Below are 144,179 nucleotides of genomic sequence, written 5' to 3'. Positions count from 1 at the left end.
TACAGCGCCCCTGGAGCAATTACGGGTTAAGGGTCTTGCTCAAGGGCCCATCAGAGTAGGATCTCTTTTGGCAGTGATGGAGATTTGAACCGGCAACCTTCTGGATACCAGCACAGATCCTTAGCCTCAGAGCCACCACTTCACCCGAAAGCATCAAGGAAATGATCAAATTTACCCCACTTCCATGAAGAAAAATTTGAAGTCTATGTACAGTACTGTTGCTACACGATAGTTATTCATGTGGCACTTACAAATCTTTTAACCCCATTCCATCACAACCCATTAAAATCTGGTTAATGTTTTAAATTGTTTCAACTGTGATTATGGGTTATGTATGATCCACTGCCTGCCTTGCCAAGGTGAACTGAGAGTTGTCTGTAGAATTAAATTTGTGATCTACTGAATGTAGAGCATCTTAAATAATTGTGTAGTAAAGCACCTTGTTCCTGTCCTTGTGTACACTGCATATAGAAAGGAAAGACCGATTTATCCTCAGAATTCAGATGCTGCACATCTTCCTGAACCTTTTTCTGTATTCTAGTTTACATATACACAAGTACACAAAAAAGGATAACACTTCAATCAAAAATTCTTTCAGCTCATCATGAGGGTAACATGTTCACTGCTTGGTATAATATAGATGACTAAAACGGCATATCCAGATCTAATAATAGCCAGTCGTGTGTATGGATCTAAGCGTGTATATGTCATGTTATGTGACTAAACCCAAAATAATTAATTCTGATGAACAGTGTCAGGTTGGGCAGTTTTTTATGGACTTTGAGAAAAAGGAAAATATGGGGAAGAACAGGATTGTGACACTTTCAAAACATATGTTTTTATTTACCTACAGTGGAAGAAAAAACCCTGGAAGACAAGTGATATAATTTTTGACTTGCTTTCTGAAGCCCAGCCCCTTCTGGCCATCCCAGTATTTAAACCATCATATATCCAGAAGTCAGCATTCACATCTGGACTAGCTTCAGCCAAGGTAGAATATCCTCTAGTCTCAAGCCTTTTTTCACTTTGACTGCTGTTCTTTTCTGTTTGGAATAGTTTTACTGTTATTTGGATAACACCTTTTTTAAAGTTTAAATAAAAAAACAAAATGAAAAAGGTTAATTATTGATATATTCGCAGTATAAGAAATAGAATCAATAACAACATAGTTAATAATAATACAAGTAAATAATCTTTATGAAATTAAAATTCATATAAAAAATCCATATTCTAAAAAATGATGGGTATGCAGTAATGAGGCACAAATTGCCACCACTAAATGGTAGAACATGAATTTTGCAATTACACACTTTCTAATCATGGGCATGTAGAATGTTCAGACCTTTAGGTAGTAACTGCAGGATTTTTGGAAAAAATCCTGTTTTTATGTATAGATTAGTTATGTGTTATATAGGCTATACGTTTTATGTTTGATTATTTCAAGAGATGAACTATGGAGTAAAGTACCTTAGTTGTGGATCTTATATTCCTTATCTGGCATCTTTTATGAACACCAAAAAGAGAACTGAGGCCACAGCCAACCCATTCTAAAAATAAGAAACCAATATATATTGAGCAGATTTCAGTGAATAATAGCTTACAAGGTTCTTTATCCAACATATAAGATTGCAAAGCAGCTTGGTGGCTCTAACAGAGCTGTTTAAAGTCTTTAGAATAAGTCCACAAATCCAAAACACATAGCTTTTATGAGCTGAAGCAAGAGGTTTAGTCTCTAACTGCAAATGGATGGGAACTAACTGGGACTGTTATCATCCCCTTTTTTGTCCTGGTAATTCATGGCTGGAAGACTTGGTTCCAAATGCTTTTTTTGCAGACCTGGCATGGCCTCAAATGTGATGTCTCCTACACCAACCAAGGTGTAGTCTTCTTAGGCTAACTTCCACTTCTCATTGGAGAAAGAAAGAACATGCTTTGAAGCATCCAGAGTTCCCCTACTTGTGCCCCAGTTTTCTTTGTACTTCTGCCCAAGATGTCACAAAAAAAGTGGAGCAACCTGTGACATCTATTTAGGGCAGTGGTTTTCAACCTTTTTGATCTTGGGACCCATTTTTAACTCTGTTTAGTGATGATCCTTTATAAAAAGTAAATTTAATGTTAACTAGCCAACATTTTTCCCTGAATGACACAAATGAACCCCAATAACAGTAAACATATATTAGATAAAATAATATCCAAAAATAATTTGACACACAGGTGTTTAATATGGAATGAAAAATGTGTTTTTAATAGGTAATGTGGGCTTATCTGATATTCACAAGTTTCTCAAAATCAGGGGTAAGTGAAGAGAGTGCAGAGAGAAATATATTTTAGTTTGCTGGCAACTGACTGATCTGGAATTTCAGTCCATTTATTGCACATGACAAGACAGTATCTTCTGTAATAGTGTGTGCTTTTTTACATTTTTCAATTCAATGCACTGCAAGACGCTACCTGAAGTACAAACAAGCTAGAATGTTTTTGTGAAGTCTCGAGATTTTCATTCTGATTTAAAAAAGACAAAATGATTTACTTCTCTAAGTATCATGCTTTGTTTCCAAGTGTGTTTATAGCTGAAGGCTTAATGCTTCCATTTTGTAGTACCACACTGCAGATAAAGCACAACAGCTATTGTTTGGCTCACTTCAAAGTAAAAGTAAATCTATAACTCAGAATATCTGTGTTGTATACTTTTTTTTAACATTCTTGTTTGGTTCAGCTTTTTGGAATGAATCTTGTGAGACTGAAACAGATTCAGAAGAGTTTGAAGCAGGTGATGCTATGAGGCATTTGAGGAATGGGTCCATGTTCATCTGCTTTCTTAATAAAATGTGTGCTGTGCAACAGATTGTCATCTGCTCATAACTAGACATATGTTAGTTGTTTCAATTCTACAGTATACAGGAGCAAAATGTTCCTTTGTCTGGGTGCAGAACTGAAATCTGCAAACATTAATGTGGTGGCTGGTATAATTTTATTTTTATTTTTAAGCTTAAACTGACAACCCATCTAAGGCATCCAGTGACCCATATTGGGGTTGTGACCCACAAGTTGAGAAACACTGATTTAAGGTATTCTTTAAAGACACATTAGACTTTAAACACTCTCAAACTACTCACATACCAACACGAATTTGAATGAACAGCAAATTATGAGATGATAACAATAACAAACTAATCTATTGATTGACATACTGCTGTAACAGTAGCTGCGATGGTGTGGAGTGATTTCACTTGTGATGGCCGGTCACTTAAATTTTTGCAACAATTAGGCTGCAGGTTGATACATCTGAATAAAGAGATAAGATATAACCAATGCCTCATTAATTAATTTGTGGTGCCTTGTTAATTTGTTTGTTGCAATTGCTTTTTTTTTTCTTGTATTTATAATTTATTACATGACATAATCACATCACTGTTTCTATGTGTGTAAAATCATTACATTATCACAGCCACAGCCTCATAGCATCCAAACTTTCTTTAAATTAAAGGAGATTAAAGGAAAGATTTTCACTATAGATTTAGCATTTGAGTACTCAAACAAACGTCTAATGGGAAACACTCTGGTTTTGAACTTCATTCTGTTTTGACTTTGTTAGGCTTTGTCCTAGTAACTGTGTTTATTCACAAAAAACTGTTTCTGCATCTCAACCTCTGCTATCAACCTTGATGATCCTTCTGTTTTGCTTTTAAAGAAATCACTCTTTAAATCTTTACTGCTCACATAAAATACTTGTCCAATTTGGACACTCCATCCTTCTAGATGAACATTATACCCCTTTAGCATCCATCACTGGCCCCATAACCATATTTAAAGGTTTTCAGCACAGAAGGAGTAAAACAATGTTTGTCTTGTGACATATGCAATCAGAGTTCAGTACTTGTATGATTACATATCATCACGTACACAGTAGCTAACTGTTCAATAACAATTACCTACTTTACACTGGTCTGATGTGAATTTATCCGTGTCTGCATGTGTGTACCCATGAAATTAAATTAGAAAATTTATGAAAGTAATAGGAACATAACCAGTCTGCACGAATCTGTGACCTGGTGACCCTTGAAGAACATTACAGAAATCAAGGGGATACAGTTCATATGTGAACCACTGAACAATGAAGACATATTCAACATGGCATAGGGTACTGTAGGTGTTGTAACTGAACAACACTATTGTCCTAAAAAACACACTGGAATCTAAACCACATTTCACATAGTCCTGCAGAGCCAGATGTGGTTCTCAAACGATAATGCACATCTGGGCACAATCTGTTGAAAAGAGTGTAGTGAAGAGCGGCAAAATCTTACAGTGCAAAGGCTATACCCTTTGGTCTCCAAACCCTCCCCCAGTTTTTCCAGTCTGTGCATTTTAAACTATTGCATCTCTATATTACATAACAACAACAAATTGAGGTTAGCTAAGCATTGTGGTCTATGGATATACAACTTAAAATGCTATGGCTATTTTATCAAAGCATGCTTGCATTTCCAATTAGACAGTAATGTTAAAGGGCGGCACGGTGGCAATTAGGAGACCCGGGTTCGCCTTGCGTGGAGTTTGCATGTTCTCCCCGTGTCTGTGTTGGTTTTTTCTGAGTCCAAAGACATGCAGGTTAGATGCATTGGCGATCCTAAATTGTCCCTAGTGTTTGCTTGGTGCTTAGGTGTGTGTGTGTGCCCTGCGGTGGGCTGGTGCCCTGCCCGGGGATTTGTTCCTGCCTTGCGTCCTGTGCTTGTTGGGGTTGGCTCCAGCAGACCCCTGTGACCCTGTGTTAGGATATAGCGGGTTGGACACTGACTGACTGACAGTAATGTTAAATTTCTTTAGTTATTCTTTAGATGTGCCGTCAGAAGGTGGATGTTGTGCAGCCTCATTTGTGTATCTTACTGATTGTTATTAGGCATATTTGTTGAGTCAAATGTTTTGAGTACTGAAATCTGCATCTTCTGTGGCTCTTCATTGTCAGCTCTCTAAATGGCAGTCCTTTTGACTAAATGTGATGCACCATTTACTTTAAATGGATATTTTGCAGTTCATATTTTCATGAATATATCTGCCAATTCTTTCAAGCTTACATCAACTCCTACAGTACCATCATAACTCTGAACAACAGGGAGTATACACAGCACCTGTGACATATTGTTCATGTTTACCATTTATCCATTGATGAGGTTGAATGTCAATGAACAATCTGTTGCTACAGAATGGTTTTTATCTTGTATCAGGTTATTTTTATTTTTAAAATAGGTTATGTTTATTTTTCAAAATGTGCACTGTGCTCTCTGCATTTGCAACACACATTTATTTGTCTAAATATTTTGAATGTAAACTGTTCATCGTTAGCAGAAGCTTGCTCTCTGTCAGACTAGATTAATGAGAGCACCTCTGATCTTTACAGTTCAAAATCACTGCTTCTACTTTAAGCATTGCATGAGACATTGAATTGGTTTGGAAATGTGTCACTCAGTGAGCTGTCTAATTGTTCCCACCCAGGTTTAAGCAAAATTCACTCATGGTTCTCTCCAGATGTAGGGGGGAGTCAAGCTAAAGTTAGAAAATGGGATTTATTAGAAAATGAAATGAACCTTAACAAAATTGATAATGTCATTTCTGAATGGAATCTCCACCCTTTTCAATGCACTTGCCCTACTTGCCTGGAAGTGCCTGGACTCCAGCAGAATAAAAGGTTTTGTCTTGTCCTCGCAACCATTCTAGTTCTTGTCAAACACTACAAGAGGGGTTTTACAGTCACTAGTGCAAGTTACTGTGACTTGCTGGAGACCAGTGTGAAGCCTGTTATTTGATCTAAGTGGCGGGGACTGCTGTCTCAAGGTGTCCTTTTGCTGCAAGACAATGCCGGTCCACACACTGCTAAGAGCACCAAGGCTTGTCTGGAGAAACTGAAGTCTGAGGTATTGCCACTTTTTTGGACCACTAAAAAACATCTCGGTGGTCATCGATTCAAAACAGATGATGATGTGAAGAAAGCAGTGCACGAGTGGTTGCGAGGACAAGACAAAACCTTTTATTCTGCTGGAGTCCAGGCACTTCCAGGCAGGTGGCGCAAGTGCATTGAGAAGGGTGGAGTCTACATTGAGAAATGACATTATCAGTTTTGTTATGGTTCCTTCCATTTTCTAATAAATTACATTTTCTAACTTTAACTTGACTCCCCCTCATATTATATGTCTGGCTTCAGCAAGACTACACTCCACCTAACCAGATCTAAAAAAAACCCTGAAATTGGTATCTATACCTGCCTATTCTTCAGAACAACTGCTACCTGTGGCAGTCCAGTTTTAACAAAAGCAGAACTCTTGACAATTGACCTTTCCACAAATTTCCATATTTTTTCTATTCATACTGGAAATTTGGTGCTCCCCAGAACACTCCCTGAAAATCAAGAAAATAGTAGTTTCTTTTGAGAAATAACTTATTTTAGACATTACGTGTATAATTTGTTTTGTTATGTCTGTGACTTATACATACTGTACTTGTATTTGTTATTTCAGACAAGAAGGGAGAAGGGAGGGGAAGGGAAACCTGCAGAAGGGAGAAAATGAAAGAAATTTGAAATTATAACAGGAAAGCTTCAAAGCTGTAAATCTAAAATCAAAGAAAGAAACCTCATGGTACCTGTTAGGGTCAATAAAAATGATAGCAGATGAACATCCCAGCCCATCATCTTGAAAGTTCAAATCTCAGATAATGAGAGCAAGGCACAAGCTAAGAAATATTTTCTTTGCACTATATCCCGGTAATACCAGAAGGAGCTGTGCAAGAAAAATAGAACAACTGTAGCAAGCAGGACAACTCTAAAAACATTAGGAGTCACAGAAATCCTAAATCTAGAAAAAAGAGGAGTTTAAATCACAATACAAATGTTTTTAAATGTAGGATTTTTCTTTTATCACCATGCTCTATTTCCTTTGTTTTTATCTCCCTATTGCTGCTCAAATTCACATGACTTGGCAGCGTATTTAGTGCTTCCAGAAACATATTTTTTTTTTTTCATGCCTGCTGAGTCAAGACATAATGCTTACAGTATTTAGACAAATGGTAATATTTAAGTTTTTATGGTGACAGCTTTAGAGGTACAGAAATTACAATACAAAGAGTCATCACTTATTTTGTCAGATAATATTCTTGCAAACCTGCAGAATGATAGAAGCTGAAGTACGTTTTTCTGTATCTATCAGTGCATACAGAACATGAGGATTTATGTTATTCACTCTAACCCATGTATCAATTTTCTTGTTTTTCTGTTCTAAAAGAAGACCTAGCAGAAGAACATAAATAGCAGTTATGTAGGCATTTTAAACTACTCTTCTACAAAAGACTCTTGTTCTGCATCTCATTACTTAAATTGTGTTTGATTTTATAGCTTATTCAATTCTGTGTGTTTATCATAGGAGCAGATTTTCTGTAATTCATGCAATTAGCAAAATACAATAAAAGAAGTGTTCCATTGACTTATTAATTTCAAATTTCTATACTGATTACAGAAGATTGTTACTACAGTGAATTACAATCAAAAGAACCCTTGTGCTAGATAATTCATGTTTATGCTGCTCATTGGTACTTGCTACATTGTTTAAAAATTAAACATTATCGAAATATACAGTTCATATAGAATATAGCACATACGACTACCAACAAAAAGAACCTACAGTTTTAATAACAATACATCCTGAAATTGACAGAATGATTATATTTTTCAAAAACCTGTATCTTTTGTGGTGTGATAAAATGCATTATATTCTGACCCGGCCAGCACACTGCATGTTCATATTCTCAACATACAGTATGCTTTCACCACTAACATCAATTTACACGATCTTTCTCTAAAATGTATACATTGTGGCTAAGTGGTATGGAAGACATTCACCATGGAGACAGGAACAACTGGTGCCACTGTTTACAAGGCAGACAGATACAACAGCATGCATGAAAAAGTAGTGGGATAAAGCAAAAGGAGTGTGGCTGATCACTTAAAAGCGGCATGCATGTGAAAATACTAACAGGAAGTCAATTCCCAAATTGAGCCACAAAACTGGGAACAATGGGAAAATCCAAAGTAATAATAATAATAATAATACATTACATTTATATAGCGCTTTCTCAGTACTCAAAGCGCTATCCACACAGGGAGGAACAGGGAAGCGAACCCACAATCTCCTTACTGCGTAATGAATACTTAAAAGAGAACAAAACAGAAAAGATGGCACAATGGAAAGCAGAGCTAAGGGTTGACAAACTGACACAGTATTATCCAGCAAAATACATCAGTTTAAACAAAGATGTCAAATGAAGGCAAACTAATTTTACATGACAGCAGAATTACTGTTTTAATCAGGAAATGGCACATAGTAGACATGACATGAAACAAAACACACATAGAAGTTTGGGCCAAGAGGGATGACAATGAATTTGTGAATATTTGAGACACTTGACATTTATATTGTTGTTTGCACCACATTTATTTAAGCTTATAATATAAATTATTGAGAACAGCAACACAAATGAAGGCGGTGCTTATTTACTATTTCACGGAAGATATATATTCTCAAAGATTCCAAGTTTAGATAGTCACTGAATAATTGTTATGTAGGAGGGGCATGGTTAAAAGCAGTAGTTAATCAAAGTCTTAAACATATAATTGTAACTCATACATATAATTTGATCTCAATATGATCATCATCACTTTCTTTCTATTTCTCCTGCAAATAATGCAGTGCTCTTCGTCCATAAATAAATAAATAATCATAACAGCAACAACAACAACATTTATTTATACAAAAAAGTAGCTCAAAGTGCTTTACATAATGAAGAAAAGAAAAATAAAAGACAAAATAAGAAATTAAAATATGACAACATTAGTTAACATAGAAAAAGAGTAAGGTCCGATGGCCAGGGAGGACAAAAAAAAACAAAAAAAAAACCTCCAGACAGCTGGAGAAAAAAATAAAATCTGCAGGGGTTCCAGGCCACGAGACCGCCCAGTCCCCTCTGGGCATTCTACCTAACATAAATGAAATAGTCCTCTTTGCATTTAGGGTTCTCACGGAAGGACTTGATGATGATGGTCATGTAGACTTCTGACTTTTAATCCATCACTGTTGGAACATCACGGTGCTTTGAGTAGATGGTGGTGGCACAAGCCACCACCAAAAGGACACCGGAAAAAGAAACAGAAGAGAGAGTAGGGATCAAAGATCAAAGTGCGTGTGGAGGTTAAAAAGTTCAAATAACAGATCCAATAAAAAGAGGTTAAAATGCAGAGACAGTTTCCTTAAAAACATGAGCCCCAATGCTTCCTTCTAAAATAGGACTGGTGCGGTCAACAATAAATACCTGGGTCAGGTCACTATTGACAGTCGTTTTGCGTCCATGGGGCGCCATGCCAAACCACACATTGCTGCCGCCAGTCCTTTGATGTCTGTAGGATACACCACATAACTGGCCATTCCTACCCTTCAGCGTGGCTCATTAAAAGCACCCCTTCTTCAGCCCCATTGAGTGCTGGGCACACACACCTTTCTCTCTCTGAGTCTCACACCTGTCCACCTGTCTCCATTCCTCATAGTAGAGGCTCCCCCCATCATGACTCTTGCTCTCTCTCTTTTTACCTCATTTCATTTCTTTTCAACTTCTTTTTGATCTCCCCATTTCCTGCCCGTATTCCTTTTATATATGGATAAAGAGGGTGTTGTGCTGATGACAGACCCTGGAGCACAAATGAGGAAATCGGCAGATGTGTCTCCATGTATATACACGATCAGCTGACCTCCTGAACTAACACCCCAGAGCTGCTCCGCCACGCTATCAGACATACCCACAACCCTCTGAAGACCAAGTGTTTTTACCCATCCATCCATTTTCCAACCCGCTGAATCCGAACACAGGGTCACGGGGGTCTGCTGGAGCCAATCCCAGCCAACACAGGGCACAAGGCAGGGAACCAATCCTGGGCAGGGTGCCAACCCACCGCAGGACACACACAAACACACCCACACACCAAGCACACACTAGGGCCAATTTAGAATCGCCAATCCACCTAACCTGCATGTCTTTGGACTGTGGGAGGAAACCGGAGCGCCCGGAGGAAACCCACGCAGACACGGGGAGAACATGCAAACTCCACGCAGAGAGGACCCGGGAAGCGAACCCGGGTCCCCAGGTCTCCCAACTGCGAGGCAGCAGCGCTACCCACTGCGCCACCGTGCCGCCCAGTGTTTTTATTAAACTATTTATTTAAAATCATGCATCACCACAGACCTCTCAATTGATGAAATTCATGATCATCTTTACCCTCACTCATGAACAACACCCTGAGGTACCCAAACTACTAAAAGTTGAGCAGCCTCTCATTCCTTATCTGCAAACAACAAACTACTCTTGTCTGGGAGAGCACCATGACCTCAGGTTTTTATAGCAGGACATAATTCTCATTACAACTATTCTAAATCTCATACATTTGAGACCAAAAAGTCAAAATCTTCCTCAAACAACAGAGATACAGTGTGATATTGTGTCAAGATAAAGATCATGATAAGAAGAGGAGTTAAATGGCCAGATTAGCTTAATATAAAATATGCAAACACACCTCTTGCTCCACAAAGGAATGGTCCTGGGACCACATACTCTTGACAAGTTACTACAAGGAACATGATTATAAGCACCATTCCCAATCCACAAAGCACAGACAAGCAGATTTGGCAAATTCCAATCATCCCTCAGATTTCTGTGCAGGAGTCTAATCCGGTAGAAGCCACGACAGAATACATCTTTCATGCCATTTTAAGAGGTGCATTACTTAAAGCATTCATACATTATCAACTGTTTTTAGCATTTCTAGTTGGATCTTATTAACCCTTAGGGCCTTACCACTGTGGAGTCTTTTAATCACTGTTGCAACCTCAGACATAAGCTCAGACCCAACCAAAGCTTCTGGCACTGCTTCCTCAAAGAACAGCGCATTCAGCAGGTTTAGGATTTCCTCAGAGTGTTCTGATGAATCTCGACAATATCTTCAGTTGCAGTCAACATTACTGCACCCTTACTGAGAACAGCCTTTATAGTTATATGCATTCACACACACACATGCTATATACTGCACATATATGCATGCAGAAGATGGACAAAAAATGGCAAGAATGATTGTGTCACTGAGGTAAACAGAATTAAATATTAGTCCCCAAGTTGTATAAGTAATTGTGAAACCAGTTGCAAAATGCAGTCCTCCTCTGTGATGTTAAAACTCAAAGGCACAAAAGTGGTCTGTTAGTATCAGATATTAGCTCTGTGAGTAGAAAAACACACACGCTGCAGCAAGGCACAAAGGTATTTTAGCACTGACATAAGGAAACAGCCACTTTTATTTGGACTGCAGACTTATTTTTGACAAATGACCACTGGGCAAAAAACAGAGCAGCACACTGGCTCTAAATTACTCCAGAAGAATAAAAAGGAATAACTTAAAAGCCAATGAAATAGACCAGGAAACAGTAAAGATATGCTTCATATAATAATAAATGTATCAAATAATGACAACTGCAAATGTACCACAATCATACTGTAAATTTACTTTAAAAATGTGGCCTGCAGTACTGTCAAAGTCTTCTACTACCAATTCATTTACATAAATGCTTCTTGGTATGCTATATCCTGAGCAGTCATTGTCATTTTTAGCCCAAGATATTTATAAGAATGGCCAGCATGATCATTAATACTGTGTGTTTACTTTTAAGATAAGGCATGATTAAATATATGCAAAGGGAAGTTTCTTTTTCTCTAACAAAAACTTAAATATTTCCCAAAAATATTAATAAAACAATGAATAACAGTAATAATGCTATCAGTATTAAAGAAAGTAAAAAGTACTTACAGTAGAATCCCAATATACTGTAAATAACATGTTGCAAAAGATTTTTGCTTGTTGTCAGTTGTAATTTTAAAAGGAATTTCATGTTTATGAAAGAACACCCAGCAAGCAATAATGTGCAACTCTGATTTTGTTTGCTATCCTCTTTTCTGCTAGTGTCTCTAGTGACATTAAGGAACCCAAGTCTACTCAGAAAGAAGAGGCTGCTCTTGGCCAGTATGTAAATCATGTAAGTGTTATCTACACAAACCACTTTTCAAAAGAACCTCCTGGCATTTGTAAGCCTACACCACTTCTTTCTCCTCCTCCATTATGATGACTGTTCTTAGAGATTCGTAGGTTCCTTTGTCTTGGTAATGTTCAGTTGGAAGTGGTCATCCCTGTAGAACTTCACAAAAGTCCTCCACCCTCTTCCTATACTCCATCCTCATCATTAATATTGTTGATGCAGCCTAAGGTAGAGCAGTCAACTGAGAACATCTGTAAATGAAATAAATTTAAGTTGCACTTTTAATTATTAGTGTACACGGTGAGGAGAAAGGTAGGCAGGGAAGCTCCCTATCCCCTTTGTTGCTGACTACCATTTCTGAAATACAATCCTGGAGCATCACAAACTATTAATTTAGGTGTTCTCACACCTACTTCATCTGGAGTGATTTCCCTCATAGTCTGGTTCGTTTATGTAGATTAGAGCACACCAGTCAATCAACCTAAACAACCAGACTAAGACCCTTTAGAAACAGGGATTTTGGTGAGGTACCAAGCGAACCCTGAAGCAGTTCATATAAATCATGAATGTGATCAAAGGACGGACTAATCTAACTACTGGAAATACTGTGCATTATGGATAAAATGTGGATACATACATATGTAACACAATTACCATAAAATGGCTTGCACACCAGTCAGTCTGGGCAAGCCTAGCACCTGATTTAGGCATAGAGCGTCCCTCTTTCTCTTACAGTCAGAAGGTAGTTGACCATGTTATAAAAAATTATTTGAATTCATTTATGATCGGGTGGGCGGCACGGTGGCGCAGTGGATAGCGCTGCTGCCTCGCAGTTGGGAGACCTGGGGGCCTGGTTTCGCTTCCCGGGTCCTCCCTGTGTGGAGTTTGCATGTTCTCCCCGTGTCTGCGTGGGTTTTCTCCGGGCGCTCCGGTTTCCTCCCACAGTCCAAAGACATGCAGATTAGGTGGATTGGCGATTCTAAATTGGCCCTAGTGTGTGCTTGGTGTGTGGGTGTGTTTGTGTGTGTCCTGCGGTGGGTTGGCACCCTGCCTGGGATTGGTTCGTGCCTTGTGTTGGCTGGGATTGGCTCCAGCAGACCCCCGTGACCCTGTGTTCGGATTCAGTGGGTTGGAAAATGGATGGATGGATGGATTTATGATCGGGTTGATCAAAGCACATATAGAAGTATTGTGAAACAAATAATAATTGAAATAAAAAATAATGGGGTCAAACAGTCTCAGATCCTGAGAGCAACAAGACTGCAACCCACTAAATCTGTATGGAAATGGAGAACAAAACACACTACAGTTGTTTAAACTGACTAGCACATTAAGAGTCTAGCATCCTCTTAATAAGAGGATTTCTGTAGCCTAAAGAAACATGCTGTATACATCAGTCAGCAGTTGAGGGAAGGTTCTGTTCTGCCATTTCCTTTCACATGGTTGTCCAGGTTTGGATTACAAATCTTTATTTGTATTGAATGATAAATTTAAGTGGATAAAATAATTGTTGTACTTAATTACTTACTATCAAATTTACCAGTAAAGAAAAAATAGCTTTCTAAAAACAATAATATTAAATGGGCAAAACATACTGCAAGCAAACAGCTCCATCCCAAGCAAAAACGTACACATGATAAAAATACTGTCTCCCCATAACCTGTCCTATTTTACCCAACAAACTTTTAAAAGCAAGGTAATGTAGTATTGTAATCGAGTGCAATTTGAGTTTTGGTAAATGCAAGCATCACACCGGCAAAATTAGATACCTTTGCTATGTTTATTCACAGAATTGTATTGTGATCTTGACCACTTACTTTATAACATGTTTTAAATTAATTTAGCCCAACCAGACATGCTGGTTTTAGAGCAATGCAATACTTACTAGGCCATTTTCTTTGCCTTTTAATTTTCTTAAAATATTTGAGAGAAAATATTACATTTTTTATACAAATTATAGAGCTAGATCAACAATGTTATTCATTTTCTTCAACTGTATATAAACATGAAGTTTAAAGGTGGGACGCCACAGATGGTGTTTTGTCTTGGTAGAGCAATATTTTTCTCTACTTTCCCCTTTTGTATTATTAATATGTAGCCTTTGTCAGAATGCCTCAAATCTCACAGACTTACCACTGTTTCTAAGGTATTGTACCATATAACTTCTCCCCACCTTCCCTTCTACATTTATAACCTCAGGCAATTAGGTGTAGTAAAAGACAAGCAGGAGTTAAGTTGCAATTTAAATAATGTATTATTTATAATATTCACAAATAATAACAATATGCAAAGTACATTTGAAAACTGGCAACCATACAACCTGATAAATGGTGATGTGTAGTTTCAGGCAGCACACAGACTTGTTAGTTACTTAAAATGTCTCTAGTTAAGGCATCATTTGAAGTCAGCTTTCTTCAGAACAGGCCACGTGCCTGTCTCAATATGGCTGCCGAGCTGTGCTCTTCATTGTGTTGTCCTTTTCAGTTCATGGTGTGTGATGGTCTTTCATCATTTGGTAAGAGAGAGAGAGAGCTGGGTAAAGCAAGCAAATTTATAGGTTTTTTGTCCAACCCCTACAGCCAATAGGGTGTCATGGTATTTAAAAGCTTTTGATACAAGCCAATTCCAAACAGCCATACTTCAGACCAATGGGGGAATAGAACACCTTCACACTTGCCCCCAAAACCATATGTTAAAGTAAAGCTTGGCAGTTAGGCAGCCTGGCTTTCCTATGGGGGTTGAGAGACTTCAGAGAAACATTTACCAAACTTGTTTGAGGCACTTCCCCCAAACTGTCGTAAAAATTCACTTTACTGACTTAGTCCTGGGGGGGGACATGAATGCTTCTCACTAATGTAACACTAAGATTACATTGCTTTGTCTAAGTTACAAATAAAGGCATACAAAATATTTATCAACTTGTATGCAAAATTTCACATTACAACACTCCACCCCGATAAATCTTTTGTACAATGTCTTTATAATTAAACAGTCTTAATTATTTGAAGAGTCTGTTGAAAAACTTGTGCTTTGATTTGCAGCTCTCCCAGTGTTAAAAATTGTGTGTGACCATTTGTCCATTACATACCTTCTTTATTTCACAGACAATCTGAATAACTTGGATGCGCTCCTGATGACTTGTATCTGCTCTGGCTTGCTTCAACTGTTTCTTTAGCTTTCTGTAGTCTTCATATGTCATCAGATCTGGTGGTTCAAAATGAGATAAATCCACACCTTCCACTAACCTAAACTACTGTAATTTAAGTCTATAGTGTGAATTATTTTCTTAATCTGTACTGGTTTTGTGTCTAACTGCTAATTAGACCCTTGTCCCAAACTATCCATTTAAGCATATGCAGCTGTACTATTAACTTCAAAATTTGAATGGTAACATGCCACAGGTGCCAGTACAACCACTTCTGCCCAAGTGAGAGCACATGTGCTGTTCACAAACCAACATCTGTGGCCCCTCTTCATGCATTTGGCGCTGACTTAGTTACCTCTTGTGCTTTTCTACCCATGGTGCAACCCTTGACTGCCATCAGCCTTTACCAATTTAGGCTGGCATCACCACCATGAGACATCACAGCTATGCAACTCTCATCATTCCCCCTGTAGGCCACCCCTAGAGTTGTTTGCTCACCATATGCATTCTCGTTGTGCTAAACACCTCAGTTCAGAATTGGCCCACTGGTCCTGTGCCTGTACCACAGCTAACAACCGCAGCAGGGCTTCCATATTTTCCCAATTAGACTATACCTAAACATCGGAGCCCATATGACTTGCAAATGTACCAGCTGCACCTGCTTCACCAATTTGCTCAATATACCATTCTTTAATAATCAAATTAATTATATTGATTATCCTACTTAATTAATGTATACCCAGAATCTATACTTTGAGAACCCAAAATGAATCCCCTTATTTTGGCATTCCTAATTGTTTGTTCACTTTCCACCCCTTGGAATATAGATTTGCTGCAGTAATGAACAAACATTTCCTTTTAAACTATAGCTATTGTGACTAGCCTTGTTGTTATGTGACTTGTGGACTTGTTACTCACTTAAACCCCACTAAGTGTCTTTTTTTTGTTGTCTCTTCAGTTCTTCTTCATGTCTTTGTCTTTAGTCTTTGCTTGTCATCTTTTCCTAGCTTCTTTATTCATTCTGCTGTGTAGGCAGGTCTGCAAAATAGAAGGTGACAAAGCAGTTTCCATCCATCTCAACTTCTCGGTTGTCGACCTGGTGCCAACACTCAAACTTTGCTTCTGGGCATTCATTGGAACAGCTTGGCCACTAGTGCCACTCCACTCTAATGCTCTAGTTGTAACCCAATCTCCTGCATGGATTTTACTCTGCCAATTGACTTCACTATTTATTGCCTGCAACAACCCAAAGTCCGTAAAATCTTACAATAGAAGTAGCACTATTGCAAAAGGCCAAAAAATTGAAACAGAAATAACTATTTTCCCTTTCCTGTCTTCCTGTGCTACCCTTCTATTCTTTTTGTCATTGCCTGTGTGTCCTTTTTTACTGTATGGTAATTTCTATCTGAAAGTGTAGGCTAAAATCTCTCCAAATCCCAAGTGCCAAATCCAGCATCTCTCCTGAAACTGACCTTTCTTTCCAACTCAGTCATTCTTGCACTAGAATTTTCAGACCTTCCACTCACAAGCACTTGAATTCCTTTTATTTCCACTCTTTCTTGTTTTATTTCCACACACTCTTCACTCAGTATCCATATGCCAATATCCAGTTCATGCCCTTCAGTCAACAATTGCCATTCAGACTCACGAGCTTCTCTGCCTTCTATCTGATTCCTTTTTCCTACATCAAATTTCAATGCAGCACTGGTTACCTTTCCTAACAGTGTTGAAATATCTATCGGTGTAGCATGTTCTTTAAATACTGGACAGACCTCAGAATTACCTGGAGATTGTGGTGCAGTGGAGAATAATGGAAGGAAACACCTGCTTTTCCTCACACTCACATTCCCACTCTTTATCTGAGCACTCATCTGTCTTAGGTAAGTCACCCACCCATATTTTAGGGTTACAGTCAGATCCTGATTCTACTGCCCTAACTTTCACCATGGGCAGTTTACACTTCTTTTTCCCCCTGCTTTCTACTTCAGCAGTGGGTGTTCTACATGCTAGCACTTCACAATTTTCACACCAACTGTTACATCTCTCAAAACTTTCACACAACATTCCACAACTTTCATTTTCATCTACTTTGCTCTTTCCTTTCTTAAACTGATCTTCCTTATTACCAATAATACAAGATAGTAAACCTCTTATAACAGCAACAGTCTTCTTTATACCAGATTTCTGTTTTCCTGATTTTAATCCTTCCAGCCCCCTTCCATTTGTGGCATGCTCAGCTAAGCTTCTGCTTTCTCTACCTGAACTACAGGTTTCCATTTCCTAGCTTTAGCCTGCTTGCCTCTGCCACTCCACTGAGAGATGGCTGCTTTTAATATGAATTTAGGCATTTCTGAGTCTACAATGCTACTCTAATACAATTTGCCAACTTCGTTATGGGTTGGCCTACTTTTGAACCCTGTTAACAAACATACACATACATACACAACAATCCTAAACGAATAAGTGCCTTATGAATGATGCATGCATGTCCTACCACTCTGTAGCACTTTAACCACTTAAATGCCATATGAATGATGCATACATGTCCCACCACTCCTTAGCACTTTAATTAGGGACTTACTACCACCAGCACTAACAAACATGCTGGTGACACTATGTACAATGTAACACTAATATTACATTGCTTTGCCTAAGTTACAAATAAAGACATACAAAATATTTATCAACTTGTATGCAAAATTTCACATCACAACAGGTGGTAACTCTAAAAATGTACACAGCACATGAAAGCAGAATAACTGTATAATTAGTAAGACATTGAGCATTGCACTTCTGAGTAATATACTGTATCCCAAATTGTTTTATTTAATTCAAAAACAACACCTGAAGAAAGTCTCAAAAGACTCTACATTTCAGTATTGCATATAAGGGGTTGAGTAGTGGAGAACTAGAAAGGCCTAGTACTGACTACTGAAGACTGAAATATCAACAGTTTAGTCACTCAGTCAGTCATTGTCCAACCCGCTATATCCTAACACAGGGTCTCGGGGATCTGCTGGAGCCAATCCCAGCCAGCACAGGGCACAAAGCAGGAAACAAACCCCGGGCAGGGCTCCAGCCCACTGCAGGGAACACACACACCCACACACCAAGCACACACTAGGGACAATTTAGGATCATCAATACACCTAACCTGCATGTCTTTGGACTGTGGGAGGAAACCGGAGCACCCAGAGGAAACCCACGCAGACACAGGGAGAACATGCAAACTCCATACAGGGAGCACCCGGGAAGCGAACCCAGGTCTCCTTACTGCGAGGCAGCAGCACTACCACTACGCCACCATGTCAACAGTTTATTGTTCGCAAAACCAAAAAGATTTCGCTGAACTTGTGGAAGAAGTTTAAGACTGTTCTAAATTCCCTCGATAGGCCTCTCCATAGGCAGCCTGCTTCCAATTTCAGAAATACAGGCTCGCGACTGTACATGTCCAGAAATGGGACAATTCTTTAAAATATCATAAATTCAAAGAGAAGAAGAGAAAATTGAAAATCTTTTGTTCCAGGATAACAAACAAAGTTTCTTTAATATTTTAAAAACTTTATTGAAGAATTCAAAAAAACAAACAAAAATACCAAGACAGGAAAAAAGAGCAAAAATAGGTTTTGCCTTGAAGAAAAAACCTAAAACAAAAAAAATCCAATAAAGGAGCAGAAAACAGTTTCTTAAACCACAAGTGCTTTGAGTGTTAAAACTTCTTCATTTTTTTTTCTTGATGTGTTTTCTTAAAACATGTGTATGATTAGTGTTTTTAACCAAATCTAAATTTGACATTAGTCTGCAGACAACATTTGTTGTTAAAAAGTTGAATATTTTATTCTATTTTCAATGATCCCACTTTGTTTACCATAGGTGCTGCTATTTTAATTTGAGATTTTTGCTAAGTTGTTTGGTAATCAACATAAAAATGCTCAACTGTTGACATCAAAAAGCTAATGGTATAAAATTTATGACAAAAACCTTTAATTCTTCCAAGTTTATGTGTTAAAATGAATTGTTTTCCTGGCAAACATCATTTTCACTATGACTTATAGTTCTGATTTTTGGCTTGACAATTGTGTTTCTGACTTCTTGGTTTCAAATGTTGCCTGCTTTTTTGGTTCATATTTGCTCTTCTGGTCCTTTTCTAAATTATTTCCAGCCTCCCAACCTCTCTCTCTCTCTCTCTCTTTCTCATTTCTGACAGAACAGAAACCGGGGTCTGAAGCTAATAATTCCAATGCCGATGCACAAATCTCAAAATTCAGTAAATCAAAGCTGCTAATACATGAGCAGCAGTGGCTCAAATATTGTTGTGGTTAGTATCTCAGTTACATAATTAGGTGGCCCTTGTTCCTTAGGCTCAACATACAGAACACAGGGAAAAGAACACAGAAAAAAGCACATTTATTCTTAACGTAATACTATATTGAAAAATAATGAAAAAATAATACCATTTTAATCAATGTGTAGATTGAGGGGCAAAAATGGTAAACATATCAATTTAAAATTAAATCTACAACACAATAAGGAGTGCAGAATGTGAAGGGACCTGGATATTTTCTGAATCAACTTTAGATGAGATGCAAAAAATCCTCCAAAATGATTTGCACATTTAATAATATTTGTTCAGACTGCATAAAGTTATATAGTGAACCCTTGCATGATAAAGGCTTCTATTTGACATACAATATTGTCACTTCCTTTTCTTCCTCATATTATTGCAGCTTCTGAAAAGGTGAATTGATGCTACTTTTTCCATTATTTTATTTGTTCTGTTAGAGTATTTTTTATTTTCTATATTTATTTTTATTATTTATTAAACGTATCTATCCTATGTGTTATTTATTGTATAAATCCCTTTCAAAGCTCTCAGCTCCAGTAACGAATCTTTAACTACTGATTGCATTTATATGTTAGTATCACGAATGTCATAGTTGTACATTTTGTATTTTTTATTTGGAAGTTGTATTAATTGCAAAGTTCTCACATCCTAAGTTAGCATAAAGCATTTGTACATTTTTATGAAGCATTTAATACATATATGCCATGAACACCTGAATTATTGTTAAATGATCAGTTTACTGAATGCAACTGAGTCTTTCAGCAGGTGCAAATTACATACAAACAAAATGTGCATTGAGTGGCATAAGAAGCAATCATCTGGAGGCGTTGTTCACTTATACAGTGCTTGCCAATTATTTGTCAATCATTATTACTTTTAATTTGCTTACACTGTGCTTCTCAGGCCTCTTTAATGCCATCAAGCTGATTTGCTATGCCAAAAAGAAAGCCCTACTATCTGAGAAGAATTTTAATTTGTACGGACTAAACTTTTTAATTTTTAAACAAAACTATTTCAAATTACTATAGCAATTGGAAATTATTTTGAGCAAAGTGCCTATCATCATTCAAAATGTTCAGCATTCATTCCTAACTTCTTCAAAACACAAATGATGATTCTGTGGCCTTTAAACACAGAATGAAAAATGTTCTACAAATGGAACTGTTGATTTTGTATTTTAAAAGTTAGTGTTAGTAAGTCTTATTTGTTATACAAATTTGTCAGGATGCAACTCATTTCAGTTTAGTTTTATATGTGCCCTCACCAGCTTTCTGTAGGACAGTGTAGGTTCTTTGTGTGATGTCCTGCTGAATAAGGTTAACTGGGCCCTGTTAGTCTTCAGCCTTTGAAATAAAGATTAGAGAAATGGCACATACCTGCATCCTTTCAGGTGTGCATTAAGATGTCAGATGATGTCAGCAGCAAAGAGATGATACATCTGAGAGCCTTTAGATTTGGTTGTGGATGTCTCTTCTCAAAGGGTCCTGGTGTGGGTTGGGTTGCATCTAGTGCCGTCTTAACGTACGGAGGATAGGGACCCACAGTATTTGTAATGTATATGTATTCTTATGTTTCGCTATCAAAACAGGGGCCCCAGCACACTACTTTGCCTGGGGGCCTATGACGCTTTTTAGACGGCCCTGGTTGCAGCAGCTACCAACTGTCCATTTGTTTTGGAGTCTCTCACTTGCTGTCGCCAGTTTAAAATCACCAAAAAGAGAAACTATTTTCCAAATTTTAAAAATTTCTCTTTTTGTGGCTTTACTAAAGCATGTCGGCTCGGAATAAAAAAAAGGGGTGTGTTTTATCAGGCATAGTAAGCAGTGCACAGGAGTCAGGAGGTTAGCTCACCATTTTAAAGGGTGACAGAGGTATGGGTGACCAGGTCTCTTGTCATTTGTTAGAGGGAGAAGCTAAAACAAGCCTGGCAAGAATCTGGTAGGGGGTCGGTTGCAGCTGAGAGAATCTGAGGTCATTTTGGTAGTTGCCATAGCCAGATACACTTTGTCAGCTGGCCTTAATATAGTTACTTATTTTTCCTACTGTGTATCCTCTTTAGCTTTTTCTTTCATACTTGCAGGAGGTAAGATAAAGCAGAATCTCTAACTATGTACCTTCAAGAGAACAAGAAGCTGATCAAGAGAGTGCAACTCAAGGTTTATCATTTCAACACTGCAGATGTCAACATTACAAGGTATGCACTGATTCTGCCTGTAGTTCAGGATATTAATATCAGAAAGTTTAACTTAATTTTACAGCACTTAGATAGTTAGTGTGAATCAATAGTGATAATGCTCAATATAGAAGACCTATGGCATATATTGGATATAGTATTTATTTTGGTCTTTTAGATAAAAAAGAGATTCAATAGGAATGTTGTATCTTAAGTTTATGAAAGTGTAGAAGTAGCAACACATGTAGAAATAATTTAGAATGTAGACATTGTTCCTGGTAAATCTTACAGGCAGCCTATATGTCAAAGTTATCAAAAGGAATACTAAAATAAATCAGAGATAAATCTTTTAACACTAACACACACAAGCACACACACACACACATATGCACGCACACACACAAAATGTACTGTGCCACATTTCTTTTCACCCAGGTATATATAGTATAAGGGTTGAATCTTTCCTATTAAACACTTTTTATTGTCTCCTGAAAACAGAATAGCCTGCAACATAGACATATTTTAAATTCTGAACATTTTTAATATCACAGGTAACAAATGAATCTGTAAAAAAAATTAAAATACAAAAATGTATGAGGTAGAAATAGTGGCAATAAAAATAATGTAATTTAATTTTTGTCATTGGGCTCAAATCAGGATTAGCCGTCACATTAGTTTCATCTTACAGTTTAAAAAATCAGCTCATATTTTTGTGACTCTCATGCAGAAATTAGTCATTGGTTAATACAACAATGAAGAATAAATAAACATAAAATAAATGGATGGGTGAATGGAGATTTAAGTGCTGATGATTTTGCCATAAAGCTTATAACACTGTAACAATTTGCCAAAGTGTCTGGCAGCAAAACTACAGAATGTTAGAAATTATGAACTGTTAAAACAATGCTGAGTCAGACTTGGCATAAGCAAGCAGTTTCAGAAGCTAAATTATAAAAGCCTAAAACTATGAAGTGAATATCTGGAAGTATACAAATGTTAGGTTAAACCAAACTTTATTTTTTGTTTGAGTACCACATAGTAGAGTGTCTTAGACTTTGGGGAATAATTCAGTACGTGAAAGTATAATACTTTATGCATATTTTGCTATTCATCTTTTTCAGCTATTATTTCAATTTCTATGTTTCTATGATTTTTGTCATCTGAACGCCCATTTTTTATATGCCTCCTAATGTTATCCGCTCCATTTCGTTTTAATTATACTGTTATCTGTGTACTGACAGATATCTTGTCATCATGACAACTGAATGCATTTGCTCAGTCTAACACACTTAAGTTGACTTTCATCTTTATTTCAAAAGATGGTTCTCTATCCGTGTCACTGTCAGAAACCTTTATGACACACTGTACATTAGTTTGGCGGCTTGTTTCTTATGGGCAGCAATAAAAAAAGAAGATTTGAAAGGCAGGGATTTGACACTGAAGTACATTAAAGCATGTATTCTCTATACATCATCTTCAGGTTTGATGCTCACAATCCACAGACACTCAATGAATTTATTGTTTGAGTCCTGAAAAGATAAAGCACTTTTTGTTATTTACAGGTGATTTATTCACATTTTCAGCAGATGTGACTAAAAATACAAGTACATGCATTAAGAGCACTGGAAACATCGAAGAATGCATCCAGGTATATGGAGCATTTTAAACAGATGTCTGTAATGATGAGCAATTATTATATACTGGAAGACAAATAAGTAATTATCAATTCTGCATCTCTGTTTCAATTAAATATTATTTTCCAAAGTACGTTTTATATTTTTAGATTATTAAACATAAGGTGTAAAGCCAGAAATATAGAGCCAAGTTTTGTCAGAATGCAGCTTAAGAAAATTAGAAATACTGTTTCAATTAGGAGCCAAAGTCCAATTACAATATATGAAATTCTATTTGCTCATAAGTGAATGCTGAAAGAAGGAAAAAAGCAAGCACAAAAAATATAAAAGCTAAAAGTATCAGTGGAGAGTAATAGAAGAACAACAGAACACAAATCATTTTAAACTTATTAAATTCCTGCTAATTAAATTGCACTTATATTTAATATCTATTGGATCGACACTATAAAATCGTTTAGCCATTCTTCCAATGTAACACCCTTATACCTTGTGACTGAATAGCCTTGTGACTGACATTTTGGAGCCTTTTTAGGAATTTTTCTTCATTTTATGTCTTTGGAAAATGAATTCTATTTATTGTTTGATTTTCTGAAACCATAAAACAGATGACAAGAAAGGTGATCAGATAACTCAAAAAGAACAAAGACAAACAAAAAAGAAAATGTATGCCTGGTGTAATATTGAGGTGCATTCATAAACTTGGTTAACTGGTTTGAAAGTTGGAACATTTAAAAATTTTCTACTCGCTTCATCAAAAAGCTTCTTATCACAATTTTACTTATTACATATTTTTGTAACAGAGAGTCATATTCAGTAGTGTACATAAAATATATTTTCATTACGATTTTACAATCTTTTATTCATGAAATTGCTTTCATAGACAACAGATTACTACTCAAGTGATAAAAAGATTTATGTGTGGTACAGGTACATGATGGAAAGTTAAAATCAGTGCTCAAGTCTCAAGCTACAGTTGTTGACTACATCTAAACATGATAGATAGAGAATAATTGTGGCATGTTGCCTAAACATTACTGCCACATAAATATTGAATCATTATAATCTTTACATAATACAGCTTTAAGGTTGTTCTCAGTGTAATGGAAATACTGAGCATGTGTTTAGTCAGTGTAGCATAAATTGTCACCAAGGTATCTTTAATACATTTCTAGATAAGTTAAATTGTTTTTATTTTTTACTTTTATGGGCATGAACATCATGTTGCTCTGATCTCAAGAAGCAGCAGGAGTGACTAGCTGTGCCTATGGTTCAAGCAAAACATGCTACTCAGCCACAGAATCCAGCGCAGGATGGGGTGAAAACAGAAACGGGCTGTTAACATATAATCAGACCTAACGTTTTATTTTGGCACAGTAAGGCACGGTGATGTATAAACAATATTATTACTACCATACTGAATAAATAAACAATATCATTATTAGCAAAATAAATAGATAAATACTTGTTCCTGCCACCCTGCCTACCTCTGACCATGCCCCATCTATAGCTATATTTGCTTTAACAATCAAGACTGCCAGTGCTTCACTTTTTTGCTGTCAGCAGCAGATGTCAGCCAAGCAATATAAAAAAAATACTAAATAAATATTAGATTTTATATTTTCAAAGATGATGTGATGCTCAGTTTGCCCACAGGTGGTATTACTGCCTTGAACCCAGGAGAGTTTTTATGAAGGTTAAATTTCCAAGAAATAAATAATCTGAACAGTTGAAATTCCATGTTATAACAGTCAAGATTAGTCTCTTTAAAAACCATCACAAGCCTCTGTGCTGCCTTATAAAACCAACTTCTCCTCTACTTACTTTTTTCAGTCTCCTCAGCAAGAGAAGTTGTTCTCCTACAGGCACAGTCAACAATTTTTTCCGGCTCATGTTCCCTCTGCCGCCTCGCAGTTAGGAGACCCGGGTTCGCTTCCCGGGTCCACCCTGCGTGGAGTTTGCATGTTCTCCCCGTGTCTGCGTGGGTTTCCTCCGGGCGCTCTGGTTTCCTCCCACAGTCCAAAGACATGCAGGTTAGGTGGATTGGCGATTCTAAATTGGCCCTAGTGTGTACTTGGTGTGTGGGTGTGTTTGTGTGTGTCCTGCGGTGGGTTGGCACCCTGCCCAGGATTGGTTCCCTGCCTTGTGCCCTGTGTTGGCTGGGATTGGCTCCAGCAGACCCCCGTGACCCTGTGTTCGGATTCAGCGGGTTGGAAAATGGATGGATGGATGTTCCCTCTGCCATCCCTTCACGTCTGCACTGATCTTGTTGTCCATCTCTTTGCATCTGCAGGAATCTCTTGTCTGTGCATGTATCTCTCTGAGGCGTCAGTCGTTCCTGCTACTACAGACACTCAGTATGAATGACCCTGCCTTGGAACACAACTCTCAGTTTTCCCCAGGGTCCATCATACTCTTCTGGGTGTAGCAACTTAATTACTATCCACGGTTTGCCAATGTGGAACAGTTGACCTAATCAAGATATCAGCTTGCCTCCACACTGAACACTCCTTGACCACAGCCACCCTTTTTATTTTTAAAACCCACACACTGCTTTGGACTCCTAACATGCATCATCACAGATGTGTACAGTGCTCTGTAGTCAAGATATCGCAATGAAAAATGAACTGTCCTAACACATTTCCTTTAAGAGTAAGTGTGCCAAGTTTCAACAAAATTGGTTCACTGGGAGCCAAGTTGTTTCAAAGGGACATGCAGACAGAAAGACGGACAGGCTTCTCATATTATATGGGAACGCAATTAAAGGCGAAGCACATGTCAAAAGCCACTAAGCAAAATTACAACAAGTAGGATGAACCTGACCACATTTTGCAAACGCTTCTGAAAACATGTTTTCACTTTGTCATTATGTGTTATTGAGGGCAGATTGATGGGCAGAACTTGCAAATCTACATCACAATAATGTGTGCAGAAACAGAAGAGGTCTAAACACTTTTTGAACCAACTGTAGAAGGGATGTTCAAAATGTTCTGAGTCTGACCTCAGGAAAGAGAAACACCTGAAACACCAATACACTTTTATTCTTCAATGACACTGTCTTGTGTAGCCACTCTTGTGTCAGTAGATTACTTATTATCTTTATCATTGGTATCCATTGTTATCATTCACCTTCATATTAGGAAAACAAATGGTAGTAACACAGGGCCAGATTTGGAGTATAGAGTTGGTGTAACATCTTTTGAACATACAGTTTAGCAGAGCAGCCTTTACATTCCATACAGTGTGAGCATTACAATGAAACAAAAGGGGATGGTGAAAAGCTTTGCTGTCTGATACAAAGCCTTGTTGTTCCCTCCAGAGGACAACACAGTATCACCTTTATTGTCTGCATCTCAGCATGTCAGTCAGTCATTATCCAACCGCATGTCTTACTGATGTTTCAACCTGGATGAAGGGCCACCATCTACAGCTCAACCTGGCAAAGATGGAGCTTCTTGTTATTCAGGCCATCCGGTCTGTTCAACTCCTCATCTCTGTACAGCTTGGCTCATTGTCACTAACACCTTCCAAGTCAGTGTGCAACCTTGGGGTGGTGATTGATGAACAGCTAACTTTCTCTAACCACGTCTCAACTGTCTAATATTCATGCAGATTCATTCTGTATAACATCTGGAAAATTAGACCTTATTTGACTGAGGATGCAGCACAACTTCTGGTTCAGGCTTTGGTCTCACCGTGCCAGCATTACCATAATGCATTACTAGCAGGAGTACCCTCATGTGCCATCAAGTCACTGCAAACTGTCCAAAATGCAGCAGCCTTTCTTGTATTCCACCAGCTATAACTTGCACATGTCACTCTCTTCAATACATTGACTCCCTGTAGAAGCATGCATTAAGTTCAAATCATTGATGCTTGCCTACAGAGTTGTCAGTGGGTCAGCGACCTGTGCATATGGAGACACTAGTGAGGTGTTATGCTCCTTCTTGTTCACTGCCAGTGCCTGGTGACACTAACTTTGCGTGGTATCAAATCTCACTCCAGATCTTTTTTCATTTGCAGCTCTTAGTTGGTGGAATGAGCTGCCTACCTCCATCACAACTTCTTATTCCCTTGATGTCTTTAAGAAACAATTAAACTCCCTACGGTTCTGTGAATATATGTCAAATTGTTAATGAATGTTTTTGCTCTCTGGATATTGCTGTTAATTGATTATTTTTGTTATGTTAGCTTTATAGCTTTCACTTGTGGTGATCAACTTCACTTGCTTAAAACAGTCCCTAGATTGATGTTATTCGATTATGTTGAACTTTTTTGTAAGTTGCATTGTATAAAAGCATCTTCTAAGCAATTAAATCTAAAGGAGGGCAGCCCCCCTGGTTAACATCGGTGCCACACGACTGGTGGCCACCACCAGGGGGTGCCTGGACAGTTCCGGAGCCATGGTCTACAGCACTTCCGCCACACCCGGAAGTGCTACCATTAGAGGAACCGGATTCTCTTGCAGCACTTCTGCCACACCAGGTATCGCTGCCGGAACTTGATCAAAGAGCTCCTGGAGCACTTCCGGGTGCAGTATAAATGAGGCCGCCTCACTCCAGAAAGGGAGCCGGAGTCGGGTGGGAGTAGACAGAGCTGGCGAGTGAGGAGTGGAGGTGGCAGAAGAAAGGACTGAGTTTGGGTGTATTAGAGCACTGTGTTGTGTGCAGGACATTTATATAAATAAACGCATGTGTTCTGGACATTGTGGGTCTGTGTGTCTGCCTGTAGCCGGGCTGATCTTCTACAATGTGTACATAATCTTGTCTGCATTACCTTGAATTTTGAAGTTCTTTGGTATTAGAGAATCACTATTCTTACATTGTTTTGATTCTTGCTTAACTCTCGGTAACAGTGATGTATGTAAGTTTCATCTCCTCTTATGAAATACTTCTTTCTCGCTTCAATTTCATTAGCTCAAATCTCTCCTTGGATACCATGATGCTTCATTTCAGGAGTTAACATTTTGTGCACCTAATTTCTTCAGTCCTTGCTCATATTTAATTACTTAAGAGGAAAGAATTCATCTAACCTATAGCTAATCCTTACAGTGCTATCACATGCAGTATCACTCTTCAAAATCTCATTACGATTTGCTCCATTGTGGCACATTTTCTTCTGTTGCAAATGTGAAAAGCCAGCCAGCCCTTGGGTTAACTTTGAGAAACATACTGCCACAATGAAATTCTGCAGCTCAGCTCTTAAGTGTGATGTATGGGGTGAAGCACATTGAAAAGGCAAGAATGAATCTTCCAAGGCATACTGTTCACTAATGTCATTTTCAAGTATATGACTTGGATTGAATACAAGAAACATACAATAAAAAACACAAATTCTAGAAGGTGCCTTATGTATAAATGGTGTGTACGCACAAAAATGTTGCGTACGCCCGTTTCCTTGCATACTTCAAGATGTATAAAGCCACGCACATTTTCACGGCAGCCTCACACCTTGCATACACATGTTTCTGCTCGGTTTTGCAAACTGGTGGTACCCAGCGTCAAAGCAGTGCTACTGTTTCTGTGCTGTTTACCTTTCTTTTTCATTTTCACATCCATGATGCAGGCATTATCAAATACACCAAAATTAATTTCATATCATTTACATATTTAATTCACTTGATTGTATTCATTTTATAATAATATAATGGTGTACTGAATGGCCAAACTATTCCAGCTACCATAGCTGCTTTATTGTTGTAAGAAGCGATCGCAAATGGAAGAATTAGATGAGAGCGCGCACTTATAAGTGATTATGACTGGCTTCTAAATCGATTTCGACTTCCAAGAGCTATCCTCTTGGAGATGTGTGCTGAACTGGCGCAAGCTTTACAAAGGCAGACTTTAAGGAATTGTGCTGTACCTGCTCTTTTGAAAGTTTTTAGCGACAGGAGCTTTTCAACATGAACTTGCTAACTGATCAGGTATTTCACAATTATCACTGAGTCTTGCCATGTCAGCTGCATAGGATGGTATTATCTGTTTGTCATCCAGATATGTAAGATTTCCTCACACTGTGGTTAAACTGGGAAACATCAATGTGCAATCTGCAGCAGCGTCCGGTTTTCCAAATGTAATCAGAGCGTTCAGCTACATGCACTTTGCTATTGCAACGGCGCTGGACAAGTTAAATCAGTCAGGGTTGAATCACCAAAAGAATAAGCTGGCATTACATCATCTAGAGTAAGACAGCCTGTGAAAATACCAACTGCACATTGCCACACGCAGTTTTTTACCAACTAGTGTGGCTAAAGGCAAGCAGTTGTGATGGACGGCCGGAGATCCTGCCCGGACACGACGCCCTTTATATGAGAAGACCGGGGGAATGGGCGCACTACCAGGATCTTGCCCTGGAAACATTTTGGACAGTTTTAAGCGAGACAGATGAGCTTGATATATAATTTTTAGTTGAATAATTCTATGCTTTGCGCATATGGAGCTCGAGTGAATTCTGTGCAATGCTACCTTCCACTCCTTTTCTGATATATTAATTAAGAGATCTTTTTCCCATTGTCCTCTTGGATCTTTGAAAGGAAGGGACTCTAATAGAATTTTATATAATGCGGAAATGGTGTCTAATTCCTCGAAATTGAGCAATATTTTTTCCAGCATGGTGGAGGGTACGAGATGAGGAAAATCGGGCAGTTTCTGTTTAACAAAGTTTCTAATTTGAAGATAGTGAAAGAAATGTGTAGCTGGGAGGTTGAATTTGGAACGTAATTGTTCACGACTCGCCTTTTCATGTTAACTTTGATATCTGACCACTTATTTCAGGCACTGTGCAACTTTCTAAACTTGAAATTTCGAGTGTCTCCGCCACTCTACATCAATAGAGCTATTTCCTTTTGTTGTTTATATCACTGCTTTAGCCAACAAATAGTACATTTTCCCTTGCCTCCACTTCTCATTTGCTGAAATAACACTGAACTGAAGGGACTATTGATATTGATTTGCCTATTCAAAAATCAGCCTGATATATTCAAAGCAAGTCGCAAAATGGTTAGGGTGAATTGGTAGGTATGTCAGACTAATGGAGATCACTACAATTGCCCCCAATTTGCTAAGATTATTAAAAATAAGTGCACATATGAAAAATCACCATTAATGTCATGTTCACTCATAAAAATAATGGTTCTGTAATGGTATTTATGATCCTTCAGTGGGTTGTGTGGTTCCTCGTAGAACTATTACTTGACAAAGCACCATTTCATTCTGGGAAGGGTTCTTTGAATATAAAGTTGGCTTTAAAAAACTTCCTAATATGTAGAAAAAAACAATAACCGGCTAGTTCCAGGTTTTTTTAATCTGTTATTATATGTGTTATTATTTGCAGCATGAGTCCTTTAAAAACCAGGACCTAGTGGTATTTTATAAATCTGTTATCTATTCATGATTATTTACTCTATGATGTCTTTTATGGATCTAAATATATAAATGGTTCTTTCTGGAACCTTCATGTGGATGGGCATTTTGAGAACAAAATATGGTTCCCCTATGGCATTGCTCTAAAGAACCAATCTGGCACCTTTACAACTTTTTTCGTAGGCTTCAGGGATTCTAGTGTTAAGGGAATATGAAAATTGTGTAAGAATGCAAACAATCATTAAATGAAGTTGAATGCATTGTGTTTGCTGTACTAAAAAATCATACTTTTATCTATTTCAATGAAATTCCATTAACCCCTTAACCGCCCTCTGCCGGATATATCCGGCACCGTTGTTTTATTGCTAACGCCATACTGCCGGAATTATCCGGCACATTTGCCTGTGGTTATATGAATGCCTGGCAAGTAGTATAACTGACGGTTTGGCGTTGGTATTATTACTACGTTGTATTTCGACAAGTCTGTGGTTGTTTTGGCCGGTCATGTGACGTGATTCGCATGTAACAGCTGTGAATATGGCGAAACGTAAACTGACTTCAAGTGAGGCTTTGCAGGCGATTTTGGACAGTTCTGATCATGATTGTAGCAGTTCTGAAGAAGATTTTAGCGACAGTGATGAGCAGCAACGTGCGCTGCATGATACTGTGAATGAAGACGCATCGGATGACGGCGCTGAGTGGGTGTATCCCCAGCATCTCAGCTGGGCTGCTGCCCGTGGTGAACTACCTTTTCTGCATTCGTTTGAGGGAACGTGTGGCTTTATTGTTGATGTAAACAATTACACTGCTGAGCAGTTTTATGAGCTGTTTGTGTCACCTGATTTGATCAGACATTTTGTTCATCAGACAAATCTGTATGCAGCACAGTTTATTGAGAAAAATCCCAATTTACCTCCACATTCCCGTGTTCGTGCTTGGTTTGACACTGATGAAAACGAAATGAAAAAATTCATTGGGATTTTGATGTTGATGGGAATAATCAGAAAACCAGATATTGAGATGTACTGGTCTACAGATCCTATGTATGCAACACCTATTTTTGCAGCTGTCATGACACGTAACCGATTCTCTTTGCTGCTGAAATTCTTTTATTTGAATGACAACAGAAACGAGCCAGATAAGAAAGATCCAAACCGCGACCACTTGTTCAAGCTACGTCCTTTGATTGATCATTTATTTGAAGCATTTCAGTTGCCCTACATGCCAGGACCGTCAGTTGCAGTTGATGAAAGTTTATTGTCGTGGAAGGGCCGCTTACAGTTTCGACAGTATCTACCATTGAAAAGGGCACGGTTTGGTATCAAGATGTTTTGCTTAGCTGAGAATTCAGGTTACATTTATAGATTTCGTGTATACACTGGCAACTTGCACAACATTTAGTGGTCAATACTGCTTGAATAAATGTAAAAAATGTAAAAAAAATGTAAAAAAGTAAAAAAACGAAAATTGTTCAGAATTCGCCTGGCGTGGGGAATATTTAGGGGGTTGGCGGTTAAAGGGTTAAAGAATGGTGCTTAGGTGACAGGTCCAAATTCATATCTACAGTATTGTACATCATGAGATAATACTTTTCATCCTAAATAGCATATTATAGCAAATTTGTAAGATTTTTTTAATTTGTGATATCATCTACTGTTAAATTCTGCTCCGTACTCCTAAAATTATTTTTTTTTACTTCTAAAAAATGTTTTATTTTATACTGTATTGAGGATTTGTTCTGTTCTGTGTATTGTATTGTATTGACCCCCTTCTTTTGACACCCACTGCACGCCCAACCTACTTGGAAAGGGGTCTCTCTTTGAACTGCCTTTCCCAAGGTTTCTTCCATTTTTCCCTGCAAGGTTTTTTTTGGGAGTTTTTCCTTGTCTTCTTAGAGAGTCAAGGCTGGGGGGCTGTCAAGAGGCAGGGCCTGTTAAAGCCCATTGTGGCACTTCCTGTGTGATTTTGGGCTATACAAAAATAAACTGTATTCTATCTATCTATCTATCTATCTATCTATCTATCTATCTATCTATCTATCTATCTATCGAATGTCTGTATATGTTATACATATAAGCATACAACACTCTACTGCTCTATTGCTGTCACTTTTACTACCAAAACAAGAAAGATTGTCAGAAAGGGCGAATTTAATTTGATTATCTTTTGATAAGAAACTATTAACTATGTAGTCTACCTGCCGAGCTTTCCTTCTGTTTATCTGATATTAGCATAGGAGCAAATGGCATGCACAGCAGCAAACAAAACTGATGGACAGTTTTATAGTCTTGAAAATGTAATCTGCATATTCAGCACCTCACCCCACTGACAACAAGCAGCTGAAAGCAATATGTAAAGAACTCACTAACAGTTAGGGACATTGGCAGTTTGGAAAAACAGTTTACGTATCAAAATCTGTAAATATTGACATAACATTATTATATTACTTTACATTTTGATTTTTGTATGTTTTTTTCTTTAATTCTGAGTCATCTTTAGTACACAACCACATAAGTTAGAATATTCATTGATTAATAATTGTATAACAATTATAGGTAATACTTTTTCAAAAGAATTAGTTCTGCAGTTTATTTCCTTTCATTGCCATTACATTACAGGTAACTTTAAGAATTAATTGTGAATGATGTCACATAAATCAACAAATATGTATTAAGTCATGCTTTCTTATCTTCCTCAACACAGTCTAAATCGACTCTAATCTGATCACTAACCTTTACTGGTAGAAAATTAGGTGGCAGCATTTATTTATCAATGAGTAATGAATAATAAAATAACATCTGGTTGCCTTAATCTGCTATTTCCCACATTTTATTTCCATTGACTGCAAAGTATATTTGTCCTCCTGTCCTTGTAGGTGGCCATCCTTTTATTTAATAATAATAATTCTTTGCATTTATATAGCGCTTTTCTCACTACTCAAAGCGCTCAGCAATTGCAGGTTAAGGGCCTTGCTCAAGGACCCAACAGAGGAGAGTCCCTTTTGGCATTTACGGGATTCAAACCGGCAACCTTCAGATTGCCAGTGCAGCTCCCTAGCCTCAGAGCCACCAGAGCTAGTACAGGTTGGGAGGAGTTATTACTGTATATTTTCCATCATTGCTTTATTTTATATGCTACATTGAACTGAAACCGGCAGTTGACTTTATTTTGCAGCATACCTCTTATAGAAGTGAAAGCCAATGAACCTTTGTTTCACTATGCCTAAGTGACTACACCAGAGACTCTCATCTTCCATTAGAAGGATCACTCAGATAAACAGAGTACGCCACCCCAAAAGAAACTACATAACTAAAATATATAACCATCAAAACCTTAAATCTTTAAAATGGAGTAAGAGCCCTTACTTTGCAGTTTATCGATTATCCTGTTTAGGCCTCTAGCAAAGCTAAAAGCTAATGTATCTTGATACCACATTTTTAAGAAGACATGCAAGTAAAAATCTTATTGTAAGGTGTACACATAACAGTAAACTTAAAGTTAGATACTTCAACTTACTGATTGGCAGCAGCACTTTGAACACTGACTGTATATTCGGCTCATTGCTTTTTTGCCCGTTTATTGTCCATAGTGCTGCAAAAAATGCCACAAACTCTCTTCATCACATCAACTGATCATACAAAATAGTGGTTCAGATTAACAACAATCACAAGGCAGTCTGCAATGCAGGTTAAATGTTTTAGTGAATAGTGCAAAAAAAAAAAAAAAAAACAATATTCTGTATTCTTGCTGCATTTTTGGGTTCTTTCATCAACAGGAATAGCAACAAATATTTATAATTGTACTGCAATAAATAAATATAATAGATTGCACTAGAATAGATTAAAATTGAAAAACTGAAACATAAAAGAGCTAGGAAGGATACAGTTGCCATTTAAACTATAGAGGCAAGCTGAAGGGTAGAGGTATGTCAGAGATGTTCCCTTTATTAAATAATCAGTTGAAGCTCTTGATGATTTAAAGGCTCCTTTACTTATGCCAAGGAACCACAGGAGGCTAGCACAGTTACTTGAGTTAACTGTTAACTGAGACAGTATCAATCCATGAGTATTTATAATTCTTGGACATTCTACAGCACTTAGGTTGATCAGCTTATAATTGTTAGTTTTGTGCACTTTCTTTGCTATATTAGTCTGTCCTTGTTAAGAAATGTCCTGATCTCGCTGAATTCCAGAGTATGACCTTTGTGCTGAAGAACCTACACTTTAGCTTAAAAGTAAAACTTTGTTAATGTAAAACATTTCTCCTTCAATTACCTCCTCGGTAAGCCATTTTTAATAGGCAAGCCTATTAACCACAACAAGTGTTTAAACAGAAACATGACACCATCATAGTCAAAACAATAATCTCTTTCTTGAAAGTCACTCCTGGAGTAGAAATCTTTCAGACAGCCAGATATGGGTTCCTCACTGAATGCTGATTTCCATGATCAATGACACTTACACTGTATGTGGTCTGAGGTGTAAGTTTGGGTCCAAAAGAGGAAGTGATCTCAGTGCTCATCTCATCTTGGTCTTTCTAATTCTGAAGGTGAACTGGGAGAGGATGATAGTGACAGAATCACCTCACTTTCTGGGGGACAAATTATGTCTATAAAAAGAGACCTGAACATGCCCGTTAGGCATGAGTGCCTGAAAATGTATAGAAACTTTATTGTATTTATATAAATATGGGCCATTTAAAAACAAATAGGAAATATTTTCCAAAAAAATGTATGTTTACTGCATTTGATATTATTTTTATTAGCAGTTTACTTTATTAATCTGTAACTAAGATATAATATTGTTTTTGTGCAATCAGGGAATTTAAAGTTGTTCATTATCATTTACCATAAACATGTTAAACAGCATGAGGTTTACCATGAAGTTACCATTATAAAACAATGAAGGGAACTCCAGCATTACATCAATACAAATACATTTTTATGTTTAACACATTGTAATTTAATTGCTAAAAAAAAGCAAATATATTCCCAAGGGGCAATGATGTAAATTTAAATTCTTGGTTTATACAGAGAGAGTGAAATTTCCTGACAGATCCTGACCACTGCATGAAGAGCAGAACTTGCACAGATGCCTTATTGTGGAATAAAGTAGATCAAAAGACACCATAGCATGGAAAAAGAATTTAAACAATTAATAAAAGGAAATACAAACAGAACATGCTCTAAGGCATACTGTGCTGTGTTAAAAAGGCAAACTTAGCCTTTTCTCACCATTTGTGTTGGTTAACTATGAAATTGACAAAAGAATCAGGAGAGCGAATATCTTTCCATATTTCCAGACAGGTTTTTAAAGAATAAATCATATTGTTATGCTTGCTCAGTGGCATGATGATGTTGTGGTCATTTCCTGAAAACAATTGAAAAATAAATAAAAATCCATAAAAAAGTGCATAAACCCCATTACACCTAACTTCCTGAAGTTAAGTAATCAAAATTATTAACTGATGTCTTAAATTGAGGTCTAACCAGTGACATAATATTTTAACCAGTAATACAACTTCTTTGAAAAAGTATGCAGCTCTTATTCATTTCTTGCAAGTTAAGAATCTCTCAGACTTGGATTTTGCTATATTAGCTTTGCAGAAACCCCAACCAAAATGAAAGAAAGGTTTCCCTTCTTGTCTGAGGTTTCCCAATTCAGTCTTGGAGTTGTACAATTGCAGCAACACTGAACTCTAGGCTAAAACAAACCCCTGGACAGGCTGCCAGCAGAAAGATAACAACAAACACGAGAAAGCTGAATTTCTCTCTTTTAAGTATTCATTTTACAGTATGTGTCAATTCTTTTTTGAAAAACCCATCAGATACAAAGCCCATGTCTTTTGGAAATTAAGCATCCCTGGGGTCATTCATCATTATATGTTGCTGTAAATTAAATAATTAAAAGAACACTAAAACACTTTGTTTATTACAAATTCCTATAGATTATTGTGTCTTACATTTTTAATAAATCGAAGTATGCAAGAAAATCCTGAAAGTACTGCAAGTATCGTCAAAATGTACTGTACATCAAAGAAATGTGCACATGACTATTATCCCATCCATCCATCCATTATCCAACCTGCTATATCCTAACACAGAGACAGGGGGTCTGCTGGAGCCAATCCTAGCCAACACAGGGCGCAAGGCAGGAACAAATCCCAGGCAGGGCGCCAGCCCACCGCTGGGCACACACACACCCACACACCAAGGACAATTTAGGATCGCCAATGCACCTAACCTGCATGTCTTTGGACTGTGGGAGGAAACCAGAGCACCCGGAGGACCCTTGAGTATTAAATGACTTGACAGAAAAGAACAACCTTGGAGTATTATCTAGTTTATGGAGATAACACACACTTCAAACCTAGCTTTTTGAGCACAAGTTAAGTGGTTTTGTTATAATAAATAAGATAAGGTTGGGTCACCATGACCATGATTTGTCAACATTTTTCTGTATTCAATCCTATTAGTCTATTCAATACTTTTTCATTTACTATATGTAATATCTTGAGTAATTAGCTGCTCACTGCCTAGGGCTTTACCCACCTCTTTGAGAATTAACCTAAACATAGTGCAGAAAAAAAATGAGAAAATTATATTTGCAGCAGAATGCCAGTATGCCAGAAGTACTGCATAAGGTACCCAGTAAAGACGGCCTCTAATCTGAAAGCATTTTATACAGAGTAAAATCAAAATATCCAGTATGAAAAGCTTAGTAACAGACCATTAGACAAGAACATTGTCTTTTAAATACAGTCAGGGGCTGTCCTATGCATGCAGGTGCTTTTTTAGATAGGGATTCCTGGTCTTGCGGCTTGTGGCTAAGGGAAAGCAAAGGTCAATACTTAAAAGTAATTATCATGATTGCAGACTCTGGATGTGGGATAATTCTGACTATACTGTATCAAAGGACTAGCCAAGGTCAGAACCAGAAATTATCAACAGGGCACCCTAATTCACCGGAGGGATGGAACATCATTCAGGTTAATACATGTCAAAATAAGAATGCTAAATTGGTTTCATTGCAGCTGCCTGATTGGCATGTAAGGCTACACATATCAATATAAAGCATGCAGAAAGCAAAGCAAGCAGACATAATGCCGATGAAGCTTAGGGGACATGCCATGCTTGCAAACAGAACATAGATAGCTGTGAGCCATGAGTTTTTAAACTGTGGGAATGGGTCGTGTCTTGTCTAAATTTGTGTAAAGATTCACAATATTACTCAATTGGGTCGATGCGGAGAGTTTAAGCAAATGGCATTCCTCCACTACAACCTACGTCTGCAAGTCTCCAAGGGGAACCCACTCTCCCCACCACTTTGGAATGTCAGTGCCAAACCTCCCCACCCAACCATGCAGCGATTCTTAGTCTTGAAGTAACAAAAAAGGCAAAATTGGGTTGTGAGAAAAAAGAAAAAATTAAGTGTTTTGTTCAGTGGCACCTTGGACAGACACAGAGGAAACAAACACAAAACAACCAAAGGAAAGCTACTTGGCTACCTTAACTGTCTATGCAATATGAGAATATTGGAAAAGTTTACTTCCAGAAAAATGCGCAGTCAGGCAACACCCATAGCTGGCTTACTGAAAAGTAACCAAGCAGTTGTTGTTCAGTGAATGATGGTTATGTTGAGAAAAACAAAACCTAAATAATGACAAATTTCCAGCACTATATATTCCCTGAATAATCTGAGAACAAACAAAAAAAAATTCTTTGCTGACCATGAGCAAGTGGAATGCACTCTTGATCCAGCATACATACAACTAACAATTTAAGACTAAAACCTAAGAAAAGCTCCACAAGTTGAACCTGTTGACTGCATTTAGGCTCCTAAAGACATATGTGAAGTTATTAATGTCAATCAATCAATTTTGTGCAGCATTGGGCACAAGGCATGAAGAATTAAAGTGTGAGATGTTAACCCATCATAAAGCATATTCCACTAAACATCTGTGACAGGTGTCTGGTCACACTTACAGGTAATTTAACTTAGACACCATTAATATATCCGACTACGCCACCCAGTTTTATTAAGAGACTGGGAACTCTTGAAATTTACTGATAATAGCACACAGGTTTCTTTAAAGTGGGCGTTTAGTAAACACACAATGGAAGACACAACAGTAATTTCAGAAAAAAGCAATAGTAAGTTCTATTACACAAGACACTATAAAGTACATTAAAAAGATAAACGAGCATAACAAAATCTAAAAATATCAGGAACGAATTTCCTTTTTTTAATAGGAAAACACACAGTCCACACTCTAAAAGTCTGTTAAAAACAAGAATTGGAGTATACAACCTTTAGTGTTGAAGAGTCCAGTTTGCACACTGTGTTACCCCAACACTTAATTGTTCAACTGTTCACTGATGCACTCTGTTCACCGGACACTTGTTTCCCAACAGAAGTTGTGTCAAATCGTTGAATCCCTGTCAGCGTCTCTTCGTCGTTCCTTTTTTTCCACTCTGGGCTCCCTGTGCTGCTGTGACCTAGGCACGCCTTATTTCTCGTCTGCCAGCTTTGCTTGGTCCTTTCTTGTGGCTTCCCTCTCTCGCTGGACCCACAACTGGCGTCTCCTTGTGGAGCTGTCTCTTCCTCCCTGGAAGTAAGTGTTGCCGTCCTTGTGCCTCACGTCGTACCAGCCAGGTACCCTCATCTGCCTACGAGCCCCTGTGCTCTGTCCGAGTGTCTTGGCAGCGTTCTCAGTGGACCGTCCCTCTCTGCCTTCTGCTGCCCAGGAGTTTAATTCTCCTTCAGTCCCTGCTGTTGTCAGTCCTGGACATTCAGTTTAATCAATGACACATCTAAATTTCCTGAGTTTAACAATTAATGAAAACACAAGTTAACAAAATGTATTGTTACCAACCATTAATGAGTACAGATCTGCTGATTAGAAACCAATATTGTCAAACATGTTAATTTCAGGTAAATACAGACAAACAGACAGGAGCAGTTCTGTTATCACAACTTGGTATTGTTTGTAATCTCAATCAGCCAAAATGACTGCAGACAGCCTTTTAACTCCTCACCCCCCGCCCCCCCCCCAACCCATCCCAACAATGGGTGCCTAATGGAACCACCCAGTGCACAAAAAAAATGTCCCCCTCTGACACGTCCATACTCAAATACATTTAGCCAATTTAGACTTGCGAGTCTTCTTGATGTTCATGCCCTTTGGATGTGGTAGGAGATATGGCAAGAGAATATGAAGAAAACCCAAAAAGACACAACGTAGGGTGTAGACTGCGTTCATATTATAGTCCAGGCACTGTTGTCAATAGAGAGAAAACAAAAAATAACTATCTTAATTGATGCTGTATCTATAAATTTAAAGAAACTAATTATCTGAACCCAAGAGAAAGTCAAAATCAAAAACAAAGCAAAAGGTTACAACTGGTCAAACTATTTTTCTAGTGATAATACATTTTGTTATTAAATATGACTAACAAAATAATACTTTTATTTCTTGAGTCCTTACAGGTTGGCTGGCTAGCTGGATGGATACAGAACGGTCACTTAGCAGAAGGCGCGCCATAGTACATGACAGGAAAAAAAAGTCAAAACAGTGCAAAAGTGACATTTGACCAAAAAAAAAAAAATTCCAGCTAGATTTTTTATAGTGGACATTTTTTTCCAACTCAATCCAGATAACTGGCATCACAGAATAAGTAAAACTAACTTTTTTTCTTTACTTTAGTTTACTTTCTCAGATTTTGAGAGAAACAACATCTCTGACTTCTCTCATTAAACAAAGTTTTCAGCAATCAATACTAGGTTTGCCTTGGGCATGTGTAGTAATGATGTCTGGAAGTTATGTGTTGTCCTGATGATTCACATCATCAACTGCTCAAGCACCAAAACATAAATACATCAAAGTGAAAAAACTAAACAAAAAAAAAAAAAAGAGGAATGGATTTGTCCATACAGTACCGGCATGTAAATCACACTTTAGTGATAGTTTAGTAGGAAATTACTCAACAGAAAATTTTACAGTAAAATACAACTGACACAATGCAACACAGTACATTGATACAGAATCAAATACATTAGCTTATTTATTATGAGCACAAATAAATGCAAAAGAAAATGAAAACAGAACTTGAATCAAATGAACAACTTAAATAATATTTAATTTGAAACTAAAGACAATGGTTCGAATGAATTAACCAAGCTGCATAGGGGTGGCTTAACACTAGAATTACCAGTCTACGAAAAAACTCGTAGATCCGGCCCACCTTAAAACCATTCACACCTCTCCAGCAGCGTCCTTTGTCCTCTAAATGTGCAGATAAAAACAAGCTGCAAGCAGCCGGCTATTCCATCCCCCCACCGACTTAGATCGTGTACGAGCATCTCCCAGCTCATGCCTTGATTGATTATCTGGGAGTGAAATGGAGTTTTAGAGTGGAAATAATAGATTGTTATTTGGAACACACGCATTTCATGTGTGTTTCGTTTCTACAGTAATCTGTGTAAACACATTGTTAAAACAGAAACTTTTTCATATTTTAGTAATAAATGTTACAAAATGTAGGCATAAACTATGAAGGCCAAACATCAAATAAACACTTTTACAAAAGGTTCAAGAACAATACACAGCTTTTGTGGCGTAGCGGCAAGATTTGCTGTCTCAGTGCACAGCAGGCTTACTGTCCATCAGAGACCTGAGTTCGATTCCCCGTTGAGGAAAAAGTGCACTTTTTTTTTCTTTTTATCCTCAAACGGACATAAAATTTATAAATTGGTATGTACTGTCAGTTAATGAGATCGTTATATTTTCATGTGGGATGCTCCTTTTAAAATATTTTTTAACAATTGAGACTGCAATTAACATGAACAAGTGTCCTTATAACTGTTATTTTTAATATCCATAACACTCAGACAGACAAAGCACTGCGTAATAGAGAGACAGACAGGCAGGCAGAAAAATCACTAGATACATAAATAAACAGGGAAGGCACATGTACTGAAAGAAAAAAAAGCTCTAACACTAGAGATCTGACTCTAAGTAACAGCGCAAGTACAGATGCAAACCAAGTGTATGTGTGTACTGTATAATATTAACAAAAAGAGCAGCTTACTACTAAAAACAGCAAATATAGGAGTGAGTGGGGATCGAACCGGGGACTCTTGATCACACTTGGGTTGTGTCTGTACTCACGCTGTTTCTTAGAGTCAGATCGGGGGTGGGTGTTAGAGTGCGTGAGCTTATTCAGTGCAGCAGGATCAACGCACATGTTGATCTTTTTTTCTTTCAGTAATAGCGCCAACATAAATCCACACCCGATCTGACGCTGTTTGTTTTCAAATAATACTGTATTGCATTAGTGCGATGATGTTTTCACACATATTGTCTCTTTCTTTTAGGTGTGTAATAGGAACCACAGCATAGAGAGAAGCGTGTACATTGTAACAGGTACATACGTTGTAAATGTAGGAAAGACGATCCTTGCGTGTGTGTGAACAGTTAACATTTGAATCTGATGATTGCATATAGCGCTGAACTTACTGCTCTGTACTATTCTATCCTCTGCATGTCCTGGAGTACAAAAGAAACAGCATACAGCAACATGTGGGGACTGGCAAGATCGGGGAGAAAAAAAAAACACGCAGTCACTGATTACAAACTGCAAGATGTTATGTGAATGAATATGAATAATATGAATAATGTTGCATCCGTGCCACAAAGTTTTCCGAAATGTACTATACAGGTCATAAAACGAATAATTTCAAATATCATATATGCCTACGTCTGTGTTTCTTTTTTTTTGACATCATACACCATAAGGTGCACACTAATTCAGCATGAGCAGGAACACTCAATAAAACTGAATAAAAAAAAATCAAGTGACGGTGAGATACGAAGAAGGCTGATTCGCCAGCGTTTGTGTGTCAGCTTTTATCCCTCCAGATGAGAGAATGTCCAGTTCCATTGTCTCAAAACATCACTCACATCTACAGTTATTCCATTTCAAATGAAAAATAACAGTGTCAGATCCCTGGGTGGTGGGGGTGGTAGTATGTATCGTGATCGTGATTTAGAGAGAATAAAAGTTAAAAAAACTGTAACTTTTACAAGTCCTATAAATGCACACCGTGTGTTACAGACGCAAACCAAATGTATGTGTGTACTGTATAATATTAACAAAAGGAGCAGCGCACTACTGAAAACAGCAAATATAGGAGTGAGCGGGGATTGAACCAGGGACTCTTGATTACAAGTCAGCAAATCTTACCGCTATGCCACTGAAGCTGTTATCTATTCCTTGAATCTTTTGTGAAAGTGTTTACTTGATCTTTGGACTTCAGACTTCATACATTATATAGTTTATGCCTACATTTTGTCATTTACTACTAAAATATGAAAAATGTTTCTGTTTTAAAAATGTGTTTACACAAATTACTGTAGAAACGGAACACACATGAAATGCGTGTGTTCCAAATAGCGATCTATTATTTCCACTCTAAAACTCCAGCACTTCAGTCACTCCCAGATAATCAAACAAGGCATGAGCTGGGAAAACTTAGTGAACGTTCAGCGGCGGTGGGGGATGGAATAGCCGGCTGCTTGCTGCTTGTCTTAATCGTCACATTTAGAAGACAAAAGAGAGGTGAGAACGGTTTTAAGGTGGGCCGGATCTACAAGTTTTTTCGTAGACTCTGGTAATTCTAGTGTTAATGCTTCTGTGCATGTCAAACTCTACAGATCTTTTGTGTGTATGTTCATTTCTTTTTCTTCATCATCACTTGCTCTTGTAGGGCAAACAGGTAATCAACTACCTTCACCTATACATTGTATATTTAAAGAAATTATGTGTTTCAAAAACTAGTCATTCAAAAATTTTGCAAATCAATAGGCCTGGTCACATGAATAAATGGCGCAGACTTTACAGATCTTAATTTTTGAAGGATACAGAGATAAGTACTGTATAAAACTGGACCAAAAATGGTAGGCATGGAGGCTGTAACAAGACAAACAAGATGTCATTTGTTTGAAGAAGATAGGCCCAAGTTATCATTGTACATATGTCTTAGCAGTATATATATATTTATTTTCTGAGAACTTTATATTTATGTTTTGTTCCCCCTCCCTTCTCTCTCATTTATTTAAAAAAATTGGTAACACAGATACTTCATGATGCATATGCCCAGGTATAAACAAAAGCACATTAGCTGGAGAGCTGCTGGTTCCTTTGTCATTTGCACATTATTATTAACTAATGGCTGGTTAAGAAAACAAGTAACACTTAAAATCTCAATGCTGCTGTTTAAATATAAAATAGGCCATTAAGGGCTCTGAATTGTAACAAACAAGTTAACTGAAACTAAGCCCAAAAGGCATAACTTAATAAATGTGTTCTAATTCAGAACCTGGTTAAAACTGCAGCCACTGTGCATCTCCAGGACCATAACTGAGTACCCCGGTGCTAGATATTTTTCATGAATTTTCTGATGGTGTTAGTTGGGGCAAATGCTGTTGCTCCCCTGACAATGTTTTTTTTTTGGGCACCTTTTTTTTGATGTTCTGGTTGTTTCTTCTCTCTTGGTTTTTCGACTCTTGCCTGTTTGAATTTTTACTAGTTCCTGTAACACATTCATCTCCTTGTCATTTTCTCTATCTGTTTTCCTGAACACTTTGGCTAGGTTGGTATTCATGAGAGCAAAAGAATAATATTTAGTCCTAATACTTTATGAGAATTACTTTTGAGCTGTAAGACAATGCTCTTCTCAAAGGTAAACACCTGGGGCCTCATGTATAAACAGTGCGTATGCACAAAAATGTTTCATACACCCATTTCCATGCTCACATCGTGATGCATAAAAGCTAAACTTGTCATAAAGCCACGCACATTCTCACGCCAGCTCAATCCATTACATACACAAGTTTTTGGCTGTTTTCCAAACTGCCAGCACCTAGCGTCAAAGTACTGCTACTGTTCCTGTGTGGTTTCCCTTTATGTTTTACATTCACATCCCTGACGTGGCTTTATCAAATACACTGAAATTGCTTAGCATTTATTAGTTTAAGGCATCTGATTGTAATCAACATGTAACAATATAATGGTCCGCGGAATGGCCAAACTATTCCAAATACCATAGCTGCTTTAGCGTTGTTACTCTCAGTGCACCACTCAGAGTATTTTAACCCACTGTATTTGAGTGTGGAATCACAGCTCTGCAGCAGCTGATCAGAAAAAGGATTATTGGGATGCAACATCTAGCTCATGCTGCCTCATCCATGCGCACTGTCTAGTTGAACTGCTCCCATATGGCAAACGCTTCAGAGCCTTTCCTTTAGGGACCTCATGATTCAGAAACAGTTTCATCCCAAGAACTCTAAATGTACTCAATTATTCCATCAAGTGTTCCTGGTACAGCTGTTTGTACTTATAAGTACAATGACCTCACTGTAAACTTGCAGTAGAGTTGTAATATTGCACAACCTGAGCCACTTTATGAACCACTGGACCTTTCTGCACTATATGTACATGTATATTGTACTTATGCTTAAAAATTGTATATGTTTCATTTTTTTTTTATCATATTATTATTATCATTATTACTATTATCCATCCATCCATCCAGTATACAACCCGGTACATCCTAACTAGGGTCACAGGGGTCTGCTGCACCCAATTCCAGCCAACACAGGGCGCAAGGCAGGAAACAAACCCCGGGCAGGGTGCCAGCCCACCGCAGTATTACTATTATCATTACTGATATTTTATCATTATATAGGAAAATACGTTTATGGAGAATTTGCATATTAAGTCTCATTGTACCATACAATAACAATAAAGGAATTCAGTTCCATTCAATAGACGAAAGTGCATATGCTGACAACTGGAGTCGATTTAGATTTCCAAGTGCTATTTTCTTGGCGCTCTTGATATCATTTTTAAGATGAAAAGCAGTAAAGTATGTATATTACATTATAAAGATACATTTTTAACTTCATTTAAATAATGTATACTGTTAATAATTAAATGTGTGGGCATGGTGGAATGGCGGTAGCGATGTGTTGGTGCCCCGTCCAGGGATTGGCCCTGCCTCGTGCTGTATGCTTGCTGGGACTGGCGTGACCCTGGATGGATAGATGGATGGAATAATTAAACAAGTACTATGAAGATATTTCAATGATCCTTAAAATTTTTGAAGAATAGGCATTCTAAGCTTACAGATGGCTTGACATTTATTACAGGGCTTATTGTGTGGCGATTGGAGAAGAAAAGGAAGGACAGGAATTGGGGTTTAGTACGTTTGAAAGAGACAGTACTGCTGCAATAAATTATTTAATCAAGAAAGTCACGCTCGGCACAGCAGGTATCTTGCCGGAGGCAGGAACAATCTCTGAGCAGGGTGCCAGCTTGTCACTACCATTGAACCACTGTGCCCCCTTGTTAAATGCATGTTTTAACTCGTATCATTGTGAAGTATGCATCCTAGCATTTAAATTGTTCAGAGAGCTGTAATATCATTAATGTAATGTATTCTGTGTCCTGGTGGCATGAGAGAAAGCCTGGTTAAGAAGCATGTAGTGATTCATACACATAGAGTACATAGAAGAACACACAGAATACTAATAATTTAATATGCTATTTTAGTTACGATGGGGTTTGAGAAACTACTAAATTAAACAATTTTAAGATGAAGTTTATGATAGTTTATTTTATCATTAAAGTAAAACATGTGTTTAAAGTGGAAATTTCGAGATTAAAGTTGACATTTCAACCTTACTTTTCCACTGTGCCCCTATTTTTTTTAATTTCTCTGCAACCTAATATGCTTCCATATGACACTCAGATGGTGGGCTACGACTCACCTTTTCACTGCAACTTTGATATCTGACCACTTCTTTTTTATTTCAGGCACTGAACTTGAATTTTCGAGTTTCTCCACCACTTTATGTCACTCAATCAACTTCCTTTTGTTGTTTATACCACTGCTTAAACCAACAAATAGTAAATTTTTCCATGCCTCCACTTGGTATTTGCTGAAATTCTCCTCAATTCCCCGTGCTTTTGCAATTGCCTTATCACAGAATGCTGAACTTAAGGAGCAATTTATATTGATATGCATATTCAAAGAGGCGTAATTCTGGGTGGAGTCGGGGTGACAGGTGTGTGCACGTGCATTACACTTCATGCTGACAGGGATTTACGTAGCAGAATAACATGGAAATTGGTGTACACACAGATTTATACATCTGGATTTTTTTCTGCATACGCACATTTCTGTTTTTGTCCATACACCATGTTTTAGTGTAAATTCTACACACAACATTACACATGGGGCACCTGGCGACAAACAGCAAAACAAGATACAACTGAAGTTGAATACATAACTCTTTTAATGTGGTATCATTTTCTGTTTTCAGAAATAAGCAAGCAAAAGCATCGACGTTCAGAGGAAATGCAGAATTTAGTGGATTATTTTTATAAACAATATTTTCAAACAATGATCTAATAGCAGCAAACAAACCTCAGGCCATCCATGTTTTGGACAACTCTCTGAACAAAATCACCTGTACACAACTAAAACCCAAAATTTAGCAACAGTCAAACTCACCCATGACCAGATTTTCTCTGTTAGAGTTTTGTTACAATAATGGCTGCTTTTCTGTGCCTGAATAACAGAAGCTAAATGTTATTTTTCTTTAATGTTAAGTGTTGTGCCCTGTGTTGGCTGGGATTGGCTCCAGCAGACCCCCGTGACCCTGTAGTTAGGATATAGTGGGTTGGATAATGGATGGATGGATGGATGGATGGATGTTAAGTTTTTTCTTTAGAGCATAGAAGTTTACCATACAATATCAAACAGACAGTTTTTAGAAAAGTCTTTTTGACATATTGGGGTCAGTCAAGTCATTCTTTATATACACATTCTTAAGCACTTAGAAGTTAAAATTACATAAGCACACAGGAAAAATTAAAAGGAGATTCATTAAAATTCACCAGAATTAGTTCAAGGTTATTGTTTTTTTTACTGAAGAGAATTTCTTTTTTCCATTTTCTTCAGCGAATAACTAATGTGTCATACCAGAATGTAACTTTAGATGCAAGCAGAAATAAGGTAATTAGTCCAAACTAAACGTTAATGATTTTTATAATCAATAAAAAAATTAATTAATCAGAAATTTGATGCATATTTATATAATAATTTATAATAGTAAATTACTAATTTCTCATATATTATCTTGATTCTTATGCTATTATTTATTCTCTTTCTTGATGGCATAGGTGTAATACACAGGTGCAAGAAATATATAAAAGATATTTTACATCAGTTGGTGGTAAACAGTGAAATTCAAATCCAGTGGAATTTTTATTTTGAAGAAGGGCAAGATATTAATCTATTTTCTTGTTTACTTAAATCTAGCAAATAATACACATAAGAAAATACAGTTTGCCAAAATCACTTTTCGTAGTAAAGTCTACTTTCAGTGTAGTGATTAAGTGTAAAAAGGTATTATCTAGGGTTTTTCTCTGCATGTAAATCTGAATAGTACAACAATATTAAAGTCCGTTTTATGTTTCAGCACTCATATACAAAATATTCAAGTAAACAAATAGAACCTTGCATGTAAACACGCTGATTAACTTTTTCTTGACCTGTTCATCTTAAAAATTGCAAACCACAAATAACAAGTGTCTTATAAACATGACATGCATTGCTTTAATTCAGTGATGAGGAATATATACATCTTCGATGCTGAGACTTAGATTACCTTCTTAGAGTGTTTACGAACAGCCAAATAACTTATAAATATTTCATTGCTCCTTTTGTAGACTATGCAAAATAACACTATGGCTTTATAAAATATTTAAAACTCCTAAAGTAATAATACACTTCACCTTCAAATAGGAGTTTAATTTTTTTCACAGCCAATTCTAAATATATCACGCTAGCTTACCTATCAGGTAAGACATACATAATTTTAGCATTAAATTATAAAATGTTAATCATGCTCTTTTTGATATTCAGACATTTTAATTCCCCTATGAAATCTAATTATAGCAAAATAAAATTGAAAATGAAACAGCCTTCCCATTACTTGCTTATCTAAAACAAATTCTAGTCACACTCACAATTTAGTCTTTAATCTCTGATGCAAAACACTGTTAATAGCTACAGCATCCTTAAAGAATAAACATTCTGATTTTTTTGTAGATAAATCAGTACCACAATTTGTATTCATCTAATTTTTTATAAGTTCCTCTTGGTGAAGGATGTAGTCATAGTTGTCTGGGTAAGATGAACAACGTATTCATATTCCATCAAACTTTTCTTCTTCTGCCTAGACAATTAATGGGAACTGTCAAACTATTTGAGATATAATGTTACCAGTGTACCCTCCAGATGTCCCAGAGTATCCTCTCAGTGAGCTGTGCCTAGCATATGTGCCACAGGCAGTATCCTATGCCTAGACAACCTCAGCTTGTCAGTCTGTGTCATTACCTTGAATGGTGGTGGGGTGTGGGGAAGTGTTGGGTGCACATTCACATCATTTACAGAATGGTTAATAGTTCATCTTTGAGGGTTTTGTTTTTTTCTGTCTGTTATTTTACATGAGTCTTAAAGTTTGTAGGATCACATATTAATGAAGCACATGTACATGCTACCACACCCATCATGTCGCAAGAGACATAAATCGGGACACCAAACACAGTACACCTTCTGCTGAGTTGTTTGCTATAGACTTAAAATTTTGTTAATAGGGCAAAATAATCCTTTGACCTTTTGCTATATTTTATTTGTTTTATTAGGTTAAAGATTGGTATCTATTCTGCATTGCGCTACCAGAACCAAGATCAAGGTCTATTCTGTTTTATTTTTTGTAGTTATTCACTTGACCATCTCCTGCTCAGAAGCATCTATATTGTCTCTGTCCATCTGAGTCAAGTGCAATTGGTGTTTTATTGTGGGTGATCTGCACTTGCTTAGTGGTACTCATCTAGGATTCTTTTAGTGGTATGTCTAAATTGAATCATTCCAGTCTTGTTATTTTCTCTATAAAAGGATATACAGAGATGTCACATGACCATCAGTTTTTCTGATAATTTTTGACAAGTCATACATGTGTTAAATTCTTAATTTTCATCTTTATATGCTTTTGCACATTTTTAAAACTTTATAAATTAGCATTTTTCATAATTTTTTGTACCATGGTGTTTCTTTGTTAAAGCCATTCTGTGCAGACAAGCAAGAACAGCCGTCCTTCTGTATCTGTGGGTTCCACATCTGCAGAATCAAAAAAAGAAAAGTCCAGAAAGTTACAAATACCAAAACTTGAGCACTACACTGAACCCACAAACAGAAATTGATCTGTAAGCAATACTTTGCCGTATTCTCCCGCCATAGGAGCTGAATAAAATGCCTTATAGGAGTAAACTTACAGCTCCTATATGGCCACAAATTGCTGATCCACCACACTACTCTGCAGTTGGCTAGCTCTGTAGATAGATTGACTGACAATCGCCATCTTTATAAAAGGAAAGCTCTTTTTCACTCAACTATCCTACCTTGGCTTCTTCTTCTTCTTGACCAATCAGCATGATGGGAAACGGTTTCCATCTTTACTCTTCCCATAGTATTGTAGCTCTTAAGCAAAGCACAAAAGACATACACATATTCTGGAAAATAAAGACGTTCAAACAAAGAAAACTGGGCACTTGCTAACCAAAAAGTTAAACTGAAATTGGACTGCTGCCCCACACTCCCACCATGCCAATCAAATGTAAATCTATGCATCAGCCCAGAGACACAATGTCAGGGCACCAGTTTTAAAATTAGGTAAGGTTACCTATACACATGTGTGTGTGCAAAAAGCTGTGCAGCCTAGAAATTGTTTTAACACACATAGACTAACTGTAGGTAATCAGTACACTGTAAGTTAAATACTAAAGTTTCAATCGACAAAACTGTTATTACTAATAGAGTCACACGTGTGCACAGTGGCAAACGCTGCTGCTTATTTCTTTAAACAAAAGCTGTTCAGTCAGAAATCACAAGTGTAAGGCATTGTGAGGCCCTTGGTGTCACATTGTGTGCACTCTTTGTGTCTGTGAAATAAAGGCTCCTAAAAGCAATTAAGAGGTCAAAACAATCCTGCAAAGGCTAAGAGAGAATGTAAAGTGTTATCTCTCAAAAAGAATAGACAAATTAGATCTTTTGAATAGAGCCATATTGCTTGCAGAAGTCCTTATTCCCTAAAAAATACAATAGAGCAGCTATTTATATAGCATTTACATTGTTTACAGTATTTTCAGTGATCTGTAGATGATTTTTAAATGTACAGGAGGATGTGTGCAGGTTATATGAAAATACTACGTCATTTTATATAAGGGACATGGATTTTGGTATCAGCAGGGAGTCCTAGAACCAAGCCCCTGCAGATACAGAGGGCTGACTATACTCTGACCATGCAGGGATAGGTGAGCTAAGTGAGTCCTTTTACACACAATCATAAGGCCATAATTCACCATGCATTAGAACCTGTTAAGGATTATCTCACCCTATTGTTATTTACACCTAAGCTGATCTAGTAGCACATTTTATGGCACCATATAATATATTTGCCTGCTAGATTTTTACACCCATACTGCTTCCATGCTGCCCCCATACTTTTGCCAGGCTGCTCCTTATCACATGGAAGAAGCATACAGTAATAATTTTGGTAACTGCCTATATTCATGCCTAAAGGTGAAGAAAATGATATACTAATCCATAAAGCAACAGTGACATGTAGGAGTGTAGCTGTTGTTTTAGTACTATGTTACAAAACAAGTCCTTTATTCCTTTTAGTCAGTCTTTTGTTTCCAATTTCTCTTGGTCATAGGCAAGAACTTGTAAGCAGCTGGGCCCACCTATAGCTCAGCAAACCACCCTTTATTTTCAGGTATACAAATTGTATGTAGTCAGAGTTCCTTTCCTTTCGAGGTTAAGTTGTGTGATATCATGGTAACTTGAACATATCCTCTGGTTTTTGTGATTCAGGTGTAAAATCTTTAAAAAAGGCCTGAATACATCAAAAAACACCCGAGTCATAAATACACTCATAAAGGCCTAAGGAATAAACTCTCAAATTAGTCTTGAAAAGGCAAAACCCAAAATGAGAACTACCAAAACCCCTAACCAACAACTAGACAAGTATTCCATTTAATTTAGATTAAATAAAGAAAAAAACAAACAATTCAAAAAGATTTCACAAATCTCAAAATTCAAAAAATACACAAAGCATACAAAACAAACAAATTCAAAGGAGTAAAATTAATTTAAAAATATCCAAAATATTTTACAAAGTCCAAAATCCTTAAACTACAACAAAGCTCTAAAGCATGAGAAACCAAACACATACAAAAGCACAAACCTGAAATGTGGAATCACAAAGGGAGACAAACCAAAAAAGCACATTGAAAATATCTAATGACTCTGCAAGTTAATCTATGGCCCAAAAGGCCCTTATATAATCTACAGCTAGCAGCTCATAACTTGCATACCTGCGATATCAAGAGGCCCCAACCCTTGAGCCCAACATACAGACTAATATTTGCTAAAGGTGCCCTGATGGACTGTGGCTGTTCTGTACAGTTTTTTTTTTACTTGTTTTTCTCTGCTTCTTATGATTATTCTTGTAGATTTTTGTATTGGGACAGGTTTGCTTAGGACTGCCTTGAATGCAACTCTTTTTGCTTCAATTTTTTGCTTTTTGTAAGGTGTTAATTTTTTCGATTTATGTGAATAAAATTCTTATTTATAAAGATTACTTGTGTAACTTGTCTCTGTTCCACCCAGAGTTGCACCATTTTCCCACTAGTGAGACATTTTCAAGGGTATGAGACTATTTAATATTTCTTGAACTTAAAAAATTGATCTCCAGTTTCAGTCAGGCTTTAAACCTGTTCTCCTGACGTCAGTCTTACCCTGGACAAAGGGCTGTTCTGTGGGCTTTTTGGCAGCCACACATTCTGTTCATCTAATACTCTGATAGTCTCAACCAATGAACCACTAAACTGACAGTTTAGCATCTCTGTTTACCTGAATGTCTTTATTCTTTTACTTCCCTGCTATCTTTAACAACAACATGTTATTAACTCTTTTAGGGCGGATGTCAACTTTTGTCGACAGGAGGGGTTGAAGGCTAATGTCGACAAAAGTCGACATCCAGGGATAGGGGGCGACAATCAGCTGTTAATGGCGACAAATCTCACTGTCACGTCACAGGCATTCCCTCTGTGCTTGGAGGAATGCTAGACTCGTTGACTCGGCAACTAAACCTTGCGTGTGCGTGAGTTGTGAAATGTAAACAAAGGCAAGATGGCACTGACATGTGAAAAGGCAGCGAAGCAAGTGCAGAAAAGAAAACACTCGGCAGACGATGTTTTGCGCATTATCGCGGAGTCGGACTCTTGATTTTTCAGAATCTGATTTTATTGGCAGTGATCAGGAGATCGAGCAAGAGAGTGAGAAGCAGGCATCAGCTGATCAGACACCAGCCGATGCCGCTCCAGCGGATCTGCTGCCAGTTGAGTGCCTTCGCGCAGCCGATGCATCTACGGCAAGGTTCGCATGGGATAAATACACAGATATTGATCCGTTGAGAGCCGATCTGGCTACCGGAGTTTACAAGACGGCATGGCTTGCTGTTGGACACGACAGATCACCAGCTGCTGTACTTCATGCTGCTCTCTTCTGATGCTGCTTTTCAGCTACTGTCAGACGAGACAAACAGGTAGGCAGAGATTTTTTTTTAATCGCGGGCTGCGTTTGCATCGCATTCTCGTTTTTCAAAGTGGAAACCCACAACGAAAGACGAGATGAAGCGCGCTGTGGCATTACAAATAGAGATGGGACAGAACTGGTGATATAACTTCAGGGAGCATTGGTCCAAACGTGTTTTGTCCCCTGGTGGCTTAGGTACGTGCTGCTGCAAAGTTTTATTCACTTCTGTAATAAACAGAAGCAAATCCCATGGGGCGAGCCAGGCTGTAATGCCATACATAAAGTTCATAAAGTTTCAGAAGATGAAAAGAGGTGACAATACGGTTTTCATGCAGGCAGAAAACTTGGTGGCAGTGGCATGGCACGATGGCAAATGGGTGACTTGTCTCTCTACAGTACACACTAACAATATATGTGAGAAAGTGCAGCAACAGACAATTGAAAAATAGGCACCAAAGCAACACATATTGTAAGGAGTGCAATGTGGCAATGACTGAAATTGGCTGCTTTGAGCGAGATCAGACTTTGCTGTGTAAAATGTATGTGATATGTATGTGAAATCATAGAGTATGCAGGCTCATACAACATGCAAGACAGTAACATTTGTCAAAAGTAAATATTTTTTGTTGATTTGATATGTTAAACAATTGCTTTGTGTTCTTTTTTAAAAAATGTTAGTTTTTGGAAAAATATTCAGCCCTGGGAGAAAAGAAACAAAATAAAAATTAGCCCTAAAAGAGTTAAACATTCTTAGCAGGATCTAAATACTCAACTGGGAAAGGTGCTGAAGACAAAAGATAATTGATTTACTCTTATACAAAGACAATATACTGTATAAAGAAAATGAGTGCCTGCTTAGCTAACTAGCTCCTAATCTTAAACCTCTTCTTAGAGACTAATAAAGTATTCTTCGTAAGAAACACAAATGTTATACTAAAACATATTACTACAAATCACAATAAAGTCAAATACACAATAGGCATCAAACCAAGAAACAAACTGCAACATACTGCTATAAAAATAAATGTAAAAATGACAAATGTTTAGCTGTATTGTCAGAACCAGCAGACCTAATGATATTAGCTTTCGTCCAGTCTACTTTTATTAGAAAAATGATCACCGTAAATGTTAAACGTCACCTCACCCGCCATATGCCAACATATTGGTTCTCAGGAAAAATCACAGCCATAAAGAGAGCATAAAAGCTTTTGTTGCATCAGAACCCTCAAACACAGACTTACAACAGGCTGTAGGCCTTCTGTGGGATTCACAAGGCACTCTTTTCCAATTCAACCAAAATTCTGCACTTTTATGTTAACATATTTTAAGACAGAATAACAATAACAATAATGGCATAAAAAGCCGAAACCTTATCGAATGGATATCTCCTTAAATTGTTGTGCAGCAGGTTTATGTGTAAAATCCTCCTTTTTGTTTTTTGGATGAGTATAACTACAATGTATTGTTGATGTCAACATGTTAATTGTGGTTATGGGATTTATTAGTAAAATAAAATAAAAGTATGCTATTTTATATTGTTCAAATCCCACATCAGTGTGAGGTTTTTACAGTAGCTGGAGTGCCAATCCTGCCACCAGCTCACTACAGCATTTTTATAATAGTAAAATTGAATATACATTTTAGTAATTTAAATCTTTAAAATCGGTCCAGCAAGATTAACATTTAATTCCCATGGGCTCACCACCTGTAGGAGGGGCCAAGGTGGTTGGGTGCAGTGTGAGTCTGGTGGTGGCCAAAGGCGGGGACCTTGGTGGTCCGATTCTCGGCTACAGAAGCTGGACCCCCTGATAAGGGCTGTTCGGTCCCTGTACAACCGGTGTCAGAGCTTGGTCCGCATTGTCGGTAGTAAGTCGAACCCATTTCTGGTGAGAGTTGAACTCCGCCAGGGCTGCCCTTTGTCACCGATTCTGTTCATAACTTTTATGGACAGAATTTCTAAGCGCAGCCAGGGCGTTGAGGGGTTCCGGTTTGGTGGGCTCAGAATTGGGTCGCTGCTTTTTGCAGATGACGTTGTCCTGTTTGCTTCGTCAGGCCGTGATCTTCAGCTCTCTCTGGATCAGTTCGCAGCCGAGTGTGAAGTGGCTGGGATTGGAATCAGCACCTCTAAATCCGAGACCATGGTTCTCAGCTGGAAAAGGGTGGAGTGCCCTCTCAGGATTGGGAGCGAGATCCTGTCCCAAGTAGAGGAGTTCAAGTATCTCCGGGTGATCGACAGGCGCATCGGTGCAGCATCCGCAGTGATGCGGGCTCTGCATCAGTCTGTCGTGGTCCAAAAGGAACTGAGCCGAAAGGCAAAGCTCTCAATTTACCAGTCGATCTACGTTCCTACCCTCACCTATGGTTATGAGCAATGGGTAGTGATCGAAAGAATGAGATCACGAATACAAGCGGCTGAAATGAGTTTCCTCCACAGGGTGTCTGGGCTTTCCCTTAACACTAGAATCTTTGGACTTCAGGCTTTACACATTTTATAATTTATGCCTACATTTTGTAACATTTATTACTAAAATATGAAAAAGTTTCTGTTTTAACAATGTGTTTACACAGATTACTGTAGAAACAGAACACACATGAAATGTGTGTGTTCCAAATAACGATCTATTATTTCCACTCTAAAACTCCACTTCACTCCCAGATAATCAATCAAGGCATGAGCTGGGAGAAGTTTGTACACGTTCTAAGTCGGTGGGGGGATGGAATAGCTGGCTGCTTGCAGCTTGTGTTTATCAGCACGTTTAGATGACAAAAGACACTGGCGGAGAGGTGCGAATGGATTTAAGAAGCGATGTAAGGTGGGCCAGATCCACACGTTTTTTCGTAGGCTCTGGTAATTCTAGTGTTAAAGATAGGGTGAGAAGCTCGGTCATCCGGGAGGAGCTCAGAGTAGAGCCACTGCTCCTCTGCATCGAGAAGAGTCAGATGAGGTGGCTCGGGCATCTGATCAGGATGCCTCCTGGATGCCTCCCTGGTGAGGTGTTCCAGGCATGTCTAACCGGGAGGAGGCCCCGGGGAAGACCCAGGACACACTGGAGGGACTATGTCTCTCGGCTGGCCTGGGAACACCTTGGAATTCCCTCGGAAGAGCTAGTAGAAGTGGCCGGGGAGAGGGAAGTCTGGGCATCTCTGCTCAAGCTGCTGCCCCTGCGACCTGATCTCGGATAAGCGGAAGAGAATGGATGGATGGAGATTAACATTTAATTCTCTATTTTTTTAATTGCTTATTTCTGTATAAATCACAGAAAAGTGATTAAATCTTTTTACATTTATCTGAAGTCAGTTCCCATATGGAATAACAGGAAAACAAATCCTTTGCCTGCCTTGCACCAGGCAAGAACAAGAGTTAATCTGTCTACTCTGTTATCAGCGAAAATTACACACATTTACAGTACATTTAGACAAAGATATTTTGAATTTAAAACAATTGCCTGATTAAATGTCTTTGGAATGTCTGAGAAGTCCCCAGAAAAACACAAATAAACATTGAGAAACGTATAAACTCCATATAGATGTGATTTGTGGCAGAATAAGCATGGTGAGCCAGCAAAATTGGCTGCCTAACAACCCTGTGGCTTTGTATTCAGATCAGAAATTAATGTTGTATATTTAACAATATTTAACACTTATATCTGAATTAACACCTTTCATGGATAGATGAAGAAAGTCCAACTAGCCAAAGGTAAAATGGACAGTGTATGTGTGTAATTAATTCAAATGAGAGACCTGCAGTTGACACACTAAAATAGTTTCTCATGCTAAAGTAACTCACCCAGGTATGTGAAGCACTTTTTAATGGGCAGTCATTGCTTAAAATTTAATTAATTATTTGCCTAAAATAACACACTGGACACATTCTGAATACCGCAAACTGAATGAATTGGAGACAAGTTTAATCTTTGCAGTATTCAAGCAAAGTCCCAGAAAATTAATGTGGTCTGTCAATTTTTTTTTTGTTTTTATTTTTTTTTTAAACTTATTATGTGAAAATTTTCTTACATTATGTATAATACAGTATATTATGAAGGTGGAAGAACTACAAATGAATATAAAGATAAAATGCAAAGTACATAACGGCATATCAGACTTAAGTCAAATCTAGATTTTCAAAGGCTGTGCAAAAACACTATGTTGCTTCTTATTATTATTGTAGATTCACAAATATCAATTCATTTCTTTTTTAAATGCATTTTTATTAGCTGGAGACAATACAGTGTTCAGCACATAAAGAATCCAAAACAATACCATATCAAAAATACTTAATTTTTCTAAATACGTGTATAGTTTGTTATGTGTTAGATTAGTTGTAATGGCTTGTCCTAAAAAGTAATTAAACATCTATTTCACTATGTAATGTACTGTAGCTCAGAAAGAGTATAAGTATTGCTATTTAAAAATGCATTAAGGAGTGCAATTTAAAATTAGTAAATTTTACATAAAACTATAATTACATTATTTGTGTATTTAGCAAACACTTTTATGCAGAGTGATAAATATATAATACAATGTTACATTTTTTAAATTTGTTTGACTTTCTTACATTAGAGGTACTAGCACTCTTACATACAGTACACACTTGGAAATACACATTGAGTCCAGAATGAGAAATGAACTTACAAGAATGTAGTTTAAAATCAAAAACGCAGCCTGTATACCATACTACCTGTGTACAAGGACCATTGCAAAAAAAAAAAAAAAAAAATTGTTCAACAATTTTCTGTAGTAAACACCATCCCAACATGTTTAATAAGCATAAAGATATAGTAATGGTGTTACATGTATTTTTTTTTGTATTTGGAACACTTTGTAAGTGTGACAAAAGTGATTGAATGAGAGAGGAGTGTCATTAATGCAACAAAACTTTAGCTTTGATGTGTGCTGACAATTACAGAAGCATATATTTAACAATATTTTAGCAAAAAAAGCATGGGTTCTACATGTTTTATGCAGACAACTTGATAAATTGACATGTGGATTATGCAACAGGAATAATGTGAGATTTTTTTTGCTTTTTTCTATGGACGTTTTTCACATCATTTGTCGTTGTGCAGCATTAGTCTCTATTGGCTTCTATTAGCCAGCATTACAAACTGCATGTTGTAAGTAACATCTAAAAAATATTAATGGGTGGACTATTATTTTAAGGCTCATACATTGCATACTTCATCACATTCACAGTAGTAAATTCACAATAGGCCAGTTTTCCTCTATCATGGATTACATTTTCTAGAAATGTTCGTTAATTGGAAATATTGTAAAAATGACAGTAAAAAAAAATCACATCATGCACATTAGACTGTTGTCAAAAATGCAGGCGTAATGAGTGCTTTATGGTAACTGAAATAAGAGACCAGCAGGCAGCTGAGAGGTTACACTGTCTATAGCAACAGTTTTCCTTCCTATTTCTAGGCTAGAGGAAATTTTGCCTGCCAATTTACGACATCACACCCACTTAAAATTGACCTTGCCTCTTCTGCCCTGGCCAGGATAAAAGAAGACAGTGACTTGTATTGTTATTTAACCAACGAACACAAGCAAGCTCACATCTATGCTAAGAAAGCCCTACTGGAAGGCTGAACATTTGAATTGAAGATCCACCTCTCCCCATCATTCATTGCTCAAGAATCCTTTCAAACACACAGAATTATGGGAACGCATCTTTACTGTTTATCTTTTGCACTGGGGATTCCAGAAGTAAGTATTAATCATACTTTGGAAAAAATAAATGCATTTTTCACTTTTTGAACATGGGAAATGGACATGTGAAATATGCAGCATGAGTTATATGAGAAATTTGTTTCTTTTTTTGCAAGTTGTCATTGTACAGCAACGGTCACCACTGGGACCCATTCATTCCAAATCTTTGAAAAGTACTTTTACCATAAAAACAAAAGATACATTTTTTTTTCTTGACCACTTGTACAAACTACATGGCATAAGTAACACATAAAAAGATCATATTTGGGTGGAGTATTCCTTTAATGCTGTGCATTAATATACCAAAAAGATCAGTTTTTGCATATGTTGCTACCACTGCTACAGATTGTCATTACTGTTTTTGTTCCAATCTTCAACAAATATTTAATATTTTTGCAGTATTTGACTATAAAACATCAGTAGTTATTCAAGTGTTTCCTGATACAATTCTGTTACCCACACACCATTTTGTGATTCTTTAAGTTGCTTTCTTAAAAAGGCATCTTAAATGTATCATTTCAGTCAAGATGAGTTGCTTTTTGCTTTGGTAAAATTGCTTCAAACAAACATTTCATAAAAAAAAAAACATATGACAGGTAAGCAAGTGAAGTAAAAGCAGTAAAAGATGAGTAAGTGTTCCTGGTTGTTGTAGCTCTCAAGAATACCATACAGTATGTTTGTTTTGATGACCATTAAAAGATCACACATTTCCTGCTGAAATCTCCATAATAAATATTTATACCGTTGTTTAAATGCCTTGTGTTCCACTCTCACTTTCAAATGACACATGCCACAGGTGAGTACAGCTGGTTTGTAGTTTCTTAAATGTAATTTACTTTAATATAATTATAATTATTTTAAAGTGGTTCAGATGCCAGTAGATAATGCCAATTTAAAGGATATTGTCCTGACTGGGATTCGTAGAGGTGACTCAAGAGTGACACTGGAGAGAAAATAATTCTGAAAATAACAAAAGATATTTCAACTCATCCTGGCAGAAACAACAAAAATAGACATGTCCATTAGATAATTGCAGATAGATAGATACAACTTAATTTGTCTCCAGGGTGATATATGGCTTTTTACACAAGCTCTCTGAATAAATAAATACATAAATAGGTAGATAAGCAAATAAATAAATATACAAACACATCTTGGTCTGAACACACCTCAGAATGATTATGAAGCAAAAAAATTAAAAAGAAAGAAAAGTTCTGACTTGACAGTTACTGTCACAGTGACAGTGATTTTAAAGGAGCCCCAGTAGGATTTCCTGACACACTTCTGCTGAATAATTCATTGGTTGAAAGTACTCATTGTTACTGTGTCATGGAGAGGATGAGGAGCATTGTTCATAATGACACTCAGTTTTGTTTTAATTCTATCCTTGACTACGAGCTATAGGGGGTCCAGAGTGTGTCCTATAACTGAGTTTGCCCATTTAATTTGCTTGTTGATATGGTGGGCCTCTCTTGAAGTGATATTACCAGCACATCACAGCATAGAGAATTGCACTGTCCATCCCAGATTTATAGAAGATGTGAAGGATGTCACTTCCACATTAAAGGAACACAGACTCCTAAAGAAAAAGAGCCTGCTCTGGCCTTTCTTATATCATCCCTCTGCGTTCTGATACCAATCCAACCTGTCATTAATGTGGACCACCCAGTGCTTTTAACAATGCATTACCTCTACATCCACTCCTTGAATAGTGACCGGACATTGAGGCTCTTTGTCAATAACCAGTTCCTTGGCTTTGTTGATGTTAAAATGCATACAATTCTTCATTTAACTCCTATACTTTGTCTTATCCCCCTTATTGATACTCCCCATAAGTACAGAATTATGTGAGAATTTCTACAAGTGACATGACCTGGTGTTATATTTATAGCCTGAGGTGTACAGAGTAAAGAGAAAAGGTGACAGAACTGTTCCTTATGGTGCTCCAGTGATGCTCCAGTCCTTGAGTCTCACAAACTGCGGTCTGCCCAACAGATAGTCCATTATTCAGGACAGCATAGGCTCATCCACCTGCATATCTGTGACCTTACCCCTTAACAGGGATGGTTGGATGGTACTGAAGGCACTGGAGAAATCAAAAAACAATTATGGACTAGTAGGGTGATAAATCCTGTGTATTAATACATGAATGGCATAATCTATTTGTTAATCATGCCAAGAGAGGCCATGGAAGGCTGTTAGGATGCCAGTGAACCAAATACAGTATACACTGGAAGGTGGCAGCAGATGGATCTTAGGGAGACTGGGTACAATCCTATTGCCTGTTGGGGAGAAGTTTTTCAAAGGGTTTTAGTTTCTCATTCTTCAATGATTGAATCTCCTGCTAGCCAATTCTCAAAAAATCATGAAAATATACACCCAGGTGGTGCAACATTTATGATTTACTTTTGTTTAAAACCAGTTTCTGTTTGATCAGCACAAACAAGTGCAGTCCTGGTTATGTTAAGTTTGTTTGGCAGCTGTTGCCTCCACCTCTATTCTGAACCTCATTTCCAGTATTTCAGGCAAGACAGAATTAGACAGGGACACATAATCTAAGAAAATTACATATTTCTTTACTAGCAAATATTTGCTTTTAATTAAAATATGTTTGGAATAGAAACCTATAGCACCAAGTTAAGCTTTAAGTACCCATAACAGAGAGATCTTATCCAGAAGTTTCTAATAACAATAACATTTTTCATATTATTAAATATATATTTTGTGTACAATTTTTAGCAATAGCTTGAAGAATAGTTAATATTTTGGATTGTACTGTATATTTTACCTTTAATGACATCATAAAATCCATTTCTCAGTTTAATCGTATAACACTACATGTTAGCATTTCCTACTGTAATTAATATTTACCACTAAAGAGTAATCTTCAAACATCAACCCTAATAGCTTTTAACAATGAATGTTAGATAAAAATAAGAGTTATGGAATTGTTTAAGTTGTGGATTAAAAATGCATTAAGTTAGCACTGTGGGCTATTATACTATGTTAATTGTTCACACTATCTATCTATTTGGTGCTGAATTATGTCTGAAATTTTTAGACATTGAGAACAATATTACTTTGCACTGAGACAGTATTAAAAATCAAACATAATCAAACACTTGTAACTTCACTGCCTAAGTACTTTACATGGCGTTTAGCCTTAATGTCTGGTCAATGAAGGTCTCTATCCATGACACTGTCTCGCCAGAAATTTGTTCTTTAGGAAACATAGCATTTTACCCTAAGAACTTTGTTAAAATGACACACATTAAACTTTTCTACAGAAAAACTTTCTTAAAAGCCAGCACAAAACACCGTTCATTTGAAACTGCCATAAAGCCCTTTCTCATATACTGTATATCTTTTTGTATTAAGCTGCCCATTTTCTCTATCAATGGATGATGAAATCTTTCATACTGATTTCTTTTCGCTTCATCTCTCTTCAGAAAAACTGAATTGAATGTTGACTGCAGCAGAACTTTGCAAAATATAAATTGCCAAACACAAATCTATAATCTTGTGCATTTTTTGTCCCCGGGATGTTATCAATTTATAAATCATTATTGCAGACTATCAGAGAAATAACATTTTCACAACATAAAGGAGTGTTCTTTTTAAAATATTTTCAGTAACAAAATTTATTCACCAAAAACAGAACTTGAAAAACAACCAATCTGTTCAACAAACCTTAGAAAAACCCATAATGTATATAAATACTGATATTTATATAAATGTATTTTTGTGTTCTCCACTATACAGATATTCTATTGATTTGAAGTAGATTGTTTTGAGTCTTAAATAGTCATCTGAAAGATCACCATTCTCTGCTAAAGTTAGAAGGAAAAGATTTGAAGATTGCCTCAAACAGAGTTCATGACATTCCCTTTGCAAAAACTGCGATTTACATGTAAAAAAACAATGAGGTATGTTTGTGTTGAAGTGTTTGATGGTCAAAAGAGTCCATATTCAGAATCTGCTTGTATCCTGGAACAGTTTCTAATAGAGTTGTTTTAACCTATTTCAGGTATAAATATCAGAGGTTTTGTACCTTCTGGCTTCTTGTTTTCATATGCCTTCCGATGCTCTATGTTAATAGAATACTGTGGGTTATTTTTTCACATCTCTATAACAGCTAAATTATTAAAGCACATTAATTATGAATTCAGAGTTGGTTAAAGGGCATTGCACACTTTCAGGTTTACGTAGATCTATTCTCATGCTGCAAATAAAATTGTTAATTGCAATGTGGCATTATAGTGGTTTTGAAAGAGAAGATGCAATATGGATAAAAGCAGATCAGTGTTCAGTTTCTTCCTTGTTTGTATTGTGTTTGTATTGTGTTCAAAAAAGCTTTTCAATGATATTTTCTCAGCACATTCATCCATCTATCCATCCATCCATTTTCTAAAGCTGGTTATTAAGAGCAGGGCTGCAGACAAGCTAGAGTTGATCCAAGCAAGCATTGAGAACAAGGCAGAAGTAATACAATACAATACATCCATCCATCCATTTTCCAACCCGCTGAATCCGAACACAGGGTCACGGGGGTCTGCTGGAGCCAATCCCAGCCAACACAGGGCACAAGGCAGGAAACAATCCTGGGCAGGGTGCCAACCCACCGCAGGACACACACAAACACACCCACACACCAAGCACACACTAGGGCCAATTTAGAATCGCCAATCCACCTAACCTGCATGTCTTTGGACCGTGGGAGGAAACCGGAGCGCCCGGAGGAAACCCACGCAGACACGGGGAGAACATGCAGACTCCACGCAGGGAGGACCCGGGAATCGAACCCAGGTCCCCAGATCTCCCAACTGCGAGGCAGCAGCGCTACCCACTGCGCCACCGTGCCGCCCCAATACAATACAATACAATACAATTTATTTTTGTATAGCTCAAAATCACACAAGAAGTGCCGCAATGGGCTTTAACAGGCCCTGCCTTTTGACAGCCCCCTCAGCCTTGATTCTCTAAGAAGACAAAGAAAAACGTCCAAAAAAACCTAGTAGGGAAAAATCCTCCATCATCCTCTAACTATATTTTTTACATTTATACCAAATCATGTGTTCATCCCCAAAAAGTACTGTATTTGTTATCTTTTGTTATATGGCTAAAAGAAATATTAACTTGAACATTAATAGGTTGCGTTTTAAAAACATGTTGCGACTAGCTAGCTGCTGTCTTTATAGATATTTTTAACACATCTCTGAGAGTTTTATCTGTCTCCACCTGCTTCAAGCACACAGCCATCATCCCTGTCCCAAAGAAAAATAAAGTAGACTGTCCTAATGATTACCACCCAGTAGCACTTACTCCCATAGCCATGAAGTGCTTTGAGAGGCTGGTGCTAGAACACATCAAGAACACCATCCCTGACAGTCTGGACCCCCTCCAGTTTTCCTACCGTTGCAACAGGTCAACTGAGGATGCCATCTCCATAACACTTCACACCACCCTGTCTCATCTGGAGAATAAGAACTGTTGTGCCAGGCTGCTCTTTGTGGACTACAGTTCTGCATTTAACACCATCATTCCATCCCAGCTCATCGCTAAACTCCTGGATCTGGGGCTTAGCTCTTCACTGTGCAGCTGGGTACTGGACTTCCTCACCGGCAGACCTCAGCAAGTGTGCATTGGTGGAAAAACCTCCTCCATCATCACCATCAACACTGGCACCCCGCAGGGCAGCGTGCTGAGCCCCCTGCTTTACTCTCTCTACATACATGACTGCGTAGCTAAGCTCTAACACCATCCTCAGGTTTGCTGACGATACCACTGTAATAGGTCTGATCAGCAAAGATGATGAGACGGCCTACAGGGAGGAGGTCAGACTCCTGGCAGAATGGTGTTAGGACAACCTCACCTTCAACGTTAGCAAAACTAAGGAGATGATTGTGGATTTCCGCAAACAGGCAACAGAGCACACTCCCATCTACATCGGAGGTGAGGCTGTGGAGCAGGTCAGCAGCTTTAGGTTCCTCGGAGTCACCCTTACTGACGACCTTAAATGGTCAAGTCACACTGTGGCAGTAGTCAAAGAAAGCCCAACAACGCCTCTACTTCCTCAGGATACTGAGTAAGGCCTGGATGCCCCCCACAACCCTGTGCAGATTCTACAGGTGTACTGTGGAATCTATCCTGACAGGATGCATCACATCCTGGTACAGCAACTGCTCAGTTCAGGACTGCTGAGCTCTTCAGCATGTGGTGAATACAGCACAACAGATCACGGGCACACAGCTCCCTGCGATCCATGACCATCCACACTACACGCTGTCTCAGGAAAGTGAACCGTCCATTCGGACACGCACCTCCAGGTTCAGGAACAGTTTCTACCCAACTGCAATCAGACTTATGAACAATCAGTAACCTTGTGTCACCTCTACTGCTACCTGCACATACAGTAGTATGAAAAAGTCTGGGAACCGTTCTTAATTCTTTGGATTTTTGTTTATCATTGGCTGAGCTTTCAAAGTAGCAACTTCCTTTTAATATATGACATGCCTTATGGAAACAGCAGTATTTCAGCAGTGGCATTAAGTTTATTGGATTAACAGAAAATATGCAAAATGCATCATAGCAAAATTAAACAGGTGCATAAATATGGGCACCCCAACAGAGATATTACATCAATACTTAGTTGTACCTCCTTTTGCAAATATAACAGCCTCTAGACGCCTCCTATAGCCTTTGATGAGTGTCTGGGTTCTGGATGGAGGTATTTTTGACCATTCTTCCATACAAAATCTTTCCAGTTCAGTTAAATTTGATAGCTGCCGATCATGGACAGCCTGCTTCAAATCATCCCATAGATTTTCGATGATATTCAAGTCAGGGAAGTGACGGCCATTCCAGAACATTGTATTTCTCCCTCTGCATGGATGCCTTTGTAGATTTTGAACTGTGTTTTGGGTCATTGTCTTGTTGGAATATCCAACCCCTGCGTAACTTCAACTTTGTGACTGATGCTTGAACATTATCCTGAAGAATTTGTTGATATTGGGTTGAATTCATCCGACCCTTGACTTTAACAAGGGCCCCAGTCCCTGAACTAGCCACACATCCCCACAGCATGATGGAACCTCCACCAAATTTGACAGTAGGTAGCAGGTGTTTTTCTTGGAATGCTGTGTTCTTCTTCCGCCATGTAAAGCGCTTTTTGTTTTGACCAAATAACTCAATTTTTGTAGCCTTCCCCTAAACCATGATACTGAACAGTCTTTGTTTTCAGATCTTTTGAGAGTTGCTTTGAGGATCCCATTCTGTCACTCTTCAGAGGAGAGTCAAAGGGAAGCACAACTTCCAATTGACCACCTTAAATACATTTTCTCATGATTGGACACACCTGTCTATGAAGTTCAAGGCTTAACAAGCTAATCCAACCAATTTGGTGTTGCAAGTAATCAGTATTGAGCAGTTACATGCATTCAAATCAGCAAAATTACCAGGGTACCCAAATTTTTGCATAGCCAGTTTTTCACATTTGATTTAATTTCATACAACTAAATACTGCTTCACTAAAAATCTTTGTTCGGAAAAAACCCCAGTACTTAGACGTTCCTTTTTTGTTGAAAGTAGAGTAAATTATTATGCAGGCTGAGAGGGGTTCCCAAACTTTTCCATATGACTGTATACTTCTGCCACTGTCTCTGTTTATTTCTAGGATTCTGGTTTTATTTATTTACTTATTTATATTCATTTATTTATTGGTTTTGGTTTTTTTTTGTCTAAGTTCACTGTCTGTGGGGGCACATGCAAGCAAGCATTTCATTGTACATGTACACTTGGCAATAAAGAGTTGAATTGAATTACTGAAAAACTATGGTGGACCTAGGTCATAATTTACTTAGACTTTCAAAAAGCATTTAATACAGTCCCACACCAAAGACTAATTCATGAAACTAGAAGTTGTATGCATCAGAGGTAACCTACAAAATTGGATCTCTAATTGGTTAACTGACAGAGACAAAGGGTACAGATAAGAGCAGAATGTTCCACATGGACCAATGTAATCAGTGGAGTCCCTCAGGGGTCTGTCCTTAGACCATTACTTTTTCTGATTTATATGAATGACATTGATCCTGGTATAATTAGTAACTTGTCAGATTTGCAGATGACACTGAAATTGGAAATATGGAAGACACTTGAGGCAGCAAAAAAAAAAAAATTCAAAAAGATCTGGACAACCTTCAGAACTGGGTGAACACCTGGAAAATGTAGTTTAACTGTAGAAAAGTGCAAAGTGCTACAAGTGGGCAAAAGGAACATCAGTTATAAATACAAGATTGGAGACAGTGTTATACAAGAAGCAACCTCCAAAAATGATTTAGGGGTATATGTTTCTGCAACATTTGCATCGACTAAGTAATGCACAGAAGCAATTAAAAAGGCAAATAAAATGTTAAGCTATATCATAAAAACTGTTGAATTTAAACCAAGGGATGTTATTCTCAAACTATATAATGCACAGGTAAGACCACATCTGGAGTATTGTGTGCAGTCCTGGTCACCTCAGTACAAGAAAGACATAGCAGTACTTGAAGCTGTGCTGAGGAGAGCAACCAAGTGCATCCCAGGACTTAAGGACATGTCCTACTCTGATGGACTCAGAGAATTTAAACCTGTTTAGTCTAAAGCAGAGAAGACTGCATGGGGACCTAATCCAGGTATTTAAAATCCTCAAAGACCCTGATAAAGTAGATCCAGGAACATTCTGTCAGCTTAAGGGTGAATCGCATACTCAAGGACATCAGTGGAAATTAAGGCAAAGTGCATTTAAAACTAAAGACTGGAAGCACTTCTTTATACAAAAAGAGTTGTTGGACTCAGGAACAAACTACCGAGAAATCCTGGCAACATTTAAGAAGAATCTGGATGAGATACTGGGACAGCTTAGCTATTAACTGAACAAATGGGTTTGATGGACTGAATGGTCTCCTATCATTTCTCAAATTTCTTATGTTCTTATGTTCTAACACTTTTTCTTTTCTTTTAATCCTTGATAATGCACGGATGTTTGCCATGATTGATCCATACAAATGAAGAGTACTATTTTAACTTTTAATAAGCAGATTTGAGGAAAATACATTTCATAACCAAAGCCAAAATGATGTTATAGTTCAAAATTTTACACAATTCAGAGTATGCCTGAAGTACAGTATAGTTAAACCAGGAACTCTAATGCTATGGCTGTACAAATGACAATAACTGCACTTTGCCAAAAAAGTAGGAAAAAAGCAGTGACCAGCTATGAAAGGCTAAGGCTGACAAAGAAAACAAAAATGGAAAAAGGTTATTCATTTGAGGGCTATGAAAAATAACATAATAGTTTTGTCTGCTTTGATTGGAGCAAATAATAATTGAAAAAATAAGAAACTTCAAAAAAGTTAAAGGCCCAGTAAAAACAACAGACTGCTCATATGATGAATTTAAAGTAAATGGTCTCATTTTGTTATTACATTTATCTTTGTATATTCTGTATGTTTACACTAAAAAATCATGTGGGATGTGAATAGTCATAGAAGTTGTAGCATATCAGCATGACTGCAGATGCAGCAGATAAACTAATCACTGAGTAACGTGGCAAGTACTAGAAGCCATTAGACGAACATGAAGAAATAAAATGAATGAAAATGAAAAAAGGCGAGAATCTTCTAAGCAGAACAGAGACAGCCCCAAGTCTTGACAACATTTAGATTACATTTGTGCACCCCAAGATGATGTGTGTTACACATCGTTGCTAGTTATAAAAGCTAGCTATAAAGTTGCTAGTTGTTAGAATAGCACTACCAAGTATTTTTATTACTCTTTGGTCAGCCTGTTTGACTCATTCTTTTACCACCTTATGGTTCATTCAAAACATGACAGTAAGGGTCATAAGTATAACTAAGAATTATAATCATATATAACACTTTACTGACTTCATATTATGTTTACAGCCAACTTTAAAATCCACCTTCTCACATATAAAGTCATACATACACTAGCTTTACCTTATTCTACAAGCCTTATTAGTGTCTGTGCTCCAGGATGTATATTGCAGTCCCAAGATGTAGTCCTCCATGAAATTAAGAGGATTACTAAAACTTGGGTGGGAAGCAGAACTTTTAATATTGTGCTACCCAAACTCTACTACCCAGTACTAGAGAAGTCCCATTAGTCTCAGCATTCCAATCAAGGCTGAAGACTCATTTTAGAATGCTACTAGGTTAGCTTTATATTACTCCTCTGTATTGATTTTTAATTTTCAGCAGTAATTCTTTTTGTTTCTCCACTTTCTCTCTTTTATCTGTGTCTGTGGTTACACTTAGTCAGCCTTAGAAGGGATGCATTGACACATATGATGTATGTGTTTTCACTTGTCTTCAATATGAATTAAATTGTCATTGTTTGCCTGCGGAACTTCTTCAGAACACACTTTACCTAGAACAGTTAGAAATTGGACATAAAAGCACTGTAAATTGTGTAAATATATTTGTGTGTATTCTATAAAATGTCTCAGTTTAAGTTTAAACATTATGTTTTGTGTTTATTTTGCATTTCATTTTTCATATTATATTTGTAAATACTGAAGAGTACAATGAGCTCATAAGTTGAAGCGTGCTTCGTAAGAATTAATTGAAATTGAAGTTACAATAAATTACTCACAAATCACCAATGTTTCCCCAAAATAGCAAGAGTTTGTTTTCGTCACTGGAATTAAAATGAGTACCGACAGGCTTTTGATTTCAGTTGAATAAGTCTGCAGTGTTTAAACCCTCTTCACATTCATTTATGTTTGTCATAAACCCTCTTTTAACATCCTAAACACCCCTGCAGTAGCAGCAACCCATAGAAATATCCAAAACCTTATGTTGTTCAATTTAATTTCCAACTATAAATTTGCCTAAACTATTAAGCCTTTTTAAAATTTTTTTGATGTATTATTTTCAGAAATTTCTAGACATATTTAATCTTATGCCTAAAGTACATCAGTAATCAGTAACACACTGAATAGTCATGGGCCTGGGGCTGTTAGCAGTTTTTGACCTTTTTAATATTTATTTGTTTATGTCATTTACTGTTCCTTTATTTGATTACTGGTACTCTTAGCATAGTTACCTAATATTATCATTTACCACAGCTGTAATAATAATTTTGTATATAGCTATTGCTATTGTGTCAGATCTTTTACAGTTTGGGAAAGTTAGCAAAAAAAAAAACTTGAAAAAAGGACAAAAACAGTTGTTTCTGTTTTGTCTCTTAGAGTGTGTGTTTAGGACTGACTAGCAGTAAAAGGGACTGTTGTATCCTTTGTGTAATATGACATAGAGGCGCCATCTTGTCTTTAATTGTATTATCCTGCTGGGTATTGCAGATGTCCTGTTTGTCCAGAGACTGCCGTTTGCCTTTTTAACTCCCAATATTGATACTATTCCATTTTTTTGTAAAGAATTTTGACCTTGTGGATAAATTTGTTTCTTTGGAAAGAGAACAATTCTTTGTTGTCATGTTAAATTTTTGGTGGTCCTACATTGTAAAAGTAAGCTGAGAAAAGAGCACAAGGACTTATTGGCAATGACTGTTCTGTGACAGCAGTACAGCTGCATTCTATATCAATATTGTATTTAATTATGTTAATTGGGGTACTTTTATAAAAATTAACTTCTTTGGGCGATTGTATTTATTAGTTTCCTGCTTGACAGAATTAGGTTTCATATGTGGGAAAGAATACAAATAAATAGGCAAATTATGTACTTGTTTGTAATCTGAGGAGGTGACAGAACTATAAATTTAGTTATGCAAGATTATTATTGCTTAACAGGCATACTTGAATATGCAAGAGTAAGTGATTGATTTGTTTGCATGTAATGTTCTCAATTAGTTTGGTAATATGATAATCAAGCAAGTACTTATTCATGTAATTTCCATGAAAATTAAATTCCATTGTACGAAAACGTCAGTCATTGTCTGAGTAATTATATACATAAATTGTAGTTTTATAAATATATATGTTTAAGCAGTTTTACTTTACAGCAATATCTATGTAAACTTTGTTAAGTAATAAGTGTTATCTTGCATGCTGATCACTTTGAACATATTAATTAAAAAGTGTATCTTCATTTAGAAAGTTTTACCTTCAAACAAGATATCCTTTGAAATGTATTAATATAAAAGTTGCGCATTTACACATGAAAAACACCGAATTTTGTATAGCTATCAATTTAGCCTATTTTACATTTCATTCCTACGCATAATTATCATTTTAAAGGAAAATACTCTTCTCATTTGCATTTTTTGCATAACAGCTTTAGAGAAATTCATCCAGTTCATTAAAAATGTAGGCTGAATTGCTTTTAGGGAATCTCTGTGTTTTTGTATTGTAAATATGATAAAGATGTTCTTATGAAGGTAATTTGTCTTCAGGAAGGGGGAATAAATACACATATTTGAAACAATGCAGGCCTTAGGGCCCTAATTCCTTTGTAAATTAAATGTCAAATGTTCTATTATAAATTGTTTTTGGTATAATTCTGTCACACTAAAATGTGACAATATTATCATTCAAAGCAACCAAAATTTTGCAAAGCTATTTTTTTGCTTGCATGTGTTTCTACAAAATATATTTTTTAATCACACATAAATGCATTTAGTCTTTGCATAATAATTAAGTATCTTAATAAATCAGTTGTTGTTTATTTCTTGAAAATTGCCATACTAACAAAGTACTCAAAACTTACATTTTTGTGAATCTTTGAAAATAATCTGATCTTGTGAGCAGACCACATTCAAGGTTTTTTTTTACATATCAACCATAAAAGTAGGGCAGGTATTTGTGTTTTCTATCTCTTGTAACTCCTTTATATGAATAGTTCCTCCCTGGAGCCAGTATGTTTTTTATATTACATTTTTTCTGTGCTCTAATTTCAAATTATAAGTGTACTTTAGCTTCTGTATTTTTATTCTTAAAAGACTTTGGCATAGTATGGAAGTTTGGTCTAATCCAAGTTCAGTTTAATTACCTTGGTTAAATGTGTTATTAAGCATAGCCCTGGGGGGTATTTTTCGTACGTCGCTTAAACCATCTGAGATCAGGTGCCTCATCTTGAATGAGTTAATGCCAGTGAAACTCATCCAGATAAGTCGGTTTTTCAGACGCAGCTGTGTATTAGATTAGTGTAGCTGGATCTAATCATACGAGATGAATGCGCGCGCCCGCGCTGAGTGAAAAGCCCATATATATTGAGTCTAGAAAACATGATCAGCAAGTCTTTGATAGGCTGCAACAAAATGACGAAAGAACGAGCGCATTTTTTTTCACACACGTGGCGCAAGACCTTTTATTCGAAGGACACAAAGAATTTCAAGATTTAATATACATAAGGGGTAACACCGCAAAAGCAGCCCAAACCAGAAAAGACGTCTGGCAAAAAGTGGCTGAAAAAATTAAACGCTAAGTAGTGTACATTGTACTTACTGAATGCAGCGTTTCATTTCCTATGTGTCAGATTAATTATTATTTAATATGTCATAATTCCAGATCAAACGTGAGCACAAGGAGAACATGGGAACAGGTTAAAGTGAAGTACAAGAATATACTTCAAACTGGTAAATATTGGTATATAACTATTTAAAGAATTGTTGACATAAAGAATCATATATAATATAAAAAACATTAATTTTAAAGCTAATAAGGAGGCAGACAAGCAAAAAACAGGTGGAGGTCCATGCGGTCCAGACCTAACCCCTGCAGAAGAGTTGGCTCTCCAGCAAAATGCCCATCGCCCTGTTTCTGAGGGCATTCCAGGGGGAAGCTCCTCCTCAGAACCAGTGGCAGGAAGCAGTGGTCACTTCATTTCAGGTAAAGGATGGTTATTGCATATTTGTCCTCCATGTGTGCTATAGGTATGTTCCATATAGCTCACTTTTTTGTTGGGTCAGTTGCAGGGAATGTCATATCCCTTGAACCTGTGTCTGACCACCGAGATATTAACGAAGGTCAAATATTTGATGAAGACACTGTGTCTGATTATTCATCAGGAGGAGAGGTACATTTTCCAAATAATGTTTGATCAAACTCCACTCTGATCAGTTCCATGTGCCCCAATCACATTTGGAAATCCTGGTAATGAGAATGTTAGGCTGATTGCGGGATTCTTTATGGAACTGTGGGTATTTTAGCCTGTGTATTACCTACCTGCAATGGCATGAAACGCCTCTTTTATTGTCTGCACATGCAGGTGTCCAGGAAACACAATGAAAACCTGAAGGAAATGTTTCAGAGCCAAACAGACTTTATGAATTGCCTGGCAAACTGCACTTTTCGCTAGATGTTCCGCATCGCCTACAGTATATAAAAAAGTGCCGCTTGCAAGAAACCTCAAAGCAATGCATACTGTCTGTGTGGTTCGCCGAGTTTGACTTCGAATATACGGAGCTAATAAATCTTTGAGGTACAATATTCCCCCTCGGCTAAAGCGGTATCTTTCATACAGAATTTCCTCCGGGGGCAATAAAGGATCTTGCCGATCGCGCAAAACCCTCTTTATATGAAATTCTCTTTGTATAATTTGCGCACCAATATCAATTGGTCGCTCATTCATGAACGGCGAATCCTTGACTGGATGACTTCCACGCACCGTCACTGATCACGTGTGTAAACTAATCCTTGTTTACGTAGAACAAACCTGCTCCGAGCAGGTTTGCGGATTTGGATGTGTTGCTATGACAACACTTCCAGCAAGAGTTTCAAAAAACTGACAGATCCAGGATCAGGCCACATCGTCAACAATTACATCCGGCTAAGCGAGTAATCCACGTACGAAAAATACCCCCCTGGTGTGAGAAGCTCCTTTGTATACAAACACTCCTTTTGAAACATGGTATTTTTTTATCCTTTAATGGTTATGCAACTTACTAAAGCAGGTATGTGATATTAATAACAATGACAACTGGAGGGTATCTTCATTACAGAATGTAAAATAAAATAAGGAAGGCAACAGAGGTTCAAATGAGATGGGTGAATAAAAACAAAAAACTTCTGTATGGTCAAAAATAAAGTGAACAAAACATAAACAAGTGTAAAGAAAGAGCTATAATTAAAGTCATATATGCAAAGGAAGCCACTGTGATCAATTGAAGCTCCATCAAAGACTGGTTCTTGCTTGACACCCAGTACTGACAGAGTATTCAGTAGCCCACCACAATCCTGATTTTCATTGCCATCATTGTGTATTCAAACCTAACATTTATATAGCCTACATATAATACTTCACATTTACTTACATCAAATTTCAACTACCGCAAAGCCTGTATGCTGTCCAAGTCCCTCTGTAAATTGGATACTAGATTATCTGCCAATCACCTAGCTTGATATCACCTGCCGACTTAACAAGATTCATTCAGACTTTGTTTTTAACTAAGACTTATTTATATCACTTGTTTGCCTTATAATTGGTTTCTATCTATTAGGGCCCAATATCAAAATTGGTTCCCTTCTCTCAGAGTGCATAAGCAAGCAAAGTCACCCTCTACATAGATGGATTGTGATAAATGTTTTATGCTTCTATACATGCATGTAATAAAGCAGCGTTACCTGACCTGTGGATTTTTAATGTCTTTTTAACCACAGATTAAGAGAAAAATTCATATTTGTAACAGATGTGTTAAATATCTTACGGTCATTAAGAGCCTACAATGGACTTTTTTTTTTATAAATTTTATTGATTTTATTGTAATCATTCCATACAAATAGATCAATTTTAACAAAAATAATAGGATTGAAAACAAATCAACCCCCACCCCTGAGAAAGACAGCATGGCCAACGGACTAAAACTTAAAAATAGTAAAAATAAATAAACTGAAGAGTTTAATAGGCGGATACGGATAAATGGTGAAGAAAAAGAAATGGGGAGAGAATCTACTTCCTCAGTGCTTTAAGAGCTTATTCTAAAATATTATTGATTAGATCCTGCCAGGTTTTGAAAAAGTTCTGCACAGATCCTCTAAGTGAGAATTTGATTTTTTCCAATTTCATATAGTATAAAATACCAGTTACCCACTGACTTAAAAGAGGAGAGTTAGGATTCTTCCAATTTAGCAAAATAAATCTGCGTGCCAATAGTGTAGTGAAGGCAATCACAGTTTGTTTGTCCTTCTCCACTTTAAGCCCATCTGGAAGAACACCAAACACGGCTGTTAGTGGATTAGGAGGAATTGTGACACCAAGGCTGTCTGAAGGGCACTTAAAAAGTTTTGTCCAGAATGATGTTAATTTGATGCAGGCCCAAAACATGTGACCCAGTGAGGCTGGAGCATGATAGCAGCATTCACAGGTAGGATCTTGCCGTGGAAACATTTTGGACAATTTCAAGCAAGACAGATGTACTCGATATATAATTTTGAGATGAATAATTGTATGCTTTGTGCATATGGAGCTCGAATGAATTCTCTGCATTGCTACCTTCCACTCCTTTTCTGATATGGATCTGGATGTTTTAGGTTCCAAATAAATGAGGTTATGGTTGAATGTAATTGCTTAAAGACTGATTTATTGATGTATATTGGAATGTTTTGAAATAAAAAGAGAAGCTTAGGAAGGATATTCATCTTAACAACGTTAATTCTTCCAGCTATAGTGAGATGAAGGGTTGACCATCTATGCAAGTCTTGCTTAATTTTTTCCATACAGACGGCGAAATTTTGTTGATAAAGAGATTTATGTTTACGTGTGATATTGACTCCTAGGTATTTAAACTGATCTGCAATAATGAAAGGTGTCCAATCTAATTTGTATGCTTGAGAATTCACTGGAAAGAGCACACTTTTATTCAAATTAATTCTGAGACCAGAGATCTTTTGAAATTCTGTAAGTGCTGTTAAGTCTGCAGGCACAGTATTTTGTGGGTATGATATATACAAAACCATATCTTCTGCATATAGAGAAATTTTCTGTTCCAGTACTTCTCTGATAATCTCCTTTATCTGATTAGCATTTCAACAGTGAACTGCCAGTGGTTCAATGGCGATTGCAAATAGCAGTGGTGACAAGGGACATCCTTGTCTGGTACCACATTCTAGTTTAAAGTAGTCTGACAAAGGTTGTTAATACAAACTGAAGCTTCTGGATTGGTATACAGTAGTTTGATCCATGCACAAATATTCGGACCAAACCCAAATTTCTCTAATGTCGTAAAAAGGGTAGTTCCATTCAATCATATCAAATGCTCTTTCTGCATCCAACAATAATAATATCTCCAGGGTGTTTGTCTTTGCAGGTGATTATATTACATTAAACAGGCATCGGAGATTGGAAGCTAAGTGTCGGCCTTTAACAAATCCAGTTTGATCTTATGATATTACCGAAGGCTGCACTTTTTCCATCCTTCTAGCTAGGACTTTGGAGAGTATCTTAACATCATTATTCAGAAGTGAAATTGGTCTGTATGATGCATATTGTAATAAGTCCTTGTTTTGTTTAGGAAAGACAGTGATTAATGCTTGGCGAAAAGTTTGAGGTAGAATTTGATTGTCTCTAGCTTCTGTAAATGTTGCTAATAAGAGGGGAGCTAGCTGAGTGGGGAATATCTTATAAAATTCAACAGGGTAGCCATCAGGGCCTGCTGCTTTCCCGCTCTGAATTGACTTTATAGCATCTAGTAATTATTATAGCACCAGAGGTTTATCCAATTCCTCTGCAATTAAAGTATCTATTTGTGGTAACTGTAATGTATCCAGAAATGCATTAGATTGTGTGTTGTCTTCTTTGAACTCAGTAGAATATAAGAATTTATAGTAGTCTCTAAATGTGTGCATTATATTTTTATGGTCAATGATTTTATCTCTGTTCGTGTTGGTAATTGCTGAGATTGAATTGCGAACTTCTTGCCTGTGGATTTGTTCAGCTAAGAGCTTATTAGCTTTCTCACCATGTTCATAGTAATAATGTCTTGATTTAAAAATGAGTTGGACTTTCTTATAGACTGCACAGCGTTAGCATTTGATTAGAAATATATGATACATCACTACTGGATAATCAATTGGTATTTAATATGTCAATTGTTTTCGATAGATTTAAAAGACATAAGTTTTTTTTTCTATGATGGCAATATAATTAGGTTTTCTTTCTGACAGACTGGAACCCTGCCCAGGGCAGTTTTCTACCCTTCTCTTAATCCTACTGGGATGAAATCCAGTCTTCAAGACTGTTTTGGATTAAACATGTCTAATGATGGTATATTGTATATATTATGTTACATTTGGATTAAATCCATTTATTTTGTAGAGTGATTACCATCTTACAGTGATTTACAAAAGCCATTATCGATGGATCACACCCCTTAACCCTCCTGGCAAAGGCTATGATGGGATACTGGAGATTTCATTTTATAATTGAACATCAGAACCAGGAAGAGCAACGCGGATTTCATCTTGGCTATAGAAAACATATTTAAGTCATATATTTTTACCAATGCGGTCTTACGTGTCCTTTGTGTATTTGGAAAATTTGATGACTGTGTATTGTGTATAAGAACTTAGCATTTTGGTGCTTATTTTGCATACCATTTTATCCCATGTATGCTGTTGGATTCAAATACCAAATGCACAATAAAAAATGCTGAAATGTTGATGTTCTGTCAGAAGATGAAAAATCTGACAGGCTACAAGGACTAGTGACATGAGGGATCAGGAGATGAAAACAAAAGTCAAGGCAATTGTCAAAACTGGGAGAGTAGAATATGAAGCATAAAACCCCAATGCAAAACCAGAATCAAAAGAAGAAGATGGAGATCTGTAAACTAGTGGACTAATGTGAAAAGCAAAATGGTGGCACCCAGAATACACAAAGCAAAAAGTAAAACAGAATCAGGTTCTCTAGTTAAAAACAAAATGACCATAAACATGTGAAAATAAGCAAGGGTAAGTGTAACAGATAAAACAGTTGAAAGTCGTACTTAAATGTTGCATTTCTAACTATTTTCAAATGGCTGACAAGGAGAAGAAGGCTAACTTTCAAAACATTGTGATTTTGACTTTCATAATGTAACAGACTCCCTAAAATAAAAGGAATTGTTTTCATCTTGCTAGATGTTTTTTTAAAGCAAGAAAGATGAAGAAATCCTACCCTGAAGTTAAAAATCTTAGTGAAAAATAGGCAAAGTTTAAAAGCTGAATTAAAGACAAAATTGTGAAGTATCAGGACAAACAGATGTGTTAAAAAGAAAAACTGTCCCCAAATGGTGTGTAAAGCAAAACAAAACAAATTCTTTCTCTGGTTTTTCCTTTAACTTCTACTATATCTATCAGACTCCATGACCTCTCAAGTGATTTTTGGCCTGTTTTTAGGCAATTTGTTTATTTTTTTACGTTAAGTTTGGCTGATGATTCTCCATTGTTCCCTACTATCCAAGTCTTGATGTGAAGTCATGCAATGTAATGGCATTTGTCATTTTTGTAAAGAGCCCACTGTTTTTTACCAAGCTTGATCTCAGGAGTTATTATGATCTAAAACAATACAGGAGTGGGAAGAGAGGGAAGGTATAAATGAAAAATGTGTTTTAGCATTGCAACAAGGAATTATGCATACTTGGTATTCACCCTTCAGTTTGAATAGCACACCAGCTGTTTTTCAGCAGTTTATAAATGGTATTATTCCTTGGCTAACAGATTTTTAGTATGGGCCTCATAATGAAGTCAATAAAAGCACAGGAAGTTAATGATTAACCTAAAGTGACTTCTGTAAATCTGGTGTTATTTTTTGACATCTTTTACAGCTAGTTTACTAAATACTTAGGTTGAGGCTCCAAATATAATCTTGGCTATTAAAAAAATGATAAGATTTTTTTTTTTTATTTTATCCAACAAAAACATCAACAACAGAGACATATTTGAATTTTGAGACCTTAAATATCCAGACTAACCATAAGTATCATGCTGTAAAACCCTCACTCTGCAGTGATTTCTTAGGTAAAACAAATACGCTAGAAATGAGTGTGGCCACTATTTCATCACAGAGGTAATATGATATACATGCAGTCTTTCGATGTGTTCATTACTCTAAAAATGATGAAATAAATTAGAATTTCACCAATGATGATTGTTGGTATTGAAATTGTTTTTGGAGAAGTGCCACAGTTGATTAAAAAACCCACAATGCTCATATTTAATTCACATGTGTATAAAAATGTTTCCCAATTTAAATATAAGCAGCCATTTCATTGCCAAGAAAGTATGCCATGTTTTTTTTTACCTAAAGATGAGAAAGAGGAGGTGAAAAAGAACATAAGACTCTGATTCAGTCTGTGTCAGTGGCACCAAAGGCAAATTGTTCATAAAGCTGCAATGAGCTGCAGCTCAGTAGAACCAGATGTGCATTAATTAATTTTGATATTGGATGGATGGATAGCACTATTTGTTTAAGGAAATAAACAGACAAGATGGATATATGTTAGCAGATTTCATTCACCTTTTAATAATTTTAATCATTTTTACAACATTAGCAATCACAAGGTTTGTGTGCAACAGCATTACCTTCCTATGTCTAGGTTTAATTGTGTCATGTATTATTCAGTATTGTAGTTTGATGCAAATAACAGGCATTACACGTGATAAAATCTCACAAAATCTCCAACCTGGCTGTTCAAATATTGCCATATGAATAACACCATAACAAAGTAAAGCAATGGATTGTTCTTTTATACATCAATTTTTACAGCAAACACCATCACAAAGCAAAACAGAGAGACTTCTACATAAGTCATTCCACAACTCTAAGAAACTCTTTACCAGCTGTATCTTTTTAAAATTGATTTTGTCATAGAGAGTGTAGAAAGTGAGAATATTTATCCATACACAATGATGAAAAAGATGTAAATACATCTATTGCATTACACCAGAACAGCGTTAGGCAGTGCAGTATTTAGCCAAATACTAAAATATAGCATTTACTGTATGTACATCAAGAAGACAGAAGATAAAGAAATTAATACTACTGCAACAAAATTACTCACTAACAGAGCATGGTATAGTAGCAAAGATAAATGCTGCTAAAAATCAAATGATTTTAATCTATAGGGAAACAGTTGTTCGGAAATAGTTGGAATATGATAATTTTATTTATTTATTTATTTTTACAGATAACACCATAAACAAACTTAGTGTTTACAACAAAACTCAATGTAGCATATAATGATCTTAAGCCTGGGCAGGTTTCTGTCTCCTCTGAATCATGTTTACTCATCCCACATATGATTGAAAAGTATCTAATCGAAGGCAGATGAAAGCAAAAGGTATTAAATTCTGTCAAGAATCTGGACATGTAAAATGAAGCTTTATAACTTGTATTGATTTTACTTTTTCTATACCATAAAATCGGTAAATGCTTTGTCTGTATTTTGGTGTACACAACGTTATACATATCAATGATTACAGTGAAAGATTTTTTATCTTCTTCTCTTTAATATAAACCTTCCACATGCAATTTATTTTATGATTTTCATTTTATGTTTAATAATTTAAAAATCACATAGCGTAGCATAATAATTAACATATCAGTCACACTTTTTCGCAAACATGGCAATAATGAGATTTGGATAATGCTTCATTTGAACCCTCTTATAAGGATTTATTAACAGCTACATAATAATAATAACATTCACAGACCCTAAATTAAAAAAGAACAAAATCTACATCAGTCCAAGAGCTTCTACACAAAAAAAGCAGGTGGAGCTCCCCATCCCTTTGTTAATGTGCAATGCTGTAATAATGAAAGTTATATTTTATTCTCAGTCCCACTAGTTTCATGACTCCACTAGCATTATATATATAATATATACTGTATATATAGATACTGTATATGTGTGTATATATATATATATATATATATATATATATATATATACTGTATATAAATACATTGTGTGGAGGTGCAAAATGGTGTTGAATGACGTGGGATTAGCAGCATTGGGAATCAGCACATCTTATTTAGTTATAGTAAAGTCTACTACCATACTGCAACAAGTTAGAACATTTATGTATGTTTTAACACTCAGTTGTATTCAGGGGCTTAGTTAATTTTTAAGAAATTTGGAACAGGTTTACTTTCTCATTTACTTCAAAGACAGAGATATTTAATTTCTGGTTATTAAATATTTTGTAACTTCTTCTTTCAGCTGCTCCTGTTAGGGGTTGCCACAGCGGATCATCTTTTTCCATATCTTCATGAGTCTTATTCAAAAATACCAATGGTCAAAGAATATAACTGTATGTATCAATAGATTACATAAAATATATTTTAGATAGCATTTTATAATATACTATAGCTAAAAAACAGCCCAAATTGGCCTATGGTGGCTGAAATAGCATTCATTGACACCACATGCCAAGTTAAGAGATGCGAAAATTACATCAGCTGTTGTGTTAATGTTATTTTCAATATTCAGATTTCAAAAAATGTATATTTTAAAAGCCATAATCACACTTGTGCTTTATTTAAACATGAAAAAAGTAAATATCCTTTGTTCTAGTTATTGTTGTGCATGAACTGGACTGTTGAATATAATCTTCTAAAATCTCTTGTTTCTGTACAGCAAGAGACACACTTCAATAACTGTTGTGCCTGACATGCAATATGTGTTTGTTTACCCTGAAGCAAATTCAGGCTAGCTGCATGTAGCTTGTATTTTTGTTACCTGTCTACTCTTTTCACTCCTTTGGATGGCAGTTATTGACTTCTGACAATTTAAGCAGCAGCTTCAAAAATTAACTGAAATCTGGTTCAGACTTTGGCATGTCTCTGATCTGACCTGTGCTTTCTCTGACCCAAAAGTTTTAATTACTTTAATTGAGTAATTACTATGTCCATTAGGTAGCCATTCCCTTTGCTTCTGAGGTGATATGTGACCTCTTGTCACTACATATATATATATATATATATATATATACTGTATGTATTTTTTCCTCCCAATATCCTTCCAACTTCATTGTGAACCTAGTATTGGCATTACCCAGTATTTGGAAATAATAATATTTAAGCCAAGACTATTAGACATATTAATTTGAATTATTTTTCTGAATATAACCCATTTGTGAACTTAATGATGATGTCTGTTTTCTCTGCCATTGCTTGTTTTGAAGTTGCAGAATGAATAAACAGATGACAGTTTTTAAAAATTGCCAATTTCAGTTTTTCTGGTATTAAAAGGATAAGATTAAGGAAGGGCAACTGGACTGCGAAAAATTAATTTTAATTGGAAGTTTGCTCATTTTGGTCCATTCAAGTACCGTCAATTGGCAGAGGAAAGCAGACAGTCTTTGTGTACATAATATTTATAAAGACAAATGCTTCCTTAAAATACAGGAATAACAGTACAAGTTACACTAAGGAAAACTGAAGACTTCTAAAATATATAACTGGTAATACACATTTTTATACAGGCTAAATTTGGTTCCCAGTAACATCTGTTAAATTCATGCTATTCTACTTAGAAATATATATTATGGGGTGCCAAACAGGAAAATACAATGATTTTCTGAATATGTAAAGTCAGCTTTCTGAATATATAAAGTAAGACCATAAGATAAATATAGTGTATATATCTAGGGAACCAAGTTATAGTACCCTGGATAGCCATTTATAGGTTTAGTCAAGCTTTATTACATAAAAAACAAGCTGGTGGTCCAGGCTTACAACTTGAAAGTAAAGTGTTTTACAGTCTGTAAATTATGAGCACAGAATAACAATAAATTTAGCAAGCAGCAACCTCAATTCTGCACTTTATACTTAATGAGCATAAAGCATTTTTATAGAGACTGAAGCTTGATTTTTTATTAGTGAATATATGAATTTATCTGTTGTTTATCTAGAAATTAACTGGTGTATGTTGGCACCAAAGACCTTGATGGACTGAATAGTCTCCTTTTATTTATATAACTTCTTATGCTCTTATGAAATACAATTCATACAGTAAGTCACTCACCAACTTCACATCTATGACTGAATCTGTCACAGAGTGACATCCATATTTCTCAAAATGAAATTGTTCCTTCAGACGTTCTCTTTCTATGCACTATTTCACTAATGGCATAAAGGCAGAAAGATTAATCAATTAAAATTTCTTTAAATTGACCACTGGTTACTTGAAAAGGGTTTTCAAGACTTAGTACAAAAAGCCTTCATTTCTCTGATGCTAAACTGTCACATTCACAAGCATTTTCCACCGAAATGCTTATTCATTGCACTTTCTCTCAAAGAATACTTTGTCCTCCTTATGCTACAGAAGCAAAAACCTTTCAAAAGCAATGTAAATAGGCTTTTATTTTCTTTAAAAATATCTTTGTCCTTTTTTGTATGATACTGAAGCGTGCTGCTAAAATGATGTTGTAGTAAATTTGACATATGCCATCGATTGTAGCTGTTCAATATAAACGTGCAGTTGTCTCAATGCACAGCAAGGAGTAAAATTATTCAAAAAGTTGAATGAAAGCTTAAGATTGTCTTGTTTTTATCAAGTTGTATACATTACAAGACTGATCTTTTTTACCGTCCTCAGTTTACATTTCTATCAGACGTGTATGAAACTTTAATAGCAAGCTTGCGTTTCCTGGGGATTTACTGAAGAATCAACTACAATATTTATTTTCTATAGACAGATATTTCAAGGACAAACAGGAACAAAATGGTCTGAGTTTATAAAACTGAACTCTGGCAGAATGAAAAGAATGAAGTAAGTTTAAATAAAAAATGACAAAACCCTTTAGATTTCAAGTCAGATGCATTTTTCTACATTATTATATTTATAAAATACCATGCTTTTCTTTTAATTTTTAGTTTTAGCATTTCCAACTCTGCAGCCAGTGTGACCCCTTCATTAAGGCCACTTACTTTAAACCACAACGTCTCTAGTCCACTCTGAGGCCCTGAACAGGTCACTTCACCTGCCTGATCTTCAAATCACTAAATATACGTGGTGTTCACTATAGAAAGGCAGTATGCTTTATGTATTTCACAGCCTGCCTTTAAATGTTTCACTTTTCTTTAAATTTGTGAGGCAGCTTACTCTGTGTGTTATGCTAACAGTTGGAGTACCATTGGTTAACCCAGTTGCTTAGCCTTTTCTTAAACATGATAGAATGATTGAATGGTGATGATCTGAACTCTTCTGGTCTATGAATGACAACGACTTTCTTTTTCTGGTTTGGCTTTATAGCTGGATTGGCACAATGAGGTGAAGCTAGGGGCAAAGTCAAAAAGTCTTCCTCGGGGTCTGTATCTTCAACAGAAGTTTTCTTCAGGGTCTGACTGTTGTGGTCATGCAAGGTACATCAAATGAACCGGGGAAATGTTGGAACACCAACTGGGTCACCCAGTTTAATAACAATTATTGAACTGAACAAAAACAATTCATGATGGCGTTAAGTTTAATGAAACTTAAGTGCCCATGACAAGGCATCTTTGGCAGATCAAGCTTGGTTTGGAACTCCATCTCTCACGAGTGGTGGTCCAGAATGAGATGCCACCTTCTTTGGGCATGTTGCTTTTATACTCCTCCGTCCTTGCTGGGCATCTTCTCTTGGCTGCTGGAAGAGAAAGAGACAATACCATTAGTAACAGCGCTCCATCTCATCCCTTTGAGGAACTGCTTACCCAAGATGTGAAAGGAAAGTGATCCACAGACACACATGCGTGACACAGTGGACAGAAAATAAAGCAGAGAAAGCAGCTATTAAAACCTCAAAAATTTTTGTCATAAAAGACACACTATGTGCACATACTTGACAATATGTTTGAGCATATTAAAAAGATAAAATACAAGCAGTATTTTTAATGTGTATAGAGAATTAAAATAAAGCACCTGAAAGAAAGTGCCTGTTAAACAAATGTCAATGGTTCAGTTTGATATGACTTTCTACCAAACAGCTTACTAGAGGAACGAGGAGCCAGAGACAGAGGAACAATTGACATTTTCATTGAGTCATGGGCAACAATTTCAAGCTGTCTGAACTGAAATATGTCTCTTTCATATGTCAGTTTACATTTTTCAGTTTTATGTGATTCCAGTTCATTCTGCCAAAAATAAAAGTTGACAGCCTGACCACAATAAAAAATGCCTTCATGTCATGGACAACTCACCTTTCCCAATCTGTTAACATACTGCCTTTCAAACCGATATTGAAAACATCAGTAATAGTGGAAGTACAACCTATTATGAAAAGACAAGCACTAAACAATTACTAGGGCAGTAAGGACACACAATTATAAACATTCAAAGCTCATTTGGCTGTTAAATTGTAGTCAGATCAAGAACATGATTGATGGGGAATCATGAATATAAGTAAGCAAGGAACCATAGTCATATATAAGTCAGAATGATTATAATATGGGAGAAGCTGACTTCAGTTTTAAAAACTTGAACAAAACACAGAGCATTTTCAGTTTCTATTTAATTAATAATGTGATGATCTAGAAATTTCCACAATGTTAAACTACAGAGGAAGAATTTTCTTTCTCATTATGTACCATTATAAGCTTCTTCAATAACTAGGTATAAATATCCTTTCAGGCCCAATCACAGAAATTTAGAATAGGCTCCAAATGAATTTTAAAACTCTTCTCGTCTCTACTCTTAGCAAATATTGTTAGCATAGATTTCAGTTCTTGGAGCTGGACTTTATATGTTTATAATTAGCGAGTTACAGGGATAAAGGGAGTATGCCTAGACATATTCAAGACTGAGTAATTAATGGGTAATAATACTTAAAATGTGTTCATAATGAGTACACTGATACAAAGGCTGAAAATAGAACTTGTGAGTAAGAACTTCATTCTACTGTCTTATGTATGCTATGTACGATGTACACAGACAATAAACTTGAACCTGATTACATGAAGTCTGCCTAACATATCGAGTATTTAGTAAAAAAAAATCTTCATCTGCTCAATTGTTGCAAAAGTGCCTGGTCCAGAACAGTTATGCAATACTCCAGTGTAGATCTCTCCTGCTTTTGATAAAAGATAATTTATTTATTTAAAAAAAAATACCTTTCATAGTACTGTATCTATATAAAGACTCTTCCCTTGTCTGTCTTTCCCTAAAATTTTCAAAATTGAAATTTCTTATTTAAAGAATTTAAAACTGATCTGTCACTTAAACATGCTCAGTCAAAGTTCAGTTCACAATTTAAATATACAAGAGAATTCTGAGAAGGGAAGAAGTGAGTTGCATTTGGTCTTTGAATAGATTGTTTTGAAGGAAATAACACTGCACAACAAAGTTTTTGCTTCTTGAGCACTGTTGGGTGTTTCTTATAGATTTTTGGGTGCTGATCACAAATATCACATCACGTACCGTTTCAGAGAAATATTCAGTTTTGTCATGATTTTTTCTTATATTTGTGTCAGAAGGGGACCTTGTTTTTCGATTTCCTGGATAATCCAGTTACTGATTGTGTCAGGGTTGTCTGTGTAGGTATTTGCTGTCTTGCAAAAGAGTCACCGCTTTGAAGTCTGGCTGGTTGAGTATACAAACAATACCACGTGTGATAAAAGAACTGCTGCTTCCTTGGAGGATATCTGTATTTACCTGAAATTAACATGTTTGACAATATTGGTTTCTAATCAGCAGATCTGTACTCATTAATGGTTGGTAACAATACATTTTGTTAACTTGTGTTTTCATTAATTGTTAAACCCAGGAAATTTAGATGTGCCATTGATTAAACTGATTGTCCAGGACTGACAACAGCAGGGACTGAAGGAGATTTAAACTCCTGGGCAGCAGAAGGCAGAGGGGACAGTCCACAGAAAACGCTGCCAAGACACTCGGACAGAGCACAGGGGCTCGCAGGCAGACAAGGGTACGTGGTTAACACGACGTGAGGCACAAGAACGGCAACACTTCCAGGGAGGAAGAGGCAGCTCCACAAGGAGACGCCGGTTGTGGGTCCAGCAAGAGAGGGAAGCCGCATGAAGGGACCAAGCAAAGCTGTCAGACGAGAAATGAGGCGTGCCTAGGTCACAGCAACACAAGGAGCCCAGAGTGGAAGGAAAAGGAATGACGAAGAGACGCTGATGGGGATCCAATGTTTTGACAAAACTTCTGTGGGGAAACGAGTGTCTGGTGAACAGAGTGCATCCATGGACAGTTGAACGATTAAGTGTTGGGGTAACACAGTGAGCAACTTGGACTCTGCACCACTAAAGGTTGTATCCTCCAATTCTTGTTTTTAACGGACTTTTAGAGTGTGGACTGTGTGTTTTCCTTTTTTTAAAAAAAGGAAATTAATTCCTGATATGTTTAGATTTTGTTAGGTTCGTTTATCTTTTTAATGTACCTTATATTGTCTTGTGTAATAGAACTTACCGTTGCTTTTTTCTGAAATTACTGTTGTGTCTTTCATTGTGTGTTTACTCACCGCTCAATTTAAAGAAACCTGTGTGCTATTATTGGTAAATTTCAGGAGTTCCCAGTCTCTTAATAAAACTGGGTGGCATAGTCGGATATTTTAATGGTGTCTAAATTAGATTACCTGTAAGTGTGACCAGACACCTGTTACATTTGTATCCAAACATTTTCGCTCCCGTAAGTGACTTATCAAAAACAGTTTGTGTAGCCTGGGCATGTCCAGGCATGGAATCAGGCCAGGTTGGAAGCTGTTCTGTGGAAGCTGACATCCTGGGCATGCCTGGGCAGGTCTGACCGAGCTTGACGCTGTCTCAGAATGCTATAAAGGTGGCTTGCATACACCGATCCTGCTCATTTGGTTAATATAGATAGTCAGTGTGTATGTATAGTATCAGTATATTATAGTATCTGTAGCAATATAACAGTAAGTAAGCTTGATGCTATAGACGCTTTGGTGTCGGGTGATATGTCTCATCAATGTCGTAACAGCCACGATACATTCTGCTATATCTGTGGCGAATATACACTTGCGCCTCAGAGACGTTGGATGACTGCTTTTGTGAAGAAAGCTTATTATCTGTATTTCGGCAAGACAAAGAATGGGCGCCTCACATTTGCTGTGCGACATGTGCTGGCTCAGAGGCACTCAAAAGACGATGCCGTTTGCTGTTCCGATGATATGGCGAGAACAGAAAGACCATGTGACGGACTGTTACTTCTGTTTGACTAATGTGTCTGGTTTCTCTGCCAAAAACAAGAAGTCAATTGAATATCCTAATCTGCCTTCAGTAATGAGACCCGTGCCAGCATGACGACAGTCTTCCATTTCTGAAACCACCATAGGATTGGACCTTAGACGAAGCAGATGAAGAAACTGCAATGCAGGGTACTGACAGTGACATTGACCCGGATCATCAGGCGATCCACATCTGATAACACAGTCCGAATTGAACTATTTGGTCAGAGATTTGGGTCTGTCAAAAGCAAAAGCCGAGTTGCTAGGTTCGAGACTGCAGGAATGGTGTTTGCTGTCACCAGGTATGAAAATTTCTGTGTTTCGAGGCCAACATCATGATATAACCAACAATTTTGCACAAGTCGACAGTCTCTGTTTCTGTTGTGACATTGAAGGATTGTTCTCGGCCTTGGGATGTGATCACAACCCGGAAGAGTGGCCTCTCTTCATTGATTCGTCAATATTAAGCCTGAAAGCTTTTCTGCTACACAATATCAACGTTTATCCTTCAGTACTTGTTGGCTATGCAGCACACATGAAAGAAATGTATAAGAATATGGAACTGTTGCTGAAGCACGTCCAGTATAGCAGGTACAACTGGAATATCTGTGGAGATCTTAAAGTCGTTGTTCTGTTACTAGGACAGCAGCTCGGCTATACAAAGTACTGTTGTTTCATCTGTGAATGGGACAGCTGTGCCAAAGAGTCGCACTATTCTCGACAGAACTGGCCACTCCATAAAAAAGTAGTTCCAGGACAGCTTGTCGACCTGGCAAAGATATTTTTGCCTCCTCCTCACATAAAACTGGGACTCATGAAGAATTTCGTGAAAGCACTGAACAAGGAAGGCAAAGGTTTTCCTTATTTAAGACAGATGTTCCCAAGAATAACTGACGCCAAGATCAAAGATGGCATTTTTGTTGGGCCCCAGATCAGACATTTTATGAGTGACAAGCGGTTTGAAGATCTGTTATTTTGAATTGCCTGGAAAGCCTTCAAAGACATTGTTGACAATTTCCTGGGCAATTACAGAGCCACAAACTACATTCAGCTGGTAGACAAACTTCTCAAAGCATACAAGACAATGAAGTGCAACATGTCACTCAAGATCCAATTCCTCCACTCACACTTGGACTTCTTCCCCGCAAATCTCAGTGCTGTCTGTGACAAACACAGTGAAAGGTTTCACCAGGACATTGCTACAATGGAGAAAAGATACCAGGGCAACTGGAATCCGTCAATGCTTGCTGACTACTGTTGGACACTGCAACATGATGCACCAGACATTGAATACAAAAGAAAATTAGGAGCAAAACACTTTTAATTCTGTTGAATTTAATAGCTTATGCGAAACATAAACGTGACTAAATACGTTATTGTCAGTAAACATATAAATGTCTATTTCTCAGAGTTCCTATGTGATGCAGTAAAACCAAAACTATATTTGTGCATACCCATTAGGTACCTGATACAATCAGCAAAAACTTTTCAGGAAGCAAGACTTTTCAAAAAAATTGTTGTGCAGTGAATCACACATAGCTGAAAGCAACAAGATTTAGACACAATTACCATCACTTTTTTATTTTTCAAAGGTTGTTTTTTTCCTCTGCGGTGGGTTGGCACCCTGCCCAGGATTGGTTCCTGCCTTATGCCCTGTGTTGGCTGAGATTGGCTCCGGCAGACCCCCGTGACCCTGTGTTTGGATTCAGCAGGTTGGAAAATGGATGGATGGATGTTTTTTTCCTTGTGTTGTTTTACAATGTCAGTTTAAGAAATAGGAGTCCATACCGTATCACCTGATTGATAAGTTTAAAGGTTTTCTAGCTGGGACCATTTTCCCATGAACAAAGCATTAAAGATGCAGGCCTTTATCTATTGTTTTAATGTACATTTTTAAAAATATTCTATTTCAAACTTAAATCTGTACATGTACAGAATACTTGCCAAATATTCAAGGACTACAGTATATACAAATTTCCTCATAGCAGGAAAATGGTTTCTTGCATGTCAATGTTGTATTTTCTTCACCTTCTGAACCCTTGAGAGCACATCAATCCATCAATTCCTTCTACTTCTCTTCGGCAGCAGCAAAAACCTGACTTTCAATATCTCAGCACCCAGAAGTTAACACTTTCTACTTTTCTAGATACATTATGTGTAATCAAATTCCCTCTCTTTTGTGAAGCTTCTCTGTCCCCTTGCCCCGTAGTAGTAAATCAGAGGAATACTGCATTCATACAAAGACTGCCTGAAAGGACTTCCAACTGTCTTTCCATAAACCCTGTACCCACCCACACTCCCAAAATACATGTCTTATTGTTTCCTCTGCTTTGCAGAGGTGAGTTTTTGTCCTTGTGAGCCCATGCTTAGACAGTCTATCCCTTGTGGATAACCACCATTGACCAATTCAGAAATTTTTCACTATTATCCAAACCTTTACACTGAGTCCTGACCCGTACATCCCGTCTCTCACCCAGTTTTAGTTTTATTCCACCCAGTTCATCTTCTTGGATCATCTTGTACAACTAACGGTGATCCCTGAAAACTTACACTTCCTTGAAAGCCTTATACTTCAGCGTTTTTAGCCAGCAGCCATACTACATGCACTTCAGAAGAGGTCATCCACCTGAAGCTAAGAATGTTTGGGCCTGGCCTCTACCTGCATGGGAGACCATCTAGGAAAAAGCATGGATTACTGCTGGAAGAGGTGTTGGTGAGGCCAGCAGGGGGCACTTACCCTGTGGTCTTTAGGTGGATCCCAGTGCAATGATGCAGACACTGTCCTATAAAAATGAAGGTGTCCTCCAGATGAGATGGAAACTGAAGTCCTGACTTTCTGTGGTCATAAAAGATTCCTGGGCATCCTTTGTAAAGAGCAGGGTGTATCCTGGTGTCCAGGCTAAATTGCCCAGCACAGCCTAGTCATTCTAGCCTCCTAATCATTCACTGTCTCTAATTTGCTGTATCTCACACCACTTCACAGCCTAACAACTTATGTGTGGTGAGCGTACTGGTGCAATTGAGTATTGAGAAAAGGGCTATATAAATTTAAAGAATTATTAGTATTATTAATTCCACAACATACTGATAATGAGGTGGCCTGCACTCAGACCTCAGAATCACGTTGTTCCAGGCAGCTACAACTCTCAGAATCTGAAGGATGTCAAATACTGGAAATTGTGAAAAATCACAGGCTTGAGAGCTTTACAGGTTGCCGCATAATAAATACAATCCATGCACTACTTTTACCAGAAGATGGTACTTGGGAGCACAAGTAACATGAATGCAGTTAAACGAAACTACATCAAAAGTGTTCTGTGCCTTTTAAATGCGGATTCTGTATGAATGGGACTATGAACCAAATGTTTTGATGTATGAGTTACTTCACAAGTAAGAAGCAGTGACATGCAGAGACCATTTGATGGGCATTGGCCCAAAGTGGAGATGCATCTTTTTCCAGTTCTGAGTTTATTACATTAGATAGGAGTATGACAGATATAAATTTATGCCTGGCTGTTTTTTTAATTTAATTGATAATTTGCATGTAACTTCTGAGGCATTATAATATTTATAATCAGAAAGCTGCATGGGTACGTAATTGAAGTCACAACCTGACTAAGCCCAAACAATACTTGCAAATTTGAATCCCTAACCCGAAATACACTACATTCTGCTTGCAGTAGTTGAAACACAAGTGCACACATAGAGACAGACCTCAGACATGGCTCTGCTGTGCTCTTCTGGTGTGCAGTTTAGTTGCATATAAAATGGAGACCTGCAGAACAGGATGGCTGCAGTGCTGTTACTGGCACAAGAGGCCCTTTTTTGGCTTGTAGAAAAAAAAAAAAGTCTAACTATTCAGCCCAAGTGTGGGTCTGTCCACATGTGTACATATACTCTATGGGCACTGTGATACACTGGAGGCATATCCATGGTTGTTAGTAGCCTTGCACTCAGTGCTGCCAGGACACATTTCAGCCTCCAGCAACTCCAGATTGAAGCAAATGGATGGAAAATGAATGAATAACTGAGAACAATTTAGTACATTATTCACTCTAAAGATTAAAGCTAACCTTAGCATTCTCTCTGGTGAAATACCTGATTGTAAATATATATGAATAATTACTTTTAAACTTGATGCCATACTGCCACACTGACAATACTTGTAATTAATATTAATATTCTCAAGGCAGTGCTTAAATTTGGGACAGAGAATGTATGATTGATGCATTTGAGAGTTTCATGGATATTATGAAATTAAAACAACTCATATTTTAACAGGCATTTGTTTTAACATACTGTAATAATCTATATTGATTTAAATTAAATTTTAGTTAAAATGAAAGTGGGTTTAATCTATGCACCCATCTATTTTTAAAACAACTAAATGTGATTTGGAGTTAATGGCTACCAGACCATGGTAGGGAGCACTTGCACATGCAGTCACACTCAGCGTATATGTTAGTTTAGTTAGTTTAGTTTGGCTGCAGGTTGTTGTTCCAACCCAGTTGCTTAATTAGCAAATCCTTACTAATAACAGGTCATATTTGATATCATGACTTGTTAGTGTGTTTCTTCTGCAATGTCAGGTCATTCTTATGTCATAGATTTTTCTCCTTTCTAAGGATATTATCCAAATGATTTGAAACCTAAAATTAATGAGTAATTTTCAATTCTTCACTTTTTTTTCTTCAGTTTCCTTCTGAGTACTTTATTAAACCAAGTATTGCATGATGAATGTACACAGCTGTAAATGGAGACAAGCTAGATGGAGAACATTCTTGTTCCTTTGTCATTTTCTTCTTATTGCTAATAAGAAGCAATTAAAAACAGTGAATGCAACTCTCAAGATTAAAATCTTTAACAAGCAAGACAACTAAAATGAAGCAGAAAAAGGTCAATTGAGCAATAAGTGTTTCATAATTACTTCTCATGAAACAATTGGGTAGAACAAAAACCTGCAGCCCTCCAAGTAGTGATGGGCCAAGTGAAGCCTCACGAATTACCAAAACATTTGAAGCAACTGTGTCGGAAATCATGTCTAAGCTGTAAAGCATTTGACAGTCACCCCTCTGGCGACATCTCCTGGCCATTTGCATTAACGTTACACAAACTCATGATCAAGTCCAGTGACGTCTGTTAAACTTTTATTACTTTTACTTTCTGCAGCTGTTGATTGTCAAAGAAGAGAAAGGTTCGTCAGCAGCTTCCAGTGTCTAAAAAAATATAACTAATGCCGACAGGTGGAATATACTATGCAATAAGGAAGAGTTTTAAACCTCTTTAATAAAACCCGTGTGTGTCCAGTATCCGTGTGTGTGTCTTCTGGTGAAGTGTGCATGTGCAGGGCACAGCGCGATGCTTCAAAGCAGATGCTTCAAAGGCCACCTGACGCGTCACACAAGACAGAGAGGGCGGGACCTATAAAATATTGCGTGGCCGATTCAATCGGATTTCTGTAATTGAGGTAAGACTTAAAACAAAAAGCACGAATAATCCAATCGGGTACTGAGACGCGGAGACCAGCTTCCAGTAGGATTAGTGTTTGTTGTTGTGCAAGTGTTCACTCTGAGAATGTCAGATTTGCAATTAAGAAGCTTGGCACGGTAAAGTGTAAAGTGTCAGTCGTTGAAGGGGTTTTCCTAAATATACGAATTTTCATGATATTACAATAGGATGACTTTTAAATGTAGATTTATTTTCGCGCACATAAAATCCGTTGCTGGGGAGACGCCACACATACAATAATCAGCTGCAAGCCAGCACGAATTAAAATACTTGCTGGGGAACTGCACAGTACTTGCTGGAGAAACGCCACAAACATGATTATCAGCTGCACGCCACACATTACATCAGTTGCTGGGGAGAATCTGCTGATTGCCCACTGTTGTGACAGAAAATTAAACGCATATTACGGACATCAAAGCCAGTATTACTGTCAGAGAAAATTACAGGCATTTTACGGAAATATAAACCAGTATTACTGCGAGAGAAAAGGCACACAATACAGTGATGCATATTACAGCCACATACAAGCCAGTATTACTGTAACAGAAAATATTACGGACGTACAAGCCTATATTACTGTGACTATCTACTAACTACATGCCTCCCAAAAAAGAAGAAAAAGAAAATGAGCGTCAGAAAAACGCTAAAAGAGAAAGACTCAGAAGAGCAAATAGATCTATAGAAGAACAGGAAAATGAGCGTAAAAAAATTATCAAAGAGAATGCATTACTGTTCTAGCGCCCGTTATTGTAACAGGCTTAATGTCTAGTAATAATAATAAAATAATATTTATTTATATAGCCCCTTTCAGAGTCTCATAAAGAAACAGCTGGTATATGTAAAATTGGATACAAATGTTTCCTGAAAACATTCTCTCTCCTGACAAAAGCTCAGGCTTTTAATAGGTCTATATACATAAATTATTCTATATACATAAATTATTTATTTTGCAGTGCTGCAGTTCGGATGACTTCTTATTTACTGATTCCGTGCCAGCCTTTAACAAGATGCATTCACAAAGGACAGGTGTTGCTGACAAAGTCAGGTGCTTTTTTGGACGTTTGGGTTCAGATGAGCTTATCCAACTGCTCCTTCTTGTCAGTACTTGAGTGATCTTTATGTCCACCACTGGATGAATTCGCAAAGATTCTTTACAGCTTTTCATCTCATTAATGCAGAAGTCCCGAGGTTCACACAAATTGCAGAAGATGCTATTGATGGCACTGATTCTGTTCTCAAGACAGTTGTGATTAATTATGCAGCACACGCTTGTACTCACATGGCATTTTGGATATCAACAATACATTTAAGTTACAGATTTGAAAATCACTGAATACTAAAAATGTTTAATGAGGAGTGTCTTGCACAGCGTCTCTCAGCCTCTGTGACATTTTTGACATGGGGTAGAATAGAAGCTGGACTGTTACAATATGTGTGCTGCCTTACGACAAAGTTGCTCATTAATTTAGGTAGACAAGACTCCACACCAAGAAATGTGGCATACTGCGTGAATCTTTCATAATGTCTCTTAAAACTATTTATTAACTTATAGATAAGTACTACGTAAATGTTTTTAAAACGCCTTTGTTTTTTGCTTTGACCATACTCCATGTGCAAGTCCAATGTAGGGCAACTGCAAGTTTTGATCTCATGTCAGAAACACCATGTAGACTGAGAAGGGACACTGCTTTTACTTTTTGAGCAAAAGAAGACCAGTGGATGAAATGATCAATAGGGCTTCTGATTGCGGAGAAACATGTCATGGCGCTAATGTGCCTCAGGATCACATGAAGGGCACATTTGAAACAAGACTTGAAGCAGCACTTTGAAAATCTGCGTTTTCAAAGCTCGACATGGTGTAGCCATGTCAGTATCGAGCAGCCCATCACTACCTCCAGGACCAACATTGCTCATAAGATGTTTATGCAGAAACTATCAGAAATATTCAGAAAGTAGAAATAAACACAAACTAAAAAAAAAAAGTTTGCTCTTCATGCAGAGGACAAGTCCTAAGTGCCCAGAGAGGTAGATGCGAATAGCGTGACTGAAACAGAATTGCAGCCTACAATCAGGGTATTATTAGTTTATATTTTAATATTTAAATGCATGTTTGTTTTCATTTCTTATTTTAATTGTATATTTTAATTACATTTGTTATATTCTAGAGCCCCCCAGGAGTTTCTTTAACATCTGTCGTAATGCAAAGTGCTGCATAATACTGTGAGATACATAACTTCAATTGCAGTAAGATCGCTGGGAGCACAAGTCTGTTCTGGATGCAAGCCAGGAACTTTTTTCAATGGTATGTTACTTTGGGAAGATTAAATCCTTTCTTAAAGTTTTATTTTCCTGCAAATACCAATTGTTCCTTATGCTTTCAAACCCCCCCGAGTTTTTTTCACTATACATAGGCACCAAATGTCCATGCAGAACATAGAATTCTTATAATAACTGACAAGATAATTCAAGTGCTGCAGGTTTTGTGTTGTTGTTAAAGGTGTTTTCCATGCTAATTGTTTTTTTTTAGTTAATTTAGCACACCTTGTTTCACAAATCAACTTTTTCATTTTTCATGAAGACAATATCGCTAATATGTGTTAAATTATAATGTGAATCTGTTAATAATAATATCATTAGGAAAAGAATATTTTTTTCTTTAGTCATTAATTAATTGAATTGCTTCTGCATAAATAAACTTTTCTGATAAGACGACTTTGGTTTTCTCCACCTCTGTTTTCTTATTTTAGACTAACTACAGTGAATTATGTTTCAATTAACATTTTCATTTTTATTAATTGTTAAACTTTATTTACATGGAACCTGTTGACACAATTGGACTGAGTAATTCAAACATTTTATTTTTTCCGTACTGCGTATTAATCATACAATGTCACAGTCATACACCTGTTGTATTTGCTCCCCAATTCTAAGACAATATTTTAATTAACCCCATAATGCCTTGCGGATCCCAGCTAAGTGTATCAAGCTCTTGCCTCACATGGGACACCTGGCAACTCGGCACTACAGTGTCATGTCTGGCATTCAAGCCTTCATCACATCTTAATTCCTTTGCCATCACAGTTTTAGTGAAATATTTATTATGATTGTTATTAGTAACTCTAGAGATGACATTTACTTATTTCCATTTTTCTTTGCACATTTAGCATGTTACACAACTATATAGCCTGGTGTGAAAAATATTTTTTAAGGTTTTTGACGACTGTTTTCTTCTAAATATTTTCTAAATCTTTCATAGGTACTAACTAAATGTAAAGTGTGAGTTTTAAGAAAAATCACAGACAAGCATAAAGAGTTGGAGCACCTGCAAGCAAACCCTGTATAATTGAAAAAGAAAACGCAGCTTGACCACTCTGCTTGCAGCACTAAAAGCCTGATTAGACAGTAAGCTGGGAACTATGACAACGCAGGACTTTCAATGCAAACTGAGCAAGTTTGAAGCACAAATTCAGCCTTACGATCCATAACCCCTTGGGGTCATCAGTGCTGCTACCATCATCCAGTGTCTGACTTTGTTGCTGAAGCTAGAAAAAGCCTCTCCACACATCCATCAGATTGCCACCACCACAGCTGCTTCTGCTACTGACAGACTGGTGGACATGTGGAGAGGTGTTGAATGGGGGTGTGAGGTTTCTGCTAAGGATGGAATGGTGCATCCTCCAATCCTGCTGGCTGGTCTCCATGAACTCCCACATCTTGGTCTTGTACCAGGGTCTACAAGGATGGCCAACCAGTAATCATCTCTCTCTTTTATGGCTGTAATCCAAGGGTCCCTTTGAAGGCATCACAACAAAAGGGAAGCCATGTGGAAGAGGTGTCCTCTGTCCACCTCTTCCTCACTGTCTTCATCCTCTACCTGCTGCTGCTACTTAGTATCTGTCATCCCCTGACAATAGGCACACCCCTCTATACCAGCTCTGTATCCTGCTATGGGTCCCATGCCTCCTCATCTTTTTCTTCCTCCTCCTGGCCAGGCTCTCTACTGGCAGGTTGCCTACTGGGCATGACCTCCTACTCCTCCTCCTTCTCTTAGGCTTCCTCTCCAGTTTGAGCTTAGTGTCCTGTCCAGCAAGAACACCAGTAGGAGCACGTTTTTCCAGCCAAAGTTCTCCTGGCTGACAAACTTGATTGCCTGCCTGAAAGGAGCCAGTACCTTGCAAAGATGCCACATCTAAATATCCCAGCGGCGGTACCTGGTGTCTGATGCTGTTCTCCACCAGGCAGTGGTTGTGTGCCCTGTACTTTTCCGACACCCACTCCACCTTGTAGATGTTGGAGTTCCACCATATAGCTGCATCACAAACCAACCTGTAATGGAACAGGTGGTGCTGCTGCTGCTACTTTTTGGCATGTAACGCACTGGCGGTACATGATCAGAGAAAATGGCTTCAGACCTGTGGTCCATGCTCAGAAGCTTGCCTAATCCCAGATAAGTTGGGAAGAACCAGTGCACCACAACGTTGAGTACATAAGCAAAACATGACCATGGGTCAATTTGCTATGCCACTGCGCTGACACCATGCTGCCTTTCTGGAACTAAGTTTAAGACCTAAACCCTGAGGGCAAGCTTGGATCACAGACCCAGTATAGCTTCTCTCTAGACACACCAGCTTCAGCACAGCCTGGCATTGACTGTGCAGTGCCATTGCATAGCTGCAGGTACATTTGCTGGGAGGTAGTTTGTGCCTGTGGCAAAGGAAGCTTGGTGGAAGAGAATGTGAAAGTGACAAGGGGAGATTTAGTCTCCCATTGACAAACACTAATGGTTCCACAGTGTCAAGGAGGATGACCTAATGGGCAGGAAATTATCAATACTGCCCCTGCCCATGCCTGCTTGTCCACATGTTGGTGGTGGTGGCTTTGCCACCTGGCATGCCACAGGCTTTGGGGTCTGATTCTGTTGCAGCCACTTGCCAGTGGCATTGCCTACTAACCCAGAAAAGCCCCTAGCACTGGGATCCCTGGAGGCCTGTCACCCACCTCTCTCCCTCTGACACTGGTGCCTCTCTACTATACTGTCAGAGCTGCTCTGTGACTCAGTAGGTAGCACCCATTGCCTGTCACTCTTCTCCTCTTTCATCAACTCAGACCACAGGTCAACAGTGGCAGCTATAGGAGGGTTTATCCAGCTGTCCCTCCCTTGCTGCCAGGGTCTGATTCTCCGTGGATGATGCACTGCCCATTCCCCCTGTGTTGCTGTGGTTGCTGGAAGCTCTCTATTGTTTTCATCCCCTAGTGTCCCTAGCACATCCAACAGCTCTTGCCTGTCACTTTGCAGGTCTATCTCCTGTTGGATTTCTTCCCAGAGCCCCCCTGACATGTGATCAAAGAGCAGAGGATACTCTTCCTTAGGGGTACCTGTTTGGGATCCTTGGCCGCACAGAAGTACTCTGGCTGTACAGCTGCTTGTTGCCGGCTGCTTTAGCAAGATCAGAAGGTTTTGCCGCTGGTGGCTGACAGGACGTGAATAGGTTGGTGTTACTGCAGCCTTGACCAGCTCCACTATCACGTCCATGACCATAACCAGCAGTGCTTCCTCCAGTCTTCAGTTTTACTTTTATTAAAAGAAAAGAAAAATGGGGAATTTAACTCTTTTTTTCACATACACAAACTACATAAATATTAGTCTAACCACCCTGTACTACAATTGAGCTACAGGAGCTCTTTCTTGCCAACAGCCATCAGAATGTAGAAAGGTTCCAACCATCATGCCCATCTTCACTGTAGCCAGTTATATTAGACATATTGACATAGGGGAAATATATCTTGAATGTGTCCACTAATATGCACTTTGTTTTTAGTTTTTACATTATGTCTTTATGTTATAGTTTTTGTGGCTCTTAGAGCAAGTGAATTTACCCCCAGGGAACAATAAATAAATACATATTGTGGTCTGGAGTGATAATGATGAATTCCTCAGACAGCCAAGGAAAGTTTGGGTTGCCAGCCGGGTTGTCCCTTTTCTCGTCCATGGACATCAAAATGAAAGACTGAAACAGAAATAATGCACTAAGGCATGTGTCCCATAAATGGGGCTTTGATGAACAAGGACCGTAAGGCAGACATTTCTAGTGGTGGTCTGTCTGACGGTTCACTCTAGCCAGTCAATGACACCTCCTTATGGGATGCCTGGGGTTTTATGACAGTTGGACCCGTCAGCAGGCAGCTTCTCGGTACTGTGGGGTAAGAAGGACAAGACAAAGTTAGTGGCTGCTCCCTCTCTCATCTTGGTGAGTTACTACATGACCCCAACTGAGCATGTGAGGAGAACCTCATATGAGCATGTGTGACAATATCTATCTTTATGTGCAAAATATGAGTACAACTCTTTCAATTGCTGATTTACCAATAGCCATGTCCTATTTTATATTTTTTGTGCATGTGATGGTCAGCATGTGCAAATATTACAAATTGCACATCAAAAGAACATGTGTATGTGCATAAATGTACTTTGTGATATCCTGTCTACAATGTTTATTTTATTTTGGAATGTTTGCAAACTTACTCCATTTCATTGAAAAATAATCACCTAAAGTGGGAAATGGAAAAAAGATACAGTATGGCATGTGTCAATTCTTTACATATTTATTAGTTTAATGAATTGACCATTTTTTGATATAGGGATGGTTTTGTAGTTATTGATACTATCTCACATCTCCTGGTACATTGGGTTTAATTCCAGGCTATGCTGTTGTCTCTGTGTAGTGTAGATCCCACATGGGCTGGACGGACATCCTGACCAAAAGAGAAGATGGTTCCTTACCCGGATAGGAGGCTCCTAACAGGCAGATAGGCATCCCGGCTGGGGAGGAGAAAGGGATAGACAGACAGCCCACTGAAAAGATAAGATGTCGCTGTGGGTTTTTCACTCCCCCAGCATGCTAGATGGCATGAACCCTGATATTAGTGCCCAGTGGGAAGCCAACAGGGCATGTCGGGAAATGTAGTCTGGCAGAGCATCCATGCTGGGGTCACTGGGTGCCGCAAAAGGACGCTGCAGGGAGGCAAGTGCCCTGTTATAATGGACATTCACATGACCCGGAAGTGCTTCCATCAGACAATAGCCCTGGCATTGGAAGTACTCCCGGGTCCATAATGAAAATGACCACACTCCCTTTTCCAGGCGAGTCGGAGCTGGGAGGACGGAAAGCAACACTCAACTGGAGGAGGGGATTGCAGTGGTGAGAGGTGAATTGTGGAGAGAGAAAATCTGTGCTTGTGTTCAGTGAAGGTATTGTGGTGAATAAAAACCATCCTTTATTTGAACCCGGGACTCTTGGTGTGTTCGTGTTGGGGCTTTGGGCCATTGACACCTTGGTTTCCTTCACAGTAGTTTATAAACTTTTCTATTGTCTGTCTATAAATTTTCAGTAGCTACTCAAGCATGACAAAGATGAATGCGTTTTGTTAATTTTTAGGTCTAATTTGCTCTTTTGTAGGTATGTCTTTAAGGTTATCCTGGAATACATTGACATCCCACGTGAAAAAAATGATTATGTTGCATTTAAAGCCTTTGTTAAAACTGAAGAAATTTTAATCTATTATTATACATTAAAATTAGAATTATAACTGCTTCACAGGTATAAATTTCTCTCTTTGTCAAACAATTATCTCATAAATTGCACAGTTGATTATACTGTTTATTTTCTATTTATTTTTCATCTGACATATATTTATTTCATATTATAATATAATTTTCTTTGTAGACATAACATTAGTTTATAAAGTAAATGAGCCCTTCACCAACTTTTAAACTGGTTGTTATAAAATTCATTGTTTTCTGCCTTTTGGATAATTAACACTAATCATTTTTATAATGTTCCAAATATGTTTATAATCAGTGAGCCCTATCTGAAGATGTTTTAAAAGGTTTGTCTTTTTTTGTCTTTTTGTAGTTACGCTTACAGTATATACACTCACATATTGACACAAAAACGTCTGAGTTAATGTGCTAATTCAGTGGGTGATAAGGAGGCAGCCTTGCACAATTCTAAAGTTGAAAAATCTTGGAAAGTCTTCACTTTCTGCTAACTGTGTTGACTTGGTGTTTTGATTTTTGACAGGAGACACAGATCATGAAGTTGAAAAGCCTGCAGTCAGCTGCATCTTGGGCATACCAGTGACACCTGATCCATTAATGAGTAGAGATACACTATATTTTGCCATCTTCCCAGGAAACATACTACCTCTCATCATGTCAGTGTGCTTAAAAGTGGCAAAAAACATATATATCTATATATACTTGCTAGGTAAAGAGAACCAGACATATGATAGCTTAATTAGAAATACTGGGTGATTTCTCTACACAAAAAACTAGTGCAATTTTCTTGCATTCTTAATTAAAAAATATGATTTCCTCTTTCTTACATAAAAATTATTGATATAATATAATTTATATATTAATTAATTTATGTTATTTATTTAACTTGTTGCCTATTGTTTTGAACATTATATTGCCAAAGGGCAACACGTCTTTTGAATAAAAACCAAAAAATAAATGCATTTCAAATATATTTGAGTTATAAAATGGCTTAGATCTAATACCTTAGAAGTTCTGTCCATGATCTGCCATTCATTAGTTTTAATAATGTTTATTAGTGTTAAGACTAGATATTTAATATGTAAACATTTGTGTCCAAGTTTTACAGAACATATGGAAAGAATAAAAATAGAAAGCATTTAAAAGGCAGCAATGGGAAAAAGATAAAACAGATTATCAAAGCTATCCTCAATCACACAGAAGAGCAGGGTTTAAATAGCTAGCAATTAACCTGCTTATTACTTTCTTTAAATTATCAAATCAAACTCAAAATGGGAATCATTATAGTCCTTACTGCTTAAAATTCATCAGTTTAGAAGAAACAGAGTTTTGTGCTATTTTAAACATTAGATTGTTACCTGCAGAACAAGAAAACGTTTAATAAGGACAGCTGGGAAAAGAAGGAAAATCTGTCTTTCACATCAGGTCGGGTTGGGGAGCATGCACTGGTACAGCTCAGGATCCCAGTTGGCAACCCCCCAGGCAGACACGCAGTCCAGTCCCACCCCCAGGAAAAGACCATCTATCTGCGTTAGCAAGGAGTTACTTGGGCGTCCCCTTGGCCTGGTCCAGTCACTTGGGTCCTCAGCAACAGCCTTAGTGCTGTAACTGATTCTCCCTCACAATGCAGGTAATGTGCCTGATTCAGCACAAAGTCAAACCAGCGATACCCAAGGATTCCCTGAAGAGACACAGTACCAAAGGAGTCCAGTCTTCGTCTCAGGTCACTGGGTAGTGTCCATGTCTTGCAACCATATAGCAAGACAGGAAGCACCAGAACTCTAAACACTAGGACCTTTGTCCTTTTGCAGAGATATTGAGAGTGCCACACAACACTTTCCAGCAACCTTATGAACCCCCAGTGCTCTCCCAATCAATCTATTGACTTCATAAGAAGAGTCACCAGAGACACGAATGTCGTTGCCGAGGTAAGTAAACCTCTGAACAAGGTTGACAATCCCTCGAACAGGCAAGATGCCCAGGTCCTCTTAGACCATATACTGTAGCTAAGGTAATTAATCAGCTTTCAATATTTGAAATCAGTCTTAACACTAATGTATGTTATAATTTGAATTTAGCAAAGCCGGTCACTGAATTGTCTGAACAAGTGTTTTATACTAAGCCACACGTAACTATTAGTAAATGCATTAGAATGGACGAGGTGCTAATGTCAACAATTTAATAAATATCCCTGTCTTTAATTGTTTGGTAAAATCATCCCAACCCGTGCCTTATAGAATGCCTTATGTAACATCAGTGCTCTAACTAGTAAATCATTCTACGCAAAGAATAATGATAATAATGATTCCGATTTAAACTATCTGCATAGCTCTAGTCTTGTTAACTATAAACCCGTGTTAGGATATGACCATTCTTCAGAGACTTTACCGATACATGCGCTTTGTATCAGCATTGTAATAACATACCATGGTGTAACTAAATGATATTATTAATGATTATTATTCAGTTTGTTACATTAGTCAAACCTGGCTCAGTAGTTATTTGAAATGGCACCTCCAACTTACATTTTTGTTCATTCAGTAAAAAAGGTGTTGGTTTAACAAATATTTTCTCAATTAAACTGCAAAGACACCAGTTTTAGGACTTTCGTATCCTTAGAGTTTCTTGCTTTAGCTATTTAGAAGTGACTCAGTCGCTCATATTGACTGTTTATAGACCCCCATTATTCATTTTTTAAGGAGTTCTCAGACATAGTATCTATAAAAATAATTTCAATTTTCATGTGGATAAATTATAGCTATGTATGTGAACACATGGGCCTTTTACGAAGGAGTCTTACGAGAGGAAGTATGCAAAGTACAAAGGACCTTCTGGAATAGTGCCGGAAAGAAGGATGTTGATTTTGTTGCCTACCAGTGGAAGTGAGTTGTAGGGGTTTTGCCGGCCACTCACTCTGTAGAGCCTTCACTCTGCTTGATGTTACAGGACCTGAAAAAAGGAGAGCAATCAGAGTCATCACAGAAACCGCAGAAACAACCTCAAGACGGCTCAGGACAAAGAGGAACAACCCATGGACCATAGCTACTAGGACTGATCATCCCCGGCTGGGTTGCCTTGGTGAGGGTGTCTGATGTTGTGAGACCCGAAACACCCAATGACGCCAGGACAGATTAGTGATGATGCATCCCGGTGCATCTATAACATGTATTTCAACCTTAGTTGCAGTGCTGTGTGTGTTTCAGTCCTTGCCAGGGAAGGTGTATTTAATATTTATTCCAAACATTACCAATACATGTCATGCCATTAAATATGGCCAGTGCCCCAAGGATTTTCTAGTCCTTTAGTAACCATTTTTGTTTGTGGTGGGAGGTGTTGACAAAGTTAAGAATGAACTATTTGTATGTGAAATTGGAAAAGTCTGAGTCCCATCAATCTTCACTTGTGTCTCTTGGCTATCAAATATCTCTACAGTTACTGCGCATTAATGCAATGAAAGTGTCAAGTTATTAAAGTGGTAATAGGAAATTGCATTAATCAGCAATAATCTGCTATTTGTCTACAGGAAAGTAAGAGTTCCTTTTAATCTTATGAGAACTGAGAACTGGTTTACTTCAGGATTTAATGGACCCCTTTCCCAAGATCACAGCTACTGAAAGTCTTCCATCACTTCACCTAGTGGACAGTTATCCAGTTTTATATTTTCCAAGATTATTGGAAATAATTTTAGAATTTGTCTGGCATGTGTATTATCTTCACAGGAATGTTTGGTCTTAATTTAATGCTAATATTATGGTGAATATTTTCAGAAAGGTATGCTTTTATTATTATATCTCAGCAAAATCTATCTATGATTATGTACTGTATATTAATGAAGCAGTTCCCAGGGAGGCTCTACCGGGTTTTCAAATGGATATTAGTATTTTTGTCTCCCAGAATGTTGCCTATGCATTTTTAATATTTTTTATATTACCATTTTTATAATTGTATTATATTTTATAATTGTATATAATTTTGAGTTTGCTATTAATAAATTGTCAATTATAGTGCATGTCATCTGCCTGATATTATTGTTAATAATGCTGAAAAGATATAGCACCTTAAACTGAGGACACATGCCAGAATTCAGCCTCTAAGGTTCACAGCCTTATCCCTGTTTGGTGAGCATGCTTTAACAGTTAGGTTTTAAATTAAATGTAGCACACATTAAGTTAAGCTTCCTGGAATCTGAGGTTTTATTCTGAAACACATGCTAAAGAATGGCAATTAGCCTCTGAAGTTAAATATGAAATATAATTTTTTTGTAACACATGCTTTAGATAGCTACTTAGCCCCTAAGGATTTACTATAGAGGAAATGTTAGTTAACCAGCCTTAACCCCTGAGGTTACAGGTAAAATTGACTACTAGCCTTAGTTGTACTATTTTCTTAGGGTATATGTAAACCAAAGCCTTACAAACAATAGTAAGTCAAGCTAATTCAAATATTACAGTAATTTATAAGTAATTTATATCATAAAGATCCAAGTAAGTAATAAGACAAAAAGCAATAAATTGTAGTCAGATTAATGGTCCATGCTTCTATTCCGTCGTTGATTAGAAGACGTGAGGCTGTAGAGAAACGGTGAGTTAAAACATAAAATCTGATTAAACTCATGACCAGGTAAAAATGACTACAGAAGTTCAAAGTTTGCCAATTATTATAGAGGTTTCATTAAGAATTTCAGTATATTTAAATCTCTAATAATATATTACCTTTTGAGTATCAGTTTAAATGCAGACCTTTTATATTGTCTTCCTGCTTCATCTTAGTATTGCTGCCCAGTATTTCTAATATTCTGGATAAATACATACATCTATATAAGAAAATTAAACCACTCAGGCCTACTGTTTAAAATTAAGTGAGAATGCTATTTATTGTTCATTTCATGTTTCCCATCTGAAATTTGCTCCCTGGTACACAATGCAACTGAGAAACCAAATAACATCATGACAACCTTATATAATAAGATTGTATGAATGTGTAAAAAATGCTTGAGGAACTCAGTTTAGTTTTATCTCTGGTTTGTCTACTTTGAGCTTTGTGGTGTCTAATAAACTTTTGTTACTTATCGATTCTCTGTGTTCCAAAGTCTACTTTGATTGACTGTCCTTTTAATATGGTCTTAAAGTAACCAATAAAAGGTGACTGTGGAAATTTTAAAACTTGTCTGTGAGAACTCGTGTGGAAGGTCCTTGTCAGTTCTAACAGATCATTTTGATTAAAGTGGTACAATGACTTAGTTATTGGAATTTATCTTCAGGCATAATATGGGTAGTGCATTAGTGTAGCATATAATAATAATAATAATAATAATACATTTTATTTATATAGCGCCTTTCCCATACTCAAGGCACTTACAGAATATAATAAAGAACGGCAGAGTATACAGTATAAAGCATTGTACAAACCAGATAAATAAATAAAGAAGATTAAGACAGTGAATTCTGAAAAAAAAGAAACAGACAACATAATTGATGGTCTAGCACACACACACAGGTTACATTAGCATCTTGACAGAGAGGTAAACTGAGAGAAGGGTAATAAAGTCAAATAGAGCTAAAAGCCTTCCTGAGCAGATGAGTTTTGAGTTGTTTTTTAAAAGAATTCATGGAGTCAGCTGACCTGATTAATTTTGGTAGGTCATTCCAGAGTCTGGGCACTATACAGCTGCAGGCCCTGTCACCCATGGAGTGTAGATTAGTGAGGGGCACAACAAGATTGCCAGAATCAGAGGACCTTACTGGGCGGGCAGGCACATAGTGATGGAGAAGGTCACTGATGTAGTTTGGCGCGAGGTTATTTAAGGCTTTGTAAGTTATTAGTAGGATTTTATATTCGATTCTGTAAGACACAGGGAGCCAGTGGAGACGGAGCACTTTTGAGGTCCACAGTTGTGCTACTGAGAACACCTCTTGAAAAAGATTTTCTAATTATGCATCATTGATAAATTAATTAAACATTTACATACTATAGGACATAAAAGCCTTTACCTGTCACAGTTTACATAAATATAAGTAATCTACGACAGAAAGCATACTTTAGCCACATCCAGCTCTTTAACAGAGAGACAGTCATAACTGGTCTAACATTTCTTCAAAATTATTTGAAGGTTTGGAATGGTGCAAAACAAACTGCATTTGGTTAAAACTGATAAATAGTACTGCTGCGTGGGTTTCCTCCGGGTGCTCAGTTTCCTCCCACAGTCCAAAGACATGCAGGTTAGGTGCATTGGCGATCCTAAATTGTCCCTGGTGTGTGTGTGTGTGTGTGTGCCCTGCAGTGGGCTGGCAATCTGGCCGGGGTTTGTTCCCGCCTTGTGCCCTGTGTTGGTTGGGATTGGTTCCAGCAGAACCCCGTGACCCTGTGTTAGGATATAGCAGGTTGGATAATGGATGGATGATAAATGGTAAGAAAAAAGATTTGCTTAAGCTTGCCTCAAAACACAAGAATACACTGGAGAACATTTGCAAAAGAACACTTCGATTGTAACTCAAGCATTTATGAGGTTGGTGAAATAATCAAAAACTGTTCAAGATGGTTTTTTTTGGATTCTTAAAGCCAAGTACCTTCAATATACCTTGTTTACTTTTGCATCAATTTTCCAACCCTCAGACACCCATCATCGTTATGAATTTCAGGAAGGTGCATCAGATATCTATGTGAATCTGATTCTCTGTCAAATGTGTACTGAAAAAGGAAACATATCCAGGTGCATATTTTATGAATAAACTGGTACCTGTAGAAGAAAATTATGATGTGGTAATAATTAACAATTGGCTATTGAAGTGACATTACAAGATGGCCATCACTGGTTAGAAGGGGCACAACATTCCTTTATGGTATTCACTGATTACAAAAACCTATGAAAAGCATAGCAACAAAATTGGTAATGACCATAGAGGGCTTTATTTTTCAACCAATTTCAATTTGTTATCTCATATTGTCTTAGGTGTCATAATTCTCTTTATGTTGTGTTATTTTTTCCTGAAAATAAGACCTTTTCTCGGAGCCTTGTTCATTTTAAGGTAGTTTGATGTGTAGAGATTTTTGTTTCAGTTTCATTTTGCTTTTCTTTTTTTGTTTTTCAAGTTTTGAACTTGTTACTTTAGTTTACCAGTATTATTTTTGTCATTTCATTATTCTGTGGACATCTGTGGAAGTCACAGTCTGTAAATTCAACCACAGTCTGCTTTGGAGAGCTTGGAGATCTTTATATTTTATTTTTATTTGTTTAAAACGCTTCCCGTGTTCTGAGCTAAAGAATCTTTCGTTAATGACTTTCTGGCTTATTTAATTTAACTTAGTTTTTGGTTTCCCGTATTAGGCTTGTCACAATATCATCTGTTTCCTGGTTTTGTCTGCTGTTAGCTTACTGACCTTGTCTTCCACTGCTGGTTCTTATTTCCTGCCCTTGTGGTCTGCTAAATTATTACAATGGAGACAGAACACTAGGGATAAGAAGGAAAAAGACAACATGGTGTCTAGGCAAGACAGACTAGGTTCTTACACTACTGAATGAAAATGTATGCCTACTCCAATGTATGAACCTGTACAATCAATCAGTCAGCATTCATCTTAGTGAAATCATTTCAGGAAGTAGTTAGTTAAAGCCAAATCTAATAAAGTACCCTTAGAAAATACTTAGACAGGGTCACTATTCTCTGTTTGCTGTGTACCCTAATATAAATCATTCTAAATTCCTTATCTAAAGCAATTATTGTGGGTGTACTATCAGAATTGAGACTGTAAATTACTGTATGTCAAAGGTGGGTACAAGGTCTAACGGACCCTATGTGGATATTTCTGTTGACGTTTCAACAGACTTTTCAAATTCTGCAGAATATATGGTTATTATAGCATCAACTTTTGCAAGTCAGCTATTTTTTCCCCTAAAAATGTCTATAGTTAAGAAATTACTGATGTATTTGTAACTAATATCTTAAATTATGTGGATTCCCTGGATTCTCAAACATTCTGTCGGAGAATAAATTATGATTAACCTCTCCTCTGGTTGACATTCACCATGTAATAGGTAAGGGAAAACTGCTGAAAACAAGAACATGCCTTCTTTGCTATACTTCTGAATTTCCTCTAACTGAAGCAAATATACTCAAGTTTAAGTCAGTTGATCTGTCTCCATTTGATTATGTTTATCATTGAAAGTTAATTTCTTTGTTTCTACCATTCTCTCAGGAGAGCCATGGATTAAACATGCAGAATGTATTTTGTTTTCCAGATATCAACCTTCACCTTAAAAGCCACAGACATATTTTTCTACAGTTTTATATATATTTTTGCATATCTGCGTCCAAATGTAACTTTGAGATTTTTTTACTACCCAAAGTTGTCATTAGTGCTATTACTTGGATTCAATTCTTAATAAGTTATCAATATTAATTTGAAAAACTTACACATCCTCTAATCTACTTGCCTGAGTGTTTATCATATGTCTGAATGTTTTTTTTTTTTTTTTTATCTTACTCTGTCTGGTTGCTCCATTTCCTTTCCATGACTTCATATAGTGGAATTTTTTTACTGTACTTCCAGGATGTTGTGGGCATTACTAAACACATCACATTATCCTTTGGAAACTCTATCACTACTTCTTCATTTTCAAAAGACAGACTGAAAAACCTTGAAAATAAACCATTTAAATAGATAAGAAAGCATTTTTTGTTCTGTGTTCTTCTTTTCAAAACTAATACTGGTCTTGTTTTTATTCTGACTATTTTGGTTTTCTTAAAAATGAGGCTGGAACCCTGGGTAAAGAACAGGAGTCTCTGAAATACAGATAATGTTTTTGGTTTCTTTTTTTTTTTACCTTTTGTGTCTGACTGGCTCTGATTGCTGACTGACAATTTTTTGGCTCTGACTTTGTGTTCTTTGATTGTGATTTGTTTTACACTATTGTTACATGCATGCATAATAATTGTGATGATCAATTTTTGACCCCAACCTATAATATATCTAAGATTTGGCTTTGAAGATTACTTTTTCATATCTGTGCTGCTTAGGTTAAAACTCTTAACAATAAATGTAATTAAATACAATGGAAAGAATTTGTAAACCGGAATAACTGCAAATTGAAAATGGAATTCACTTTTTTAAATTAAAGATATATCTTGAAAGGCACAGTGACATTTGGGAAGTGCCAAGATCTAGTCAGCCCAAATAGTAACAAGATAAATAGATAAATACATTTTTAATTCTGTCCTTGCTATTTGTTAATTTAATGTGTTGACTAGCAAAAGTAATCAAATCTAGATAGTAGATGATAAACCATTAATCATATTTCAATGTTCAAAACCAACAAATTATTTATCTCAAGTGAATGTTGCTATAGGAAGCCACAAATTTCATACCAGGAAAAGACAAAATCATGACCTATAAAATTTTCCTTAGACATATGACTGTGCAGAAATTGAACTAAAAGTCTTTAATGGCATCTGGCAAGGATCAGGACCACATTATTAAAAGCTTATTGCAATGGTTTGATTTTGCTCTTTAGAGCATTCTCAAATAGCCTGTCTTTGTTTTTGTTCTTTCCTGTAAGCATAGCAATTTTTTTTTAATTCAGAGTGTTTATTTTCCTTACTAAGTACTGCTCCAAAAACTATATGTTTAAAATTTACCTAAAATTGTCTGTTCTATTTCTGTTCTATTTCTCTGTTATTCCACATAGTTTTTACTAGTCATCAACTATTTATAATGCACTTGAAAGTTTCATTTTTCAGACATACCATATTAAAAAATGTAATCAAAAGACAGAATAAATAGTAACATAAATAAAGACACACTTAACCAACACCATATTCAATTAACAAAAACTGAACAGATTATAAAATAGTGCATACAACTTGGCCAGTCTTGTCATAAGCATTGTGGAGGGAGAGGCAAAAAATTCATAGGATTTAACATAAATAATAATCCAAGAATAGCAAGAGTAATAATGATAGTAATTATAATAATAGTACTCAAACTGGCATAGCATAGGACACATGGAATCCAAAATTTAAGTTAAATGATCAACATAGCAATAGGACTGCAACTTGCAGGTTTGAATGCATTTCTAAAAATTGATTTAATTCAAAGCGTAAGCATACCTCAAATGGGCTTATGTTAAAACTTGTATTAACACTAGAATTTCTGAAGCCTACAAAAAAAACTCATAATCCTGGCCCACCTTAAATCCCTTCGCACCTCTCCATCAGTGTGTTTTGTTTTGTAAATGCATCGATCAGCACAAGCAGCCTGCTGTCCCATCCCCTGCCTTGATGGAGTTCAACTCGGGGAAAAAATTCTCCCAGCTCAAGCCAAGGCTCCTTATCTGTGTGTGAGGTTCCTGGGGTTATATAGGGTAAATAATACAGTATATCGTTATTTGGAATACATGCATTTCATTTGTGTTCCGTGTCTTCAAAGATCTGGGTAAGTGTAGGATGAAAGGAAATGCAAGGCAAGAAATGCTGAACACATAACTAAAGCAGAAACTTTTTCTGTGTTAAACTAATAATGACATGAAGTGTATAATGTGTAAGGCTTTAGTCCAAATATCAAATAAACACGTGTGCGTTTATTCACGAATATAACCAAAGAAAAAAAACAAGCATTTGACTTACATGTGGCTGTCAATGAGTTAAAAACTCAAGCTCAAATGCCAATTGACAAGGAGTTTACACATGTTTTTGAATGGTGCAGAGGTAATAACTGCTGCCTTATAACCCGAAGGTCCCGGGTTTGAGACCGGGTGGTCTGTGTTTTGAGTAGTGAGTTGCTATTATTATTATTATTACTATAATAAAAATATACATTTGATTTGAGTCTGCAACACCCGGTGTAAATTTCGGCTACTTGTAAAAGTTAGCTCTTCTTTTTTTATTGTTCAGTTTTATTCTCTCAGTGACGTTCATGTGGTACAATGAACTTGCCTCTCCCTCTCTGAGTTGATGCCATTTATCTCCGTTCTTTTCACAAGAGCAGCACTGTGGCTGTGATGCCTTCTCAGAAGTATTTGTTGTATCAGCCATCAAAGATACAATGTCCTGTGACTGCTATCAGACTGGACAAAGGCAGGACCGTAGCAACAGACAATTTCTTCATAGCGCTTTTGCTGGCTAATAGACTAACACTAGCGTGATGAATTGCTTTAGCTGCAGGTGGAAGACCCATTCTGCTTTCCGGTTCCAAGCAGAGTTGCGTTGTGGTGCAGAGCAATCCATTAGCCGGCAAAAGCTCTGTGAAGAAGCTGTTTGTTGCTATGGCCCTGCCTTTGTCCAGTCTGATAGAGAGGCAAGCTTGTTGTACCATGTGAAAGGCACTGAGAGAATAAAACTGAATACTAAAAAAACAAGCGTTAACTTTTACAAGTAGCCACAATTTACACCAGGTGTTACAGACTCAAATCAAATGTATATTTTTATTATAGTACTAATAATAATAATAGCAGCACACTACTCAAAACGCGGACCGCCTGGCCTTGAAGCCGGTACCTTTGAGTTATAAGGCAGCAGCTCTTACCGCTGCACCATTCACGAACACATATCAACTTCCTGTCAATTGACATTTGACCTTGGGATTTTAATTCATTGCTAGCAACATGTAAATCGAATACTTTTTTTTTTTCTTTGGTTATATTCTTGAATAAAAGTGCACATGTTTATTTGATATTTGGACTAAAGTCTTCACACATTTACACACTTCACGTCTACATTTTATCAATTATTACTAAAATATGAAAAAAGTTTCTTGTTTATTTATGTGTTCAACAATTCCTGCCTCACATTTCATCCTGCACTTACCCAGATCTTTGTAGACACGGAACACACATGAAATGCATGTATTCCAAATAATGATATACTATATTATTTACCCTATACAACTCCAGGAAACTCACACGCAGATAAGGAGCTTTTATCTGGGAGAAACATTTTGCCCGACTTGAGCTCTGTCAAGGCAGGGATGAGACAGCAGGCTGCTTACTGCTTGTGCTGATCGACGCATTTACAACACAAAAGACGCTGATGGAGAGGTGCAAAGGGATTTAAGGTGGGCCGGGTTAACAGTTTTTTTTCATAGGCTTCAGGAATTCTAGTGTTAAGACTCTGCAAATATCATGCTCTGTTGTTTACTGCTTGATTGTTTACACTCTTCACATTTGCTCCTGACATACTAAATACTTGGTCTCTCCCTGGAAAAAAATTTTTTTATGGTGCATTGATTGGATGATTGTATTGCTATCTTTGTATATATTGATGAGGATGAAGTAAACAGGAATAATGGTAAATGTTTAAAGATAATCATCAAATTGAGTGATAATACTAGGCTAGTCAGTTTATTTCAGGAAACTACATTTAATTTATATATTAATAGTTTACAGAGCCGCATGATAAGATTATGATTGTACTTTCACCATCACCATAAACCTAAACCTTAAAAACAAACATAAACCTTTTAGGCGTGAAAGTTAAACTGAGAGATACCTTTCCATAGTCTTTTGTTTAATGGTATTGAAGTTTTTTTTTAGTTTTTTTTTTTTAAATTTGTATGATACAGATTCGATCTTATTAGAGAAAGATGAAATGTGAAAATAAAAATATAGTTTCCAATATAGCCCTATATGATTTTTTTATGAAGAGAATCTTGCAAACAGATGGTGACATAATTTAAGGCCTCCCTGACATTCTAAAAGGAATGGTGCGGGGACAGTTGTCAATTTGTCCCCTATATATCACACCTATGTGCATACATAATTTCTACCTATCACACTTTAATTGAGAATTATGTATTTTACCATTACAATTACAATTGGTTGTAATAATTAATTTTTTTAAATATTTTTTAAAACTTTCCTGTGCCATGCCTAATCATTTATTTGATTACTAGAAAGTGAAGAGATCTACCATCTGTCATGACTCAGACTAATCTTACAACAGGACAAACAACAGTAATATCATTTGTGTAATAATTAGCTGTCATTTTAGTGATGCAGAGAAAGCCCCATGTTAAGATTTGTCAGAAGTTCTGCATTATAAAATATTCATTGTTCTGAAAATATGTTTTCAGTTAATTGACTTAAACAGAAAGAACCAAGGCCCAAGAAACTATGTAATAGTTAGGAAAATAACCTGTTTAAATTGGATTTAAGAACACGTTTCACTTACATGTGTAAATTCAAGGTGCAATGTCCCAGACACAGTTACTGGAAATGTGGAGCATAATTTATATAAAATGGATTGTTTGATACATCCATTCATCCATGAATTGACCAAAATAATTTAATTATAAGGTTTTCAGGGGCTAGTGCTTAGCCATTAGTTATGTGGCAGAAACCAACAGCTCTTTTAACACTAGAATTACCAGAGTCTACGAAAAAACTCGTAGATCCGGCCCACCTTAAAACCATTCTCACCTCTCTTTTGTCTTCTAAATGTGCCGATTAAGACGAGCAGCAAAAAGCCGGCTATTCCATCCCCCACCATCACAAAACGTTCACTAAGTTTTCCCCGCTCATGCCTTGATTGATTATCTGGGAGTGAAGTGGAGTTTTAGAGTGGAAATAATAGATCGTTATTTGGAACACATGCATTTCATGTGTGTTCCGTTTCTACAGTAATCTGTGTAAACACATTGTTAAAACAGAAACTTTTTCATATTTTAGTAATAAATGTTACAAAATGTAGGCATAAACTATAGAATGTGTTGTAGCGGGGCCACATAGTGTTTAAATGTCAGTTCTGAGTGCGTCTCGTTTCATTGTCCCGTTTACTGTTTGTGCATCAGTTTATGCCGTCCCCGTAAAAAGGGGGACGGATGATGGAAGGAGACCACAGCCACCAACCTGGAAAACACCTGTTTACCATCATTCAATCCCAGCCGTCACAGGACTATATAAGCTATCAGGAGGAGAAGGAAGAGGGAGGAGAGAAGGAGATTTTGTTTCAACATTACGACCACGAGCAACCTGTACCTGTTTTCCATATTGCGCTTATCCATCCAGTTTGTTTTCCATCTGCCGGATTTATTTCAAGGACCTCACCACGAGATACCCCGGGATAGGACTTAATCATCCACCACATACACGAGGATTCACGGTGAGGCTGTTCCATTTTTTTCCGGGGAGAATCAAACAACTCTATCACTAATTCAGTCATCCGCTTTCAGGACATTTTCTTTTTTACCGGACTCACGTACTCATTCATTTTCAGTTTGTCTTTCATTGTCGTTATTCGTGTTGTGTGTTTATTTGTTACAGGGACGAGGGAGGGTTTTTGTTGTATATATTTATATATGTTTGGTGGTGTCTTATTATTGCTGGGGTGGAGAGATATTTATATTTATATATTTGTTTCTGTTTTTTGCATGTCATTTTACTTAATACATTTAATCTGTTTAATTTTACATCCTGTTTTTGTGCTCATATTTTTCACCGTCGATTGTGGGGGGGAAAAGTTTAAAAGGTAAGAAGTACGGCTTGATAGTTAGATTATCTCTCAGTTAATTATCCAGGCCACTGGATAGCTGCCGGCTGGGTAAAAGGGGTCGGCCGTTACATAAAGTGGTGCCCTCTCTGAGGAATCTAAATAAATATCTATCGCTGTCTGCCTTTAAACAATTTCCCCAATTAATATGTCTATAGTGCGTGCCGAGCAGGACGACACCATTGCTTCGCCGCGGTGTGATGATGGAGTAGCCGGGGCGCGGCACGTCACGGTCAGAGCGTGTTCAGCGGTGCAGGAGGTGGTGGATTCGTTGCAGTCGCTGTACCTCGAAGATCACCATGGACCTGAGGAGGAATGCCTGGAGGATGTCTCGCCTCCATGGGAAGATCTGGCGCAACAACTAACCCGGCTGGATGAGAAAGTCCGCGAGGTTGCTGAAAGTGCGCTTGGGCGCGAAGATGCCTTGCGGGCTCGCATCAGCAGCTCCCAGGAGGAAGTAAAAGAATATCTTAGTGAGCAAGTTCAACTCCTGGGGCGGGAAATCGTGTTGTGCCTCCAGAGGCGGGATCAACGCTGGCAAGAAACTCTTCAGGGGGAGGTCCGAAGGAGTCTCCAGACGTTACGTCAGTCACCCTGTCATTCAACGCCGTACGGGTCTCGTGGGGGGGGGGGTGAATACATCAATCGGCCCTCTGTTCCTGGGGTGCGCCTTTCCTTTCCCAAGTTGGGGGCTCCTTATAACATCGATGATGTCCTCAACTTTGTGGAAGAAGGAGAGGCGTACCTGGCTGTTAACCCTTTAACCCCAGAAGAGCTTATGGGGGTGATAGGGGCATACCTCTCGGGGCCGGTGCGGAGCTGGTGGCTGACAGCAAAGAAGAACATTAAAGACTGGGGATCCTTTCGTCGATCTTTCCTCGCGGCTTTTCTTCCGGAAGATTATGAATCTGAACTGGAGGACAAGCTGCGATCCATGGTGCAACTGCCTTCGCAATCCATCCGGGACTTCGCCTATGAATATCGGGCTTTGTGTTTGAAGTGGCGGCCGGCTATGTCTGAAGAAGAGGTGGTCCGCCGCATTCTTAATGCCTGCAACCCGCGGTTAGCTGGGGGTCTCGGGGGTTGTGGGGTCGGTGGAAGACCTGGTGAAGGTGGGCTCGCAAGTGGAACGGGACTGGGGAAACTCAAAAACGTACTGGAATAAAGTACAAGCCAGTACACGAGAAACCCAGCCCCTAAAACCCCAGCGAGCCAAACCTTGCCGGTCGGAAGCCGATCTTGCCATCATGCAAGCGAGTACGTCCCTCCTGATCGTCCCAGTGAAGCTGCGGGGGTGGCAGGTAGATGCGGTGGTGGATACAGGGAGCCATCACACCTTAATCCGCTCAAGCATGTGGAAGAGGATTAGCCGACCGACAGACAACTTAACATCTGCCCCGTCTGTCCGATTTGTATTGGCAGATGGGAGTGAACACAGAGCCCTGGGCAAAGTCCCCTTGAGGTACAGTGTACTTTCCACCACCTGGGAGATGGATACGTATGTCCTGGATGACCGGCACCTGTCCGTCCCGTTACTCCTTGGGCTGGACTCTTTAACCACCATGAGGATGACCATCCATCTCAGTCCCAGGGGGTATACGGTGCCAGGGGAAGGGGTATGCGACTTCATTCATAAATCCAAAGAAGATCTGGGCTCGGAATTCATTGGCTTCTACGCGGCAGTGAGGAGTGACGTAAGCACCTCGGCGGCAGCCCCTGTGGAGGAACAGCCCGAAGAGCTACGGCCGGTGCTGAAGAAGTGGGCCGAGGTGTGGACTGAGAAATTAGGAGTCGCCCGTGGAGTTACCCACGTGATCCACACCTCGGACAAAGTTCCAATAAGGCACCGAGCCTACCGCGTTTCTCCACTAAAAAAGGCCATAATTAAAGAACATCTTGATCAAATGCTCGCCGAGGGAATAATCGAACCATCTTCCTCCTCCTGGGCGTCCCCTGTGGTCCTCGTAAAGAAGACGGATGACACCTATCGTTTCTGCGTGGCCTACAGGGGGGTTAACGGGAAGACGAGCCTGGACGCATATCCCATGCCCCTGGTTCATGAGATTCTGGAGTCGCTGCATGGAGCTGCAGTTTTCAGCACACTAGACCTCCGCAGTGGCTATTGGCAGGTGCCGATGGACGAGGGGAGTAGGAAGAAGATGGCAGTCATCACCCCTGAAGGCTTGTTCCAGTTCACAGTCATGCCTTTTGGGCTTAAAAATGCTGGGGCCACCTTCCAGCGGCTCATGGAGCAAGTCCTGAGGGGGTTGATAGGCAAGATCTGCTTTGTTTACATCGACGACGTCATTATTTACTCCCCTTCTATTAAACAACATCTCCAGGACCTGGACACCATCTTCCAACGATTACATCAAGCGCACCTTACGCTGAACACGAAGAAGTGTACCTTCATTCAACCCCACATACGCTTCCTCGGGCACATTCTTTCATCTGAGGGGGTCGCTGTAGACCCCGAGAAGACCTTAGCCATCCGAGACTACCCCACGCCCACGGATTTGAAATCTTTGCAACGTTTCCTTGGGTTAGTGGGGTGGTATCACAAGTTCATTCCCCGGATGGCTGATATAGCGGCTCCCTTGAACAACCTAAGAAAAAAAGATGTCCCGTGGGAGTGGACAGCAGAGTGCCAGGACGCGGTCGAGCAACTAAAGAGCCACCTTCAAGAGCCGCCCGTTCTGGCCCAGCCAGATCCGCAGCTCACTTTCCAGGTACAAACAGATGCCAGCAACCTGGGGCTTGGCGCCGTGCTCACTCAGAAAATCCACCAGGCTGAACATGTCATCGCTTATGCCTCTCGAGCCTTGCACGGCGCCAAGCTCAATTATTCGACAGCTGAAAAAGAGTGTTTGGCTGTCGTGTGGGCTGTGGAAAAATGGAGACACTATCTGGAGGGGGTTGAATTTGAAGTGTACACCGACCATCACGCTCTGACCTGGGTATTTAATCACCCGAAGACCTCCTCCCGTCTAACCAGGTGGGTGTTACGCCTCCAGAACTTCACTTTCAAGGTGACCTATCGGAAGGGCTGTGGCAATATTGTGCCTGATGCTCTGTCCAGGGTGTCAGAGCCACCGGGGATGGTGTGTTTGGCAGAGGCAAAGAAAATGATCCTCCCTCTGCCAAGAAGCCTGGAAGACCTGGCTCAAGCACAAGCCACCAGTCCATTCTGCCAGAGCATCAGGGAGGGACTGGAACAGCAGTGTACCGACCGGGTACACTTCGTGGACCTCCAGGGGGTTCTGTACAGGACCACTCCATCCTCCCTTGGGGGTCTGCAACACCAACTAGTCGTCCCGGAAGGGCTCATCCCCGACTTTTTAAATTACTATCACGACAGTCCTTTAGGTGGTCACCTTGGAAGGACAAAGACTTTATTGCGTGGTGGCCGTCTGTCCGGAAAGACGTTTGCCACCATGTGAAGAAGTGCATCACCTGCCAACAGCTCAAAAACCCACCTGGTAAACCGGCAGGATTTCTGCAATCGACAATCGCGGATGGACCGGGGGAGACTTTGGGAGTCGACCTGATGGGGCCTTTTCCTGTTACCAGCTCGAGGAACACCGTCCTGATGGAGGTGATTGATTATTTTTCAAAATGGGTGGAGCTGTTTGCATCAACAGACGCAAAAACTAATAAGATCTGCTCCACCCTGAAGAACGAAATCTTCACCCGCTGGGGGGTGCCGAAGAACATCATCTCAGATCGGGGTCCGCAGTTCACGAGCTCTCTCTTAGATGAACTTTATACAGCCTGGGGAGTGAAGAAAAACCTGACAACAGCTTACCATCCCCAGGCTAACATGACAGAGCGAGTGAACCGGACCCTGAAGAACATGATCGCCTCCTATGTGGGTGAACGCCATCAGGACTGGGATAAATGGCTCCCCGAGCTCCGGTTTGCCCTGAACACCGCTGTGCATGAGGCCACAGGTGAGACGCCTGCTTTGGTTGCGCTGGGCAGACAGCTAAAGGGCCCACTTGACCGACTCCTTCCCAGAGCCCCTAATCCAGAAACCACCACTTACAATAACTTATTCAAAATTGAGGAATTACGGCGGAGAATCCAACAGAGGTTGGTGAGTTCGACATCCAGACATGCCAAGTTATATAATGCCCGGTGTAAGGAAGCGCACTTTCAGCCGGGTGATTTGGTCTGGATTAGAGCTCACCATCTCTCGGATGCCAGCAAAAGGTTCTCCGCCAAGCTAGCGCCTAAATGGTTAGGTCCGGCCAAAATCATTTCTCAAACAGGTCCCGTTAATTTCCAGTTTCAAAGGGGTATCGGCACTGACTCCAAGATAGACACTATCCATGTGGCCAATCTCAAGCCGTACTTCGGCCCTCCCTTGTCCAAGGTTGGGGGGGGGGATGTAGCGGGGCCACATAGTGTTTAAATGTCAGTTCTGAGTGCGTCTCGTTTCATTGTCCCGTTTACTGTTTGTGCATCAGTTTATGCCGTCCCCGTAAAAAGGGGGACGGATGATGGAAGGAGACCACAGCCACCAACCTGGAAAACACCTGTTTACCATCATTCAATCCCAGCCGTCACAGGACTATATAAGCTATCAGGAGGAGAAGGAAGAGGGAGGAGAGAAGGAGATTTTGTTTCAACATTACGACCACGAGCAACCTGTACCTGTTTTCCATATTGCGCTTATCCATCCAGTTTGTTTTCCATCTGCCAGATTTATTTCAAGGACCTCACCACGAGATATCCCGGGGTAGGACTTAATCATCCACCACATACACGAGGATTCACGGTGAGGCTGTTCCATTTTTTTCTGGGGAGAATCAAACAACTCTATCACTAATTCAGTCATCCGCTTTCAGGACATTTTCTTTTTTACCGGACTCACGTACTCATTCATTTTCAGTTTGTCTTTCATTGTCGTTATTCGTGTTGTGTGTTTATTTGTTACAGGGACGAGGGAGGGTTTTTGTTGTATATATTTATATATGTTTGGTGGTGTCTTATTATTGCTGGGGTGGAGGGATATTTATATTTATATATTTGTTTCTGTTTTTTGCATGTCATTTTACTTAATACATTTAATCTGTTTAATTTTACATCCTGTTTTTGTGCTCATATTTTTCACCGTCGATTGTGGGGGGGAAAAGTTTAAAAGGTAAGAAGTACGGCTTGATAGTTAGATCATCTCTCAGTTAATTATCCAGGCCACTGGTCTTGGAGGTGTAGCTGCCGGCTGGGTAAAAGAGGTCGGCCGTTACATAGTGAAGCCTGACGGCCAAACATCAAATAAACACTTTCACAAAAGATTCAAGGATGTAACAACCCCTTCCGTGGTGTAACACTGAGATTTGCTTACTCAGAGCACGGTGCCGTGCCGTAGAGACCCGAGTTTGATTCCCTGCTGGGGAGGAAGTGTTTTTTTTCATTGTAGCCTCAAACGGACATAAAATTTATAAATTGGTATGCACTGTAAATCGTTAAGTTTAAATTGTCGATCGCGGTTATTTCTGTTGATTAATTCATGCTTTTTTACTTAGAGTCAGAACAGGAGCTTATTCAGCTTCTGATCTGACTCTAAGTAACAGTGCCAGTATAAATCACACCCAATCTGATGCTGTTTGTTTTCAAATAATATTGCATTACTTCGACAATGTTTTCTGATTGGTACTATTCGCGTCATAAAATGATTTCTTCAAAACGTCACATATATTTGTTTTGAGATAATGAAAAGAACTGCAAATTACAGGTGCTTGTTCAGTGTAATAGGAACCATAGCACAGAGAGGTGTGTACACTGCAACAAGTACACATGTCGTAAATGTAGGAAGCGTGCTCCTTGGGTGAGCTATAGCGCGTCTTTATGTGAAAACAGCAGTGTCAGATGGGGAGTGTATGATGATTACATATAGCGCTGAAGTTACTGCTCTTTACTATGCTTTCCTCTGCATGTCCTGGAGTACAAAAGAAACAGCGTACAGCAACAGGTGGAGACTGGCAAGATTGGGGGAAAAAAAACACGCGGTCATATGTATCGTGATACACTGCACAACTATAGCGCATCTTTATGTGAAAACAGCAGTGTCAGATGGGGTAGGGAAGGATCCTGAACGCGACTGAGAGAATGAAAAGTTTATAAAAAAAAACAAAAACAAAGCTAACCTTTACAAATATCATAAATTACACCGGCTGTTACAGACTGAAATCAAATGTATCTTTTTATTCTAAAATAGTAAAAATAGGAGCAGTTCACTTCTCAAAAGGGAGTCGTGCAGGATCGAACTCGTGACCTTTAGATCTCCAGTCAGCAACTGATGCTGTTGCGCCACAGGGCCGTCATAGCAAATGAGTGTCAATGTCACACACTAAGGTGGCGTTTTTTTTCTGCAGTTATATTTTTGAATGAAAGCGCACTTGTTCTGTTATATTTGTACCTTTCGTGAAAGTGTTTCTTTGATATTTGGACTTCAGGCTTCATACATTATATAGTTTATGCCTACATTTTATCATTTACTACTAGAATATGAAAAACGTTTCTGTTTTAAAAATGTGTTTACACAGATTACTGTAGAAATGGAACACACATGAAATGCATGTGTTCCAAATAACGATCTATTATTTCCACTCTAAAACTCCACTTCACTCCCAGATAATCAATCAAGGCATTGGCTGGGAGAAGTTCGTGCGCATTCTAAGTCGGTGGGGGGATGGAATAGTTGGCTGTTTGCAGCTTGTCTTTATCTGCACATTTAGAAGACAAAAGACGATGGCTGAGAGGTGCGAATGGATTTAAGAAGCGATTTAAGGTGGGACGGATCTACAAGTTTTTTCGTAGGCTCTGGTAATTCTAGTGTTAAAATAATGATGTTGTCTTTGGTTCTTAGATTGTAGTTTGTAATATGCCAGAAAAAAAGAGAAAAATATGTTCCACCAATGAAACATAAAATATTTGCCTATCAATAGGCATAGATTAGGTTTTAGTGTATAATAATGGAAAAAGCATACCTAATTAAAAAAAGAAATAAAAATTTGGGAAAAAACCTTAGCCAATATTCAGGGTCAGGTTTGTTAATAGGAAGACAAGCAATCTGTCATCAAAATCAAAAGAATGAATTAAAATTTAATGGACTTCAGAAATCAAAACCAAAACAGGATTCCTAAGCAAAAGTTTTTAAACAAACAAAATAATAAGGATTATGTTTACAATTATTCACAGTTTATATATTGAGTCCTAGGCTCCATCTTTCTTTTTGTAGGGAAATGGACATGACATCTTGATAAGAGCCCAAGAACCGATAAACCAGATGGTAGTGTCTGTGAAACCAAAAGACAAGATAGTGTTGACTGTGATAAAACAAAATATTAGTAGAATTGCATTATCACTGCAATGGTAAAATAAAATTAATAGGAAAATTCTTTGCTAATGTTCAAAAGTGATCAGAAACAATCACAAAAAGAAATATATCAAGAATTATATCAGAATCAGAAAATCAGCAGAAAAGAATAGATTCAAACAAATAGAATGTCTATGGTGCCAAACAGGAAAATGTGGCAAATTAGCAGATCTTTCTTTGTGCATTTGCTTTTTTAGAGCACCCATTCCCAGAATGCAACATGAACACATTTTTTTTTGTTCTTTTTTCTTCTCACTTTAAACTGGACCAAGATGAAATGGTCTGCTTATATATGATACCACAACTTAAAACAATACCAAAATTTCAAATAAAACAGCTCAAGATCGAGTCGCTAATTGAATTTTCTTGAGCTAAATTATCAGGGTATTTACCATATATCCATCCATCCATTATCCAACCTGCTATATCCTAACTACAGGGTCACGGGGGTCTGCTGGAGCCAATCCCAGCCAACACAGGGCGCAAGGCAGGAAACAAACCCCGGGCAGGGTGCCAACCCACTGCAGGGCACACACACAAACACACCCACACACACACCCACATACCAAGCACACACTAGGGACAATTTAGAATCATCAATGCACCTAACCTGCATGTCTTTGGACAGTGGGAGGAAACCGGAGTACCCGGAGGAAACCCACGCAGACACGGGGAGAACATGCAAACTCCATGCAGGAAGGACCTGGAAAGCGAACCCAGGTCTCCTAACTGCGAGACTTACCATATATCAGTAAAAGTAAATCATTTTTGTGACTTAACAGTCCCAGAGGACTTTACTTTGGGCTATGCTATTTCTGGTAACGTATATCATGTCTATTACTTGAGTCATACATATGTGGTCCTTAGTATAGACAAAAGACTCATTTTTATTCATCCACTGATGCAAAAAGCAATGCTCTAAATTCTCCTTTAATTGTTTTTTTGTCTTGTTTGTGAATGCTATTAAAAGCAGGATGTGAACCTCATAATGCTATGATCCTTTGCTGGTTAGGATGGGGTGAATAGTGTGGGATTGCCAGCGGGTGTAACAGCATCCCAAACCCCAGACACAATAACGTACGCACAAGTTCCAGAGTCAAAAGACATTTTATTTAATAGACTCCCTCACACAGACTTCATCTTCAAAGTTACATTTAGCAGCACAGTTATAATCCTCGCCCACAATCCTCGAATATCTGAGGAATGTGAGACATCTCTTTTTATGTTGGACCCGGGAGTACTTCTGGTGCAACGGCATTATGCTGCTGAAGAATTTCCAGGAGATACGGTGGCTCAGCAAAACAGGGAGGTCTTATCCCAGCAGCGACCCCTGGTGGCATTCAAGGACCTCGACAGGGCATCCTTCAAATCAAGTCCTAGTTTTTCAAGTTTTTATTAAATCTCATGTTTATACTGTAAAACATAGAAGTACGAAGTCAGAAGTGTAGAAAGTATAATGATACAAATAATAATAATAATAATATGAAAAGCACACTGCAAATGTGTGAGTGACGTGAGTGTCACTTTCAGATTCACCAGAATTCCATTCGGTTTCACTCACCGTTTCAATTTTATTGCCTGAAGACAGATTCACCTTGTCATCAATGGTGGTGAGAGGTGTTTCTTATGCAATGCCATTATGATGTTAGGAGAAGACACGTCTACACCGTTGACCAGGTGAGGTCCTAAAAGTTTCAGTGTCCTCTTTATGGAAAGGAAAAAATTAAGTCTTGACAGCCAAGTGAACTAAGACTTTGTCCTCCGTGGTGAACAGCTCCATAGTGACAAGTCAGCAATGATCTATTAAATCCAGATCACAGCACCAGTGATTTCTTTTTTGACAGAGGACTGTTGCCTGACCCCTATGAGTATACTTACCTTTTGAAGACTTGGATTCTGATAGTGGCGATTGCTGTATACAAATAATTTGCATCGAACTTCCGAGTACTAGACTGCACTGTAATAATTTCTTGCTGAAAGACTAATGCACACAAATAATGGTCATACATGGTACTAGATGATAAATTCTGAATGTTTGATCCAAATAGGCACTTTATGAAAGGAAGAGAAATTTTTGCTGTGCTATATGATAGGACCTCTTGCTGTTAAGATCGATGTAACTTGATGAGAGTTCTTTTATTTGCTTTTATTTTGTTAAGATGTGTTATATTATTAAAATAAGTATAATGTGCAGTAGACAGGGTGTTGCATCTTTTCTGATAATCTGACAATCGTAGACATCATTTTTTTGTAAATATTATTGTGGCTCTAGAGTTACATCCACATTTCCAGTGAAATTAAAAACCATATCTTGTAAAGTGCCTCTTCTACTCTTATGAGTCACTGCCCATCAAACTGTCTGTTCACATTGCTGAAAAAATAATATTAATGTACCTTTAAATAATAATTAATATAGGATATTTATTGAACTCACTTTTTTCAATTTCTGAAATGCATAAAAACTCAAAGTGCTATGCTTTATATGAAAGAGAGACTGGTATAGACTTTCAACAGTAACTGGACGGAAGTAGCTGCTACCAGCTTGGTCAATGTGTTTGATGAATCACAAATGGTTTTTACTTCTGTGCATGATTTCCTGCACTCACATTGTGAAATGCAGATTGAGAAACCCAATGAGAGGTGTACTTCTGTGTTTTTTGTTTGATTGCGTCAGCTTGCATATCCTAAAAACCCAGAAATTACTACTGCTAAGGTATAAATGAGGCTCCAAAATGGTACACTTTTTCTGCAGTGTTTCAAGATTATAAAATGTCAGCCGCTAGTGCCTAGGAATTGTTTTCGCCGGCACAAAGCAGGTAGAAATCATGGAGTTTAAGAGTGGTGTGTAAAGGTGGTAGCAACCCTTCCTTCTTTGCCTCTAGACTCGAGGAAGAAAACTGGGAGGACCAGTGATGTCACTTCTACTTCAGTACCGGAACTCCTGCCCCTTCCTTTCCATTTACTATATAAGAAATGGATCAAACTAAAAGTTGCTCTTCAGTTATAAACTTTCATCCAAAAGAGATGGGGCTACGTCCTCTGAGGTTCTTTTTTGGGCTAAGGAAGCTGAGTTTCACGCCATACAGTCTTTGAAGTCTTGTTTTTTATGAGCTCACCACGTAAATAGCCCTCCACCACGAACCCCAACACTTTATCTGGGTTATTCCATTCTATTTTACAAGAGCCAAACATCAGCTAGTTCATCTGTTTGAAAGGAAAATTAAAGCTAAATTCTCACATGGCTTTTCAGAGCAGCTCACAGCTGAATAGAATAAGGCTGCTATTGCTCACTGGATAGAATGCTGTCCATTTCATAGTGTGAGTGGTAGGTAAAAATGGAGATGCCAGCTGTGACAAAGGTCATAACCCATCAATCACTTTAACTTCTACTTGCTTTAAAATAATGGCCAACTTTTAATCATATAGCTTTAAACGTCTGAAAAGAGATTAGTCCAAATGGAAAGATGTGAGAAAGAAAAAAATACAAGAGCAAGACATGTGTTTATAGTGAGCTGATTATAGTAGCACAAAAAAGGGAGCCAGAGTGTGCCAGGCAACAGGAGGGGTCAAAGATTCCCCATAGAGAAAGGCAGTAAGCCAATCTAAAAAGTAATTTTTCTAATTCCTTAGCATGTCTGAGCTTGACACTTGCAGCCTGGTGAACTTTTCAGATGTGATCTTTCCTGAAGGATGCGGCTTGTTTGACAATTGATTGTCTCTGTTACAGACAGCATGACAATTTGGTTATTCTTCATAAGAAACAATTTAAAAGGAAGATTTGCAATGATTTTACCTTAATGTTATTTCTTGAATCACTACATATGTAAAAATGACTTGATTTCTGCAAAAATTAAAAAGTTTGTGAGAGTAAATAAAATAATACCCTGTAAAAATGTTGTCCTCCCCAAATGGTTCTTTCTTTTGATTTGATAAAGATCTAAGAAGTACAGTGCTATATTTGAATATCATCTTCTCAATAATATAAATTAGTAACACTTTAAACAACAGGTTACAGGGGGTCCTTGGTTACGATGTCTCGATATATGATGCTTTGAGTTTACTACGCTCACTCCCATAAAAACTTTAAAAAATTGAGACGTGAGTGTTTCGGCTTACGTGGGTGAACTAGTTTGGTTGCATGGGGTGGAGGAATACACAGTAACGTGGCGTATGAGTGAGGGAGTTGGTGAACTAGTTTGGTTGCGCAGGGCGGAAGAATACACAGTAGCGGATCATATAAGTAAAGGAGTTGGCGAACTAGTTTGGTTGCACGCGGCACAAGTGTTCCATTTGTGTTGCTTTGTTTGGACACTTTTTGGCCCTTATCATGGTTTCTAAATGAAAGTCAGAGTCTTCAGATGGTAGTGCTTCGAAGAGGAGGAAAGGCATCACAATGGAAGTGTAATTAGACATTGTAAAGAGATCAGAAAAAGGAGAATCAGCAACAAACATCGGCCACATGCCTATGAAATTGACTGTGATTACTAAACAGCGAAGTGGCATAATGCTTGAGATGGAAAGATTGCTATAAATTGGAATTGGAATAAAGGTAAGGAATTTTTTTATACTCATTTTTTGTCATTTTTTCTGTTACTACAGTACAGCGTATAGTACAGTATATGTCCTTTTCCTTTTCTGTGGCGTAGTTGTGTTTTATTGTACCTAGATTATAATTTTACAACTGTGTTAGAATAGGTAAGTGACTTAGGCTAGGGTGTGTTTCGACTTATACCAATATTCGCGTTACATCATTGTCGTAGGAACGGAACTGTGTCATAACCTGAGGACCCCCTGTATTTGATTTCCAGAAGCAGCTAAGAAAGAATTCTACTCCACAACCAAAGCCTACCACATTGCTGGTTTGCAATTCAAACTCCAGTTTTGCATAGTGTGGAGAGCAAGATGATGTACGCACATACTGGAAATCAGAATGACTAAGCAAAACAGAGAATTATAAATTTACAATAAAGCACACTATCATAAACTGATGCACAGCAAAATCTTCAATACAATCAAAATTCTTGTAATCTCAGTCAATATTAGCTCACTACTCTAATTATTATTAACATAATCTAAAACACTAAACTTTAAACAAGACAAGAAATCTCCAATAAAATCATTTTCAAAAGTACAGAAGTATCAAAAGAACAGTTGGCAGCAGTTAATTCTACAGCAATATGTAGATAGCTCCTAGAAATTAAAATTTTTAGCATTTCTATTCTATAATGAACCCAAGGTGAATATATACAATAAATAAAGCTAATTTACTTAGAACTTAAGTCTAATTTCTGTAGATTGTGTAGGCAACTCTTCAGTACTCCCATCGTGAGTACTCCCAGCAGTGACTCCTTAATCACAATTCAAATTAAACACAAATGCTCAGCTTGCAGTGTATCTTAGTAAGATAACAGCTGCAGTTTAAGACAAGACTAGTTAGACTGGTAGAACCTAGGGACTATCATCAGGCTTATGTATTGTTGAAATGTAAAAGGTAACAAGATCAAGACTAAGTTTAACAAAATTGCAGCTAATTCTGTTGTCGCCTGGTGGTTATCATGTGCCTGACCACCTGTCTGTCTGACTGGCGCACTGAGAATTAACGACTTGCCATGAAATAATTTTCACATTTAAAGGGGCATAGCGCACACTCACATGTTTACAATTAAAAAACTTAATAACTTCACATAACATTCTTTTAAAACTACATAAATTAGCCTAAAAAGAGTGTCATTTTGAACCCTAATGTTCACCTTCATATCCATGGAACGAATACTATAATGCATTGTTTATTGTAATCTGTTCCTACATTCTACAGGTGGAAGACAATTAAAATATAGATCCAGATCCTAAATTATACATTTGATATACATAGGGAGTTCCAAGGTTAACAGAAATTTTCATGCCCAGTAAGTAATGCATCAAAATGAATAAACAGACAAAGGGAATTTGTGGAAAGCAACAACCTGTTGATAAGAGGCAAGATGAGCTCAAGTTACCAGCAATTATTATTCATAATTGCTCAATTTGACTGATGGTTGATCAATTGCATGAATATAAAACAGGCTTAAACCATTTGCAGGGTCTCCCAGTTATAATACTTTGCAGTAATTACATGGGAAATCATGCTAACAACCTAATCTTGTTTAAAAGATGTATATAACTCCCAATGCTGGACAAACCTGGTTAAAAATGTGTCAGTGTGGTGAGAACTTTACACTAGAGTACAAGCTCTACATAAAACATTTAGTAAAAAATGCAATAGCAAGACAACCATCAAGACACTTCCACAGGTCTTCAAAGGAATACTGTATGGAAGAGATTTCCATTCACTTGCTGCTCACACATCCCTAACTGCTGTCCATGCAGCACTGCAATCTGAACAGCCTGTGGAAGACAATAAAAATATCAGCGCACAAAGCACTGAAGGGACATGGGATCCTGGCTGCACCAGATCAACTGGGAGCAGTGGTGGCACAGATGGCACAGTTGCTCCAGAATTTAACAGCATCTATTGACTGAGTCAATGACAGAGACATGGTTGGAGAATGCATCCTGCCAGGTACGTGACCAATGGGTAAAAAATAACAGCATTACAAAAAATATTGCTTGATCCATTTCTGTGTTGTTTTTAATAAGTGATAATCTCTCAGCAGCTATTGCAGGTCCCCAACAGAACTGGAGCTCAACAATATCCCTTCCCACGGGTAGACCACCCTTTCTCCTAACCAGCTCCACACTGACTGCAGTTTTACAAACAAGACACGATACACTACCACTAGTTCCACAGTCATGTGTACAACACCCTACCTTAACTTTGCGGTCGTTAGGCCAGAAAACTGGCCTTAGTAAAAAGTGCGCTATAGGTCGTCAGGCCACCGCTGGTGGCCCTGCAAGTTTCTGACCGATTTGCACAGTCGCCTGGTCGAGAAAAGTGGCCTGTGTTATTCCTACGTGCTTGAAAAAAATAACTGCTGTAATTATTGGCTAGTTCTTGTTCTCTATTCAAGATGGCGACATCCAGACGTTTACAAAATGCAGCACAAGTTCTGGATGAAATTATGGCAATGGATGTGGATGAAATTGATGATGAAGATGATGATAATGACGATGATTATAATGATAATGGTAATAGCACTGATGATACTGAACTTGATGATATGTCAGCTGATGAAAGTGAAGCAGTAAGCAGCGAAACCGAAACTGAAACTAATAATGGTAATGAAAATTCTTGGTGCAAAGTACGTGATGTTGATTTTGTTGTAGACAGATTTGACTTTAGCGTAGCTAATACTGGAGTACAGATACCTGCAGGCTCTATTCCAAAAACTGTAGGTGGTATGTTTCAGTTATTCTTTACTGATGACGTCATGCAAAATGTAGCAGATGAAACGAATAGATACGCTCGAGCTGAAATTCATGCTATGCGAGATCAACTAAAACCGCGTTCAATATGGAAAAAATGGCGTGATGTCTCTCTGACTGAGATGAAATGCTATATTGGTGTGATACTGAAAATGGCTATAACAAATGCAGCTGATGTGAAGGATTATTTTTCAACAACTTGGGACAACTACATGCCATTCTTCACCGACTTGTTTACTAGAGACCGCTTCTGTATGATACACTGGATGCTTCACGTCCAACCACCATCAAATCCAGATCCAGGTCAGCGTCAAACAAGAGGTGAAAAAGTAAAGAATATGGTAGCTCATATGAAAAGTAAGTGTGCAGAGCTCTATATACCCGAACAGAACATTGCTGTGGATGAGACTACAATTAGTTTCAAGGGTCGCACTTCATTCCTCATGTATAAAGCAGAACGCCTGAACGGTCGCTCACATTTCATCTATCCACTGGATGAACAGAAGCTCAAAGATTGTGTTGTATGTACTGATAGAAAGAGGGGACGTCGCAAACGTTCTCGTTTCGCCTGCAGTACATGTATGATGCAACCTGGATTGTGTCCGGGATTGTGTTTTGAACGGTATCATACTATGGAAAAATACAAAAACTAAGTTTATATTTCTCAATTGACATTTTAAGATTGCTGGAAGCCATGGTGAAGGAATTACATGATGAAAAATGCAAGCAATTCAAGAGAAGAGAAGAGCTTCGAAGGCAAAGGCTAAATACTACAAACTGAAGCTGATACAGATTTGGGGGATGGGTGTAAGTAGCATCAGTAGCAAGAGCTAGCGGCTGTTATGTTAGCTTTGTGAGGTGAAGATCTGAGTTGTCATTATTGCAACAGTGATGACATGAGCAGTAACAATGCACCCATGTGTAATGATCACTATAGACCCATTCTATTGAATTATTAGAGTTTCTAAATATGAGACAAGTCTACAATACATTTTACATAGTACTTCTGTTGCATGCTGATTGTTGGAACATCACATTATGGACATGGCCTGTTTTTGTTTTTCTTATGTTATAGACTTGCTACCTATAGAGTTGATCATTAAGGTTAGCATTCGACTTCACTTACACTTTGTTCATATAGTAATGCATTTTGATTATATTTTGTATGACTACCTTGCAAAATAATATGGATTCTAATATGACATGATTAGTCAATTTTTTTCTTCAATTTTCTCTTTTTTCTGATGTGCAGTAGGGTCACTTAAGCATTGGGGAAGACTTTTTGTAAGTGTAGAGCAAGTGGATTATGCTTTTGCTTTAATTAGTGGTTTTTTGTTTGGGTGCCAGGTGTGTTATTTCTTGGATGGATTTAAAATGATCATTAATGGCTGCTAGCCTATGGATATTCCCATGCTAGTCATCTTCAGAAGGCCCCTTTAAAAATTTATTAAGCCCTTCTAAGTGAATTGTTCTCAAGGTGGTAGCAACTGTAGCTCTTCCCAGTTAATGGTTAAGCTGTGCAGTACAGCCCAGGAAACAATAAAGTTGATGCCATTTGCCGAGATGTTCTTAGACCAGTCCATAGGCATGCAAAGTGTCTTTTTGGACCCCAAATGCCCCTTTCAATTTGAGGGTGGATATTTTGTTGGCTTTTGTTGTACCACAGTTCTGTCACGATGGCTAGGTGGGTCACAGGAGTCAGGACAATTTTGTGTAAAGGATGCACTTGGTCAGTCAGTAGCACTCCTTTAAAGTCTCTGGCTTCACACCTCTTGTACAGTACTATAGATGCATCATGAGCATCATGTAAATGGGGAAGGGATCCCTAAGCAGAACAACCAGAATCAATCAACATTAACTTTTCAAGTGCCTCGTATTCAATTTTTATGGTACTCCAATTTGGTTCAAAAAGTTTATGTAATGCACTATTTTTGGGTCTGAATAATGGCATGCACTCTGAGCGTTTAATTATCTACACATTGTTATCAATGTGCCAAATTATGCATTTGCATATCTGGGTGTTTTCACTTCTGTAACAGAATGTAATAGTGCCTGCTGAGACTTCAGTAGTGTTCACCCACAGACCAGTGTACTAAGTCAGCTACATTTGTAGACAAGCTTATTTATGTTTACACACAACTTTATTCCCTTTCCTCAACTGCTACTGCAGTTAGCCTTAGTCCACAAATAGTCTTAATTCACAGCTAATACACGGCTGAAAGCACACTTGAAGTGAGTTAAACCTATCAGTAAGTCTTTTTACCATAAATACAGACCAAGATGGCTTTATCTCAGGTTTTTATTCTTCCAAAGGCACACTGCAACTGACCCAAAGTGGTTGCCGAGTTGACATTTACTATATAAATAAATGCAGAACAAAGGCAAACCAATCACTCCCTAAATGGGCAGCAATCACAAATACACAGCTGGGTAATTACTGCTTCAATAGCCTTTAGGCATAAAAGTGTTGTGAATGTAGTGTGTTAACATCTGTATGTCATATTATGAGTGTGCACATAATGATTTATCGTTCTCCATGACATAATTTTATGGTTTTATTTCTTGGTTGTGGCCATTTTGTCGCGTGACATAATGACATCCAAATCTTTGGATAAATTTCACACTTTCATGAATAAGCGCTTGTTAAGTGCAGTCAGGTAAAAAAGAGTATCTCCTGGCGACATAATTGCTATTCATTTAAATTCTTGGACAGTTCTTAGTTTTTCATCCAAGGTCACAACAAACATATTTCTCTCTATTATAATAAAAAAATCTTGGGAAGAGAGACAAGACGTGACTTTCTCAGAGAGACACTTTCGTGGCCCGCGAGACAAGACTTTGTGTCAAGAGATTTAACTACGCCAGAGGCCGGAAATAAAAGACAAAGAGTACATGACAAAGTACAATGTCGTAAAGAATTCAAAAACTTTGGTGCGATACACATGCAGAGCAGGTTAGAGATAATGGAAGTACGAAAATTCGAAAGTCTCAAAAAAATGATAGTAAAGATTGCATTTGCGCAAACAAATGGAAATTATTACTCTGTTAAATAACGGAACAGCGAAAAGAGATCAAATATATTGTTCGGATTTAAACTTTAAGTGGGAGACTTGTAGATCGTCTAATTCGTGTTGCCATCAGGGAAAAGTAATGATTCTTCCCAATGAAGAGGTGTATCCGCTGGTGTTGTTTTGTGAAAAGTGAAATTCCGCGAGAGAAGATTTCAAGCCCCGCGAGACAAGACTAAGAGATTTGGAAAAGTCCTACCCACATCTAAAACATTTACAACCACGCACACAGTCCAATCATTTCTCATTTGTGTGAGTGTTATTGTCAGACACTGTTCATGTAGAGAGAAAGAAATGATATCCACTCACGGCCAGTTATACATTTTGTGTTGTCACGATGTAATTCAAAGCATGGAATCAAAATTCAATGCGATATTGACGTAAAGGTAAAAGCGAAAAGAGATTGGATATATGGACATAGGTGATATGACAGAAGTATGTAGATATTGTTTGGCTTTCAACTATAAGTCAGAGACTTGTAGATTGTCTAATTCATGTTGCCATCAGGGAAAAGTAGTGTTTCCTCCCAATGAAGAGGCCTATCCACGAGAATTAAAAGTTATGGTGTTTGGTGAAAGTTAAATCCACATATGCGAGTGGAAGAGACTGAAGTTGCTGGCGCATAGCGCAGGCAGGGGGGTTGGCGAACAAAGTGAGCAGGGTGTGAAAGCCCTCTAGTTGTTACTACTAATAATCATTCAAAAATCCCTAAGATAGACTAGCACCCCATCGATGGATGGTTCTTGTCTTGCTCCTGATGCTCCTGGGATAGTAAAGGTGTAGAAGGACACCTACAACTACAAATAGTATATTGCTTCAGAAATTTATTTTTATGCTAACAATTTCTTGTTGTCTTTTGAAGTAAAGCTGGTGGGCCCTTTTATTTGTTTTGCAGTTATCATGTTATTATTTTTCTTTATGTTAAGGATTTTTTTTATTTAACATTCCACAATGCTTTTTATATAAGACTACAGCAAGCACTTGTAAAGTACAATCTCACAGGTTATAATGTATACAACATGAGTATTTTTGGACAATAAAGATGTGTTAATCCCTTGATTTAAAAATAATTTAAAATTATGTGACAGAAAGGTGCAAAAAAGTTAAGACATTTCAACTGACTTAAAGATCACTTTGTCAGTCCTCTAGAGTGGTGGAAGCTTAATTGGGTAGTTAAGTGGAAAAAAAGTGTACTACTGTCACAATCCAGCTGGCAAAGCAAAATAAATAACTAAATATGTTTTTTTCCCTGATGAATTGCCAATATCGCAGACTGAAGCTTTAGTATATCTCAATTGCCTTTTTGAACAAGCTGTGAACTTGAGAGCTGTCACTGGGAAAGTATAGTGGACCTGAAGATACACCTGTCTACAATATCTGAGTATGTAAGAGACTCATGAACTGTGAAATATTAAATATTCCTGTTCTTGGCTGGTAGCACTGTGATCACTACTGCCAAAAGAGCTATCTTACACCTTGTCAGAGAGTGAGGATTAACTTAAGTTGGAAAAGATTTCAAAACTGGCCAACCTCCATATAGCAAGGAATGTACAAATTATGTTTAAGTAGAAGGAACAGCTCTTCTCATTGTGAATTAGAGTGAGTACAGGTACTCTGTGGCATTTTTGTTACTGTGGCACACCATCTTAAACCTCCAACTTCAGATGCTATTTAAGGCTGGACAGGCTTCATCTGATATGATCAGACAGACTGGAAAAAGCAGGAGAGGATCTGGAGACTTATGTGAATTAGAAATATAAGATGCTAGCACATTACAATTAAAGACAATAATGTGATGCAGTCTTTGCAATGCATGACTGAATTCAAGGACTGGGTTGCAACATCCTATTGATGTTTATTTGTAAACTTGGGAACTGATATGATTCATTCTGACTTCAAAACTCTATCAGTTAGTCATTCTGAACAAACTTCTAATGGCATGTTCCTTTTGTGGACAAAATAAGCTGAACCTGCTATATTCAAATTTTAATATCTTCTAATGTACATCTGGACAAGACTGACCATCTTCTTGCCACCTACAAACCTGTTATTGACAGCAGTAGGTCTGCAGTATCCAAGCCAGATTTTTTTATGTGTTTTTGGGGGTTTGTTGCTTGTAAAATTATATATATTGTCACACATGTGCGAATAGGAGAAAGCTGAGTGGACCAAGTCAAGGTAATTACCCACCAGACAAGAGGGTGGCAGGGTGCACTAATCCCACTTCTGTTATCTCTGCAGGCCAGATACGGGAAAACCTACCAGACGCCCCAATGACGTCACTTCCAGTTCTGGCACCACGGACAACATTACTTCCGGTTCCGTCACCTAGACTGACCTCTCTTCCGTTTTTCAGCACCCATGCTGACGTCAGTTCTGGTTCTGACTCTAGATGACATCACTTCCAGTTTTTGGCTTATAAAGCCGCCATCTTTTTTAACAAAACCAGTTCAACTCAGGACTTGAAACCATTCACAGGTGTGTGTTGAGGCCTTTCTTTTCACAATATATATATATATATATTGTAAAGGGTGGAACATACTGGCTGGCGTCCCTGCCGGGATTGGTGCCTATTCCTTAACTAGCCAGGAGGCCAGTGTAACAGAGAGGTTGGGGAAGGCTCCATTTCAAGGCTGTATGCACCCCCGACCCCCATTTGGACATACATGAAATCTTGGCAACCCCAACAAACCCCCAGAACAACCAACAGAAGAAGGCAGGAATCGATTGTCCACCGCCATTCCAACTGCAAGTTCGCAGGTTCCCCGCATAATGCTCCTGGTGCCACATGGTTGATGCCTGGAATATTTAAAACTGGCCACTGACCTGTCATTGCACTCTTTTCTGTCTTCTCTCCTCTAGAATGAGCTGGTTTCAGCCACTGAACCTACCTCAGGTTATCTGTTCTTTTAAACTGAAGGAGGGAGCTAATGCAGGATAACCAACAAAGTCACTGCTTGAGTGCTGTTTTTATGTGTGCTGTAGTGACAGCTCCCATTTGAATAAATGTAGAAACTGTTCCTGTTTTCACTGCAGTAAAGCTGATTTTCTTGGAAACCTGGACTCACCTCTTGTGCTAGTTAGTGACCCACATATTACTCTTTTCTCTACTTATAGATAGACAGATAGATATGTGTATGTACAGTATATTTATATTGTGCTTCTCTCTCGAGCTGGTGCAAATTATATATATTTACTAGCCAACTCCCGCGACTTTGCCTATGTATTAGTGAAACAGGACAGTGAGGAGGGCCCTGGCCAGCTCTCTGCTACTGACGTCACTCTTCCTCCTCCCCTCGGCCTGAAGCCTCTGTCTCGGATTAGCGTGAATATATCGCTCCTGCAAGCGAACCATGATTCTTAGCGCAATGAGAGATGTCGCAAAATCAACCGGAATGTTCAAGCAAATTATAGAAAAAAAAGATCTAAATCCATTAAGTAGTTCTCTAGTTCATGAACTAAGTGGAGTTAAGACCCCCGAGGCAGACGCGTGTGTGAGTGAGAAGAGCCCCACCCCCCTACCGGCAACCTGATGAGTCTCTCTCAGATTTGCGCTAATAAATCGGTACTGGAAGAAAACTATGATACTTAGTGCGATGAAAAAATCGCAAAATCAACAGAATGTTCAAGCAAATTATAGAAATAACTCCAATCTAAATCCTTTAAGTAGTTCTGTCACGAAAAGCAGACAGACATGGAAACGGGTCTAAAAAACTATAAAAAATTTCACGCTTGGACCCCAAAATTTTTAAAACCATTTCTTAGTGAGCACCTATGTGCCAAAGGTAACCTACATTCCAATTTTCAAGTCCCAAGTCCTCATGGTTCAGGAGATTTCGTAATGAGTGAGTCAGTGGTATTTGGCTTTTATATATATAGATAGATGTATCTAACACACTGTAGCTCAGAACAATTACTGTGTCCAGTCTCTCAGAGCAATCTGATTGGTCATTTTGGCTTTGCTGTGATTGGCCAGTTTGGCATTGGTGCTACAACAAAAGCTGACAGAGTTGCCTTTAAAGACAGCAAGTATAAAAGCAGGTAGGAGATGAGAAAGTTGCCTCGCAAATAAAGAGTATCAGACACAGGCTTTACAGAAACAAGTTCAAGAGAGGGTGAAGAGGTGTTCACACACACTCAAATACTGAGGAAAGTCACTGAAGGCACACATAGGGCAAGAGACTGCAAATATTTTTAATTATTCTATCACCTGTCTATGACAGATACTGTGGCTAGTACAGAATAAAGTGTTTTAACATATTTTTAGTACATATTTACTTATTCAGTTTGGGGTTTCTACCCTGTGCTGAATAATAAAAAAGTAAACAAGGACAAAATAAAACACTTCTCCATTTATGTATTTTTCTTTTTGCAGTAGAACAAGATCAAAGTACCAAAGCATGCCACTTTCTATGCCACTTAATCGTGAGCAGGGCCATCTTGTTAATGATGTGCCTGATGAGAAAGTCATTTGGCCAAGGAGGACAGTTGTAGCTGGAGTAAAAAAAATCTGCACGGATTCCAAAGCCAAAAGACTGCCCAGCTCCACATGATCACTACAACAAACCTTTATTCTTTATTTTTCATACCTTTTTCAGACAGAAGATCAGCACAAACTGGCCAGAATGCAACTTGTATAGAAAGGAGATGTCACAGTGACATCATCTGTGGTGCACTCTAATAACGTGACTAATGCACAACACCAAGCACGCAAACACAACTACAGAAATAAAACAAGCTCTAAATGAATTAAATTGCTGGTTACAAAATAGCAAAAAAAAGTGTAGAAACCCGGTCAATGCCCCATAATTTATTTGCTGGTGATGTTTCATGCTAAAATTCATTCTTCAGATTGACCTGACCTTGTCATGTGCCTTTGCATTTTATTGAATGATAAGGACACAATTGTTGATCCTAAAAAATGGAGAGTCTTTTAGCCAATCCTTAGGTAGGTTAGGTACTACTCATTTTAGGTTATGAAAGTAGCTTTTAAAAGGGTCTTTGTATGTGACAAATGTGATCCAAGGATCTAGTGCTGTTTATATGATACACAGATAGACAGGAGTTACATTTTATCCCTTTTTCAGCAATGTGAGCTACCAAAAAGACTTCAGAATATCCCAGAGGCACACATGAAACAGTTTCTCAACAGTTGCTGTTTACTGAGAACTGCGTTTGAAGTTGAGCTCATGATGTCTTTATTTCACTAGCAGAGGAATGTTCTGAAAGGAAATTGTAATTCAAAATTCAAGAGAAAAAATACAAGCTATGTTTTCTACACATATGCTAAAATTAACAGGATATTGCTAGTGGGATTTTATGTTTTTACAAATTTCATTTTTGAGAGAGAAATGTTAAATTACTGTCACGTAGGTGTTTTGAGGTTTTAGATTTGTGAATAAAAAAGACTTTCATTCTATGCTCATAATTTATTTATAATAAACAGCTTTATATCAAAGAGGTTTATTTTAAAAATTTTTCCTTTAAAAACAGGTTGAATGTCAGGTTGTTTGCAGTAATCCATAAAACTGAAAAACCCATAGGGCAATGTTAAATTTCTAAAAAAAGAAAAAAAAAATTCAATATTTGGCTAGTTTGGAAAGTCTAAGAGTCTTTTGAAACTTGAATACTGAATTAATTTGTTTTTTTATTAAACAGGAGACAACTTTAAAAAATATTTTTGAAAGAATACTTCAACCAAGAATGATATTCATGGGTGTAATTTATAGGTACTGAGAAAAATTTTTAACCTGATGTTTTCATGGAGAACAAACAGGAGCCTATGGTGACCAGCGCTGGTCCTTTGAATCACATATGATCATACTTATAAATTGAAGAACTGCCTTCTCCTGCACATTCACTGGTCAGGAGCCCTGTCTTCAGTTCAAAAGCATGATCTTATGTGAAGGACTGTTTGTGGTCTACATTAATTTTCCAGTTATTCTTTTAACAATAGTCTAGCAAAAAAATTCATGTGTTTTGTATGCTTTGAGCATACAACTGGATTGATGTTTTGATTATGCAACATAATGTGAATTTTTTCATCGATGATTTTGATATTGTTTGCTGTTGTCCACCATTGGTCACCATTTGCTTCCATTATTTCAAAAACATTGTTATTTTCCTCTGCCATCACTTCAAATTACAAGAGGTAAGTCAAATACTAAAAAAATACCATTTTTGGGTAGATTATTCCTTTAAGTGTCTTCCTGCAAACATTTTCTCTGTTATATTAAAAACAGATAACCATGAAACAGTCAACAAAAGTCATTGTTTTTGTAGCATTTGTATCAGGAACACACAGAGATGATACATGTGTATTTGAAAAATTAAGCAAAAATTAAAAAAAGCTAACTAATGTAACACATACTATAAATTCATTTCACCTCCAACATTGAACAAAATCACAGGTCGTTTTGTTCCATTAAATAATTTTTACTAAAACAAAATTTTCAAATTACAGGCAATTCCACAAGAATGTGTGAATGTTTTTTGTCTCATATACTGCATAATTTTTCTTTTGCTCCTTTAAAAGTTCATTGGGTTTTTCAATGACCTTTGTTGAGATTCCTCTTGAGATTTTTCTTCTTCTGGTCCTTATCACACTCTATCTTTACACACAGAGTAAAGAGACAATAATGTTAACTTTCATTGTTAAACAGTTTTTTTTAATCTGAATTTTTTTAAAGGGTAGGCAAGCCAATGTACAAGGAAAACAACACTGTAACATTATATATTACATAATCACACAACAATAAGATTATCTCTGTTTATCACTGTTACCCAAAACATTAATTGTGAACTAAAAGAGAAAACTTCATTAATATTAACCTATACAGTTATAGTAGCGAAGGAACAAAAAAAAAAGACCTCATCTCTTCAAACCCATTGAATACTTGTTAATGTGTACAATCATAAAGTTTAGTCTACAATACCTAATTAAATTAACATCTTTGTTTAATGTATGGGCCTTTATATAAGTATTACCATTTTTAATTGCAATAATTTTTTTAAAAGAAGCACAGGGGTCTTCCTAGACACTATTCTAAGGCAACAGATGATTTCCAAATTCAAGCTATAACCAGTCTTGCAGCAAATAAAGTTTGCAAAATAAAAGTGTGACAATTTGGTTGATAGTTATCAATCACCAATCCAAGCAAAGCCAACTAAGCAGTTTATTTAATACTCAATTTTAAAGAGTATGAGAGAAATTTCTAAACTGCCAGCCAATAATGATAAATTGAATTACAGGACCTTAACAGTTTTATGTGTATGCATTTATTAAAAGACTCGCCATAAACTGTCTGATTATACAAGAAAATTGCTTGGTATTTTCATCTAAAATGTACTATTAGAACTTTTGGTTGGTAAAACCCAAATTCATCATCGTTTAATATACTGTAATAGTTTTCATATAATGTCCAGAAAAAACAGTTTTTGTTCTAGTTTTGGACCTCTTTTTTAGGTTCTGATTTTGGGAATATTTGTGGTAGAAATTAAAAACTGTGTAAGAATTCAATATATTAATTAAAGAAACAAATCTATCCTCGACTAGAACAAGTTTGATAAAACCTTTTTGAGTCAGGAACCAGGCAGGAAGAAACCTGTTCATTGTGTTTTTAATTATATCTTGAGCAAATGCTAAAGAGCGACCATTCATCATTGTAGTCTGTTACAGAATGTTCAAAATAATAAGAGCAGAAGTCCATTTTATAAACAACTAAATTAACGTAATAGCGTTGATTAATGCATAAATTTACTCTGATTGGTTCATTGGCTTACACTGAAATAACTTGTCCAAATAAAAGTCTATTCTACTACACTCTTGTTCTTCTCATATTTCTTAGGTTCAGCTATTACACATGAAATCTCTGTGTATGTGACAACTCTCCAGTCTTGTTGTTTACAGGACATCTGCAGATCTCTTAATCGTCTCTAGTACATTTTGTGTACTACATCAATCATTCTCCTAGTACATTCTTGACTTTTATTTACTTAACCATTTCAGTAGTTCTCCTCATGGCAATTCTAAAACAAATACAAATGTATTTCAATGTGCACTGCAAACCAAAATACTTAACTATTGTTACCTCCAAATTAATTTCTCACAAATTTTCTTTGCATTGTTTAATGTAGATATGCATATAGGCCTGTCATTTTGGCCAATAACTATGATTAGAATGTTTCATTTTAAAGTATGAATTCAAGTTATATTTTCATGAAAGCTTAAAATTCAGTCTCTATCTATAACTTACAAGCAACTAGCAAGGAGGACCTAAATGTGATGTAATGTGTTAAGTATTTATTAAACTTAATTTCATTAGGTTATAGTGTTTTAACACATTATTTTTCATCACTAATGCTGTTAATGCTAAGATTTCCAAATCACCAAATAAAAGCAAATATGAAAATAGATTTAGTAAAAGACTTAAAAGTTAAAGTACATGTCATTATAATTTGGTGCACTTTAAAACAATTGAGTATTCTTAGAAAGAATAACTGTTCCTATCCCTTATTACAGATTGTTCTGTGTTGAAGTCAAAGGTAAGCCAATGATTGGTCCAATGAACATCCACACTCTGCCTGTTTGTTGTTGTTGAGTAAGGAGGAGGAGGAGGGGAACATGGAAAATCTACAAATATATCCTTGGCTTTACAGATATTTAGCTTTAAAAAGAATGATCACAGCATTGAACAAACTCTTGTACAGACTCTTCTTCCAGGACTGTCCTCATTATTTTGTAAAAGACCTACATTGACCGAATCATCCACATACTTTAAGATATTTTTTTTCCTAGGTGGACTCCTGCCGTGATTTGTGTGGAACATAAACAGTAGAAGATAAAGGCAACAGCTTTGATGAATGCAATGGGCGAAGAAAAACAACCATTAACACCCAGTCTTTGAGTTCTGGGCCATTTAGGTATTACCTTAACAGCAGATAAGAAATCAGTAAACAACAATCTTGCATCAATTTTTGATCCTTCTAAGTGCTCATTCAGCAGATATAGAAGTGTAGCCATAGTTTCCTCCAACATTCTGTTTGCAAATTTGCAATTTGTTAAGGGTCAAGATAGATCCAAGTTTTGTTCAGCTATTCTCTCTTAATCAGCATCTCAAAAGATTTGATAGTATGTGAAGTTAAGGCCACCAGTCTGAAGATATTTCGATACTTCTGAATATGGAGTTGTAAATCCAGAGAGATTTCAAATGTAAACTGGAATGTTGAACAGGGTTGTTATGCATATGTCAGGCAGGCTTTACCTCTTCATCAACTCATTCTGTTTAGCTCCGATTTTTTTTTAGCTTGTTGAAGAAATTTTTAAACATCATTTTGATCAAAGAAGAGAATCCTCCTTGTTGCAGCGATGAGTCTCCTGTTTTACTGAATAGTTTCTATTCAGTATTGTATATTGCATTTGGCAGAATCTAGAGAAATGATGTTTATCTGATCCTATAACCAGCTTGTCATGTTTTTTGCCCCTTTCTACCTTTTATAATTTATTTTCTGGTTTTTCATTTTTTAAAGTTTGGCTCTATGACTAAAGCCGAAATACCAGCGCTCAACCCGACACAGACAGACGCAGGAGGCACACTGATAAATAAATGTTTTATTTTTTTTCTTTGCCTGTGGGCAACGCCTTCCCCATTCCCACAGGCACAACACAGATCCAATAAGCACAAGCACAATCCCCACAATACTTCTTCTTTTCCTCTTTTCTCCACCACTCCACTCCGGCAAGCTTCATCCACTACCACCCGACTCTGGCTCCCGGAGTGGTGGCTGCTGGCTTCTTTTATAGCCCACCTGGAAGTGCTGCAGGTGTTTGATGACCTATTTACAATACAATACAATACAGTTTCTTTTTGTATAGCCCAAAATAACACAGGAAGTGCCGCAATGGGCTTTAACAGGCCCTGCCTCTTGACAGCCCCCCCAGCCTTGACTCTCTATGCAAACAAGGAAAAACTCCCAAAAAAAACCTTGTAGGGAAAAAGTGGAAGAAACCTTGAGAAAGGCAGTACAAAAAGAGACCCCTTTCCAGGTAGGTTGGGTGTGCAGTGGGTGTCAAAAGAAGGGGGTCAATACAATACAATACAATATACAAAACAGAACAAATCCTCAATACAGTATAAACATAAAAATTTTAGAAGAATGGCGCAAAATTTAACAGTAGATGATATCACATAATAAGATTTGGATATGTCCTGAAGACCTCATCCACCAAGCTGCTTCCCCCATTTGGCCATTCCACGGCTGAAACAGTGCTGGGCCAGTCAATCCGATGAAAGGACCCCTCTTTCCCACGATTCCTGCGATCCTCCATCAGGGATGACTTTACCTTAGGCAGGCAAAACAACTTGGCAGGTGGGCCGTGGCACAAAGTGCCACATTTGAGTACTGAGTAGAGAAACAGAATAGATAAAGGTTAGAAAGTTAGGTTATTTCCGGTTGCACTTCCAGGTGTGGCGGAAAAGCCGCCCACACAG

The sequence above is a fragment of the Erpetoichthys calabaricus genome, chromosome 3 (assembly GCF_900747795.2).
Source record: "Erpetoichthys calabaricus chromosome 3, fErpCal1.3, whole genome shotgun sequence".
NCBI lineage: Eukaryota > Metazoa > Chordata > Cladistia > Polypteriformes > Polypteridae > Erpetoichthys > Erpetoichthys calabaricus.
Note: the sequence above shows the minus strand (reverse complement) of the source record.